The sequence below is a fragment of the Fundulus heteroclitus genome, chromosome 2 (assembly GCF_011125445.2).
Source record: "Fundulus heteroclitus isolate FHET01 chromosome 2, MU-UCD_Fhet_4.1, whole genome shotgun sequence".
NCBI classification, from domain to species: Eukaryota; Metazoa; Chordata; class Actinopteri; order Cyprinodontiformes; family Fundulidae; genus Fundulus; species Fundulus heteroclitus.
The window spans coordinates 6,280,651-6,422,898 of NC_046362.1; the positions used below are offsets into that span (position 1 = coordinate 6,280,651).

The following is a 142,248-nucleotide window of genomic DNA, read 5'->3' on the forward strand; positions in this document are numbered from 1 at the left end:
CCGCGTTGATCAGCATCCTTGGGGAGCCATAGATCCGCAGCAGGTGCTTGGTTACAACCTTTGCAAAGTGCTCAGTGTTGAGCTCTCGGATTACTTCGTAATTCTTCCGGTTACTTAACTGCGACCGCAGGTGAATGGTCAGTTCCTTTTTCAGCTGTTCAGAATGTTGCTTCAGAAACATGCATTTGGATTGACGGGGGTATTTGTGTAAAAGTCTATCGATCACGGCTGAAACGAGAGTGGGTATGTCGCTTTTGATGCACAGCGAACAACGAAGCGTGTCGGACGTCTCGGCGAGAAACCTCTTGAGGTCGGCGGGTTCGACGCAGCCGGCGCAGGTCGCGCAGCTGTACTGCTCGTCGCCCAGAGCCCCGGCTCTCCCGCTTTTACTGTTTTCCAAATCCCTCGAAGGTTTGGGCTCTATGTCTTTCCTGACCTGAATCTGTTGGGGAGCATCATCGGGCGCCGGTCGTGTGCACTTGCACTCCTCCTCCTCTTCATTGTTGTCGCTCTCCTCAAAGGGGTTCGTCGACCTGGGAGGCGAGATTCCTCGGATGTACTGAACTTCGTCGTCTTCGTCGCTTTCCCATCTCCGGGGGAGGTTGTGATCAAAACTAACGTGTTTGCACGAGCGGCATTTCCGTTTGCTGATGATGCTGTCCCCTGATGTGGGAACAGCTGTTTGCAGTTTATCTCTGCGTCTAAATGGAAAATGAAAACCTGGAGTCTTTTTGTCCTTCTTAGAGGGAGTAGGCGTTTTTGGCAACTGTGCGTCCGAAAGGTCATCTTCGCAGACAGGCGATTGTGAACATTGGCATCCTGGATTGACGATACTTGAAAGGTCTTTTTCTAATTCCTGGACTGCCGAGCGTACGTACGGGCTTTCAGGCTTGTCCGGCGAAGGTACCGTCTTCCCAAAGAATCGACCGATGAATTTATGTGCCGTGAATTTTGCGGCTGTCATCAGACCGTCTGAAGCAGTCTTTATTTTTGTCTTCTTGTCGCTGTTCATGTTTTGTTCGTCTGTTTCTGTCGTCTCGTCGCTGCCAGAGGTGGACGTGCTTCCTGTGTAAAAGTGGACTTTGTTTCTGTTATGGTACTTTAGGTGAAAGTAAATCCAGTAAGTCAGTTTTCGAGCAAACTGGCTGGTTTGGACAGAGGCTTTGAGCTTGTAAACACTCTTGTCTATCGTTTTATCAGACTCGTACGTCAGTTGAAGTTTTTCGAACAACCGGTCGAGATCCAGTTTGATGGCGTTAAAATTGATTGGACAACCCCGCAGATTCTCCACCGATAAGTCGACACGCGTCAGCCTGGCTTGATTTGACATTCTCAGCGGCGAAGGAGCAGGATCCCTCTCCAGGGAGAAGCTAGTTTCTAGGTTTTCTGCAGTTTCTGGTTCTAGTGTTGAAGTCATCTTGCTTTTTCTAAAGTTTTCTGATCACAGATCCAGCTGTTCAGCCCGAGCGTCTCAGAGAACTGAATGGAATTCTATTCTGTGAGTCATGGGATTCCATCGACTGTGACGCAATAGAGGCAAAGCGACTGTGCGTCACTTGGCATTGTGACGTCACGGTTCGCGATTCGAGAGGCTCCTGGAACGTACGGTAGACTAGAAAAAAAAAAAAAAAAAAACGATGGAAGTAGAGGCGCGTTGCAGAAACGCTCTGTCCGCACACAGTGAGCGCCTGATAAAGCGCAGACATGTGAGAGACGGCAAGGTGCGGCTGGATAGGTCCTGCTTTCTGCTGGCCAGAAAAACGCCGACGTAAAAAGACGCGTTAGAACTGACCGAAGCTGACGGCGAAACCTGCCTACAACCTCAGGCAGTGCAACGATTTTCCAGTCGAGAAACAATAAAAAAAATAAATAAATACAAAAACTGTGTATGACCGAAAATATAGATCTTCTCGAAATAAACACTTAATCATATATGTTTTTATAAACAATCCCACTCCTGTAGTTGTTTGTATATCCTTTAAACATATATATCTGTGTTTACAACATTTTTTTTATCAGGGTGCAGAAAGCAAAATAATATTTATAGCTAACATTCAATCCGATCAGTCTTGATTGTTTTAGGAAAAGGAACAGGATAAGAAGCTTATGCAATTATTTCCATAATATAATATAATATAATATAATATAATATAATATAATATAATATAATATAATATAATATAGCAAGAAAAAAATAAAATTTTTCAATTGAAGTATAACATCAATTTAGGTAAACTTGTGGAATATTGAACTGGTCAGTAGTCAAGAGGGTTTTTTTTAATCAGTGTCTGCTGCTCTGGTGTTAACTGCGGGGAGGGAGGATTATCTACAAGTAGTTTTACAGCACGGAACTTATTATTTCTACCCAGGTGATATTGCTCTGAAGTAAAGCTGCTCTAAATTGAGTACAACCCGTCTCTGGCCACTCCAGGGTTACTCGGGTTACTACAGTGAATGAAGAACAAGCATGTTTTAACCAAGATGCCCCAGTCACAGATGCACATAGAGTTTCTGTTAAGGTGAGACTTCTTGTGTGTACTGTTGGAATTAGCCTTTTCTGATTGTGTCTAAAGCTATATTAGTCTTTTACTTGTTTGTGTTTGAATTCATATTAGACATATATATTGGTTAGTCTTTGTGATAGCATTCATTTGTTTTGTTATATTTCATGGAAACTGCCTTTGTATTCAACAATGCATTCTTTTGTATTGAGACACTCTTCGTTGGGTTGAGGAGAAGAGCAGGAATGTTGAAGGTCTTCTCTCTCTCTCTGTAGGTCACTTTTCATGTATATTATCTCCTGAAAGACAATGTCCAGATGCTGGCCAGCCCACACCGTTTGGATAGAGCCAGTTAGATCTCGTTGTGTGCCTAAATCCAGCCTATTGTACTGGGCGCCACTGGCCCAAGAAGATAAAAAATATATTGTATTCTGATGACGATGCTCCTTCTATCTTCAGAGCCTGCTGTGCCACTTGATGATCAAGTAAACATACAATAAGCACTGAAAATATTTTGCACCGTTAAAAGATATACGCGTTAGAAGTATTGATTTCAACAGCTTTATGTTGTGAAAAAAATCAGATTAGAAAATATGTTACTCATCTGCGTGACTGATGTTTTGTAAGGATGTAATGTTTTTTTAGGTCTTTTTTTTTTTTTTTTTTACATTTCTTCTTTAAAAGAACTTGTTCTTCTTTCTGATGACATTGTTTTCCCCTGCACTCCAGAACCAAGCTGTTTCCTCTGAATTACCTTGAGGTGTGAGTGTGTGCGTGTATGGCTGTCCGTCCTGAGTGTCTCTGGGTTTCCCTGTGATGGACTGACAACCTGTCCAGGTTGGACCCGTCTCTGGCCCAATGACTGCCAGAGATAGGCACCAGCCCAGCAACCCCAACCCCACAAGGACAAACAAGTATAGAAAATGGACGGATGATCTTTAAAATTTTCCAAATTGAATCAGATCTAATGATCATAAATGAGTAGACTATTTACCAAAGACTTTTTTCCTGGAGTATTTTTTGGAGGACATGTTTTGACTTCTACTTGAGTAAAAATATGTCAGAATAATACTTCTGTTACTTGAGGGCAATTTTGAATACCCTATACCCACCTTTGGGGACTGATGTGCTAATTGTCTTCTATGATCTGTAGTAAAAATCAATCAATGAATGAATCATTTTTTTTCAGACAATCTAGAAATGATAGATGTAATGCATAAAAACGTGTAAATAACGATAGATAGATAGATAGATAGATAGATAGATAGATAGATAGATAGATAGATAGATAGATAGATAGATAGATAGATAGATAGATAGATAGATAGATAGATAGATAGATAGATAGATAGATAGATAGATAGATAGATAGTATTTTTATTTTGTCTGAAAAGGGGTTTGAAGAACCTTCTCCTACTTATAGTCTTTAACACCAACAATCTTCCTGATTTCTACTTTACTTATGAGTCCATACGACACAAAGTCCATTAAATAAGCAAATAAATCAATATACTGTACATATAAACATACATATACACATTCATATGTGCCTACACACGTCTACAGACACTTATCACCTACAGTATTAAAGAGAAAAAGAAAACAACCAAACGTATAGAATTTGCATTTTCTACCGGTTTTGCCTGCTAATGTGCATTTAGTCAAATGAATTGTCCACAACAAATGAATTAATTTATTTTTGATAAAATTAACAACAGAGCTGATTGTTGTGTTGCGCTCAGGATATAGCTAGACATAAATTGCAAATTGGAATAAGTAAAACTCTTTAACAGTTAAAAAAAAAATTAGCCAAACAGTTCGACAAACAACATGTAAACGAGCAATTGTACCTCTCATTAATTTATACTTTTTAAACCGAGTAATAATAATGACAATATACATATGTATATATTCATATTTTTGTGTGGAATGTAGATAGATAGATAGATAGATAGATAGATAGATAGATAGATAGATAGATAGATAGATAGATAGATAGATAGATAGATAGATAGATAGATAGATAGATAGACAGATAAATTTTGTTTGTATATCTGTATATCTGGAGCGTGTAATGCAAATAATTTCCCTGTGGGATTATTTTAAGCATTTCTTATTCTGAAGATCTTTTTTTTAATATATTGTTCTTACTGCCCTCTGTTGACAGCTGCCTTAACCTCAGGTCGCAGCTTCATTCTGGCTTGGCCTGACAGGCAAACTGACCGTCTTAAATGGGACGGAGCTTTTTTCCTGCTGAGAGATCAATGCAGCAATTTCAAAGCTTTGGGTCTCCTGGTACTTAATCCTCAAATCAGCGAGAGATCCAAGACCCAGAGAGTCGTTACCTCAGTCTGCCTACGTTAAGAAGTCCTCCATCGCTGACTGTAACAGTCTTTATTTCCCCGTTCGTTTTTCAGTGCCGTCTCAGGGATAACCACATAAAAAAAAAATGCTACAAAATAAATATAAAGTTCGGAAAAGAGAAAAGAGAAAGTTTAAACACCAAAACTCAATAACTTACAATTAGAAATAGTTTTTATTACACCGTTTACCTTTTTACAAATGTATACACGAATGAAAAAAAAAAATCACAAGAGTTAATCAGAACAGTGTCAATGGAGGAATACAGTAGAAATGTTCAGCATTTATAAGTCTACTGCTTGTAGTGGACGTTGGCTAAATGGCCCCAGATTAAACAGCACTCGGATGAAGATAGAATATTCAAGAAGTTGTTGGCTTCCATTTATGTTTCTGCTTTGTTAACACAAATAATAATAATAATAAAAAAAAACTAACAAGTTATGAAGCTGGTGTTAAAAGGTACAAAATGTCTCTTTTTCGTGTTAAAATGGTCCCCAACAGCCCATGTATTGGACAGACTTAGTTTCTAAAACAGCGCATTGTTTAAATACAAGCGGAGAACTGGGACAAAGAAGAATAACCTGATATAAAAGGTAGCTCACACCAATTTTCCCTCATTTTCCTAAAAATACAGACTTCATATCAGAGCCAATATGAGAGGCATCCGACGTTTTAAAGAAATGCGACTCCTCTGTCTTTGAAAGGCTGCTTCTTGAATTCTTCATTTGGGTTTCTGGATTAGAGGATTAAGAAAACCAGCATCCTCATTTAAATTAGCTGCACCTCATAAATCAACAAATCCGACGATAATACGATGAAAGTAATGTTGAAGCAAAAGATCTTTACGGACAGCTCATAACACTGCAGGAAGCAGACAGGTAGACTAACTAGCTCGCTGTTCCTTTCTCCTACATGATCTTAAAGCAACAGCAGCATCACTGGTGGCGGCAGCACAACTACGCACTGAAATGTTCCGAAAAGTCCAACCGTTTGACTACAATGTTCAGTGGGAAAAAATGTTCGGAAATAATTGTTTTTTAAAAAAAAAATCAAAGGGTGCATAAAACATTAGGCACCATCTGCATGCCAACTGGTTGTTCAGGAGTGATGCGGGACAAAATGAGAAGGTTTCTATCCTACCATAACAGACATACACAGGTGAGGTTATCTAGAACCCCTCTTTTACACCCCGGTTCAGCAATAAACACCCAACCACGAATCCCCAATTATTGATCATTTTGTCCCGTCACGTCACACAAGGCGATCCTCCAAGATCACAGGGCTGGGATTACATAATGAAAGAGATTTATAATTTATATTTACCGTTTTTACCTGTGGGGAATTTTTCCAGGGCTGACCCTAATGTTGCTGGGATATTCGTGCACCCTGTCCAAAACAAATCAGTGATTTACATGCAAGGTGCTGAACAGGGGCGGTTCTAGACAGGGGCCAACAGGGGCCCATGCTCCTGTAGAAATGGTCCTGGCCCCTGTTATGGCCCCTGTACTAAAGACATAACATTAAATACACTTCTCATAATTATTTGCAATGGCAAAGAAACCATAACTGATTGGTTACTTTGACCAATTTTATTTTTTACCTATACAGTTTTACTCTTAGAAGGATTTAAAAATTAAGATGTTTCACGTTTAGCTTTAGCCGTATTGAGCTGGGGGCAAGTTTTCATCTGCTAGATCAGGGGTCCGAAACCTGCAGTTCCAAAACCACAAGTGGCTAACTTAATATTATTACACAGTTAAATATTGCCATTTTATTGTTTCATTTTTTTGTTCTGTGCCCCTGTGAAAAAACACTGGCCCCACCTTGGCCCCCCTGGTAAATTTGGTCTAGAACCGCCACTGGTGCTGAACACCTTCCTCAGCATATTACTATGTTCATCTTCTTTGACAATCGGGTTTCTCGGATCAGACAGGCCCGGCGGATGACACAATATCTCCACTTTGTGCTGCTGCTGCTGTGTCTTTGCTTTCTCCTAAGTCCCACCACCTTACAGTTCATAGTGGTTCCGCGGTTATTAACCCGCCCAGGTGGATCAAACGGGTAATATTCATGGACCACCTTCAACCCACCAATTCCGCGTCACAATCTTTCATTTGATCGCTTGAGGCTTGATAAACGTCCAGATTGTTGAACAAAAGGATGATTTTAAGTGGGCTTAAGATTGTGAGACTGGCATAAAAAAAAGAAACGTGTGGCACTACCTTCCAAAATCCATTAAAACGTTGTTGAACTGCATCATGTTCTGGCATCTTTGGAAATTTCTAATAAAAATTGGTGGGTCTCTACTAGAAACCTGAACAGGTGTCCTCGTTTGGCTTTTCATCAAGAAAATGAAAGAAAATTTGATTCTGCCTAAATACACTGGTTAAATGAACTCTAATTAAAGGTTGGGTGTTGTCATTGCTGGATTGTGCAACTCCATCTGAACCGGAAGTGCCGAGAAAACCCACCCGTAGAAGCTAAAATGACCGGATAAACAAAAGGCATAACATGTCTACTTGCTTTATTGATACCGATGCATTAGTGTGCTGGGTGAATAAAAAAAGCCCGACCTCTGCTTATGGGAACAAACGTTGGAAATCATTAGAAAAACTTGATTGGGTTTTAGGCCGATTCAGTTTGTTGACCGTGTGCCGCATACACCTGTGTTTGTGGAGGCATCTCAGATCGATGGATAACCCCTAACACCTACTACTGCAGCACCACAGCTGTCTTGTATTTACATCCTACAGTTAGAGCCTGGGACGGTCTGCTAAACACGGCTACAAACAAATTACGCTGAAACAAAGCTGCTCCCGCGGCACTCTTTTCCCGCCGGGGGCCCGATTTTACCGGATTCAAGCTGAACTTGGCACGTGACGTGAGATTATAGCTCTGGTCTTTTAGTGTTGTACAGTAAGAGCGGCATACGGCGGCTTATTCTATCGCTACCTCGCAGACAACACTAAAGATTCAATGGATGGAACCAACTGTATCGATTAATTAATGCCCTAATGATATCAAAATACCGCCGTCCTCTAATAAACCAGGTATTTATATCACGTTGGAAAATCCAGTCCCCAGGGTTGGGGTTTTTTGTCCAGTCACCTCCTGCATGTTTTACTGAGCACAACACTTCTTATTTAGACTTAGTGACGTGTCTGAGACCGAAGCCCGGCGGCAGCTTCACTGAGCCTGCGCAGCTTGGTTCTTCATCTCCTGCCACTGCTTCTCCCGCAGACTGAGCTCCGCCTCAGAGAAAGCTGCCGGACCCCAGTTGGTGATCTTCTGCGGCGCCTTGGAACCTGCGGATGACAAGTAAAACGTCACTCGCCATCGCACGAGTACTTAACGTGACATATTCTAAGCGATCGAACACAGCGGAATCTTTAAAAACAGGCCGATCTCAACCCAACTCGAATGTCCTGGAGAACGGTCTCCATCTTATGGTCCTGGTTTTGCTTTGCCAGTAGGCTCCATCGTGTCACTGCTACATGCATGCTGCCTGTCCTGTGTGTGAGGGGTGGCAGCAGGGGGGCGAGTCACGCAAGAACCACCACTGCCACAACCAGACGCCAACAAGGACGGAGGTAGAGGTTCTCACTTCCTGAGCATTTTTGCGTAGACGAGCTTCGCTGTGCAGAAACCTCTGTACGTCTGCAGTTTCTGTGACCTTTTTAGGCAAGGCACAAAGCAAGTGGCTGGGGCGAACGTCTTCTAATCGGCCCCCTAAAGATGTGATAAAGTGCAGCCAGCACTCCTAAAGGCAGTGATGAGAGGAGCGCCTGGTGCTGCGGAAACACGCGGCTGTTGTGTCGGGTGGTGTAGCAGGTGTGGCTGGCATGATAGAGAAGATAAGAGAGGCAGAAAAACTTCACAGAAACTGCGTTCCATGCAACCAATTATTTAATATGGCTTCATCATTGTTCTCTAGTGCAACTCATTTAGCAGTGGTATCTCATGGGAATAATGTCTCTGTGATCCCCACTGAGTGTTTAGCATGATTTAGGGATGAATTTGATCAAATAATTAATTATGGATAAAGAATTAAAGATCCAGATTGCCTGTTTGAGCAAACAAAACTGTTTATTAGGGGTTCTGCTATATTTCATTTATTCTTTTTAAATAATTTTAATTTCAGAAATGTTAATCAAGCTAAAGAGAATTGTGGTAAAAATCCCTGTTTTGATTTTGTGTGGTCCGTTGGATTATCTTTCCTGATTTTACATAATACAGATTCACTAGTTGCTGCCAGAGTGGAGTGGGGACCACACTGTGGGGGAGATGGGTTTGAACTTTACAATATTTTTCATTTTAAACTTTGCATAAAATAAAAAAACATTACTGACATCATTTGTTCGGATAACTGCAAGAAGAACAAAATCAGCATGAATTAAAAATAATAGTTTGGGCAGTTTACATTGCCAGTGAGATCCTACTCTAATTAGGATTTTTTATTTATAATATTTGTATTAATTTACTAGCAACCGTGATAGCAGAGGATGCAGATCTCTGTCAGCGTAAAAGTGTTGGAACCCAGCCTGTCCCAGTGGGTCCTCTCCAAAAGGAGGCGCTATACAAATGTATTCATACCCATGGAACTGTTTCACATTTTGTCACTTTACAAAAACAAATATCAGTGCATTTTATTGGGACTTTATTTGACTGAAAGAGAGGAAGTGGTGACTAGTTGTGAAGAGGAACGAAAAAGAATCATGTTTTTCTCTGTTTTTTTACAAGTATAGCTCTGGGTTTCAGCAGATTACGGAAATATAATCAGCATTACAGACATAGCTTTAAAAACTGCGACGATATATTCCTCTTTGTCATCGCAGTAAGGTGCTTTGGGATCTTTCAGTTTTGTTTGGTAGTCAAGAAAAAACGGAATTTACCCATAATGCACCATGCAACCCAAAATCTGCAACTCGCTTACTTTGCATTGGTATTCAGCCCTTTTACTATGATATCCCTAAATATAAACAAATTCAACCAATTTATATCAGAAGTCACCTAATCGGTAAATAAAGTGCACGTGTGAGCAATTTCCTCTCGATACAAATGAAGGCGTCTTAAATATCATGTCATATAATTAAAATAGCTGCGAGCAAATGGCATCAGGAAGACAGAAGAACAAACTGGGCATAACGTTGTGGAGAAGTTAAACGCAGGGTTGGGCTCTAAAACAATAACTCAAGCTGTGCAAAGGTCAGTCTTGTGAAGAACAAGGCTGTCCATGGAAACCCAGAAGGAAAGCATTCAGTCAGGGAGTCAGCTGATTGGTCACACAGAATCCCAACAAAGGTTTGTGGTTGTAACTGTGTGCGGGTATGAGAGTGGGAACAGATTTGCAACGGACAGCGCCGCATGCTGTCTCCACCTGAGGAGAAACGTCGGCAAACATCAGGCCTACCTGGTTGGATGAGCCGCAGCATCCCTTCCTGTTCAGCCACTTTGTGCTTCCATGTCCTGGTGTTGTTGGCTGCATCTTCCAGCTTCTTCATCACCGTCTGAGTCAGGCACAGCAAGTTGAAGCAACGTTAGAAACCTGCACAGCTATTATTTGGCTTTGTTAACAACAGTTAGCGGCAATAACAACTCTTTTGATAAGGTCCACGATAATGATTAGGATGAAACTTAAACGGAACAGGATTTAGAAGCAGCGTCAAGCGCCCGGTCGTGACCAAAGCTCCTGATCATTTCTCCGCACACCGCGTTTTCCGGGTGGCTCTCGCCGCTCACTGACCTGGTACTGCTCCAGCGCTCCCTGCCTCTCTTGCTCCAGCTCCTCCAGCTGTTGCATGGCAGCCTTCAGGGCGTTCTCCTTGGCCAGACGCTCCTTCTCCAGCTCCTGTTTCTCCGCCTCGGTCTGAGAGATGGCCCGCTGCTGATGCAGGTGGATCTGCTCCAGCTCCGCTCTCTTCTCCGCCTCCTCTTCAAGCAGCCTGCGCCACACACAGACGCGCAACGCAATAAAAACTCTGACACAGACACACTGGACTGCACCCCTGCTCTAGAGTGGTTAGCGGGGAAGAAAAGCACATGTTACGGAATAATTGTTTCTAACAAAATCACAGGTGGAGCGTTAGGTAACCCTCTGGCCAATACTGCCTTAGGACAAGCGGACAGCATTCAGTCTTCCTCTCTGATCCCATCACTGAATGATATTTTAGCCAATCAGTAGTACAGACGCCACCCACCCTGAGGCCCAGTGAACATACAGCAAACATCTTGTTGCTAGGAGCAGTCTGCACTATTCAGACAAACCAAGGTATTGTTATTTCTGAACAATCTATTTTAATTTTATCGTTTGGAAATATCCACAGTTCCAGATTTTTTTTTTTACATATATTTGTATGATATGTATATAAATCAGACTTTACAAACAGTTTGTCAGTACTTGAGCAGTCTTTTCACCAGATAATCACTCTTATTTGACAAACTGCCAACTACTTTTTACTTCTGGTGTGTCACTCTTTGGTTTGAGGACAATTTTTGACTGCTCTAACGAGCTCTGACCACAAGAGGCCGCTCTTTGGAGATGTTTGGGGTTATTTTTTTATTATTTTTTTTGGACATCTCTCACCATTCTGCTCCGTGTGTGTAAATGTGGGTTCTGGTCCAGCTTAATGACCTGTAGCTAGAAGAAATGGGCCTCTGTGTCCCGTTACATTCACACCCCAATGAAATAGGCAGTCGTGCATTGTTAATTATTTCAAGAACATCTTCAGTTGGGTTAATTTAAAAGGTACTTTGGAGGAATAATAACTGCGCCACCAGGGAGTTAATCAAAAACAAATATTTCTTTAGCAGGGCTGCAGGTAAACATGTTCACGTCTGCAGGGAGCGTTCACATCTGGCGCTAGTGCGGGACAGAGGAGGATAATAGTTATAAATCACTCCACTCATGTATATATTTCCATGTAGCAATAAGGTACATAATGCTTGTAATGCGCTGGTGGAGAAACAAACATTGCCTCTGTGTGATAATGTCAGCGGCTCACTAAGGTTGAATATGTCCGGGCGTCAGCAGGTGGCGCTGCTGTGCCTTCTATGTTTCCGGCCTTGCCGTCAAGGTTCACAGAAGTGGCTTTAGATTCTGCTCACCTTATCAGCACCGTTCTGGTGCTTCTCAAGTCGTTTTCAACGGGAAGTTACAAAAAAACCAATTCCTGTGACGAACCTCGATACGATCACGTTTGATTCTGTCTGCTTCGAAGCAAAAGCTCCGCGCTTCGGCCTAACGCACAAACGAAGCAATCGAGGTCAGCTAGACTCCGGTGAGGCTCCATATCAGTGCAAACATTCTCATATTTATCCGTCGTCATTAATGTTCTCTACTACCCTAAGTGAACAGAGATAACTCAGCGTAGCTCCCACAGAATAAGGACTGTCACACTTCCTTGTAGCAGCAAACTCGCACTCAGCCCCCACCAATAAATCCTGCCTTTTACTGCTTGACCTGAGATTTGGCTGAGATAAAGCGCCGGCGCTGGTAGACTGGCTCATATGAATGGGGAAAAAAGAATCAATTCGGCAGCAACTAAGGGACAGATTGTTGTTTATCAGACAGTGATTTAAGAGGACATATAATGACACGCTCTTTGCTGTTTGGCCGACTGTGAGGTGGAAAGCTAATGTCAGCAAAGAGGAAGGAAGGACAAGAGAGGAAATGCGGCGGGCCTGTGGCAAAAAGAATAAATGACTTGGTGAGACTCCCACGAGAAAAAAAAAAGAGAAGCAGACTGAGTTCAGGAGATTTTCTGGACGTAAACCGATGCTAGACTAGTAATTCAGCTGCCAGAAGTGTTGGGAAATGGAAGCGTGCCTTTATTCTGCCTGTGAGGACGTTTCCTGTCTATAGTATCATATCTGTCCTCTGACTTTTGGACTGACCGTGCCTGCAGCTTACGAACAGTTTCCTCATCCTGTCTGGCACGCCTTTCCTCCTCCAGAGCCTCCTCCAGCTTATGGTACATGTCCTCCAGCTCCTGGACCCTCTGCAGGTACTGCTCCAGCTCACAGGACTTCTGGGCCACCTGCTCCTCCATCTCCTGTCGTACCTGTCAGACACAAGAAACAAAGAAATAAAAACCCTGTTTGAAAGCATCTCTGTGGAAGTGGTTCCCGTCCTGTAATGGTTTGACTTCTTTTTGAGAAGGTATATTTTTTTCCCTAACCTTCCCTGTTATGAGTGGTGAATAATTTATCTGTATCCGCAGCCGTAAACCAACGTTTTACCAAGATTTCAAAACAAGGATAAAAAGATTACAGAGGTGACATTTAAAACATGGCATCAGTCTGTATTTTATCACCTTAACTCTAAAATATTCCTTTTCTAAATCCCTCATGTTACATGATAGAGTTTCCTTTCACTTAACTTACCATTAATATCCCAGAATACAGCTTTATATGAGCAGCCGGCGTCTGTCTCTCTCCATCTTTCTCTTATTTACCCATCTTTCTGTTTCTTTTTACGTTTCATTCTCCATCATGGTTATGTCTAAAGATACATGCCTCTACATTTCTACTTCTTGATTTAACGAAAATCTCTTTAAATCTAGATCTGCCAGAGTTTAGAATAATTCTGAGTGCCACTTTATCCAGTGTTTACTTTATTTGGGATCTGGTTCATATGATCCATTCATGGGGTTTATCCAGAAACAAAAGCTAAACAAAAGTTTTCCCAAGAGGAAGGCAGCCATTTGTTTTCGGTGATGGACTCAGAAAGGTGTACTTTTGTTTCCAGAAGACAGACCTTTGGAGATGTGTGACAATCAGAGGCAAATAGTATTTTTGTAGGATGTCTGGAAACAACAGAGCCGTTCGTACCTCGTGAAATCAACACGTTGTTGTAGAACACCACAGCAGAAAAGGACACATTTGTCCCGTTGTATCCCTTGTGCACTCCCGACGCAAGGGATACAAATTCTGTCGGGTATAACTACTTAATAATCTGAGCATTTATTGCTCGCCGTATGTTGCCCCATCAGAAAAGACTCCCTGCGGCCAGTAGAAACTCAGCACTGTTAAAAAAATCGGGGGCCAGAGCGTGTAAAAATGTGCAGCGACTCTGTGCTCTGGCTCTGCTGGAGGGAGGGTGTGTTTACCTGCGTGCAAAGAGCGAACGTGCGTGACTCTGACACGGAGAGCAGAGACGATGCGGAGACAGAAAAAGCTCAAGATGTGATCTGCCACCATTTAGAAAGGCTACTGACTTTAATAAAATGAACTGATAACACATACAGACATTTAATACTTTACTACATGCAGTGATGAAGGGGCGCTCCACCCCTCTGGATTATACTAGGGGAAACACTGAATCCTATTTGTTGGATGCAACAGAAACACAGGCTGAAGGACGTATCGCTAAGAAAAGGAAGAGAACGGAACGTGAACACTGTCTTGTTAGAGACAGCTTGGTGGGCTGTTTGAGCAGAAAAACCCAGATATTGATCTTTGTAGAAAGCCAACCATGGAACCCACAGAGTGCACTCTGCTTTTCGTGTTGGTTTCAGAGGAAGTGACGCGCCAGATGAGACATTTCATGATTGTAACGATCACCAAACGGGTATTTAGGAGATCAGACCATGTTTCCATCTACCATCAGACTCCACACCCACTCTATCTCAATGAGAAACAATGCTAAGCCAGATAAACCTTTAATCTAAGGCCCTTATGTCTGATCATTTTTTTAACCTGGCACACTGCAGTCCATGAAAATATCGGGGAGCTCAAGAGAAAGTTGAATAGAAGTTTGCCTTGCCCTGCAGCTGCTCTGGTGCCACGCTTTACTGGAAAGCAGACGTACCATTTTTTCTCTCTCCAGCTCAACCCTGTAGCGGTCCTGGAGTTCAGTGTGGGTCAGGAGGCGTTTTTTCTCTTCCTCTGCCGCCTTAGCCGCCGCTTCCTCCAGAGCCTGACCAGAAATAAAACAAACATGAAACCGGGGACAAGAGCTAAAAAAAAAAAAAAAAAAAAAAAAAAAACACAGAGTATATTTGCTGTTTAAACAGGACTTAATAAAGACACAGGAAGCTAGAAATGTAAAACATAACATTAGATTAAAACATTTAGGTGAACATCTCGTCTCTAAATTACCTGTGAAACTATCCTATGCATATTTGTGGGACCAGATGAAGTATTATATTAGTATGAAGATGACTTGTCTATATCATTCAACATGGAAAGCTATTACTATAGTGTTCATGCGCAAGCCGGAGGAAAAACGTCACATTTTTTTCCCCAATTCCATGGGGATTTTATGTAAATAAGATTCACCAAGCAGTGCGTCATTGTGAAGTGAGAGGAAACTAAAAACCCTTAAAAAAATCTAAAATTGTGGCTCGCATTTGTGTCCATCTTCTCTTTACCTTTAATTGCGTTTCTGGTGTGTTCAGGGTAATGAACACAGTTTTCCAGCGCTCACAGCATCTTGTGTCTAGGTCTAATGTCTAAAAGTTTAGTTTTGGTCTCATCGGACCACAGCACCTTCTTCCACGTTTCTGCTGTTACCCCTACATGGTCAGTGGGAAACTACAAGGAAGACTTCTTATGGTTTTTCTTTCAGCAATACCTTTTTTTCTCTTAACCTGAGCTGCGCAGGGGTTTTAGAGCGGGAACGTCACGCCGGCGTGAACTGCGCCCACAGCCACGGCGCAGCGAGAGACGGATTCTGGAGCTGGCGTGTGTCTGTTTGTGTCAGCCTGTGTGCTCCTTGTGCATTCATGCAGCCAGGTGAGACGGAGTTCTACACCTCAACGCCAGCCTGCTGTGCGTTCTCATACAGTCGTCCCACACAAAGGCCGGACTGTCCTCTTGTGTCCGTAAGATGACTGTAATGTGAAGTATTTCCGTCTGCCTGTGCGACCCACTGTTTGTCACCGTGATGCTGCTGCCTGCAGAATGCCCTCTAGTGTGCTGAGCTAACAAGCAAAGTCACAGAGGTCTAAGAAAGTTCTTCTGAGGTGCATCCCAGGTTATTTCCATGTATTTATAAAAAAAAAACAAATGTTGAAACTTTTTAGAGTTTTTAAGCCCACCAACATTTTAAGCCAAACGAGACCGTTGCGATTGATATTGTGATGACGGTTGCTATTTGGTATATTTATTTGCAGCAGTAAGTCGTTTCATTGTGTTTTTTTGTGCGGCTCTCCTATTCTCCGTCACTGCCATCCAGTCCAATCAAGGTCTGAACTTTGGAGACCTTGATCTTTTTCCTTGTTCAGCCCTTCTGTTGTAGATGTGCTAATAGGTTCGCCATCGCTGTCCCGATAATTGATCCAGTTTGAGTCAAGCTCCAGCTCTCAAACGGATGGTTTCACGTTTGAGTGCAGACTACTTTGTTACACAGAGGAGTTTATGATCGACCACGAGGTGCCCAGTTTCTGTGGCGGCAAAACAAGCCCAAATCATCACTGAACCATGCCCCCTTCACCATGCCTGACAATTGCTGTAAAGTATTTGTGCTAATATGTCTGGTTTTCACCCAACATGCGGCTGTGTGTTATGGTAACTTCCTGGTTAACCTATAGTATACCCTTAAATGGTTTCCACTTGTGGCCTCGTTTTACACGAACGGGCTTTGAAAGGCTTGGAAATAACCCTAAGGTCCTTTCCAGATTAACGGCTGGCAAGATTTGCTTCTTCTATGCGAGTGTCGTTCTTCCTTGACATTATGTTAGCACAAACTTGTTAGCTTCGGACCATGAGGGTGCCGAGAATTCTTTTATAGAGGGCTCACTTGCTGATAGTCACTTAAATCAACTGCATTTAATTAGCAACATGTGGCTGCTAATTTCCAAGCTGGATCCATCCTGGATTATCCATGTTGGTTTTATGTTTAATGAAGAATGACACTGTGGAGTTGGACATCATTTTTTTTTTCATTTCAAACTGAAGATGTACTTTATCTGTTTACCATTGTTGTCCTGTCTGCATTGCATCAACATTTAGCATACATTCTTAAAAGTGAAACATAAAACACCTGCGTTCAAATCCAACAGATCAAATCAGGTCTACATGCACAGTAGCTTATGTCTTTTAGAACAACTAAAGTAAGAGGAACAAAACATTGACATCTTTTGCCATGTGATCATTTTCAATTAGACTGGCTCTGAAATTGGTGCCTGTACAAGTGGGGGTGATTGGGCTGCCTATAGAAGTATTCAGAGGAAACCTTGGTGCTCATCATTTGCAAGGTAAAAACAAATTAAATAACTTTACTGTAGGGATACCAAGTGGAAGGGCTTTGGAGACTGATCTTGCGTCATCGGACACTACCCATGGGGTATAGAAGAAAGTTTTCAGAATAAGAACCTTCGGCTACCTGGGCTTTGCTTCAATTACCACAGTTGGATTTTGTGGCGACACCAAGCCCAGTTAACCGTGTTCCAGTTTGAAGTCCAAGCAGTATCTGATCATCCATATGCTCAGTGAATCGGCCAACCACTATTACCAATAAAAGCTAATAACATTGTATTTCTCTTCCATTTGGCATTTTAATACCAATCGCCACAGCAACACATTTAGTTGAGGAGGTCGTATGGTATTGTTAGCGTGAAAAAATTATTCCGGTACAAATTATCAAAAGTGCAGATAAACTGTCCACCCCCTTTTTTTTTTTACATTAGCTAGTGCTCTTTTATAGGCAAGGCAGCCATGTTGGATTTTGAGCTTGATGGTGATGAGTAAAAATGTCCTCTTCCAACAATCCCAAGGTGCGATAAGTTATTAGATCCCAACTGATAAGACATAAATATACCAATCTATTCAACCAAATGTGAAGTTTTTTACTGACGTGAACAATCTGGATTAAATTCCTGCGGTACGACCGTCATAAAATGTGTCAGGGTGGTGGTACTTGGGAAAACGCAGGTTCTACTCAATTGTCGAACGAATGACATCACCTTAATTGTTTTTTGTAAAGCTGACATTTCCTGTTCACCCCCCCCCTTTCTCTGACAGCAACATATAGGAAGAATGAGTCAACAACAGGTTTTGAAGCATTCCAGTCACCGCTGAGTGTTACTGCAGCCCGTCAGCGGCATCCACGGACAAGACGGTGACTCAGGTTTGAAACGGCAACAAAAAAAAGAAACATCTATAGAGGCTGATGTGACCTTAACAGCAACTACTCCCCCATGACTGATAAGGCTGATCTTTTGTTTCTATTCATGAGCAGCTGACCTAGTTTGATTGGGCGAAACAACAGCGAGTGTGTGTGTCTGAAACCAGCAGTGCATAACAAAGTAGCAAGCAATAAAGATAAGAGAGCCCTACAGATAAGCTGGTCCTTTTAGGCTGTGATTTAACTTGTGAGGAATGCTGCTCAATCAGTTTTGTGACTTCTTTAGCCTACAGCAGGTGAAGCGGTGTAGCTGGGACCCGAGTGTGTGGGAAACCAAGTTGTTATCGGAGGTCAGACGAACCCTGAAGCAGCGAGGAATTCAAAAACAAGAATTGTCAGCATCTTTCAACCATTCGTTTACAACTCCTCCGATGGCAGAACACAGCTTGGTAACGGAGAAAGTCAGGAGGGAAACTCCCACGTTGGTTAAGGTTTCAACCAGCGCAGCATCTGATCAGATGGAATCAGTCATTCAGTAGGTTTGCATATCGTTGTTTTGGTGTTTGCTGATCTAAGCAGAGCATGATGCTGACAGGACTGGCTCCATGCTTCATTTCACACAATCAAAAACTGCTTTCACAAAATCACCGCCTACCATGGACTGACTGGGCTTCCACCGCCATGATTCGTGGTTGTACTCTCATGTGGAAGGGACAAGAGTCAAAGTGAACAAAGAGCTGCTTGGGGACTAAGCTGACTGAAATCTGTTACATTTAGTGCAGCTACTATGCAGCAGTATCTTTCTACTGACCGTCTAGTACAAGGTCTACTAGCCTGGCCAGCCAGACTGACTTAAGCCGTTTATACGCCACCGTACCAGTGTGGTAAGGAGCTGCTAGAGCCCGATTTCAAAGGGGGGGCTAACAGGGTCGGGGTCAACAGGTTAGAACCAATCGGATAACTATGGATGTGACGCAGGCACAAGCACCAGGCGACGAAAATCTCTGTATTTATCTTGGCTGTTATGGTAGCAGAAAAGCGCTGCTGCATTATGGGTAATTCTACCGCTGAGAGTGACGCATCGTAAAGACCCGCCTCCCGCGCTGTGATTGGTCCGGTCTGTTTTGGGCCAGAGGGAATGGAGCATTACCAGACTGACTTACGCTGCGTGTAATTCAGTCTGGCTGCCCAGGCGACAGAGTTACTATCTGTTGTAGCATTACGCTAAACATTTGTTAGTACTATTTGCTGTGACACTGCAATAACAAAACATTACTAGCTTCAGCTGCCATGCCCTGTGCAGTAACAGTCGTGAAAAATCTGGACTTCTGAAATCTGATTCCGTTTCTCCTCTTTCTGGGTCAAAGTCCTTTGAAGTGCTTTGTAAAAATATTTTTAATATTAACAGGCTAACGGGTCAAACAGGTTGGAAACCTTTACTACTGGTAGCACTACATTCCTTAAAACTAGCAAGCGCTGCTTGCAAGGCCGCATATAGGGGTGGACACCAGGGGTCTCATTTATAACGCCAGTGTACACACACAATGGGGCCTGAAACGTGCATACGCCACATTCCATGCAAAAGTTGGGATCTATTTAAAAAAAAACTTGAGGGAGAACGTGCGGTCCTCATTGCAACTCTGACCCAGGCGTACGCTCATTTTGGAGACGGAAGAAAGATGAGACTGTATCGCTTATATCGAAAACGGTCTATGCGGCGTTAGAATTATACTTTTATGTTTTGCAGTAGGTTATTTTCCAGCTGTTTCTCATATTTATCTACAGCCGTTTGCTAAAACAAATATGCCTTTGAGACATTTGGGAGAAAGCTTTGATTCATGGATGCCTTTTTATAATTACTTTATGAAAGGAAAAACATAGAGATAAATATTGTATATCAGCATTGAGCCTAAAAATATTGAGTTATTATTTTTGGTCCATATCAGGCAGCCCTCATTCAAACCAGCCAGTCTGTATGGAAATACAAAAATGCCACAAATCATTTAATTAAAAAGTCCTAAAAATGTATATTCATACATTGTTATCTTAAATTATTAAAATATATTAATTTGCTGCAAACATAATAAATGCACTTGCTCACTCCACTTACAGATCAAAACACCCAGCAGTCCTATGACGACTGTAGAAAAGGTGATTGGCCGGCAGCTGACTTGCTGTGCAGGTAAACCAATCAGATGTGAGGGTTCTTATGTTGTTACAAACAGCAGCTCTTTAAATTATTTCATGATGTAAGTTAGCAGAGGAAGCAATATTTAGGAATTATGCTCCCTGTGCACCACTCAGTGCTGGCAACCCACTGCTCCCTAAAGGAGGGGCTAAACACTGAGACAAATTTTCCCCCTGTGGGACTATAAAGAGACATATTGAGTCATTTATCTTTGTTTATTAAAATGAGTGATAAATTTAGACTATTACAATATATTGAAGAATATTTAATGATTTATTTATCCTACATACCCAATTTTATTCAAATGATCACATATAACAATGTGTTTAATCACTTTGTGTCATTGCTGACTTTCTATGGCAGGAACATTATCTAGGACCAGTTCTAAAGAGGAAACTTATGGAGCAGATGGGAGGGAGAAGTAGGGAAGAGACAAAAGAAGAAAGGAGTTAAAATCTAGTGGCAATCAGTTCCTAAAATTGTAAATGTTAGTTTTCTACAGAATGCTGTGTGTTTGGCCCCATCTAGGATTATCAGTCCCAGGCCAAGGCCAGGCTGCCAGCTGGTCTGGCTACTTTATACCGACTTTATCACAAAATATGCCTTTTTCATCATCCTGACAACACTGCAGAGAAAACATGGAAAACAGCTGAACACGGGACAGATCAACACAGAAAGCGTCGCTCAGACAGGGAAACGACTGTTTAACATTACTGTATAACAACGGGCCTAGAGCTGCTTGTTGAATGTGTACACTTTAACTTCACTTCCTCTTTGTATTATTTATGTGGCCTTTATTCCTCTTACTCTTTTTTGCTTGATCATAAACCACATTCATGCAGTCGTTCTCACGAAGATATTAAACATTGTCCCAATGAGCACAGACCCTGACTTCCTCATTTATCCAAGTACAGTATATTCATCTAGCTGTTCTGTCAGTTCTGGGTACCTTTGGTATTATATGTTTGTGGTATCCTTAAGATGCTGTGCTTGCATGTTTCCTTTTTTTCCCTCCCATTTCATTTATTGCAATGTGCCCTTCAACTCCAACACAGTTCCAGAGATAACGACCCAGATGTCCGCTGACTGGACGGAGGGAATGCCTCATCCTTACCTTCCTCATGTTCTCCAGCTCATGCTGTTTGGCCTCGTTTGCTGTCTGCAGCTCCCTCATCCTCAGCTCCAGCTCCTCCTGCTCGGCCTGCTGCTTGAGCCGCAGATCTCGCCGCTTCTGTCGGGCTTCGCAGTGCGGCGCGGGCCGGCCCTGGCGCAGCAGGTTCACGCACGTCTGAATAGCTGAGAAGAACCAAAGGCACAAAAATCCGGTTTGGTGCCATGGGACCTCTGACCGTTTTAATTTAACAAAACGTGCGAAGTTACAGTTTACAGTGTCTAGCAGAAGCACTCTTGAACTTTTTCACACGTTTTTTTTTTTTACAAAATATCGCAAACTTATCACATAAGCCTTAGACTTCACTGTACTTTATGTGTCAGAAAACTAACACTGCACATCTCCCTGCATACAAAATCCTCACAGTGTTGGCAGCATCATGCAACGGATAGGCTTTTCTTCAGCAGAAAAAGGGAAGCTGCTCAGAGGTGTGCAAAGATGGATGGACAGAAATCCTGGAAAAAAACAGTTAAAGGCTGCACAAGACTTTAGAAGAGGCAGAAGAACACTTAGCAACAAGAACTACAGTGGGATAGTTTAGATGGTGCCACTTTAAAATAAGGTTTGCCTTATAGATGGCTAATAAACACTTTATAGATAATTAAAATATCTATAAACACTTTACAACTCATTCATAAGTGTTTATTATGTATCAATGGTGAGCAAGTGACAAACTGACCAGTTTCTTTCCAAATAGTGACCCTAATGAGGTCAACTATGCATTTCCTCTAGGGTTGCTCATGTTAAACACTTTAGAAGTTATGACTTTGTACGCATAAACCAGTCGGTTTTGTCTCTTGCTCACCCCTAATTAATGCATATTAAACACTAATGAATGAGTTACAAAGTGTTTACGGCTTAATTAATAACATATCTATAAACTATTCATTAGCCATCTATAAGGGGAGCCTTATTGTAAAGTGGTGCCGTTTAGATCAAAGTGTATTCCCGTAAAAATGGCCTAGTCAAAGTCCAGACCTAAACTGAATAGACAATCAGTGGTAACAGTTAAAAACTCGTGTTGAAAGACGATCTCCATTCAATTCTTCTGACCTTGAGGGATTTCACAAAGAGTACAAGGTTGGCAGAGACTTAACCCATAAGACACAGGGCGGCTGAATTAATATAAACGTTAAAAAAATCATTAGCAGTTTATTTACACTTTACAATTATGTGCTACTTTGTGCCCTGCATGTGTAATCCAATAAGGTTTGCATGAGCTGGACTTGCATTCCGCTACAGGAGAAACATGCAGAGGGAACACATTTTTTTTTACAACTCACCCTGGATCCACTCCTGCTTCTTCTTCTTGTCTGAGGCACTGATTTCAAAGCTTTTTTGAGACGACTTGATGAGGAAGAGGCACTTCTTTCCCTCTTTGTCTTGTAAAGACTGCAGTGGAAAGCAACAAACAAACGGTTCACCTGCTGATGACTTACATCCGTGCAGAAATATAACGGGTTAAATCGTGTAAAACCAGAATGTGAAAAAAGAAAACCTAACTTTATAATTGAATAAATCTTTAGGACCACTATATCAGTAAAATACCTACGCCTGATGTAGAAGGAAGCAGAACGAGCCAATTAAATTTTGAAAGTTTCTGTGGCATGATCTGTTTTAGATACTGTATTTCTGTGTTGTGGCTTGTTGATGTGAGTTCGTAGCACAAGGATAGTTTAAAAAAAAAAAAAACAGCAGTAAAAATGGGGGATACATGCCTCCACAGTGCAGCTTCCATCCAACGGGATGTCTCCTTTCTTCTCTGCGAGGTCCTCACCAACATAATATGAAATAAAGCCAGGCTTCAGCACGAACCAGCGCTCTGTCCAGTTCTTCCTCTTGTGACCTTTCTTCATCATATACCCCTACAAAAAGAAAAGAAAACCAAGAGAATACTCAGATGTTTTGGCCTTTTTTAGTGGTGGATGAAATAGAAAGTAAGAAGAAGAAAAAAAATGCTGATGCTGAAAAAAGTTCCATGCTTCTTATTTCATTTTAGTTTGTAACTAGATGTGTTGGACACATCAATATTTGATATACTATCACAAAGTTCACAAAACTACTGTAAAACTTGATATTTAGATTTACTCAGGTGCTGTGTATGATGAATGCTCCTTTGGGACTCGTTTTCAACTAACTCCAAAATGATTAGAAAACAGTTTTACTGTGAAAACGCTGTGAGGTGATCACAATGTCAGGGGACATTATTTAGTATAAGTAAGTTTCATTATTTAGTATAAGTTATGATTTAGTATAAGTTAGTTTAATTATTTAGTATTTAGTATAAGTTTAATTATTTATACCCCTGGCAGAGTTGCTTTAAAGGTAATGTTTACATCTATAAGTGGTCCAGCTTGAGTCCTGACTGGAATCAGATGGAGAATCTTCAGAGGTCCATAAAGATTACAAGGAAGTTTTCCAACTTTAAAAACTCAGAGCTCATCTCTAGAGATAAATTGTCAAAATGACAGAGGAAAATGCAAAATGCTGGTTAGCAATTATTAGAAGGCCTTGACTCCTGGAATGTCAATAGATATTTTTTTTATTGATAATCAAGACATGATTAAAAAAATTTCCAAGATGTCCTTATTTTAATTAAAATGTAAATGAAAACAAATAACTTGTTTATTTCACAAGAGACATGCTGTTTTATTATCCTTTGGAGACTTGTCTGTCGTCTTCTCTATTACAAACAACTTTCTTGGTTGAATGAAAATAATTATTCATCTGAATATGCAGGGGTATGAATAATTAGGAATAATTAGGCTTAACTGTGTGTAATTTATAAAGTGAAGCTGGTGTTATATAGACTGATCAGTTATCTGTTTATTGTATTTTTTTTTTTTAAATCATGACTAGATCATTCCTTTGGCAGCAATCAAAATAGACAAGTTAGTTTCCCTCATGTCAAATCCTAATAATGATTTCTAATCAACCAGACAGTAAAAAAAAAAGTGCAAAGGGCTTGAGTGTTGCCCACCTGTTTCAGCACATCCAGGATGAGCTCCTGGTAGACCTCGTTGATGCCCATGGACAGCGTCTGCTGGTCCATGCCCTTACTGAAGTGACCTGAACCCACCAGGGTGATGAGCTCCCAAACATTCAGGCACTGCTGCTTTGAGTTCAGCTGCAACTTCAAGTCCTCGAAACGTTCCTCCACCCAGCTTCCTCCCATCGCCTCCGTCCACTTACGCAAGAAGTACTCTATCTGTGAAAGAGCACAAATACGGGATATGGTAAAGCCCCCCAAAAACACAAGCCTTAGGCTTTAAGCTGCAAATAAGAAAGCACAAAAGGTGTTAAATTTCCCATCAGGACCTACGGCATCTTTAGGAGGACAGCTCCTCCCAATTTTTGGGTTTCTTTTACCCGAAAGAGAAGTTCAATTAAATTTTTCTTTTCAATTTTATTTATACAGTGCCAGTTCATAACAGGTCAACTACAAAAGTCAAATTCAATTAAATCATACACATTGGTAAAAACATTTCCTTTCTAAGGAAGCTCAGCAGATTGCGTCAAGTCTTGACAAGCAGCATTCACTACTGAAGGAGCGTAGAGCCGCATTGGAGAGTCATCAAATAATGCAAATTTGAGAACAGTAGAACTCAGTAGAGTGAGAAAAATATAGGCCCTGGTGTCCTTCAGTAGCCTAAGCCTATAGCAGCATAACCTATAGAGATAACTCAGGGTAACATGAGCCTCTCTAACTATAAGCTTTGTCAAAAAGGAAAGTTTTAAGATTAGTCTTAAAAGTAGACGGGGTGTCTGCTTCACAGACCAAAACTGGGAGTTGGTTCCACAGGAGAGGAGCCTGATAGCTAAAGGATCTGCCTCCCATTCTACTTTTAGAGACTCTAGGAACCAGCAGCAGACCTGCAGTCTGAGAGCGAAGTGCTCTGTTAGGAACATACGGGGTAATCAGAGCTCTGATATATGATGGAGCTTTGATTATGAAGGGCTTTATACGTTAGAAGAAGAATTTTAAATTCTATTCTTGATTTAACAGGAAGCCAATGAAGGGAAGCTAAAATTGGAGACATATGATCCCTCTTGTTGATTTTCATCAGAACTCTTGCTGCAGCATTTTGGATCAGCTGAAGACTTTGAACTGCATTTTGTGGACTTCCTGATAGTAAAGAATTACAATAGTCCAGCCTTGAAGTAACAAATGCATGGACTAGTTTTTCATTGTCACCCCTGGACAGAATATTTCTAATTTTGGCGATATTCCTGAGGTGAAAAAAGGAAACTCTGGAAACCTGTTTAACATGGGATTTAATTGACATGTCCTGGTAAAAAATAACACCAAGATTTTTTTAGGCCAATGTAATGCTATCCATCTTAAGTGATTGATTAAGAAGTTTATTTTTGAGGACTCTGGTTCAAACTTCTGTCTTGTTAGAATTTAAATGCATGAAATTTAAAGTCATCCAGCTTTTGATGTCACCAAGACATGACTGCAGTCGAAGTAATTGATTGGATTCATCAGGATTTATGGATAAATATAGCTGAGTATCATCAGCATAACAGTGGAAATTAATCCCATGCTGTCTGATAATTTTGCCAATCGGAAGCATATATATAGTAAAGAGAATTATCATTAACATGAACAAACTGGAATATGTCAGACAAATAAAATTTAAACCAGCCTAATACTTTCCCCTTAATCCCTACAGTATGCTCAAGTCTTTGTAGGAGAATATTGTGATCAACTGTGTCAAATGCAGCACTGAGATCTAACAGGACAAGTACAGACACAAGTCCATTATCTGAGGCCATGAGAATATCATTGGTGACCTTCACCAGAGCTGTTTCAGTGCTATGATGAGCTCTGAAGCCTGACTGAAACTCCTCAAATAGGTCATTACTTTGTAAGTGTTCACATAGTTGATTGGCAACTACTTTGCCAAGAATTTTAGATAGGAAAAGATTAGATATAGGTCTGTAATTGATTAACTCATCTAGATCAAGAGAAGATTTCTTAATTAAAGGTTTAATAAGAGTTAGTCTACATTAGCTGACTGCAGTGTTTAAATTGAAATTCCTCCAACAAAATAAATTTTCCTGTGAGTAAGCTCCAATGTTTGTTACACTCAACAGTAAATCTTCCACCATTTGTAGAAGAACAGGAAGCTGGAAACTTCCTTTTCTGCTCTTGAGCAACTGATGTTTGTAGCAGGCCAACTGGTGAAACAACTTAGTCTGCTAGCGTAAAATCCCGCTTTGTTTGCATAATTGCAAGAGGGTTGAAACAAACAAAAGCTTACTTCAATCAAAAAGAACTGAAGGGAGAAGTGAACCAGTTAATTTTTACTCGCTTCAAATGGTGCACACCAGCGACTTCCCCACAGTTCAGCCAGAAATCTGTCACTTTGCTAAAAGTGCTTCTCTGGTGTGAACATTGGTCAAAAACTTCCATACACTCATCATCAGCTCATATTCACTTGGGGTTTTCATCTTTTATTTTTAACGGTTTTCCAGGGTGGAATAAATATATAAGTTATTTTTTCCCCCAAAAAAAAACAAGAAGTGGGTGATTGGGTTTCTGTCCCTTACTACGAATAAAAATACTGTCTAATCCGTTGGGTATTTCACATTTTAAATCCTGGGTGGGAGGAAGAGAATGATCTTCACATTTCTATTCAATTTGTTGACATCTAAGTGATCAAATATATAAAGATCATGGATAGAGTAAACCTTCAAATGAAGAAAAGTTGGATCTTGTGTGCCAACCTCTTCCAATACTTTTAAACAAAATTACATTTTTGGGGGTTTTGTTGTTTTGTTAATAGATAGTAACAAGGAACCTAATGACTGACTTATTTTTATAGAAATCAGAAAGCTGGAAGTAAAAGTAACCCACAGACAGCAAAGAGATGCACATATTTTGTACATTATGGTAGCTCTAAGCAATAGGAAGGAGGTGGGGGGTCCTTTGAAATTTGACGCAGCAAATAAAAGTAATATAGATATAAAGGATTTACTGATTCCAGGCTATAATGGGTAAAAAATGTGAAATACTGCCACTGACAGCTAGCTAACTGCTTTTATTGATTCAACAAAAGTGAAACAAGAAGTTCAAACTAAGTTGAACCAAACCATAGAAAACCTCTTTACCAGAGTGGAAAATATAACATCATCCTTGGATTCATCTTTTATCTTGTTATCAGTATTAACATTTCAGTTACTAATACTGTATGCATTAAATAGTATCTGTGTTTTAATTTACAATAAAACGGTCTTTGTTTAATTAGTTTATATAAACATTACATATTATACATATTGTTCCAAAAGATAAAGGCATTGATTAATCTGTTCTTTGCATTTGTGATCAATTGCTACGGTTCATTTCTTTTTATTACTGCACCTTTAAACAACACAGAAATGTCGTAGAGACGAATGAGGCTCACTTTGGAACTTACCGTGTAGATATGCTATATCTTCTCAGTTTATTGCGCAAAATCATTTTCTGTCAGCAGAGAATTGGACTGGCTGCAGGAATTAAAAGTAATGCGGTGATCTAAGCTCCCTTTTAATGTTTTTAGTTACTTCAGAAATAAACTCTTTGATTTTCACCGAACCAAGCATCATTACTTTAACATCTTGATGCTAATCCAGCTAGAATCCAAAGAGGGTTCCTATTGTTTTCTATCATTGCCAGAGTTTTTAGGTCTGCCTGTATATCAGGTGAAAGTCCCTCTACTCTGGTCCTCAGAGGACCCTGCTGATGCTTGTTAGAGTAAAACCTCCACCTCCTGTCTTCCTGGGTGAATATAAGAATCGAGAGTTTTAAATTGTCATTGTGTAACCACAATGACATTTTTTAAACTATTTTATAAGTGATTAGCCATAACTTACTATCAGCCATTACATAAAAGCATGAAGTAATTTAAAAAGATGATTGAATGCAATTATTGTGTGCTGTTTAGTGGTAAATGCACTCCCTAATGCAACATGTGTACTGAAATAGTCTGTTTGATAATGAGCAAGTTTTATTTTTAGAGCATAACTTGAGCTTGTAGCTGTAGACAACTGTAGGCTCTGACAGTACTATTGCTAAAAACATTGATAATTTTATATATATATATATATATATATATATATATATATATATATATATATATATATATATATATATATATATATATATATATATATATATATATATATATGTCGTCACTTTTGCTTTCCAAAGAAATACCAAAAGTATTGTGCAAAAATGTTAAGGCCAAAGTTTCATAATCCGTCCACACTGGAACAAGAAGTGTTTATATAATTTGTCAATAGCACGTTCATGCCCAGAACAAATGCATGTCAATTTCTAACAGGAACTATGCTTCAGCTACCGTGTCCAGAAATAAATCCAGTTTAAAAAGAGGTGTCAAACTTATTCACGTTTATTACTCAGGTAGAAGTATAAATACTAGCGTTTAAAATACTTCTTAACTTTTTACACAAGTAAAAGTATAAAAGAACCGGTTACAAAACTACTAAGTACAAAAGTAAAAACAATAAAAAAAAAAAAAAAAAAAAAAAAAAAAAGCTGGACTGGACAACTAAATGTGTGTATTCAGGGCAGGTTTTGTAACAATTACCCTCATATGGTTGTGTGTATACAGTAGACAGAGTTGTCCAAATGAAGATTTAATCCAAGTGATTAAAAAAAGAAAAATAACTAATAATCCTGATTGATCAATTCCTGATATGTTCTTTCTCCAGTTCGTTAGCTAATGGCAACAGTGTCAAATATAACTTTTCATCCAAATATCTTGGAAAAATTTTTCAATATACAACCGGAGATGTACAAGAGTCCGCTCTTCTTGTCTTCCAACCTCCTCCCTACCTCTTGGTTGGCATATTTTGCTCACTCCCTGCTACAGATATCTTTATGCTAAGCTACAAAGGGCCGGTTCTAGGCACACAGATATGAGGGAGCAGGCAGAGCAATCGAATGATGCTCCAGCATTTTATGTAGTTTGTGATTTGTGTTTACTTCATGTAAATAGAGTAAGCGGTGTCCGACATCCGAAAGATGGATTGCACTTTAGTCTACCCCAATACCTGCCTAGCTTGGGGGTCCCATCTGAAGCCAACATTCCAGCTGGTAAAAATATCCATCTAAGTTTTAAAAACCAGCTGCATAACATATCTTGTAACTAATGTAACCCTAATAACTAACTATAACCTCAGAAAAATAAAAGATAATACAAATGATCATAAAAAAACGACCCAAAAAAACTCTTATGATGCTGTACTTTTGTATTTTGTTATCTCGCAACATTAATCCCTACTACAAAACGGTGATCGGGGGCAAACAGATCATTCTTTAGAGAAGGAGCGGAGAAGGCACAGAGATGACAAAGCTGCTTTTTTTGATTGAGGGGGAATGACTTTGTTTGGGGGGGGGGGGGGGGCAATAACCCCTCTCACCCCGGCGTAGAACCGGCCCTGTTCTTCTACGCTTTCTTCTTCTACTCAAGTTTTTTTGGAGTGGTTGGCAAACGACTTGGTTCAGTACCACATCCAACCACGAGCAAAATTTGTCTGGATAGTTTTTTTGTTTTGTTTTTTGATATAAAAATAAGGCGAAATAAAATAGAAGTAACAAGGTTGTTTTTAAAATGTAAAGAATAGGAAGTACAGATAATTGTATGAAAATGTAAAGGGTAGAAGTAAAAAAGTCGGCTAAAAATAATAAGACCAGTAAAGTAAGGTAGCAAAGTATCTGCACTGTGTTACTTGACACCTCTGAGCTTCAAATACCAAATAAATGCCTACTTATAGAGATTATCTCATCCGATAACTGTAGAAGTAAACAGTAATAGTCGGCCAGCATGAAACGATGATGCTGGAATATCTCAAATTATCCGCCTTTAAACTCAGTTTAAGGTCGGAGGTATAACTAAAAGACAGACAAAACTTCATCAACAACTGGTGGGAGGGGGGCGGTTGTTGTGGCTGAGCGACATGCACCTCCAGAGCTGAGCAATGATAACCATCAACAACTGAAAACTGACACGTAATGCTCCACAGGCGCTGTTTCACCCATGGTTTTCGCACGCATTCGCTCCACCATATGATGAACCGGTAAAATAGGAGCTGTATATTAAGCGAGAATCTGAATACTGTGTAATGCATGTGCCTCTCTTTATTCTGCTACCCCCCATAACGTCTAATCCGACCAAACCAACTCGATAAACAGAGTCCACCTGTCAACGTCCTATAGATACCAAGGGGCGGTTTTATTTTAGAGTACTAGTTCTTTTCAGAGTAGTCAGTTTCTTCTTTTTCTATCATGAATAATAACAGTGATAAAATATGTTGTGGTTAAAATAAGCCCCCCCCCCCTCACTTTCCTTCACTGCCGGGGCCGCTGCTGTGATGTAACCTCACCTCCTCAGTGACGATGCTCAGCGGGTATCTGTCCTCAGACAGGAAGTTGAATATGCACCATATCTTAAAGGCGTCGTCGCCGGAGATGAAGAGCTGTTTTTGATCCAGGTTCTTCCTGGAGCACAACGTCCAGCACATTTTATTGAACTCCTGGCGGTCAAAGTTATCCTTGGCCTGTTGCAGAGGGGGGAAGAAAAAGACAGCAGCGCCTGTGAGTTACGTGTCTGACAACAAGGAAGAACTTTTTGTTTTTTTTCCCCCACCAACAAAAACAGTTGATTGGAGGAAGGACAAAGGTAAAACAACCTGAGCTGGGCAAGATTTCCCCTACTGACATAAGCACATTCAGAACCTTGAACCTCACCTTTCCTTTTTTTCCTCTTTTTTTATTTATTTACAACCAACACACTGCAATGCATTTTATTTGGATCTAATGCAATAGGCCAGAAAAAAGTACTGCATAACCTTAGAATGCACTGAACGTGGTACATGGCTTTTATTCTTATCATTTTAACAAATAAAAGTCTGAAAAGTGTGAATTGCATTCCCATCCTGTCACATCCTGTCCTGTGGGTCATTTAATCATAGCATAACTTCAGCTTAGACCTCAGACGTTTATAAGGCAACTTTAAACATAAAAGAGTCAAAAGTGTGGCATGCACTCGTATTTCTTCCTCTTTACTCTGCCACCCCTACACAAAACCAGAGCAGTTAATTGCCTTGAGAAAAGTTACCTCAGCAATAAATACAGTCCATCTGTGGGATTCAATCTCCGTATAAATAAAACTGTTCCATGAAGTCATCAGAGGTAAGTTGGAGAACATTAGTAAACATGAAGATCGGGTCAGAGATAAAGTTGTGGAGATGTTTAAACTAGAATTTGGTTATATAACGATATCCCAAGTTTCAAAACATTTAATGGAGCTCTGTTCAACTCATTCATTTATAACGGGCAGAGTATGTCCCAACTGCATACCTACCGAGACATTAAAAAATAAATATGTATAAACGGTGGAAGGACAGCATTAATCAGAGAAGAAGCCAGGAGGCCTGTGTTACCAGTGGAGGAGCTGCAGAGATCCACAGCTCAGGTGGGAGAGACTGTCAAATGGACAACTCTAAGCTATTAGTCTATGGGTTCAAATTCCAGTCATATATTATGTGCTTGTAAATCAGAATGTGCCGTTGTAAATGAGTGTTTACACACTGTAAACCAAAATGCTTGAGAATTTTATCTTTGTGTTTCCATAGATAAGGATTCATGTGTTTACAAAAAGTGTAACATTCTGCTATGAGTTTCGACTTACAGTATTTTTTCGGACTATAAGGCACACTTAAAATCCTTAAATTGTCTCAAACATTGATGGTGCTCGTTATAATCCAGTGTGCACCTTATATATGATTAATGTTGTGCTTATTGACCGATTTTATGTGGTACAGTATGCTAAAAAATCTGTTAAAATGTGCAAGCTTGACTTTGGTTAGTAACGAAGCCGCTCCAGTCAATGGATGTTTGGAGCATTACGGTACGCTGTGTCACGGTACACTGAGCTGCCCACAAGACTGCCTGACTGTAATGTCGAAACTAGAAGTGCATTCATGTGAAGGTCCCCACGTCCTCGGGTCTACTTCACTCCACGGAGGTCCGCGCATGCTTGAGGTCTAATCAAGGCGGACTCTGTGCATTCAGGTATGTGCAGAGCCTAAATTTCTATGACCTCGTACACGGTGTAACACTTAAAACATCTAGGAGGCGAGAGGTATTTACATCCAACTGTTTTATATGTGACACCAAGCTTGATACACTGAGGGGCAGTCACAAGGAATTGTAATAAACCTAGTAAGGTAATCCAATATAAAAGTTACGCTTATTTTGGCCTTATGTTAGAAACATATGTCCTCTCAACAGGGACGGATAGAAAGCTGTGTACGTGAAGGGGCGGAGTGATAGTACACAGTTGGTAAGAATTTTTAGTGCACCTTATAATCCGGTGCACCTTATGATCAGAAAAATATGGCACTAGTATGAATCTTGACCAGAATTTTCTCCTTCTCAGCTGATTGGTCAATGCCATGTCACTCAAAGATTTAAGAATCCAATTAGAAAACACATGGATTTGGCTGTCGCCGCTGCACAAAACTGAGCTCCAAGTCCTGGAAGAGTGGTGCGTGTTAAAGATGGAGTGACGGCGATCTGGTTTCAAGACTGGATTATCAACAAATATTTATTTGAAAAATGGTTTTGCTTTTGTTTAATTATCTCTTAGGAGTTGTTGGGGGAAAGCCTTTTTTATTCAAAACAGGTTGCTAGTTTCATCGGGTACAAGCCTGTTATTCAATATTTTGCTCAGCTGAACTTTGAATGGTACAATAAAAATTAAGATTGATTGCCTCTGTGATTAATTGTGGGAAAACAAGCATGGAGACTGACGCAGAAATATTAGCAAGGTGTAAACACACAGGAATGCTGAATGGTTTGATTATAGGAGATGCGGTAAGTGTTTAAGCTTGGGAAGATCTGTGACAAGAATCAGAAATGAGTATTTTCTTAAGACAGTTTTTGTTTTTACATTCCAGAGTGAAGTGGGTAGAACGCTCTTGAAAAGGTATTGAATTGGTGCTGCAGAGGGAAATGTTTTCTTAGAGCCGGTGAAAAGTAACGTCTCCATGGAGACTGTTGGCAAGGCTGACTGGGCAGTCTTGTGGGACAGAAGCACAACTTATCCTGCAGGCTTCCTGTCTGCTAAATAAGTCCTGGCTAAAACTCTACTAACCATCCTGAACCTGAGTTGAAACTTCTAGCCAAACTGCTGCTCTGAAACTGCTGCAAAATAGAGATTTAAGCAGCAGGAGGTGTACAGTATAGCATGCCTCAGGTTATCTAATCTCAGTAGACAGTATCAGAGTTTATTTATCTAACCCAAATAACTATAAAAAAAAAAAACTTTCCAGGTAAGCTAGGCGTGTGGCACTAACATGAGAAAGTCTTTAAAGAGCGCTCTCCTGCAAAAACACTCATTGTAAAAAGAAAGTAACGCTCCCTTTCCCCAGTTTTTATTTACCTAATTGTTTAAATTTAACCTGAAGAGTACAACACACCATCCCATGACACCATCATTATCGATTAATTATAAATGAAGCCAAAACTGCAAGGTGGCAGAGCTGTTGGCGCCGTTGCTTCACTTCAAGAAGGTCCAGGGATTTCCTCCCAAAGCCGTACGTCTCTCCTTGCCCAATTCTATCTATTCAAAGCCAACTACACACCGGTTCTAGAAGCAGCTTTTGTAGGAATAGCTGGAAGTAGCTATTTTCAGCCCTTTTTTTTTTCCTACGCTTGTCCTGTCACAGGATTTCCAGTATACCATATAGAGAAGCTAGTTGCCTACATATTACCAGGGCAGGTTTACGCTTTAAAAAAAAAAAAGATATCTCAAAATGGTATCCTAATTGTGTGACTGACTATATTCAATCAAGATTTCAGCATCACATAAGGCAGAAAACACCAGATGGCTGCAGCAATCCCAGGTAGAGACACAAAGGGCATCACCCCAGGACAGCCACATCCACCCCCGCCACAGAGCTCGGTTGTCAGTTCATGTGTTTCCAACAACATTTTTTAATGCACATTTTGAAGTATCGCATTAGACAAGGTTGATGCAAATGGCAAAATTGAAAATATCTCTTTCAATTTTGCAAAAAAAAAAACAAGTTATTGCGCTCGTTTGAGGTGATTTTGGGATTTAGTGAAAAAGACAATGCGCAAAACGGGAGATGGAAACACATTTGCTGAATAAGTTCTGACATAAACATTTACCTCAAATGACCGATCAACTCTTCCCACCATCGGCATCCTCCCGGATATTCCCATACCGCATTTCTTTCTTTGTCTCCGGACTGCATGTAACATCGCCAATACTAGCTAAAACATGAATAATTTGCATTTCCCTTTTTGCGACGTTTTAAACCTTCACTCAAAATTCGTATGACAATTGGATGGAAACGTGGCTAGTGAAGCGCAGGGACAGCACCCCCCATACCAAGAAGGCAGCGGTTGAGACGGAGGGTACCAACAGGAAATATCACAACGTATCTATTTTGCTTTTTTGCAGTTTTCTAATGACCACACCCATAAAGCAGCTGGCTAAAAACATCTGCCAGCTTTCCTAACACATAAGCACTTTATATAGAACAAACCAACGAAGCACCATGGACAAGGCTGCTGCTGAGTTTAACTGGTTTCAGAGGATGGAGTCTGAAGGGAAGGAAGATGGGAGCATGTACTTAGTGATGCAAAACAAGGAAGAGGAGCAGGTAGAAGAGATCCAAGCACATCACATCTAATATAATCAAGCATGGAGTCATCAAAGCTCCCTGTCACTGAATCTTTAGCCAAACATTTGGTACAATTAAAGAAACGTTACAGACAGCTGCAGACTGTAAGACAGAGTGTGGAATACCTGTATATCATGTATCTTTCACTTCATGCTACATAGCCCCCCCCTCATAGGTGATGCCTGGGAAACTATTCCCTCCTACAGTCACTGAAAGTCCACTTGATATTAAACTTGCATTTATTTCTGTCGTTAGAATAAAATATATTCCTGAGGGCTGTTTCACAAAAGCAGAATTTAGAAATCCAGGGTAAGAGATAAAGCTTGACCAGCGTGATCAGTGCATCCCGGTTTTATCCTTTTGACAGAGGCCAATCCAGGCTCAGGATGTCTGACTCTGTCAAGCCAGGTTTAAGTAATTCAGGTAAATGCCAGCCCACGTTTTTTTTTTTTCAGGAGACCATGAGGTTGATCACAGATTCAATGATGCTACAATGGATAAGCTGCGTGCATCATAAGTTTAAATCAAAGGAGCGACATCTTTTGATGAAGACTTATAAGGAGTTGAAGCGAGACCAAATCCAGGATATCTGGAAAATCCTGGCTTAATCTGCTATCTTGGTTTTGTAACAAACAGTCCTCAGTTTTCTTTAACTAACATTTCTGACTTCCTTGTTCTGACCCAAGTATATAACTATGAATAAATACTTTCAGCAGTCTTGGTTTTGTGTCGTGCTTGATTAATTTATTTTTGTATAAATCACAGCAATCTTACATAAAGTCAAATGTCCAACTCTGTCTCAGGTTATGCACATTAGTTCCTGAGCTGCTGAAAGAAAAGTGTTCAGAACAATCATGGATAACTTTTCTAACAAATAAATAAAAAGAAAACAATAAAAATAATTTTTTTGTGCTTGATTTGTGAAGAAACTAGCATGTTCTGCTAATTGGGAGTGTGGTTGTGCTCACTGTGTGAAGTGTTTTGAAACCAAAGCTTTGAAAGCAATCTTAGAAACCTGTAAAGGAGCTTGTCCTTTTGCACAGTGGCTGTTAAATTATATTAAGTATATGCATCATTTAGGATATGTTAGTTTTCTCATTGGGTGTGCCTGTGACGACTGCACAACAAATCAGGAGCAAGTTGACCAAAAGCCATGGATATGTCTTCAAAAGAAGGTCATTACACTTTTTTCCTGCTTGGTTCATTTCATTCTAAAAACTCTCAAATATCCTTGAATGATTGCCACATTCAGTTTTTGTGCTCAAGTAACAGCTGCACTGAAGTAGAGAGGACTGCTCAGGATCTGATGCAACTGGCCGATGTGCTAATTTAGGGTAAACGTCTGTGTGGAAACCTGTGCTGGATGTTAAAATGACACTCCACCCAGAAATCCACCACGAACCTAACCCCAGAAAGCTTGACTAGGAAGCATTCCAAATGTGTTCACTATTAAATCATAGATCTATGGTATATTTGCATTTCTAAAAGCTGAAGACAGCCATGGCAGAGATGATTTAACCAACACTTGTCTTTTCTTCGTACAACGCTTTGGTCAGCGTGGTCTCACGTGTTACATGCAGCGTGTCAGGCAGATAAATGAACATGTTTCAACACCCTCCAGCAGACATTCCCCAAACCACACCTAAAACAATGTGTTATCTTGTCACTGGACGTATGGTAATTTTCCGAGGCAATGCAAAAAAAAAAACAAAAAAAAAAAAAACAGTGTTTCATGTCAACACGTGACGTAACCACATGAATTTAATGGGATCCTTAAGCCGTGCACTAAGACATGGAAACATTTGTGTGGTGTCAGCTTTCCAGACAAACAGCTAACCGAGCCTGAGGCAAACTGTGACCTGTCATTCTTGCATAATGAAGCTGTGCATCATCATTTCACGTTTCCCTTTTGAGTTAACGTCGCCATTAACTCCATGAATCGCAAGGTCTACTCTAGGCCCTGAGGAAGCTTCATCACAGGTGCCATCTGCCTCAGTGGGGTCAGCATACAGACATTAAACTGATATCCATCTTCCCTGAGAAACTGCTTAGGATTTCCCCTTTACATTGGTGCCCTTTAAGGTAAATTCCTCTGACAAAGGAACAATACAGGAGGGACCTGAGGCTTCTGAGTGGAGGTTTTTAAGGCCAAAACAACAGCTATACCAGAAACCCCTAAAGGAGAATTTGCGGCCAATACTTTGTGGTCTTAAGCCAAGCTCGCATCAGGACAATGATCCAGAGCACGCCAGCAAGGCCACAAAGCCCAACATTAAAGATTGCAAGAATGATCAACTTAGTTTTTGCTTTCTTTAGGAGTATTAAACAACCAAAAAAATATTTTTTACTGGGCTCTGTAAATTCAGACATGTCCTATGCTGATGGGACTGTCATTTTTAATGTGAAGCACATTAGAAGCTACGGTTCTCCCTTCGAATCTGAGACAGCTGACATGACGTTCAACATGGCTGGTTTTTCGTAGAGCTACAAAGCTCTTGCAAAGTCACTTCTAAATCCTCCAGCTATCTTTCAATGCTCTAAACGATAGATTTAGGAGTGGAGGGAGTAAAGAAAAATGACTAGTGCTGAGAAAAAGACACTTTCCGTAGTAAACATTGTGTCATATTTCAGAAATAATCCATCTAGGTACCAGACTACCTGACAGTAAACACTACTGTAGAGTCCTTTAAATGTGTGCAGGGGACGGCGCTGATCTTCAGGTGGAAGAGTGTCTGTATCGTCCATGTGGGCTGGACTGAATCAGCAGAGCGCGGTTGCAGCAAGACCGACGAGGAGGTACCTGACGTTGTGAAAGAGGAATGTGTTACAAAGAGCGAGTCTTCGTAAACCATCTGTGTGTTGTTGCGTGTCCTGTTTGTCTCTCTCCTCCTGGCTCACTGTCAGATCGTTACCGGTGTAACCAAGCTGACGGCAAGTCAATTAAACCTTCAGCCCGCCATCAAATAATAAGCCCTGGGAGAAGACGCGGTAACAGAAGTGATAGGAGAGCAGGAACCGCCCAGGATGGCTTTGTCCATCAACACGTCCTGTATCAGACTGGGAGGTAACACGAATGGAAATACCACCGCTTAACTTTAGAGTGAGAAGATGACGTCAGTGGCCCCGTACTAAACGCAGCATTTCCAGTGACATTACTATTTCAGTTGCTGGGGAAGATTCTCAGTCATCCAGGTCCTGATCAAACCAAAAAAAGGTTAAAAACAAACAAACAAATAACTGGACTTCTATTCTGAAGCTGAAGACGTTTCACTTCCCAGTGTGGACTTCCCAGCTCTATAGACCTGCCGGCGAGGCCTCATCAGAGCTCAGATCTGCATCCAGATTAACCCGGAACTGATCGCCCCGCACAATGGAGTCATTAGACTCATCGTTTGCCTGGCTCCCAGGAGAAATGTTGTGATCACATGGATGTGATCACAACATTTCTACATGACATGTGGCAAACCTGTCCTGTTGTCACTTGGTTTTAACGACTGTCCTGACTGCCACTACTTGGTACCGGCCAGATTTATGGAACGCATGGCAGCCGCCACGCCCACATGTTCTCCCACCTGAGCTGTGGTTCTCTGTGGCTCCCCCAGTGTTATCATGTGCCTATTCGCTGCTACTCTGCATAATGATCCGTGTTTCTTTTCCTCATCCTATTATTGATTCTTGTTTTTTAGTGTGCTGTAACTACGTTTTGCTTTAGGGTTAAAAGGCAAAGGTGTGACGTCCTGCCGAGTGGTCACTCCAGTCCAAAAACGTGTATATGTCTCTCTCTCTCTCTCCTTTATTCTGCGACATGTGACTAAGGATGATGCACTTCTCCCATCTTCCTCTTTTCTTGCATCCATCAAAGCACACATGGATGCAGTTTCTCCGGCCGTCAGTTCTAGACAAATGTTACACACTTTTTGTTCTCTTGCTTTGGAAAATCTGGTTCAAACGTAGGCCCATTCAATACAATTTCCTTATACGACTAGGTGGAGTTTCCTCAGCAGTTGAATGCTTTGACAGCCACCCCCCACCCCCACCCCTTCCACTCTGTCCACAGGCTGTGTGGACAAATACATGCAATGTTGCATGTCAGGAAGGAGAGGAGGATTTTTTTTTTTTTTTAACTCTAACGTGTTGTCATATCACTTCTAACACTAAAGTCAGGCCGGATTTGGTGATAACGCTCTTTAACCTGGTAAATAATCCAACACATCCAGAGTCCAGTGTTGCTTGAATATGCGAGTACAGTTCTTGGGGAAGTTTATTTGTGCTGAAGGACGCTAAAGAGCGTTTCCTTTTGCTCTGAATGTTACGCTGGGGTTACCCTCCCACAACGAGCCCACAGACTTAATGCGCATTTGGTCAGAGAGCAATAACGGAAACCCAACTAAATATCCATTTCAACTAAGTGACTTTCTCACAGACTTCACACAATAAACTGTTTCAGATTTAGAAGCTGAAAAACGAGTTGGACGACTTGTTTTTTGATCACCTGATACTAAAAGGAACAAGGAATTAATGAAAGAAAAAGAATTCCCGAAGTTACTGACAGTGTGTAGTTAGTTGGCATCAATGCCAGACCTGATAGTAACCCAAATGATTTAAAGAGACCAGAGGAAACTGCCAAAGTACAATAAATGTTATCCCTACGGCAACAGCAAATATATCAGTTAGTCGGATTATCGATTAAACACAAGGTCCTGCTAAAGCACTCATATAGATTGAGCTTTTACGATATATACCAACAATGGCCAGAGCCACAATGCAGGGGTTTAATATTTGTGGCAATTCAGGTTTGATACGTGGCGAAGAAAAACAGAGAAAGACTCGCAGCTTAAATCGGCAGCACAAGTGCCAACTCAGGAGGGTTGACTACAAATGTAAGCGACACTTTATAGATTTTTATTAGTTAAAAGAAAATGAAAAACATGTCTAATTTTCCATTTACCTCAATTGTGCTTCCTGTCAAGCACGGGGTGACCAGAGTGTTGCAGCTTTTGTTTTTATTTTTATTTTTAAAGTGCGAATCATGTACAGTAAAGGCGTAAGGATTTATCTTAATGTTCACATTTCTATTTCTATTTAGAAAGCGAGAAATGAAGTTCTGGTTTTTGCTGACCTGAAACTGACTAGACTACAAATGGCATTTTCTTACCATAACTGATGAAATGCTACATACATACAAAATAAAAACCCTCCACTCCATCCTTTAAAAAAATTAAAGGCTTCAAAACAGTTAAATTTTTCATCATACCGTTCCAACGGCTTACAGCCATTTTGATGAAAAGTCAGAAATTTGGAGGATTGGCGAGAGTTTTCTCCAGCTGTATGGAGCGAAGCGCGGCACAGCTCTGCCATTTATTGCTGTAAACTGCCTGTCAGCAGCTGAAGGCTACTTCACTTCCCTTGTTTTAGAAAAAGAAAACAAATTCGTTTTTATGGGTATGTGCGTGATCATAAAGAACATGGCCAATGGTGGAGATTAAAGGAGTCCCACCTATCCCCTTTATTAAGGTAGCACAGTTTAAAAAGAAACATGGGCAAGCTATGAGGAGAGTGTTCACTAAACAGCCAACCGCAATCAGGCTGCCGGAGCGGATAGCCTGACTATTTAACCAACACCGGCTTGTCATACTTGTGCTACTCTAAAACAGCTGAATGGGAAAAGAGTTTCATATTATGTGCGACAACTATATTTACTCAAAAACTAATACTTCAGTTACAGACTTCCGCATCCTAGGTGCGCAAAGGAGCGTTATAGCAGATCCTTCCTCCCAGCAGCTGTTAGACCTTATATCCATCGCTGCTCGCAACAAAACTCAATGAGGTGTTTACATCCCTGCTGTTATTAGCACCTTTTATTTCCATTCTTGCAACTATATAGCTATATAAGTTCAGTCCATTTACCATTTACTCTGTATGTTTTGTTTTTTTTTTGCAAAAATAAATACACATACACATTTAGTAATTTTTTTTACTACCTACTCAGTCTTTGTGTTAACACTGTGAGATTGTGGTATTTTTATTAAAGGTAAACAGTGAGCATCTCAAATTGGCCTATGGTTAGTGAGATCAGAATTAAGCACATGGTTAGCTTACATATTATGACAAATGCACTTCAGTCAAACTTAGGTTTTCAGCAGGATTAGCAATAAAACCTGAGATCACATGTTTTTTGGTGGGTTTTTTGTTAATAAGTTGAGATTTAAGTATTGGGAAAAGTCAAAGAGAAAATGATCTCCCTGGCATAATAGAGATATTACTAATACAATACACAGCCTAATGCACAGTGTAAAATGAGCTACAGTCACAGAAATGTACGCTGACTGGATGATGACAGCCCAGCCCAAACTGCCTTAGCGATCAGAAATGTATGCTGTGTTTGGTTTGTCTCTTCTGGGCTACTGTAGTAGCATGTTTGGTTAACATACAACCCTCAGAAGATGTTTTTCTTTTATTTAGTTTAGCACATTTCTACATTATAATAAGAGCTGGTTCCGCAGCAGCTCCCATTTACAGTAACCCCTTGGTATGACATCACAGAACAGAAAGAAAAGGCTTTTTCAGAACACTCAGCTGAATGGATACCAAAGGCCTTTTCATGTTGAGACTGCGTGATGACGCCATCGTACAGGGGGCGGGCGGATTAATGAGGAAGGTCAGTGTTTAGCTGTCAGGACAACGAGCAACAGACACACACACGGATGACACCATCACAGCTAGCAGCTCATTCAACGTATATAGCTCGCTAACCGAGAAACACTTTCACACTTCCAAAAGTAAAAGCCAACCCGTTTCATGCTCTAGTGTCATCTAAACACAGAACACCGAAAATAAATAAATAAACGACGGTAGGTTGATACCAAAAAGGTATGAAAAAGGATCATGTTTGAAACAGCATCAGTGGGAATTTCCCCTAAACCGCTGCAGGCTGTGGCAGTTTTACATTAAGAGAGAACGTCACGTAACAATGTTCCAAGTTCCTGGTATTTACACATTTAAAACTAGACTGTGTAAAACGAACAATTTCATTTGATTTAAAACAGAAAAGCAACCAGTGTTCCCACTGATCCTGGCTTTATCTTTACCTATCTTAGTATTACAGTAACTTTCCCCATACACATTTATTATCATTGGCTTTATTATGTGAATCTGATTCATAGACTTAAATCAAACGCCTGTTAAATGAAGCAACTCATTTATAGTGACTACAGTTTTTGCTGTGGCTGACCGCAGCACTACTCCAAGTTCCATAAAGCTGGAGAAAACTCTAAATTACGCCGGCTCTTCCCCTGGCAGAACACAAAAATATAAGCAATTCTGAAACTGTAACTGTGTCTAAAAGGCAACAAGTGATTGACTGATGCTTTCAGTTTAAAATACTGATAAATTAAAGATAGAAAAAAATACACACGCTGAAAATCCATCAAGCAAAGACATATAGGACATGCCCTCAGGCCCAAAGAGTCACAACAATCAGGCTGTTGTGGCTTTCTTAGTAGAGCTAAGAATGTTATATTTATATTGAGTTGTATTCAACAACCTACTGCCCCAGTTTATGTGCTGCTATCAATTCATCGGTTCTGCTCTTCTCACAGGGCAACATTTTCTTCACGTGCAGCTAAAAAGTTACAGAACAGACTGCTATCTCAAAGTCAATCTTTTTTTTTTCTTCCTTTTTTAACGGCGTTCCTCCAAAACAATGGTCTAACAGTGCGAACATTTGGATTATACATACAACATAAAGCTTAATAACCTGAACAACACTTCCACTTGCAGGGCTTTAAGTGGGACGTTTCAGGCTAGTGGTGACCATGCGTGCTGCATGCTGTGTGCTGACTCACCTTATCCAGGATGAACTTGTTGAGGTACGGCATGTAGCCCTGATTGGACACCGGACCCTCGTCATCGTCCTTAAAGTGCTCTTCCAGTGCCACCGGGTCATGTGGGATGCCTAACACTGTGCATAGGTTATGGGAAAGCACCTGAAAGCAGAGCAAACGCGCCCATGTCAAGCGGGTGATAACATATACTTTGCACAGATAATCAACAAAACCTTATTTCAGTTATATTTTTTTACTGTAACAATGCTTCAATGCAATAGATCTTACTTCTTTGGACATTGTGTTTGTTTCCCCTCAAATGGCACCACATTTGTTGGGAAAATCCACATTTGGTTTGAGTGGCAAACTAGAGTATGTCGGTTGCTCCATTAAAACAAGAAACTTTGCAAATACTGTCTACCCGCGCAAAACATATCTCTGTTATTGACTGTTGTTTGCTGTTGTTTATTGGATGGGATGATTGAGGCTTGAATAAACGGGTTCTTCCAAATGTGACAACTATAACAGAGGGTTGTGTTGGAGAACCTGGCAACCATTCCTCTGCTGCTCACCAGCTTGGTCACAGCGATGGCATGTTGGCGGATGAGTTACAAACCCTAAGATTGAAGATGTTGAAGTGCTAAAACTAACCGAAAGAATTATTTTGTGACTTTTTTTTTTACCTGCTGTACAAAATCTGATAAAATTTGACAAATTAGTCAGATTTTCTGTAGGAAAGGGATGTTTAAATCATTGTAGATCCAGACGTTTAAAACAGTTTTGGTCAATTGCCTTTTTAAAAGATCGTCAGCCTGTCTGCAAATTATTTTTGCCTTCATTGAAAAAAAAACAACCTACTGATTTATTTTTGGTCTAGCAATATAAGAACGGGATCTGGATCAGTATTCATTTGAAAACGCTTCCTGTGTTTAGCTGGTTTAAATAAATGAATAAGCAGAGTTTAACGCACAAAAGTCTGATTTGAATGAAAACTGTTTGATAGATGCTGTTCTATTTACGATGAAATTACAGAGAATTGAATAAGTATGCTTATTAAAAGATGAATGCTTTGTATTTTACCTAACATTTCCAATTATAAGATTTTAACTTGTCTGTAATAATTTTGCTCCAAAAACAAAAATAAAAAGGTCAGCCACTTATGCTGATGCACCACATCTTTCTTGGAATGAAGTTCTCAAAAAAAAAACTTTCCCATTGTGAAAAAGTTCAACATTTTGGTCACTCATTTCAGAAAACGAAATTTATCTATTATACAGATTCATTACGCATCAGGTGAAATATTTCAATCCTTTATTTCTTGTAACTTGTGGTTTATAGACAACCAAAGCCCAAAAATGTATCGGAAAATTAGAATATTTCATAAGATCAATAAAAATGGGTGATTTTTTAAGGATGTTCATTTCCGTGTTCTGTGCTCCTTTTGCACGACTTCCTGCATTAATGGCATGGACGTTGTTGTGTGGTTCTGCTGAGGTGTTCAGAACGGTTGCTTTGATAGCAGCCTTCAGGTCATCTGCCTTGTTGGCTCTGGTGTCTCTCATCTTCCTCTTGACACTCCGTAGATTCTCTGTGGGGTTCAGGTCAGGCCAGTGTGCCGGCCAATCAAACACGGTACCACCAGGGTCACTGAAGCAGCTTCTGGTACCTTTCTGGGCTGGCACCAAGTAAAATGAGAAAATATAATCAGCATCTCTGTAAAGTTGGTCAACAGAAGGGAGCATGAAGTGCTCTAAAGGTTCCTGGCAGATGTCTCCAATGGCTGTAAATTTCAGAGCAACCCCAGTAGAAGAAACGGCACCATAAGCCACCGTTGACTGTGGAAACTTCACACTGGACTTCAAGAACATGGATTCTTTGCATCTTCCGTCTTCCTCCAGACGCTGGGACCTTGATTTCAAAATGAAACACTAACTTTAGTTTCATTTGAAAAAAAATTACTTTGGACCATTGAGGACCATTGAGCAACAGTCCAGTTCTTTTTCTCCTTAGCCCGGGTGAGAAGCTTCTGATCTCGTCTCTGGTTCAGGGTAGGATCCATCTGGGTGTAGGCTCTCTTGAGGTACTCTCTCCAGCCTCAGTCAACTCCACAAATTCTTCTCGCTGGACAATGCTTGACCTTGGTTTAGATTTTCTTTTTGCTTGACGATCCTCTGAAAGCCGCGGTCTTCCCCATGATTGTCCGTCAGCCTACTGAGCAGAAGTTATTCCGAGGTGGTTCGTGGAGTCCACAATCGACAGATACCCGGTCGACGGATTTTTTCACCCGAGCCGTTTTCCATTTTCACTTGATGGACAGAACAGTTCACCACTAGATTTCCCCACCCAGCACTGCAGGAAATGTCTCCAGGACTTCCTCCCTAATGTGTGCCTGGTGTTCCCTGGTCTGCGCGATGCCTTTTGTTCACCAATGTTCTCTAACAAAACTCTGCACAGAACAGCCGGCTTTCTGCTGATGTTAATCACATTTGGACTCTCTAAAAACTAGTTGTGCCGGAGTTTTTTTTTTTGTTGTTTTTTTTTTTTTGCTTTTTCTTAATTAGCAAAACAACACCATTTATATAAAAAGGAAAGCCATGAATTCTTTGCCGTCTTCTTTACAATTATTCACGGCTTTGTGTGTATTTGACCTGAATCTGTGGCTAATGTCACGTACTTCTGCGTCATACGGGAGACGTTTTATTTATTCCAAGTTACTTTTTGGTGATGGCATGTGACTGTGTTCAAAAAGTGAAAGAGCAAGTTGCTCTAGCAAAACCATGGTCTACAGACTTTTCAGAAATGCAATCAGCTGCAGTTCCTGTGGTGCAGATTAGAGCCCAGGTGGCTCTGGGGAGACTTTAACCAAGACAATGCTATGCAAAAGGATTTATACCTTACCCCATTAGTATCAGCATTAATGTATTTAGTGGAGTTTTTTTTTTTTGTGACAGACCAACATAATGCAGCGTACTACCGTAAAGCAGAAGTTAAAGACACATGGCTTTCAAATAAAAGTCTGAAAAGTGTGTGGTTTGCATTTCTATCTACTCCCCCCCCCTCCTCCCCCCTGGGAAATTACTCTTCAATGCAGTTACAGCTCCAACTGTTCTGGAGTCTGTCTAGAAATCATTGCCTGTTATTTACAAAATCCAGCAACGATTAGATGAGAAGCATCTATGAACCACAACATTCAAGTCTTGCAACAAACTCTCAGTTACATTTAGGTCTGGGCTTTGACTAGACCATTCTTGCATTCTTACTTTAAGAGCCTTTTGTGAGGACAGCTAGAATGATCCAATCAACCCTGAACAAGTAGAGGGAGAGGGGGAGGGGGGGGGCATCTCCACACCATGATGCTTAGTGTGTTCAAGGTGAAAACAACTGACATGTATGTAACTATGTTCAGCTTCGGTCTGGTGTGACCAGAGCGCCTTCTGCCACATGTTTGCTGTGGCACACTGGACTTTGTGATTAAAACTCAGGGGCTGCACCAGTAGGCCATAAAATGGGTCATGTGACCTAAATGTGGACATCAGTGTAGTGAAACTGAGATGCGGTGTAACCAATTTAACCCCATTAAAAGGCAGCTCTACATATTTCACAACACAAGAACCTAGTCCATCATGGCCGTGCACTTTTTTTTCCCTCTTTCTTCAGAATCCCAGCCAGCTGAACTCACAGTTGACCTTTTACTTTTTCTGAACAATGCCGGCCAGGCTCTCAGCTGCTCTATCAGTTTGTGGCTCTGCGTAAGAATTAGTAGCAGAAAATCTTTTTTAAGACTCTTGGTTGCGCTTAATTGAGCTGGGACTCTTCAACAGGTAGTGAATGTGCAGCGAAAGATATGCACTATCGCGTTTAAACGCTTTGTTTTACGTTTTGATTAGTGATGGGTGTTTTTTTTTTCTTTTCCCCCACGGAAACACGTTTAAATCGCTAGTTGGATTTCTGCCCATTACCAGGTGCGCCTCCGCCGCTGCCGCGGTCCAACAGAGGCGCCCTGTGTTCTCAGAGGAGGAAGAGACGCGATCGGTGGAAATGCAGACAACTTCAGTCAGCTAAGAAATACAAAAGAAAATACAAAAAACATAAAATAAAGTGAAGCGGCTCAACTTGAGAAACTTACTTTCAGTTGAGATTTGGAGACTTTGCCGCTTTTGTCCACATCCAGAGCAGTGAATGCGTGCCAGATAGACTTTAAAAGCTCGTCCCGCAGCGTCATGGTTCCGAAAGTTTACTGGTCTTATTGATATTATTATTATTGTTCTTATTGCGTCTTATTCCTGCCCTCTCTCCGTCAGCGACTCCCCGCCTGCCTGCTGCTGTCTGTGTGCGCTGTCTCCTCTGGACACAGAGGGGGAAGGATCACATGACGCTCCGTGTCTGGCATGATGATGATGATGATGGTGACGATGATGATGATGGTGATGGTGCAGCGGAGCGCAGAGCTGCAGCACCGCTCAGCGAGAGAGGGCCACACACGTCAGCTGGTGAAAGTGGTGGTGGGCTGTCACTGCAGGGTGGAGGGGGAGCTTCAGCAGGACATGGTCCAAAGGATGGATGCAAGCTTTTTATTTGATTCTTCTATTAGTTCTCAAGAAAACCCCATGTGGCTGTGCACGGAACGCGCTCCCAGTGGTACAGCAACACTCCAAACACCTAATTACAAAAGTACCTCTGTGTGGGTTTAAAAAAAAAAAAAATCGATTGTAAAAAAAACAAAACATTGCCATTAATAAAAGTTATTGTAAAGTAATAAAAGTTTGAGGGAAAAATAGAGAGAACATTAAAAACAAACAACAGCCCACACAGGGATATATATATATATATATATATATATATATATATATATATATATATATATATATATATATATATATATATATATGTGTATATATATATATAATATACATAATAATATATATAATATATATATATATATATATATATATTAGGGCTGGGCAAGTTAACGCATTAATTTCGCGTTAATTCATTAGACTATTAATGCCGATATTTATTTTATCGCGCATTAACGCATGTTGCTCACATGCTTTCAGTCAGTGTCAGTCAGCGCGTGCTGACTGACACTGACTGACACTGACTTATTATTATTATTATTTAATTGTAATAATAAAATAAAAACCACAAAACCCAAAAGGTAAACAGTTTCATGATACATCAAGCTTAGGGACTGGCTAATATACAGCAGGTCAAAAAAGGCCATATTTTGGCTGCAGTGCTTGCTGTTCTCTTATGAAGAAAAGATCAACTAGTGCACTAAATTCAATAGATGGGTTGAAAATATCCAGTAAAAAATAAGTGCTACAAATGTTACAACACTTTTGTTCATATGGCAGAAGAACATTAAAATAAAAGTGCTCTTTACACTACTTTTTAATTCATTCTTGGAGTTTGCGCATACAATGCAATTAATCATGATTAATCGGGCAAATTATGCGATTAATCGCGATTAAAAATTTTAATCGTTGCCCAGCCCTAATATATATATATATATATATATATATATATATATATATATATATATATATACACAAATATAGCAAACAGATTATGTCAAATCTAGACCTGATCTTGTATTTAGAGACAAAACAAAATTTAACCTTGAGCTGACAGCTCACTCTTTAATATCTGAACTGCTGTCAACTCGAGGTTAAATTTTTTTTGTCTCTAAATACAAGATCAGGTCTAGATTTGACATAATCTGGGCAAAGATTGCCATCATAAATAGATTTCGTCCACTTTGTGATCAACAAAAGCTGTCATCCATTCCATTTCATTAATGTCAAATGTTGTCAGAGTTTGTCCTCTGATGACCGGTTTGTGGTAAGATTCTTTTTGCTTGTAACTAGTCATTAGATTTCATTTCTCATTTCAAGAGTCATTTCTTTTGGAAAGATCTTACTTTTAATACATACTCTTAATTTCTAAAGGGATTGCGCTTAAAGATGTCATGTCAAGCAGTGTTTACTTCTTTCCGGTCATCTTGAATAGCAGGGTATTCCCAAAGCATAATGATTGGCATTCTGATTAGCAGAGGAGGCTTTCCACCATAATTATATTTCTGAGCTTGTGTAACAATGTATTTTATTAAGTTTCTCCCCCCAAAGTTTGGTCATTTTAATGATTTACAGCATGTCCTTTGTTATCTCCTTATCACTGACCAGTCCTCCTCACTAATGACTATGCCACCATTTTTCCCTCATTTGTATTTTAATATGAAGGGTTGAATGTTTTTTAAGACTGAACAGGGAAACATTTGGAAGTGAAACTAATCATCAGTGTTGGAAAAAGTCAAACTTCCAGGCTGGGAGTAGCTAAGGCTTTTTAACTGTTCAAGCCAAGCCTCAAAGCAAGAATATTAGCAGCTAACGCTAGCTAAATTAAAAAAAGTGGCATAGGAAGAGAAGAAAAATGCAGGCTATTAAAGCTACAGTCGGTGACAATGTTCAGAAACACTTTTTGTTATACCGGGTAAAATGGTCCTTCTCTCCTGAGGTGGTCAATTATGTATTCAGAAAAGGGAGGTTAAAAAATTGGATCCCTGTGGGACCTGCAGGCAAAACTCTGACCAATCCTGTCGTTTGGACCGAATGGCAGGGATTGGTCAAAGCTTTGTTCCTGCTCTCAGCCCCTCTGTCCCTCAAGTTGGGGGGTATTACCTTTTCTAGTGGTTGTCCCACTTGCCACCCATTCTGATGGGATCATTTAACACCAGTGTGCGTGCACATTCCATGTTAGTTTCCACTTGCTGGCTGCGCATGCACACTTCTAGTGTTTATCCGGTTAGCTTGGGTGTTAGCCGTTCATTGTAGCTCCGCTGCTCTCACCGTATACTTTGAACATGTCTGAGAGTCACAAGAAGCAAACCGCGTTCACATTTAAGGGAACACTGCAAAAAGTGAACTAAAACTAAGTAAAATTTTCTTGAAATGACTTTATTTGTCCTTGAGTAAATAAGATTATCTGTCAATGAAATTAGATTTTCACTTAAAACAGGAACAACTCATCTCCATTTTCTTATTTCAACTGCAGTATATCTAATTATCTTATTTTAGGGGTAAAAATTACTTATTCCAGATAATCTCATTTACCTGTTGAAATCCAGGACAAATACGCTCATTTCAAGAAAATTGTCCATATTTTTTAGTTCTGTTTGTGGTGAATAGGAAGGCCTCAGTAGAAAGAAATAAGACCAGAGTGGATTTGGGAGATTTTTTTTCACATGATCCCCCTGAAGAGCGGAAGAGCAGGTAAGAGCAACTTGCTCATGCGCAGTTATTCAAAGAGGGACTTGGGGAAACTTCCAGAAAAGTTGCAGACTCTACCTTTAATTCATTTTCACAAAAGACTGGTCTAGAATTAGCCTGAATTTAAACCAAAAAACTTTAAATGGTTCTTAAAATACCGTTTTATCGTTTCTAAAGTTGCTATCTTAAATAAAATAAAAAGGCTTAGGTTAGCGCATATGCTAACATGCCATCCCTCATCATGGTGTCTTTTTGAGTTCTGTTGCCTTGCTGCCACTATGAATAAAAAAGGAAATGCTATGTTTGGATATGTTGTGCAAACAAAACAGTTTATGCTTTTTCATAATGCAGAAAAATACTTAAAATAGTTTTTAAAAAAAACACAGCTTCGACCAAAAAGACACCCCAACTATTCATTTATGCCTGCCTGTGCACAGTAGCTTAGCTACATAAGGCACAATAATTTATTTCTAAATTTATAATTACAATTGTAGAACTCTTATAGGACTATAATAAACTCCTTATCCACGGGTTAATGTATTTACTGTGTTCATTTCTGGTCATTTTGAGGACCATTGCTTACTGAAAAAAAAAAATCATCTTGCAGTAAATCAGAATATCACATAAGACCTACTAAAAAGAGATTTTGAACACAGAAAACTTGGCCTAGTGACGCATTTGCCGTTGTACTGTAAAATAAATGCAATGAATATTTGGTCAGGGCTTGTGCTTGAATTACTGCATCGTGCAGTTTCCAGAGGTTTTATGGGGTTCAGCTCATGGCGGTTTGCTGGCCAAACAAGCGCAGTGACACCAGGGTCTTTAGCGCAGGTTTTGGTACTATCCAGCTGTGTGGAAAGTAGGGCGGGGCGATAAATCGATTTAAGCGATTAATTCGAGTATACATTTTTTTAAGAGTAAATTTTTGGAAAATCGGGATTTTATTTTTCCAAATTAATCATTGGGCTTCCGTGAAGAGATCAGCACGCAATGCTGAATATATGTTTAGGAAAATGTATTGTCAAAATAGTGTAAAAGGAAACCTTTTTTTTTTTTTTACCATAATGCGAGGCACTTTAATTTACTCATTTACTTATTTTTTTTAACTTAGTTTGAAGTTACACAAGTGATGTGAAGCCTGCTCTTAAAAGTAAGTTTTTAAATTAATTTCTTTCATTTTCTTTTTATGAATAGAAAAGGAGGAAAAAAGAAATCGATTAATCGGATACAGTGTCACTGGTTCATTTTATACCTTTCTACTTGTGCTTCTTTTTCAAATTTTCTTATATTAAGACTTTACTGTTTATTGAATTTCGACTGAGTTGTTTGGGAGCCCGAGTGATATGAAATTTAAATTCTGAGTATGTCTAAGTGTTCATTACAGAATTGACAATAAAGGTGATGTTGACTTTTTTTTGGTTGTATGTAATATCTTAATTTTAATATAACAATAACAATTTTGACAAACATATGTAGCCTAGGGTGCCGTCAGGGTTGACCTTGTTGCAGTATATACAAAAATTCCATCTGTGATGGAAAACTAAAGCATCAAACTGAACTCAACTGTCCCTGTGTTGAAATGTCATGCGCTCAGGATGCTTTTCTTCATCACAGACAAGGAAGTTGGGGTATATGGAGGGATTTGGAGAACATGCAACTCCATGATGGATTTGAACCCGGAGGCTTCTTTCTGCAAGGCAACATTGCAACACCTGGGCCCCCGTGTAGCCTTGCTTTTATACGGCAATAAGGTGATATCCTTTTTTTTTTTTTTTTTTTTTTTTGGATCTAAAATGATTTACTGATAAAATTTCTACAAGTCAGTTTATTTTGTTCAATTCATTAAAATATTCTATGTTTAGTTCATTATTTAGTACGTACAAAAAAATCAATTAGATTTTTTTTATTATTTTTTTATTTCTATATTTTCAATCACATTTATGGCCCACTGGTCATAAAATCCTATAGAAAATCCAACAGTGCTTTAGTTTACTGAATTTACAGATGTTCACTATCCAATCAGACTGAGCTTTAAGTATTTTGCCAAGAACAATCCAAAATTCCTGGATAAATGTGCAAACATACAGCGGAAGGATATCCCAAGATACTTGTTCCTGAACAGTTCAGCTCATATTCATTCATACCTCTGGCAGATTTAGGTTTCAGATTATTTTAATTGGACTAAAACGTTTTCTTTGTGATAAGAACTCTGAATCTACAGAGTTGCTAAGGGGAGTTCCTCAGGGCCCTCTGCTGGGACCTACATTGTTTTTACTATATATTCTTCCTTTAGGCCAGGTTGATAATGTGTAGCCCTCTCCGTTCTGCACATTATCAACCTTGGTCTGCTCACATCAAATCCATTTGGGGAAAGGAGGGAGATTCAGCGGAACTTTCCAAACTTAACTACCAAAGGTTGGTTTTAGCCAATCACCGTATCAATTGAAAATGTAAGCAGCATGCATCATGAGATACAAGGTAAGCTAGTCAAACCACTTCTTGCAGTTCTTCTTACAAAGAAATTGTGGATTCTGACAAAACATGTGATAGCATGTTTGTGTTGGATCGGCAGCTTTTGCTTTCAACACAGCTGAATGTCCCACCTTAAACCATAATACCGCAATGTGATTGGACCAAACCGTTTTTTGATTGGGCCCAAAATATTGTGATTCCCGTCAAAAATACCACGAGAATTCAACTTACAGGAAAGGTAAAGCTAATTTAGCAGTTTGGTTATATTTTCGCAGATGATATTCAGCTTTACTGCTTATTTAAGCCTCCATAGAGTCACAAACCATCTTCATTGATTAGCAGGCCTTATGCTGAGGTTGAATACCAAGAGCTTAAAACAAAAACGATTGCACCAGACATTGCCATTTGAGAATCATCTTAAATTTAGACCAATCAGATCCAAGATTGTTTACCCTTTTATATCTATAAGGGCTGGGCAATCGTAATGGTCTACAGGTACATCCCAAATAATTCGTAGAAGTGCAATACTTTTTGCCTGGGATCCCAGATAGTAAAACTCATTATATAGACTCCTTAATGATATATTCCAAGGCTGTTTCTTGTAATTTTGGTAATTATGATATGATAACTCACCCTAATGAGCCGTTCAACTAGAAACACCTACAAAGGTTTCCATGTCAAAATTGACAACCTTTATATGAAAAAACAATGTTATGGAAATTCTTTGTAACAAGACTTTGTCTTGAGGTTATTTTTTTATTTATTACCATTAAAAGGAGAAATGATGTCTTAAAGGCAAAATGTAATCACCAATGAAACAAAAAAGTGATGTGAGAGTTTATTATGGAACATATTTACATGTTAACACAAAAAAAAGCTTTCTGTGTAAGGGGTTACAAGAACATGAAGATGAGAAAAGGCTTTTAACAGCTTTGTGAAGCGGATGGCAGAACAGGAGAACAGATTGGCAACCAAAGAACAGGACAATGATTGTTCTAATGCTACAGGAGGGGCTGGCGTCAAAGACCAACAGCGAAACTAAATCAAAGAGCGGATCCGTCCAAACCTCACAATTAACGAGCCAGATCACTGGTTTCAGTAATTCAAAACAGATGAAATTAAGTCCTCGGATCACATGATACAAAAAGCATCCAAACACTAAACCAATGAGTGTTATTAAATGGTGGAAATGGACTCCTTCCACTTCAAAATAAAGAGTCAACAATGGTCCAAACTTTGAGCAAAGCCCCGTTATACATACAAAACATCAATAGCAGCAAGATACTTTTTCCTTAAAATGCTGTGGTAGGTAGAAGCACTACATGTTGGCTCCAAAGTGCTCCTTCACAAACAGACATCGTCAGTTGTCAGACCATCAGGTACCCAGCATCAGGCTTGTGACAGGCAGTAAGGTGCGCACGGCTAAGGCAAGTACATTCACTCTGAGGAGAGCTTCGCTGCAGCTCCCATCTGCGGCCAACGGGCAGTGGCTTTGTCCGGGGAAGTGCAACGGCCATCCAGGAGAGAGCTTGATGTCTTTGCAAACTTAAGGAATGACTGAGTGTGAAAGGTAAAGCAAGTACCTTTAAGGAAAGAAGTTTGTTTTTTTTCCCCCAGAAGGGAAAGGCCCAACAGAAACAGGGCTGAACTATACAAAAGCTTATCCAGAGTACTTCCAGTTCAGTGTAGTAGGTCTACAGCTTGGGCAGAAGTTCCCAACATAACGGACCTGGTTCTTCTCCAAAAAGGAAAAACAAGACCAGTTCGCCTCAACAGGCCGACTTTAAAAGGTCCATGAGCCTTCGTGTTTGAGTTCCTGTAGAAGTAAAGTCTCAGTAGATCGTAAGGCTGACCGACCGATTCATCTTCTTTCCAATGAGCCTCGAAGGTCTGGGGTTAGACTGGAGCGTGGAGCGCGTCAGGATCCGGTCAGTCGACAAAACCTTCTCCTCAGCTGCCGCTCTGGCTTGCTGCGCTTTCTTCAGTTCTCTGGAAAACAAAACGCAGGAGAGGATTAGAAGTTTGAACTCAAAGCATAGACAAACTTCTAAATAGTCCAAGCTGTGAAAACTAAACGAGGATTGGAAAAAATGGCCCATTCCCCAAAACGTTAACGCCACAAACCCGCAAAGATGTGCAGGCCCAGAGTTGCTTCGGGCCAATCAAAAGTCACCAGTGAAGCTGGCGCCCAGCTGTGACTTCAACAAGCCTCTCTGCTCAGAGAAATTATTTCATCTGATAACGTCCGCTTGTCATAACTTTCTGACTTTATAATACAAGAATGCCATAGAGCAGTGGCCCAGAGTCTGCACGCTGCATATTTGTGGCCCCCAAGCAGAGATGTTTCTCTACTGAGGCATACTTCCTGTTTCAGCATCACCAGGAAGACCACCTTGGTGAACATCAAATTCAAGGACCTTTCAAGGACTTTCCAGGACCAATTTCCTCAAATTCAAGGACCACACGTGGCGGCATTTACCTACTGTGACCACTGAATAGGTTATCATATTTTAATACAATGCAAATTCAATAAAAGACTAAACGGCATAGAAGTTGTTGGGTCAGAAACAATGCAAGAAAGTAGACTTAATTTATAGCCTACATTGATATTGATCATATTCATAGCCTACATTTATATCCACAGTACATGGCTATGCCATACTACATTACATATAACATGTACATTAGCCTACCGTTTCATGGAATTTTATGGAAAAAAGTGCAGCATTGAGAATTATATCAATTTGTTTTACTTACTTTCATCTTTGATTAAGCTAGTTTTTGACTTCTGTTTAAAGTGCCACGGTTGCCAGAAAGCTGCTCAGAGATATATTTAAATCATTCTCAGGCTTTTGTTACCTTTGTTAAAGACAATTTCAGTGCATTTAAGGACTTTCAAGGACAAGGTGTTTTTTTTTTGGCTGTTTTCAAGAATTTTCAAGGGCCTTGAATTTATTTTTTCAGATTCACAAACTTTCAAGGATTTCAAGGACCCGTGGGAACCCTGTCTATGTAACAGAGCATCTCCATGCCAACAACGCACCGACAGCCATCCATTCTCCGCATACGTAGACAGCGAAGAGCAACAACTCAAAGGCAAATGCACTGAACCATTTGAATCAACTCTCCTCCAACCAAAAAAAAAAAAGACCGCTCTGCTTGGTTTACCAGCAGACCAGCTTTTCCATTCAAACAGCCGATGAAAAGATCATAGGAATTCAGATGTACAGTTAAGAACAAAAATAAATACATTAAAGGCGGCATGGATAACCATTGTGGAAATGGGATCATGGTAAGAACGTGAAATCCTCTTTTTTTTTTTTTTTTGCTCATTTTCACACAGTAAGAATCTCCAAACAGGCCGGGTCCTCTTTGTTGGAATTAGGGCTGGGTAGAGTTAAGAACCTCACAATTTGATTCAATCGATTCTTTGGGTCACAATCCGATCCAATATAGATTTAAATGTTTTTATTATTTTGTGAGAAGTAGAAGTACACCATTTTTGAGTAAACTCAGCAGCCATGCGCTGAGCAGTGCCTGACTGGAGCAGAGGAGGTGGAGGAGTTTGAGGCACTACATAGAGAGCTCGTTACGCGACTACAGAGCAGAGGGTGACGGCCTCCACAGGCTGAACCACCGGGGAGGTCCCTGGTGGTCCCGTATGCCAGACAGCTACTGTTTAACACTGCAGTGAAGCCATTTGTGTTGTACAACCATCTCCCATACAACACAAATACCTCCAAACTGTGACTCTTTAACCCAGTGGCCAGGGGAAATAATCAATTCAGAGCCTCAACATTGAATTGAGGGTAAAAATGTATTGCAGTGTGTTGATTCAATATGTTTACCCACTCCAAACTGAAATGTTTTTTTTCTTCTGTACTTACTTCTGAAGCAGAGCATTCTTGAATTTCTCCGCGTTGAGCTCGACTCGGAGCTGGTCGGCACTCATCCTAGCGGCTGTCAGAAGCACCGGGTGTTTTATGAGGTCAGAGGCTGACGGTCGCCGGGTCGAGTCAGGGTGGATCATCAGCTGAAATGAAATGAAAAACAATAACACAATCAGAAAAAGAGACATACTCAAACTACAGCCAATTAATAACAGCAACATTAACTGTTTAGTGAATACAAATATTTAAAACAGTGATGCACCAAGAAAATCCAGCAGTTTCTCTGCTAATGTTCTTAACATTAAACATGGTTAACATTTAGAGGAGTCATAAAATTAAGATTTTATTAGTATCGTACTAAAAAGGAGGGTAAACAGGAATGCAAATCACATTTGGGATTCTTATTTTTCACTAATGTGGAAAGGCGTGCGTCTTTATTCAGGGTTTATAAAGGAAATACAAAGTTGAATTTAATACCGCTACAGTATTGCCAAAGGGAAGCGTTGGATTCACAGCACTGACCCATCAATGATGGACCATCTCTCACCCACGACTAAACTTTATCCCACTTGGTCTAGACAAAGTCACAGTCACACCCAAGACTTCACACACATCAGTCCTCTGGGAATGAGTCAGGAATATTTAGAACATGGCTAATACTCAAACTAAACAATCAGCAGGAAAAACGCAACTAGCATCACCCTGCAATGCAGATAACAGACAGCAGTGAGAACATGCTCCAAAATGAAAAATCTGTTGCAACTTTAGCAAAAGTGGAAAAAGTTTTATCTGTACAAGTTCAGCATTTATGAGCTGGAACCATTTAATATTATTGTCAGATTGAGAGAGAGAGAGAGAGAGAGAGGTCGTGCTGTGGGGAGTAAGATGGTAGAGGAAAGGAGAGAGAAAATATGGACAGGAGAGCATTTCTTAGTCTCATCCGTCAAAAAGGCAACACGATTAAAGTCTCGCTCCGTTACTGATCTGTGGTCCGAGCTCAATGACAACCTCTACTTCCTGTTTATGACAGCATAACATCAACATATGACGACATAAAGCTTTGCGTCGCCTGGTTAGTTTGCTACAAACTAGTAGATGGAAACACGTCTGATCTGCATTTTGTTTTTTGCAACATTTTAAGAGTTTACTGAAAGACACGCAGGAGGGTTTCCCCCTAGGAATTTTGTCTTGTGGAGGGGCAAAGGTTTTCCTTCCACTTAACTTTCCATTACTATCTCAGAATCCAGCTTTACATGAGCAGCTAACTTCTGTCTCTTTCCATCTTCCCCTCATTTATCCATCTTTCTTCTTATGCTTCTGTCTCTATCATGTTTCTTTATACAGGGTTATATTATGGAGGCCTCTCTTCTTTCCTACTTCTTTAGCGAATGAAAATCTCTTTAAATCTAGATCTGCCAGAGTTCAGGATAATTTTGAGTGTAACTTTATCAGTGTTTATTTTATTATATTTGAGATCTGTTTCTGATCCACTCATGTGGGCTAAAAAGTAAAGAATAAAGCAGCCATCTGTTTTCACACTCAGGAAGGTGGATTTTTGTTTCCAGCAGACAGGCAGGCACATCTGGTGATGTGCGAGAATCAGAGCAAACTGTATTTGTATCTCCGCGGCTTGTAGGCGCTTAGGACTCCCGACATTGTGGGCGGTTTTAGTGCTGCCATTGTCAGAAATTGGCTGGATTTAAATAACACAGATATGTTTGTCAAAGCAGCAGCTCTGCTCGCTCTCTTCTGGTGGGAGTGTGCGTTCAGACAGAAATAGTCTAGAACACCATCTGGTGCTACTACCAGGTCAGGTTCGCTTTGTTACCTTTTACTGGCCTTAATTTGAGCTCATTTGATTTACTACCGCGTGGAAACCCTGTTATTACTGTACAAGTCCCGATCATTGGTTGAAAAAAAGAAATACAATAAACTTCCCAATCAGTGAACGCACAAACAAATACAGGTTAAATCTGTTTAGAAACATGTCTGATTTGGAAATGTGTGCAACATATTGAAAATTTCTGAATTTTGTTAACAAAAGACATTTTCTAGGAAATACAAATGGAGACAGGCACCTGTAATTCTAATGTAATAGGCTAAATAATGTTTCACTTTAAAGTTTGTAATCATCTCATCTTTAATTTAAAAACAATAAAAAAATAAGTGTTTAAAATGTCCTCTCATATTGTAGTTCTTTAAGAAAAATCAGAGCTGGCTTAAATACACCATTGGCTGGTCAGAGCTTTAAAACTTCTGACTGGTGCATCTGTATTTAAAAAAAAAAACAACTGTGGTGAAAGAACAAAGCATGCTTACACGACTTAAAAATGAGCCTAAGGATGTGGAAGAGTACAAACAATTAGAAAAGAATGATTTTGTTAGTTACCTTAAGCAAACCGAGGAACTCTACAGAAAGCACTTGTGGGATTGTGGGTAACTTCCCCCGCCTGATATCATGCCACTTTTCCCCGTTGGTGGGTAAAGGTTCGGCCCCCGAGGCGCTGACCAACGTCAGAGCCAGAGCAAAGATGTCTGCCTTTGTTAAGTTTCTGTAGTCCTGAGGAGACGAGCAGAACAGTATAAAGACCTTGTCTAAAGGACCAGCTGTAATCTAGTGTTTTAAAGACAGAAGGAATACCTCTTGGAGAACTTCATTGGCCAGATATCTGCTGTCCCCCTCCTCCACTTGTGGATTGTTTACTCGGGTCACGTGACCAAGATCACCTGAAAGATCCAGACACATGGGACTTTGAATTAAACAGAATATTACAAAGCGTATATAATCGACTGAGGCACACGTTCAGGAGAGGTCTGCTTACCGATTTTGTAAACAACACTGGTCGTTACTCCGTCGTCCTCATCAGAATCATCACAGCTCGCTACAGATTTGCGCGAAATGAAGATGTTGCCTAGAACCAAGACGGAGAATCATCAGTCGTGTGCCATGAGGTGACATAGGGTAGGGGTGGACATTCATTGCATCATGTTTCCTTATCGTAATAAATTGTCATGAAAAGAATGAAACTTTTGTCAAAACGATGAATTAGGATCAATGATGTTTGAAAACTTTAAAAACTGGCTGAACTGTTACATTTTTTACTATTTTCACCACAGTTTGTTCCATTCAAGCATTTGATACATTTCAAAATATGATTAAATAGTTACTTTGTGCCGTTTATTGATTACAAAAAATTGTTAGTGGGCTATGATTGCTCTGCCATCAGTCATACAGTTACCTAACGACTGCAAAGTAGAAATTGTTTATCATCAATTTTATTGCCATCACAGTTGTACCACAAAATACTGTGATAAAATGTTAATATATGGTATAGGATGCAGTAAATTCTTAAAACACATATATCCATGAATAAATGTCAGCCAATCGTGGCCTTATCTTCAGCGGATATGTCCGGGCAATAAGTCTGAGGCGGACTCACTGGGCTTAATGTCCATGTGCACCAGAGACATGGAGTGGATGTACTTGAGTCCTCGGGAGACCTGCAGCAGCAGATCTTTCAGCTCCAGCTCAGACAGGTAGCTGAACCGCCTGTAGTTTTCACCGATGATGTCGGACAGCGTGCCGCCGTTGCAGTACTCGTTCTGGATGAGCATGTGGTCGTCCTCGGCCCAGGCCGAGTAGTACCGCACCACATGAGGATGTTGGCCCAGCACGGCGTGGGCGTACACCTCCCGCAGAGCATTTTGTCTGTGAGGGGAAGAAAAGCACATCATTTATGTCAATGGTGGAAACCAACTATACAAAGTGATCGCTAGATTATAGAGGGCACTGAACCCCTTAAAATTATGTTAAACTTACTCATCCACGGATCCTGCCAGGGGTTTCTTTGACCTCTTAATAGCGTAGATGCAGCCATCGAGCCGTTTAACGCACTTGAAAACAGCGCCGAACTCCCCAGAGCCGATTTTCTCCAGCTCGAGAAACTCAGAGGCGTAGCGGGACATCATATTGCTCTCCTTAATGGTGATCCTCTGAAGAGAAAAAGCTCAGTTTAAACCTCCACCTCTCAAGTAGGATAGACTACACCTTCCAGAACATAAAAATCTATTCAGCGCCACAGAAAAGCACACGCCGTCCCAGCAAACAGTTTCAGGTCATTTGCATATGAACTGGCACAAAGTTGTGTTGCTCGCCTGAAGCCAATTTGTGCTGACAATAAATGCTACTGTGCCAAACAAACATTAAGTGCTGCACAGCTCGTCACTTAGTCAGGGCTCTTACACAACATGTATGTTAAAATCCCACGTTTCCCAGCATTGCTATACGTTTACAGCAAATCTGAAAACACAACTAATTAAGGGGGTTCTGAACGGATTCAAGGAAGAAAGAAGGAAAATAAGGAGGGTTGGCCAGAAAAGTTGAAGGTAGAAGTAAAGAAGATGGAGGGCAAAGAGAAGGAAGGAATCAAGGACAGGTAGGTGGAGGGAGAAAAAATGAATGGACAGATTCATGGACACAGCTTTTTGTGTGTGTGTGAGTGGTGGGGGGGTGTCTGGAAATATAAATTGTAGCATTTAGGTCCGGACAACATTTCAATCAAATTCAATACTTCTACAGACTGCACAAGAACATTACTCTTATAAAATGTGGTGTAATCAAAGCTTTTAATAGTGCAATATATTTAAAAAAAAATCACTTTATCCTGCACTTTTAACCTTTCCCCCTGGTTCAGATTAAAGAGAAAAAAAGGAGAAAATATGACAAAGTATTCCAATGAAGATGAGAAATGCCCACCTTAGATGGTGGGAGAATCTCCTCCTCTCCTTCACCGTCACTGGCCTCCATGTCTTCTCCACAGGAGCTGAAACCAAAAAAAAAGTGTGGTCAGCATTCTGCACAGCAGGGGGCAGCAGTGAGAGAGCCAGGCGACAACATGGAGCTCAGCAGCAGCAGCAGCCACGAGGTCCATGTTATCAGACAACTCCCCCTCCTCCCAATCAGCAGCTTTAACATAACCGGTTTAAAGGAGGATTCAGGCTGCATTTCAGAACAACAGGTGAAGCCACTCCAGCCAGTTCCCCTTGGTTCAACCATAGGCTGGTGGTGTTTACATTAAAATGACAGCCAAGTGAATGAATAAAACGTTTATTGAACCTCCCATGCGCAGAAAACAACGCATCCTAACAACAGACCCCGACTTTTCCGTAAGAAACAACGGTGCCACCCACTCGTTCCAGTGCGCTCGCTTCCTGTTGTTCCTCTGCTGGGTGGCGGACTGGATCAGGAGGGAGTCCGGGGTGAAGGGGTTGATGTTGACCAGGGGGGCCTGCGGTCTCCTGCAGCTGCCCGTGAACGACTTTCGCGGAGACTCCACGTTCTTGAAGAGAGCGACTCTCCTGCTGGAAGATCCGGGGGCGCAGGCCCTGGCTCTGGACAGCAAACTCTGCAAAATAAATCAATAAATTATAAAAAAATAAATGAATGAAACACAAATACTGCAACCTGCATGCAGCACAAACGATCGACTCGGTCCACATTTCTGGGAAAAAAAAAAACTCAAAATGTTTAATCTATATATTGTGTGCTCTCTTCTGCACCGATACAAACATGTCTGGACATAAAACCTTATGCGTCCAATCATCGCGTTAGCTGGATTACGTAATACCACAAACGGCGCTGGTCGATACTAAATGGGTCACTGGGTTATTAACAGATGACCAGATATTTAAATCACGGCTGGAGGCTGTGAAAACAAATAAAAAAAAAAAAGGTTTAACCAACTGGAGACACGATCGCCAGCCCACGGGGATCGTCGGGGCAGCATAGTGGAGAAACTCAGAAATTAGCTGCGGACAACCACAGCGCAGTTTTCTATAAATATCGGCCGGTTCTGACCTTCGGTGTGTGCGGCGTGTCAAAGAGCCGGAGCTTCCTGAAGGTTTTATGCGGCGGGGTGTCCGGGCAGTCCGGGATCGGGGAGCTGGAGCCCTCGCCGTCGTCCTGAACGTAGCTCCGCTCCGGCGAGCCTCCGTACAGCCGAGACGCCTTCTTCGGCGACGGCGAGCAGTGGGCGAAAATCACGCTGCTGGGCGACTGCGTCGACGGGGAGCCGAAGCTCTCCTCGCCCCACAGCTCCACCTCGTCGTCTCCGCCGGAGTGGTTGAGGGGGCTGCTGCCGCCCTCCCGCAGCTCGCCCGCCGACTCCCGGCGCACGGGCGTCGGGGAGTCCAGCTCGGTGAAGCCGGACTCTCCCCCGGTGCTGTTGCAGACGTCCTCGATGGAGTCGTCTTCTCCGTCGCTGGACGTGAACTGTAGCTTCTGGCGAATCGGTCGGGATTTGGGCGACGGCGTTCCGTGTCGATGGCGGCTGTAGCTCGACATCTTGAGGATTTAAACCCCGGCTTCGTCGAAGGGGGGAGGATGAGGGGGGGAAAAAACACGCGGTCGGTGCGCCCACCGCAGCGGTACCCTCCTAAAGACGACTTAACTAGAATTACTTTTTAATTTTTTTAAGCCCACAAAACTACGTTTAACAGTCCAAGTTTACAAAAACACCTTACTTTTAAAGTCCAACACGCCAGTAAAGCCCGTGAAACGGCCTGGTATTCGCCTGCAACGAATGCAGTAGCCAACGTCCTACGCAGTAATAAACAAAAGCATAAAAACGGTGGAAAAAAGGAAAATAAATAATCCGTCACTCTCTTCCCGACGGCTGGCCCACGCAGGAACACGTTTCTCCGCAGAAGAACCTTAGTAATGTTTACAAAAGTTTGAAGGAGTCGAAAACTGGGTTCTTCCCATCAAGCGCGTGGCAAAGAACTTCCCGCGACCGTTGATCACGTGTCACCCCGTAGCCAATCGGCGCTCGACGCCGAATTTTGAAAGATGGGCGTTTCGGCGTAGTTTCGGGAGGGGTTACGTCGTCCGCTGCGTTGAAGTAATGTGGCGCGAATGCGTGCCTGTAGACAGGAGTCATGAGTCACGATGCGTCCACATCAACTACAACTACAAAAAAAATATATGTAAACAAATAAAGAGTAAATTAAATTTTGGTAGGTATAAATGTGTTAGTTTCTTCATATTGTGTTTCTCAACATTGCTAGTCTTAAACATTTTTAACATAAACTTTGAAAAGCTCAATATTGTACGTAATGAATGAATAAATGAGCGGTTTGTAGGAACGCCTTAGAAACCTTGGTAAGGGGTAAGACAAGGACCTCTTTATGCTCTTGGACTGGTACGTAAAACCCAAAAGCTAACAGCAACTGAGATTTTTTCAAGGCTCTCTTAATATGGTGAAATTTGAAACTTGGTTCAGAATAAGTTTTCTTCTCTTATCTTTATTTAAAAAAAAATCCATTGAATTCATTTGATCATAGGTTTAAAGTACCCCTCAAATCACATGTTTGACCAAAATGTGATTCTGATGCCATTTTTAAAGGCAGACATTTAAATAGGCATTGAAAACATATTAAATACATATCGCAAAATCATGTGACCTTGTCTTTTTGTCCTCCTAAATTGTGACACCAACATATACATTGCCACTACTGGCTGGTCGCAGCATTAGTTCTAATACAGTTTCATAACGGCAACAACCTTCCATTTATATAATGCGTACGATTTAAATTCGGTTGAAACAGATGGCAGGAAGCGTGCAGGAATGAGCACTTTTTTTTCCTGTGTAAGAAAAACACTGCCCCTCCCCTACCTGTTGCTGGTCATCAGAGTTTGGTTATGTGTTCAACTGCTAAAGCTGCAGGTTATCATGGAGTGGAAACTGAAGCTTCAGCTTCCTAACACACCAATTAAGATAAACTTGTTTCAAAACAAGCAGTCTGCAGGTTGAGAGCCCCACTAATTAACATATTTAGTCTATTTAGCTTGTTTTACCAGCAGAACGGCAAAAATGTGTATTACCTGTGCGATAAATGCTTGAAAATCACTAAGCACAGCAGGTGTTTCTCCTAGTTTTGTGCTTGATTTTATTCATTAAAAAACGAAAATAACTAACGTTTATAGATTATGATCCATGTTGTATTTTTAGCAGCAGCGGAATATTTTTGTTTTCGAATAAAATAGAACATGTTACACATTTTTGTTCCTAATCCGTTGTGCAATAGTGATGCCATGAAATGGGGATATTCTCCCTCAAAGTAAACAGTGATGATGTCATCCTGCCTCATGCTTAAAGGTAAAGTGAGTCAACGCCTTGTAAGGCGTACTACTTTGAGCTGGAGCATGCCACCAGGGTGGAGAGGATTGCGGCGGAAAATTTACAAACTGAATCGTTGGGTTGTGTCGCAAGCACCTCACCCATAGTCTCTTACCAGACGTTGAGTGTTGTGGAACCACCTATTTACATTTGTTGCAGCATTTGTCTTTGTGTCAGTTGTTATCTATTGTCTGCTTAGTAATTTTTTATATTCATTCAATCTTCTACTTCTCAACGACAGGCAACTTTTGCACTTTGTTACGGAACGTCTAAATGTCTTTAACACAGCAGTGACTGCAAAGGCAAGAGTATAAGAACAGGTTGTCAACACAATCTTTTATTTAATTTTTTTTAGAAATAGCATTTTCTGTACACTGCACTGTGCATTAAGCAACATTAGAAAGCATCAATACTCTCTTTAATCTTTTCATAACATAGCGTCAGTTATCAAAATCCTATTTACACATAAAAGCCAAGTTCGGTTGTGAAAACCAAACTGGGGAAGACAGGATTTATATATATATATATATATATATATATATATATATATATATATATATATATATATATATATATATATATATATATATGCAATGGTCTTGGATCTTCATTCCTTGTCCTTTCAGAGTCGTCAATCAGTCATCCAGGCCTGGTGTCTCTCCTTGCTGTATTCTTGAGGCTATTCTGATGGCTTCTTCCAGCGAAGGTTGATCACTAAGCTGAAGATGACAACAAGAATAAATAGTATTACAAACATTTACTCACACTATCATTAAAAACTGTCCACCCCTCCCCCCCACCAACTCAATTCACTTACTCAGCCATCCTTTAAAAAAAAAGGAACCTAAGCTCCAACAGTGAGTGATGACGTCACATGCAGCACCGTCACATGATGAAATGAACAACTACTTCTTTAATTAGCGTACCACAAAGGGCAGGAGGTGTTCATTAAAGACAAAGGCTTTCAAGTAAAAAAGGTCACCAGACCTGTCTGCTTTGATCTTATCAAGCTTCCCCAATGACCTTTAGACCTGAAGTGTTATGTTAGTTGATTCTGATAAAGCAGATTTGGTATTGAACAACCTTGTTTAATGCAGCGTATTGTGCAAAGAAAACCTGTGAATAATCTACACAAAGTGGAAAACCTGTGACCATGGCCGGAAAAGGGAAAATTCCACTTAATGAGCTCCGATTTTATTTAAAAAAATAATAATAATTACAACTGTAAATCGGTGCAATATAGCCAGAGAAGCTTCATAGTCATCGGGGATTTGAATTACATATTTCAAAAAACATTAGAGATGTTAACTTTTTATGACTTTGATTAAAAAAAAAATGAATCCATCCACAGGAGGGCAGCAGTGAGGTCGTACCTCCTGCCTCATTCCCTAAAGGAAACTTTTAACAAGTGAAGCAAATAGTTCAGTGGGGTGGAACCTGGAAAAAAAGGATTGAGATGTGAGACTAATACAAGAACTGTCAGTGCTGACTGAAACCACAACCAGAATGTGGGTCTTTTTTAATACATGGGCTTGCCGGTCTCCTGACCCGGGGCTACAAGTCACAAAAGGCAAACTAAGATGTAAAAGAAATAATGGAACCAATGGAGGAATTCTAAATAATTCCTGATTTGACCTCGTTTAAACTGTGTGTGCATGCTTGCGGGTGCCTCCAGACGTGTCACTTTGTTTTACTGACTGGCATCATAGAGCCTCTCCAACCTCTGCAACCTGTTTAAAGTGCAACTCACCCCAAAATCAATGGTTTCTGCAGATAAACTGTATAATCTGGGGGTGCTACTTCAAAGGGACAATAAGTAATAATGACACCTAGTGGTTAAATCAGAACAACACATACACGATGCCTTTCACGGACACCTGCCATTTAATCAACCGTCCGTTTTTGCACTAAATATAATGTATTCTGTTCTGTTTCTGATCTGCTTCTCTTACTGGCTGCCATGTTTCCAGGCTGCTGCTCTTTTGCCAAAATAAAATACCAAATGCTGCGCTCTGTTTTGCGGACCCTGGGAACTCTCATGATTGGCTCAGGAACCAGGAAGTAAACACGGGCTACACTCAGAACCAAAGTAGTTCTGGACCGTAACCTCTAGGTTTGAAAGGAGAAAAACTTGACTAAAACATTGTTGATGGAGAGAACTGATCGTTTATGTTACTTCCATTCCAGGTGACAAATGAGAATGATTCAGGTTGATTTTACAGTAAATGTTATACATATTGTTCCTTTAATGTTACTGTGCTTTTTTAAATTAATATTTTCATGTGAACTTGTTTAGTTCTGCATTATTTGTCTTAAGATAGCCTTAGTGGGCGGTAGTGTTCATGACCCATGTATGGAGGCCTTAGTCCTAGACGCGGCTGACCCGGCTTCGGTTCCGGCCTGTGGTCCTTTCTTGCATGTCTTCCTCCCTCTCTCAAATCCCTTTTCCTGTCAGCCTGCTTTGTAAAAATAATTAGCCACTAGTGCTACAAAAAACAAAAACAAAAAGTCTTAGTGCTGCCCTCTTGGGGTTGAACGGTGGCTATTGCAGTTGAAATTTTCCTTTTGGTTCAGACGGTACATGCTTTCATCATCAAAGCCCCGCAATGCGCTATAAAAGCATCTCAGGAGTTGGAATCGTGAGCGTTGATCAATAGTGTTTAGCGTTACCGTTTTGAACGTTAGCCCGTGTTAGCGCTAACGCTGTTAGCATCTCTTTACCACTCAGAATCTGCAGCCATAGTGTCCTCCACAGCAGCCAGCGGCTCGAACTGAGAGCGCTCAGCCTCTGGTGACGAAGGTTGATGGTGAAAAATCCTCCACCTCAGAAGACCGATCAGACCACCAGATGTTGCCCTGGTCACTTCAACTTGTCACCTTCCCTCATCCTAACCACAGGCTCCCCGCTTAACCCCCGCCACACTTAGCCGTGTCTCTTGGAGCCGCTCACTTTGGTGGCATTTTAAAAAAACTTGTCTGAGGCGAAGTTATGCCTTTACATCGAGTGAGTTCCACTTTAAATCTGACTTTCAAGGAAGTCACGAAGGCTGCTGCACTCTTAGTACTCAGACCTCTTTCCCCCGGCCATTCAACATCGACGCTTTGTTACAATTATCACTTATGTGCTAAAATGCTTCCTTGACCTTGTCACAATGACACAGAATGTCCCCAAATCAGTTTCAGCCTCGCTATATACAGAAAGAAAAATGCTATCAATATTTTCACCGGCATGAGAGAGGTTCAGGTGGAGGGATTTTCTGCACGAGGACCAGCACAACACTTCAAATTTTATCCAGTGCAGTCATCTCAACAATCATTTTCACAGAGCGCTGTGAGGAGCAGGAGACTTTACAGGTGCAGTCAGAAAGTATCATGCACACAACATCTGAACTCTTCCGTCTTCCTTGGTCACTGTGAGCCACTGAGGGAACGCAGAGGCTCTGAAAGCTGAAGTCATGCAGCAGCTGTTGTAAAATTATGTTTTAAACCCTAAGTTTGCAAAGCAAAATGAGCAGTTACATAAGCGGGTGTTAAGAGAAACTGTGTTCTTCAACCAAGAAAATCTTCACTGCAAAAAGGGAACTAAAAATAAGTAAAACTTTCTTGAAATGAGTGTATTTGTCCTTGATTTGAGCAGGTAAATAAGATTTTCTGCCAATGGAATGAGTATTTTGACCCCTAAAATATGATAATTAGATAAACTGCACTTGAAATAAGATGACGGAGATGAATTGTTCCTATTTTAAGTGAAAAAATCTTATTCCATTGGCAGATCATCTTATTTATCTGCTCAAATCAAGGACAAATACATTCACTTCAAGAAAAATTGTACTTATTTTTTGTTCAGCTTTTTTCCGTGTGTTACTTATTTGTGGAGGAAACATTGTTTGCTTAAATATAATGAGAACAAACAAAAACAAGTGGGTTTTAGCACTTTTTTGAACAATTTAAATGTCCAAATATACTTCCGTTGTGTATCCATCTATCGATCAGTTGATAAAAAGCTGTTTGGGTTTTTTTGGAATGCGGTTCTTGCATAAACCAGCTAAACAAAAATGCTATCACACGATGTACCGATCTGCCAAATACACTGACCGAGTCAGCACATTTCTGACAAAACAAACATAAACAAAGATTGTTTCTGGAAAACAAAGAGTATTATTAGCCAATCACATCAAACCATTGCTAACCTAACCGCCCCTTCAGAGACCTCTACTAAACACAGTATACTACGGGAAAGATGTCCTCTTTAAGCAGCTACTACTCACAGTTCTAACTGTGTGTATATGAGCTGAGTCAGTCAACCTCAGTTGATGGTCTTTAAATATGAGAACTACTATTTACTCAGTGCCATCACCTTATTACATTTTGCTTCACTAGGAAATGTTTCTAATGACTGCACACTAAGACGTAGCAATCAGAATTATAGTAGAATATGAGAAATATTTACATTTATTTGTTTTTCCTGTCATTCACAAATGAACGAGCTGTAACTGTATGTAATTATTTCACATTCTGTACACGACTGGTTAAGAGTTGACAAAAGTCACAGTGCCTTTTCATTTTGGAATGTAAAGTAATAAACTGATCTGATCTTTTTACACCCGGGCTCCGTTAAAAAAGCCGTGCTGTGTACCCGTGTGAGCTGAGCCAACGCCTGCAGTAATCCTGAAGCGTGTACTGCAAAGTGTGGAGCAGGAGTAGCTCTCGAAAAGGCTCAGACATGGCGTGAAGCAAGTAGTTATTTGGCTTAGTGTCCAGTGAGTCATCTCCAGGGGTGTTTGTTTACTAACCTGCACAGCAATGTGAGTGCCGTTGGGGGTGGCCAGTAATGTGACAGGATGAATGTCGTCTTGCTCTTGGCCGTAGCTTGCTTCCTCGACCGTGTGGAATGACGCCATGTCGGGCGTCATGATGGCCACCTGAGGGCGACAGAAATGAGCCGGTGTCCTGAAACGTTTTTCTGTGTAACCCTGGAGTGTGACAGCCCTGCTTTGAAAGGGAAGCCAGCCCCCCGTACCCGGCACTACTTTGTGTCGCTCGCTCACCTGCTCATCCGACCCGTCCGCTGCCACCATGGTGACCGAGTGGGGACCTTGGGCTGCTAGTTCGTGGGCCGGGATGGTTATGGTTGTGCCTTCCTGTGTTACCATGGTGATGGTGCCACCCATAGCTCGCAGGTCTGCTTCTGAGATGCTGACCTTATATGATGCAAGACACTTTCAGAATTGTTGAAATCCATTCATTTAAGTAAATTCAGAACAGATGTCCTGGCATATGTCTATACAAAGAGATTAGTAGCATGCTTTTATGTTGAAATGTTCTGAAAACTTTAGTTTTGACAGCGCTAAGGAAACCAGATGTTTTTGGAAGGTATTTAATATCAAAATTGAAACACATTTTAGTTGACTTTCATTAATCGTATCTTTGTAACAAGTGTTAAAAAGGCAGCTGGCTCTAGTAGTAATTTCTCTTTAAAGTGATATTTTTAACAAGCAAAACAGTACTGTATCATAGTATTACTAGGTGAAAACAGCGTAACAAACCAGAGCGATAAAGTCGTGGTTCACTATCCATTTGCAATAAGCTCAGCTCATTTAAACAGCAATAATACAAAACAGAGGTTATCTAAGACCAATAAACAGAAACCAGAGGCGGGTAAAGCTCAAATCCTCTTATACAGAGAACTCATCAGACTCCAGTTCAATACTCGTTCAAACCTGAAACGTACCTGTTGGGTTCCATCTTCGTGGGTCACCAGGGCTACTTGCTGCTGGCCGGAGATGTCCGAGGACTCCACAGGAACCGGTTCTGAGCCAGAGTCCTCCGCATCAACCACGGTTGGAGTGTAGTTCACATTCGGATCGTCGATGGCATCTGAAACATTATTTGAATTCCGTCAGCTGCGGGTTCTTTTCGGCCGTCGCCCGGAGCCGCGTCTCCAGAACTGAGGCGGACCTGCTGGCGGCTCGAAGAAGGCCTCCTGCTCCTCTTCGATGGGCTCCGTGTCGTTGTGCGCCGTGCGCTTGTGCATGGCCAGCGTGGAGATCTGCTTGTAGGTTTTGCCACAGTGGTTGCAGTTGTAGGGCTTGCAGGGCGTGTGGACGACGTGGTGTTTATAAAGGCTGGAGTACTCCGTGAAGCGCTTCTCGCACCCAGGCACCGTGCACACGTAGGGCTTCTCCCCTGGAGAACAAGAGGGACAGTCATACAAGCGTCTCTGCTGAGTGTAAAGCAGTGACAAACACCATTTAAGAATTGAAATGTGCAGCTGAAGCGTAGACCTCGGTGGTCTCTAAACTGGCCGGACGTTTGTCGTCTACACAAGGGCTCACCTGTGTGAATCCTCATATGGTTCTTGTAATTGGTGGCACTGGCGAATGAGCGTCCACAGCTGGGCTCGGAGCAGTAGTACGGCCGCTCTCCTGTGTGGGTTCGGATGTGAACTTTGCGGATGTTGGACGTGGTGAAGGACCGGCCGCAGCCTTCCACGGGGCACTTAAAAGGCTTTTCTCCTAAAAGTGACGGACAAAGAAACAAATCCTAAGTTATTACATGTTATAGCTCCTTACTATGAAAAGGCTCCACAAGCAGAAAGAATGACGCCTCAGAGAAAGCCAAGTCTGAAACTCTTGATTAGTAGAAACGTTTCTGACTGTTGAAAACTTTGAATTCAAATTTAAACAGCTGGAGGCCGGCATCAGGTTGATAGTAAAAGCACTTTGTGTGCTGTGGAACATTAAAACAACCCCTCATATTGTCCACCCAATCGTTGCCAGTCTTGTTATTTAAAAAAAGCCGTTGTATATAACGAGGCGCTGTGGGTTTAGGCTAAAATGTGATCGTTCGATCACACACTCCTCAGAAAGGAGTCTTTGTACATAACTGAAGTCTTGAGGCAACGCATCAGCAGCTTATTTAATTCACTCCTGGAGAGGTACTGAGCAAATCGGTGGGGACACAAATTGGATGATTTTGAACTGGATTGAACTCGAGTGCTGACCTGACAGCCAGAAATATATTTTTTTAAATCAGATTTTTCCCCTGACCAGCGAACCCACCATACCTGAACGTCATTAACGCTTTGACAACACTCTTGGGTGTAGATACTATTACTGAGCAAAGATGATCCTTTCGCCCCATGATCTACATGCGTTCTTTACACCAGTAGATTATCTGTAAGATCCTGACAAAGACTGGAGGGTTGAGACTGAGCCTCCACTTTGAACTTCAGGGACAATACTAGATTGCAGAACGAGGGTGATGCAGCTGCACACAGAACATCGTATCAGCCTCCTTTATCCCTCTGATCTGTGAAATTAGCCCAATTTGATGCAGAAAAGAGATTCGGCCATTTTTATAGGATGCTGGGTGACGGTGTAATGAACTCATCCACTTGGAGCTTCAGCATCCTTGAGCTTGGACTAAAAAATTGTTCACAGAACTAAAAATACCAGGAGCACGTGACATTGTTCAGCATTTCCACAGCAAATGTTCAAAAAAATGAAAAATATGACCCAAAAAGAACATAAAGATATCTAAGCTGCTCCTGGAGAGACAAGATTCAACCTTTTTGCACTCCTAGAGACTCCAAGTACACAGGAAAACATATTTAACGACATGTCCCCATTAAAAGCTAAAATTTTAAATATGAATTATACTTTTTGTATTTTTATATTTGTAGTAAAGTAGTCGTTGACATTTAATATAGTTATTAGCAGGTCATTGCAGGAAGGCTAGTAAGAAACACTTTGAATGTTATACATGATATTTCTTAAAGGAGAAATCAGAATCAACATAATTTGGTTTTGGCAGGTTTCAAACCCCAGAGATTAAAAATCCGACAGATTCTGATGCATCTGGTGCATTTCTACTGGCTCCCTCTGCCAAACACAATAAGCCCATTTACGCACCTTTTAAATTTAAAGTTTCTAACCGTGTACCTGTATGAGTCCTGGTGTGCTTCTGAAGGTCCCCGGAGGTTTTAAAAGACTTGCAGCAGTTGATCTCCAGACATCTGTATGGCTTTTCCCCTGTGTGCGTCCGCGAGTGACTCTTCAGTCCATAACCTTTCATTACCAAAAACATTTGATAGTCAGGGAGGCGGGTTTTTTTTTTTACTTCTTCTCGGTGGAAGCTTCTTGTGTTGCAATAGCTGGAGAAAACTCCACTACATTCATTCACCAACGTCCCCACTATCTTCCAAAAGAAGACATTTCTTAAATAGATATTAAGTTTTTTTTTTTATGAGCACAACTGGTCATCTCAGATACATAAACAAAACAACAACCCTCTTATCCCACACCTGCGTGACTGGACAGCAGTTTGAGAAAAATGCGATCAGCTACCTGTTGCGAACTTCTTTCCGCAGCCCTGGTAATCGCAGACATACGGTTTGTCGCCGGTGTGCGAGCGCTCGTGTACCTGCCGGATGTGAAGACAAAAAACGCATAAGCAGCATGGCTGGCGGAGGGAAGCGGCTTCCCACAACACGCTGCATAACATCTTGTGAGAATAACACAGTTGATCGGCAGCAAGCAACGAGCAGCGGGAGCCACGATAAGTGGACGCACAGGGCAGCAGGAGAGAAAAGCGAACCTTGAGGTGGTGGGCGGTGGTGTAGAGCTTTCCACAGCCTTCATAGTCACACCGAAAAGACTTTTCTCCCACGTGTGCCATTCTTAGCGGCCTGTCGTCTTGACCCTGCAGCACAATCTGAAGGCAAACGCCACAAATCAGACCGAATAGCTAATTTTAACTAGGGCTGGGCAATAAATCGATTTAATCGATTAATTTGAATTTACAATTCTTTAAGATTTCATTTTTGGAAAATCTGGATTTTATTTTGCCAATACACTCATTGGGTTTCCATGAAGAGAACAGCATGTGATGCTGAATATATGTTTAGGCAAATGTATTGTCAAAATATTGTTAAGTAGAAACTTTTTTTTACCATAATACGAGGTACTTCATTTACTTATTTACTTTTTTTTTTTAACTTAGTTTGAAGTTCACAAGTGCAGTGAAGCCTGTTCTTAGCTCAATGTGTAATACCACTAGCAGCAAATGTTTTGTTATATTTTCATTGTTTATAATGGCACGGCTGCCATCTTGTTTTACAAGCATGTTTCACAGCTTGTTTTTAGTTGCACTTTAATGTGCAACTAAAAACAAGCATTTCGTCACTGCCTGACGAAATGCTTGACATAAAAAGCAAGGTTTTAAAATAATTTCTTTAATTTCTTTTTATGAAACAAAAAGGAGGGGGAAAAAATCGATTAATTGGATTTGGTATGATAAAATCGGAGATATTTTTTAATCCATATCGCCCAGCCCTAATTTTAACCAAGAGGCGGATAGAAGAAGACAAAGACATGCTACCCTCATGTGGACGCCGTTGTCTGCTTCCACTCTGCCATAAGACCCCAGGGGGTTTTCAATGTTCTCTACCTGCGGAGGGAAAAAAATCAACATTCCTTTTACCCGATTAACACACGTCAGGCATTTCTGTGCACAAAGAGATCAGCGTGTTACGTGAGTATTAAAGCCACACGGTGACATGTAACAGAACAGCCGTGTCAGGCTGACTGCAGCCAGAGCAGTAAAGCGAGACCGTCAGTCACCTTGGTGCTATACTGTTCAAGCACACTGATGGTCTCTGGGTCGATGGCTGTGGCCTCAGTCTGGAGGTCTGCGATGGTGCCGTCGGCCTGGATGGCCAGGATGGTGTTGGGCTGAGGCATGTGCACCGTGTGATGGATGTAGGCGGTGCTTCCGTCCTCAAGCTGGACCTCCTGCAGGCCGCTCTGGTCATACGTTGCTGCACAGAGACAAGAGGGAGGGGGAAGCAGGCTTATACTCTAGGGCTGCAGAATATATTGTGAATCGGTTTGGGGTACAACAATTGTTGGCTAATATATTCCAAGTCTTATGGGTTTGTATTTTGTACGCTACGCCCCTAGGTTCCAAGAAGTCGACTGCTATTGTTCTACCTTTCCAGGCTACTACAGAGGTAGTGTTTACCTTTGGGTGTGTGAATGAAGGCGGTCGTTCCATCTTCCAACTGAACAGCCTGCCCGTCTTCAAGCTGTAAACTGTCTCCTCCTACGAAGACATTTAGACAAGGCTCACTTCCACCTCAGTCACAGACTCCATTGTAGCACAGAAGACACTACCACACATCCACTCAAAGGAGCAATAGGCAATAATTCATTGTTTCTGATAGAAATAACTATAAGCAGTTTTGTGAAGTACTAAAGGTATTTTTAGATGGTATGACGTCACACATCATGTCTCTGTGGTGTTCTCCAGTCTCCTGTTTACAAAGCAGGGCCGGCTGTACGTCCACGTGAACAGCTGCCACTCAGGGCTTAGCCCCTTTCTGCCCATTAAACGCCGCGTTAAAATGATCAGGACCCGTTATTACCACAAAACAACAATGGCCTTTGACAAAGAAGTTGTCAGATAAGGAAAGAGACAAAACACAGAGTAGTTTTATGCAGCCGACGGGCTGGGAGCTGCCCACCGTGATCCTCGCGTACATTCAGGGGATCATTTTTGGGCAAAAGCATGTAAAATCAAAACGGATAACTAGTGTTGCTTAGATTTTGGAGGTAGAGAGAGGCGTGGCTTGTCACGCATCTTGTTTTTGGTCTACAGACAGTGCTCAACAGCGCACCTCGTTGAAATTTTGCTCATTGCTCCTTTAACACAAAACAACAGCATCACAGTACTCTGGGCCACCTATCCAGTTCCCAGTTCATATCATTACAATGTAGTCATTCTCTTACTACTGAGAAACTGCAGGGTTTATATTATACCTGCTTTAGGCATGGACACATGCTGAACATAGGCAGCTGAGCCATCCTCCAGCTGGATCACCTGACCGTCCATGATCTGGCCATCGGAGAAGGAAGCTTTGGAGTCATGTTGGATATACGCAGTGGAACCATCTGCAAGGGTGACGGCCTGCAGGCTCACTGTGTCCATGTTCTCCATCTGATCCCCATCTGCAAGGTTAGGAGACAAAGACAAGAGGTATAAGGGCGATGTTTCGGCAAAATCAGAAAATCTAAAAGTAAGTATGAATGTTTAAGCTGTAAAACATGAGCATCTGAAGTCGATGCCAGTCCTTATAGCCTCTGCAAATGCCATGTATTTTTCCTGTTATTACAGCATTTAGTTAATTATACCAGCATCAACCTATAACCACGGCCAGTGAAGCGTGGGAACTCACCTGCTACGGTCACGGCCTCCGTCAGACACAGCGTAACTGGCTGCCCATCTGCATCGTGAAACTCTGACATTCCCTGGGAGTCCCGGTTTATCTGGGCCAAGAGCATGCTTTAGCTGCTGGGATGAAGAACGGAGCAGGTTAGACCCCACTGCTGCAGCTGCTCACACACAATCTGACCAAACTATGAATCTTTAAAACCTCTGATCGTCCCACATAGGCAATATTTGCAGCTTGAAATGTTAGAAATAAGAGCATTCGGGGTGGTTTATACTCCTGCATTGCGGTGCTCATGAGTAAACATGTAGCCTGGAACCAAATCAGACATTTTTATCTGCTACAAACTATAGAAAACAAAAGAACCTAAACTGAAATTATATATTTACTGTCTAACTGTGGGGGGCTGCACAGTGGAGCAGTGGGTAGCGCTGTGGCCATGCAGCAAGAAGGTCCTGGGTTCAAGTCCTGTAGCTGCTCTCTATAACTGGGTCTTTCTGCATGGAGTTTGCATGTTCTCCCTGTGCATGCATTGGTTCTCTCCGGGTACTCCGGCTTCCTCCCACAGTCCCAAAACATGACTGTTAGGTTAATTGGCCTCTCTAAAATGGATGGATGGATGTCTAATTGTGGCAGGGCAGTCATGTGTCAATAAAAAACACAATTTTGTTTTCAGTATATTAGCAAACTACAAGTTTAAACAAACAAGCATTAAAGGATCTCAGGTAATTCTGCAGTGAATTAATAATCAAAAACTTGATTTCACAGCCTGCTGCTTGTTGATCGGTCTTGTAGCTTCTGTAAAAATTACCATTCTGTATTTACTGCCATAAAAAAGTACCACACTGTTTGCTTTTTCTTTTCTTTTCTTTTTAGGCCCATAGGGTTCATTTTAGTCTCCCCTGACCAGATCACCTTATTTGATAGATCTTCTCTACGTTGTATGTAGGATAATGCAGATGGAACTTCTGATGGCTTCAAAAAAAAAAGATATAAAACCAACTAATGCTTTTAAATAAATCAATAAAATTGATAAATGCCGTTTTTTGTGTGAAATAATGTGATCAAATACCCACAACAGAATAGGATAAGATGTACTTTATTCATCCCAAAATGGTAAAAAAAAATGTTTAAATATATTTTTTCAGTTTGAAAACTTAGTTTACAATAGTACATATTTGTTAAATATTAGTGGTTGTTTCTTTTCAAAAGATCATGAAACATTTATGGCTCTAAACAAGCTGGAATTAGGGTAAAATATGTCTCTGTGGATCTTCAAAGGTTAAAGATCCCTGGTTTAGGGGCACAGCCACATCGTAATGAGGTTGCTGTTGTGTCTTATTGCTCACCGAGACTTGCTAGGAGATATTGTTTTACAACCTAACCCTGCTTTCCAAAGCTCCATCCTTTACCTGTCCGATGGGTTCATGATGCATAATTCTAACATCTAAGACCTTCAGTGAAAAGCTGTATTTATGAGTGGATCAACGTACAGAAGGTTGGAAACTAATACACCTCACCTTTTAAGATCTTTATTTGTAAGGGGGGGGGGGGGGGATCTGTAATTATGGTTCATTTTGCTATTTTGTGCAGGAGTATTACACATAACACCGAAGTTTTGGGGCTGTGTGTCTAAATGTGAAAGAGTTCAAGGAGTAGGAGTATGTTTCCAAGGCATGGAGTCATACAGGTTCATATTTGTTATTTACATATATAAATATCTGCCTGCTGGTTCAGCGAATATGTCATTTATATGTAAATAATTAACACCCAGCTGTCCGCAAATCCCACTTTGCAGTGCTGAACTTTTACCAGCCCTCATTAAACGCAAATGCTCTGTAACCATGCTTCTCATTTCCTTTTAATGGCGTTTAAACGACGCTTGGCATCACAAAACCAGAATGTAAACAGCCGCTGTTTGTGGCCCTCATCTGTGTTATATGTGCTCTGGGATACCGATCCTTTTTGCTGCAGTGCGGGGATGGTCCTGATAAACTAAACGGGGTTAAACGTAGCTGCAAAAAAAAACAAAAACCGAATCAGGGACGAGCTTCATCCATAATCAGCCACACGGTCGCTTCTGTTGTTTTTGGCGCTAGTTTATTTAGAGCACTCTCAGCTGGCTAGCTACAGCTATGACTTGCATCTCTTCCCCTTTCTTAATCACATGGAACAACAACAAAAAAAAAACACGTAAAAAATGAGTCTACTTCAAGACATGTTGATCAAGCTCCAGAGAGGCAGCCCATGCTAAATAGTCGAGTCCTTCGCTGCTGCTGCACTCGCAGGAGCGATTTGTCAAACGGGGTAAGCTAACTAGCTAGCCGCGGAGCTAACGTCGCAGCTAAGTACGCCAAGCGCTGCTGTCACGACTTGTTTAGGCGGCTGTTAGCGAATGTTTCCCGGAGGCTGCGCTCGACAGGGTCGCTTTTGTTATTCCCAAAGGCTCCGGGGCGTCTAAACAGACGCCGTGTGACAGAGACGAGCTAGCTCTCCCCGACCAGCTTCCAGGCAAGTTTGACTAACTAGCAACGGAGAAGGGAACAAGAGCAAGGAATCCATAAGCTAATTAATGATATAAGGGTTTCCCCCCGCGCTACGGGTCTATGCCATTTTTTTTTTTTTTTTTAGTTTCAAAGCATTTTTCCCCTTCATCTCCAGTCGAATCCCTTCCCGCAACCCGTCACTTCCACTAGCAACAGAGATGGCTGTGGGAATAATGCACACTGGGTAAAAACCAATTTATACACTAACCTCCGAAAATTTCCAACAATTCCTCCTGTTCGACCACCATGCAACAGTGCAGGAAACGACCAGCGGCGTTCACCAACCAGGAACATGTATGACACCGCAACCTTCCCGTCGATAGCCCCGCCTTGCTCTTCTACCGCGAGACACGATTGGTCGTTCGTTTTGTGAAGTGAGCTCCTATTGGTCCGACAAGGTGTCGCTTAGCCTCGAGGGAGTAGCTATTCAGCCTCCCGGGCCCCTGGCGGACGCCATTCCGCGCCGGTTTTCGTATTGTCTCGGGTTTTCCAGGGCAACTGCGCTTCGTCATCGCGGGAAATAAACATTTAAGCTTTCGCAAAAGACCACGGATCACCGACTCCGTGGACCCATTGCCACGGTGCGCCACAGGCTACGGCGAAAGTGCTTCTTTTGCAGCATAGCCGTGGATGTGTTGCGCAGGTTTACCGGCGTCCATGTTGAAAACAAGGTCGTGTGGGAAAAAAAACAGAGGGGGAATATGGGCAATGCAGTGAAAAGAGGCTCAGTGGAATAACATGTCCCCGGCGTTGACATGGCTGTACACAAAGCGGAACTGTGTGACAAACGATACATGACTTTTAACATTAATAGGCCTTAAACATCGAGACACGAGGAAGTGTAAGATAATCTCATCGTATCCTGGGTTTATATACGACATATAAATGTTCATAAACAGTAATAGCAAAATGTTCATAAATATTATAGCACCACTAAATTGTTGTGGCGTTCCAAATGAGACCATGATAAATTATTTCTGATTTATTTTTACACCCTTGTTGTGAGATTCTCTGTGTGCAATTCATCAGAAAAACTAACAAAAATGTTCAGTGAAGCGAGACAACCTAAAAAGGGTGCAGTAACCAAGTTGTGTGCCCCTGGTTGGTTGAAGCAGCGTTTAATTTATTTTCAGCATTCAGTGTTATTGGCTGTACGCCTAACAATAAATTATTCAACTTGAACTTTAGGCCAGAAAAATTAACATTACCTCCTCAGTTGATAGACGCATCCAGATTTGTGGTACCTTTTAAATTTATTCATGTTTAATTCTCCATTTGGGATGAAATATGTGTTTAGCTTTTCTCCAGACTTATGAATTGTTTCAATTTCCTGTCAGTTTTTATTCAAAATCTCCAGGTGTCTACTAGAATAGTAGACAGGTGGGGGTTAACAAAACAATCATTTCATTAGAGGAAATTCCAAGTTTTGAAATGGCCCGGCCATAGTCCAGACATACATCTGATGAAGCATCCGTGGAGTAACCTAAAGAGGAACGTCGATTAAAAGTATTCCGACAAATTTAGGAGAGCCGTTGCAAGTTGGAGTGGGCAGATATTTCCATGTTAAGATGTGGTTAGAAAATGGATGGATGGATATATTTAATACCATAGTCTCCTGTTTTATGTCAGGAGACTATGGTATTACATTTGTTACATGTGGAAATAATAAAGATTTGTCATAATGAAGTGAGACTTCAATTTCAAATGAGAAGGAAAATATTTTCTACAGATATTCGACAATACACAGCACCTTGCTGAAAAATAGTATCTTTACCTATTCTTTTACATTCCAACTTGTAACCTTTGTGTTTTTATATCTTATTTTAAAGTTAAATGAAAAAAGTATTTATATAAAAACGTTTTTTTTTTGTTTTGTTTTTTAGAAACTTAGCATGTGCATGTATCCACCGCCTTTGCTATGAGGTTCCTAAAAAGTTCTGGAGCATACAGTCACCTTTAAAAGTCACATCACTGGTGACATGAAGTCCACATGTGTGCAGTCTAATTGTCACATGATATGTCAGTATAACAAGTCAGGGACAAAGGTGTTATGAAGTATAAGTCAGGGTTGGGTTATAAAAAATATCCAAATCTTTAACGTTCCCTCTGAGCACCATCAAATCCATCACCTTTCAATAGAACGCACATGGCACCACAGCAGACCTGGCAACACCCACCAGAACTCAGAGACCAGGCCAGGAGGGCAATAATCAGACAGGAAGCTCAGAGACCAAAGGTGACTCTGGAGGAGCTGCAGAGCTCCACAGCAGAGACTGGAGGATCTGTCCACAGGTCCACAATGAGCCCCACACTCCATAGAGCTGGACTTTATGGAGGAGGGGCCAGAAAAATGTCATTACTTAGAAGGTATGTTTTGAGCTTGCCAGAAGGCACGTAGGCGACTGTGTTCTGGTCAGATGAGACAAAAAAAATTACTTTTCCATCACCCAGGAAAATGCTATGTCTGATGCAATCCCAAGAACACCATCAGCATGGTGGTGGCAGCATTATGCTGTGGGGATTTTTTCAGCAGCAGGGACTGGAAAACTGATCTGAGTCGAGGGAAAGGTGGATGGTGCTAAATGCAGGAACAATTCTGCCTGTGATATAAGACTGATCCAGAGAGACTGATCCTGAGTCAGCTGCAATTGTTGCAAAAGGTGGCTCTTCAACGTACTGACTATAGGGGGTGAACAGTATGGATGCTGGAATTGTTAGTTTTTCAACCTCTTTGTAGTTTGCTTCACAATAAAAAATACATTTGCACTCCCAAACAATCAAGAAAAAAATTTTTTGGAGGTGGGGGTATGTTCTCATAACCTTCTCATAACCTTCAGGTAGAGCATAAATTATCACAGAAAATTATTCAGTATTGTACACAGTCCAGTCTGATGTGGGAAGGTTTATTTTGAAGGCTCAGAGCAGAAATCAAATCTCCCCCTCACCTCCCTGCCTCTGCTGCTGTGGCGATGGAGAGTCCCCCCCCCTCCTCCTCTACGACGCGTAATGCCTCGGGGTTTCCTTGTCTCGGCTGCAGGCGGGGAGGAGAACGGGAGGAAGAGCTGACGCGCACCAACACAGCGGCGTGTTCCCTCACGCCCGGCCACCATCATGTTTACGGGGATGCGGGCGGAAAACCGGAGCAGCTCGGAGGCTCTGGATGCCGCGGCACTGAGGCAGCAGAGGAGGCTGAAACAAGCTATCCAGTTCCTACACAGAGACTCTGCTGATCTGCTGCCTTTGGATGGACTGAAGAAACTGGGGACATCCAAGCAGGGAGTGAGCCTCCTTTCAAAGGCCTTGAGTTATATGGAGCACTGTACACTGCAATATTCATCTCACCTAACTGAGTGGCTCATCTTTTATTCCCTTGGGGTGTTATGTAATCCGGAGTAGAATAGCCTATATATGGCGTAGATCATTGTTATCTTAAAGGATGTACATTATTTTACTCAACATGCTAAAAAGTCTTAACAGAACTGTAAGCTGAAGTGTTCGGGTTGACTTGAATGAGATCTCTGTTTGTCTTCTCTTGCTCCTGTGGTGTGCTGTCTTTGTCTCTGCTGCAGCAGCCACACACTATTCTCCAGAAGAGGCTGCTGGAGGCCAAGCTGTCCCAGGGCAGGATTGACACACATAGGGGAACCCCGAGTAGAGGAGTCCAGCGGAGCTGTCGGCGGCTTTCAAACGAGGATGAGAAGGAAGGGGGCGACGACATCATTTGCGTGGCCTGTAAAGTGGGTGGAATCTGAACTATATCTGTAAAGAATTCAAAGTATTCACTTTGCCGTAGCCTTTTTTTCCACATTTGGTCACATTACAACCGCAAACCTCAGAGGACTTTATTGATGATTGTAAACATACATGTAAAGCGTTTGATTAATGGCTTGATGTCCATGTTGAAAAGTAAGGTTCATACATGCTTCCATCCGATAAAAGTCCCACTCAGTTGGCTGAATGCAAACGCTCCAAGCGCTTTTCAGAAATTTAGTTGCAGAACAATCTGGAAACCACACTTGAACCAGCAGCCCAGGTTGATCTGGGAAGTAAGAAGGTTCTGGGTTTGAATTACAGCTGGAGGTCTTTCTGCATAGAGTTTGCATGTTTTTCTCGTGCATGGTACTCTCTAGGCACTCCAGCTTCCTGCCACAATTACAAAAACAAGACCACTAGGTAAACGGATGACTTTAAGATCCTAAATGTGTGCCTGCATGGGTGTTTAACGTGTCTTTGTGGTCTTTGTGTTGCCCTGTGATTGACTACAAAAGCACCAGACACCTGCCATGGTTTGAGGTCATCTTCGAAGCCGCTTTCAAAATCATCAAAGGTGCACAGGTGGTAAAATGCAAAGATGAACAGGAGTCTGGGGTCGTATGGGGAAGTTCTGTGTATGGGTTCAGTAGAGTGTGGAAAAACCTTTTTTCCTTCAGGTGTGGTTCATAGTTTTGGTTTGACCGACTCTGTTCATTGTGGTCCTTAATATAAATGGCGTCGCTTTTCAGTTTTTCTAGACTTCCTCTGAGAAAACCTTCTCATGTTTCCTCACCCCTCAGCCAATCACTGAAAATAAGTGTGTTCACTCCAAACTTCTCTCAAGTCAGGTCGGTTTGACTCTGGTCTTCAGCAGAGCCAGAGGAATCCAGGTTGGCTCTGGAAACAAAAAAAAAAAAAACAGCTCCTGAAACACTTGAAAGTGAGCCGAGCGGTGCGCGTCCAATTAGAGCCAGTGGAACTGCGCCTTAGGTGCATCTGCAGAGGTATTTTACCACCTAGGCTGTGCATCCACGTGGATCCAGCGTTTTGAGAGACCATAAACGATTATTCTTGAAATTGGGTCGCTGAATGGAGAAATTTCAAAGCGCCGGCTTTGTGTTTCCGTGTGTACATGTGAGCCGCCTCTTTTCTGAAACTGTGACGTCGTATCTTTGCCTCTCTCCATAAGCCGCAAGCTCCTCACTCTCACAAATTACTACAAACACGGCGCCGTATGAAGTTGCGTTTATGCTAAGGCTAACATTAGCTTTGCTACGGCTGTTAGTAGCGTTGTTGACTGTTCCTTTCTAACAAACCCGCTCTACATACCGTGTCCCCTGCCAACCTACCTAAAGATCACGTTCAACGTGTGTAAACGTTTGGGTCTGATCCCCGCCATGTTGCTGTGTTAACTTCCCGAGTTTTATGGGGTTTTTAAGACGCCCATAAAATGGCTATACCCCCCTTACAAGCCTAGCATTGTTGATGATTATAGATTCATATTTTGTGGTATGTGCTTTCATGCCTGCTCGTTGTGTTCTCATGTCTATCAAACTGGCTCTGGATCTGCGCCACATTTTGGTAGGAAAAAAAGCATTTCCATGGACCTGTGGCTTCTTTATCATGCAGTTTGACTAGATTACCAACTGTGCGTTTATTCGGGCCGCTGGCCAGGCTCTAGCTACAAGCCACTGGGCAGAGTGAACAAAATGGACCCCTTTATTATACTTACCCACTTCACCTTAACTTGATTTCAGTCAAAAAACAAAGAAGGCAGAAAAAATGGTTATTTGCGTGCAGGTAGGGATGGACCTGCAGTCCAAGGCTGTCAGCCTGCCTTGTTCATTATTTGAACCGGGCTGCAATAAAAGGGCACAGCTCATTTCAGAGCAGCTGCGGAGCTATGAGCGGAGCCTGGTGCATCTGTGCGCACGGGAAGAGGTGGCATGACTCAGGCTGAAGTTATTAGTACGACCTGAATGCTGATGGGCTCATTGTAAGTTATGCCTAATCACTTTTAAAAATGATTAGAAATGTCATTATGGCTACAAAATGACAATAAAAGCTCTTGATTCCCGTATTCACTCAGCAAGAAATGAGGTGGAGGTTTTACTCTAGTATATCCCAGTTGTTTTTATGGTTGGAATATGACAAAACATGGAAATGTTCCAGGGGAGTGAACCCTGTTTCTTCCGCTTCTTGTCCTTGTCGCAGTGTTTCGGCCAGGAAGTTACGCTGCTGATTGACACGGGCTGCAGGATGAACCTGATATCTTCGCTGACCGTGGACAGATTAGGGTGAGTGGAACTCCTGCACTCGTCGTCATCTAGAAACAACTGGATTCACTCGTCTCCGTTTTCTTTCCCTTTAAGACTGAAAGTGCTGGTGGAGGAGAACAAAACGGACCCGGTGGGGTTTCCGTTTCAGCGGAAACTTTGCATCGATGGATACATCAGGGAACTCAGCTTGACCGTCGGAGGACTCCGAATAATGTCTTCATTCTTTATAGTGGGTGAGGAAAAGAATGATGATGAGAAAAGTGACAAAACCCTATAATCTTATGATACCTTGTCGGGAATTCACTGTCAACTTATATCAATTTCCAGAAAGCACCAAACCACTCATGTCTCTGGGCAGCAAGACTTTAAACTCACTCAAGGTGAGTTACTACCACTTGCACTTGATACTCCTCCTGTTCTCAGGAGCAGTTACGTGTGACTTACCTGTACAATGCCCTTTGAATTTTTTGGCCTTTGTACATATATTTCCCATAATGATGTCGGACTAGGGATGAAGATGGCCGTGGAGGAAAATGGAATAGCCCTGTGAAGAACCATGTCTGTGTTAATATAGTCTGGTGTGTTGGATCATTATTCTGCTGAAACCTGAATCTTACTCTCACTTGATTAAAGGACACAGCTCCAGCTAGTGCCGTTGTAGAGTTGAGCAACCCCCACATATTTAGATTTGTGATTGTAGAACAGAAAAGGCTTTTTCATGTGGTGACTCCCCAAACAGCCAACTGATACTCTCTCAGTGTTGTTATAGTGACTGGGTGATTTCAGCATAGCATTCTTGTTGGAGATTTTTAACCTCCCTTACTATCCTGCTCTCTGTGCGTAGTAGCAAGTCAGATATCAGCACTCATACGGCAAATAGTTTTTTTTTTACATTTTAATTGTTGCTCTGACTTTAGTCTTTGGCAGGTTTAGACAAAGAGCTATTTTTCTGGCCTTGCCCTGACTTATGAATGGTAGGTTCTCGTGTACTTGCCATCTTAAAGACTAGATAACAAGAATCAGGCCTCTGTGTCAACAGGTCATATTTACCCCAGAGAAACAATAAATCATGGATCCCTTATAAAAAAGTTGCTAAACACTTTGAATAATTAAAAAAAAAAAATCATGTGCTGGTCACAAAAATACTTAATGTTTTGTAAAAAGAACACACAAAAAAACAACAACCAAAAAACCTGTACATACTGCTCCTGTTGTTACCTTTGTCCCCTGAAAATGTATTTTTTTGTTGTAGATTGTAGATTATGTTCTGCTTGGGAGCCAAAGTCAGATTCCTTGTTTCTACCCTCAAACATTGATAACGTATGATCTGTTAGGTGGGCCAGACATTAAATATATCTCTGAATGTGACAATTGTTTCACCCCTGATGAAAATATGTACTTTAATAGAAATTAGGAATTTTCCCAAATTTTACAAGATGGGATTATATGGCTGCAATAAAAAAATATATATTATTTTTTTCAGCAACGTGGAGCGGGCTGTAAATACATGCAACAGAAACTTTAAGCTGGTCAATGAATGAATGGCCAGAAAGCTTTGTTATGACATATTTTGTTATGTGTGCTGTCTGTTGCAGTGTGTAATTGACACAGATAAGCAGATATTGGTGTTTGGGACAACCACAAGGGAGCAGGTTGACTTTGTTAAAATGCCACAAAATGAAAGGTAGGCCTGTCATTTTTATGTCTTTATAGTTTTTGCCAGGACTGCGTGACTGCATTACAGACTTCAAACTTAATCGGTTCATTTTTGGACTCATTGTGAATAGCTGGATGAATGCTGTACGTTCCAAAGTCTCTAAAGCACAATGTAACTAGTTGTGGGATATGATCATATTGTGTTGCACCGCAGTGGAATGTATTTCAAGATGTTAACAATAAGATGATGCATTTGATAAAGAGTTTTCATCAAAAGTCAGATGATAACATGCATTAGCTTTAATCTGTTTTTACTTACAGTATGATAAAGAAACAATAATCAAGAAAAAGAAACCATGTTTGCCTCGTATCTAGCTAACAACATCTTCTGTCCTTGTCCTTTTCTTCCAGCGACCTGGATTACTGACCTTCCTGGCTCAACACACACACACACACACACACACACACACACACACACACACACACACACACACACACACACACACACACACACACACACACACACACACACACATTGGGAGTTAAGCTTTAAGGAAGTGAGCATTCTGTCATTGAAAGGGAACTTTTTTGGAGTTTTTCCTGAGAAGAACACTAAATTGTAAAACAGGTCTGCTAACTCTAACCAAAAAGGTCCCAGGAAAATAGAAGTCAGTGTGGGAAAGTGGTCGATTTCTCACCAGCCTTTACCTCAAAATCCAATATGGCCGACTTGCATAAAGAACTTGACAGCTGAAATAACAAACAGTTGTTGTTTTTGTTTTACTATTGTTAATTTGTACAAATAAAGGCTATAAAAGCTCATTTAAAGCTTCAGTAGGGAGTTCTGAGAAAACTGTGGACTTAGCCAGAAGATTTGAACAAGCACGCCTTACAGGTCCCTCCCCCTTGCTCTCTGCTGCCTTACAGCCCTCCCTCCACAGCTCCTCCCCCACAGCGGAGCGTACCTTAGGGCTCCATGTCTATCCTCATTTTATTTCAGGCTCAGTCTAATTCTTTCTTTTTAGCTTGCTTCTCCTTTTTGCCTGTCTTTGTTGTCTGAGCAGGTGCCACTCGATAAATTGGCAGTTCTCCTGTAAAGCAGGTTGTTTCTCTGCCAAATTTCTGCACCGCTGCAGCCCACTGGTAATCTCAAGCATAAACAATGGTACGCACCATGTGGGGAAGGGGGTGTGAGTACATGAGCATGATAGACATTGCTAAGGATTCATATCAGACATTCCTTCTGGCCCTGATTGGTTGTTTCTGTCTGGGAGCGGTGCATTGACAATGGGACCCCTGGGAGGGAGGAGCCAGAAGAACTGGACTTTTTTCACAGATTATCTCTCTCCTACTTTACTGTCACGACATAGAAACAGTTTTAACAAATATGTACAAAATGAATTTTTACAAAAACTACCCACTGCAGCTTTGAAGCATGTAAGGAGGGTCCCATGTCGCTGTGTTTTAGAGTAGATATATCATTGACCTAAATAGTGACAGTAGACCTGCTAGTATAACAGAACCTTTAAAAAAGGGTAACTACAGTGTTTGAAAGTAGAAAGTGCAGGGGAAATAATTTATTAGCTATTACTGCTAGTAGCGGTTAGCTACCCTGGTCACTAGACATACCAATTAGCAAAATCCCATCGGTTTTCAGAGTCTGAACTAGAATACGGTCTTGTTTCATTGAATCATTATATCCCCAAATCAAAGTTTGGACTTTAAACTTTGATTTGGTAATACAGAACTTGATTACTTGTTAGCTGTCAAAGTATACACTTTATCTACTCTTTTATCTACTTCGACAACTCAGTGCCATAGTGTGCTCACTCACTTCTTTGCTTGGTTATTAGTTGTGAAGAAGAGACACGCAACCTCATAGAAACACTACTTTTTAGACATTAAGGACTTCTTATGTAGCCCCGGCTCTCTGGCAAGCCTGATGTGTATCTTATACAAGTCGTCAACTATGTTCTGTGCAGGTAGATAACAGAAGCTGTAGTGACGTTTTTGTAATTCTTATGCAAATGTATTTTTTTTTTTATATTAATGGCCAAAACCAGTATTCTACAGCCATTGTGGATTACTTGTGTTGAGTATAGATTAGGTGGACAACTGTGGCCAAAAACATTGTGACTGACACAAATGCTGTTTTTCACAAAGTCTGCTGTGTCAGTGTAGCTAGGTTTGGATTGGCTTTCTATTTAAAACATTTTATGAGTTTCTCTTATTGAGAAAACAAAGGGATTCTGTAAAGCACCAACACTAAAGACATTGGCCTGTTTCCCAGACTTTTTATCAACATTCTGATCATTGTTCAGCACCAAATTACACTGCAGAGTAAAGTTGCCCTTCCAGGCTGTTTATTCATGTCTGTTGTGAGAAAAATTGTGAGTTAATTCACTTCTTTGGACAAAAGGCATCCCCACATATGAACAGCCTCAGTACACTTTACTTTTGTTATAACAGATGACCCATGGTAGCGCTCACTTTTTTTCCTCCAGATTTTATGCATAACAGAAAAACAGTAACTGCTTCCTACTGCCATGTGCCAGCCGTGTAGAGCTCTGCACGGGTGGTAACCCGATCCCTTAGCTGAGTCCTTGATGGCCATGATCCGTCGCGGGACTCTATGAGCCCTGAAGCAATCTAACCTGGTCAGCCTGATTGATAATGAGAAGCACTCTAGTTCTGCACATTATCAATCTGGGACTGCTCCCACTGAACCAGTTTGGGGAAAGGAGCAGAACTCTCCAAGCTTATTGGGGAAGCAACATCTAGTGCCCGCCTACAACAGGTTGGTTTTAGACAATCACGGAATAAAATCAAAACATAAGCAGCAGGCATTATGAGAAGCCACGAGAAGGTAAGCTAGTCAAGGCAAGTTTGCTGTTCTTCTTTCAAAAAACAAATCATGGATCCTGACAAAACAGACGTGATAGCAGCAGCTATGCATGCGTCCTCCTGCCCTTCCATGTTTATGATGGCCGGCTGTGGACTCAGCAGCTCTTGCCTTCGTCGTACTGGTATGTCCCGCCTTAAATCACAACAGTGCAACGTGATCGGCCAGAACCGTTTTTGGTTCGGACACAAACGGTTGAAGCCGGAGCGGTACGAGATGGATTCTCATGTTTGTGAACGCACGAATACCGCGAGAATTCATCTTGCAGGGAAGGTTAGAAGCAACCTTCACAGCAACTTAATCTCTCTCTCCTTGGTTCTGATGTTTTGATGATTTTATTTATTTAGATGCCATCTTACAGGAGTCAATATCCTTGCTTGTGAAACTATTTTTATGCAAAGCGTGCTGAAAGCATGTTTACCTGCAAATAGCCACATAGGAAGAAGGATTTCAACCACTACTTCTTTTCAAAGCAACTTCTGCTCGTCTGTTGAAGTCAGACAGAGTGCTGTCAGATGGCCTCTCCCCAGCTTCCCCTGAGCTACCAGGAGATCTTTGAGAAGATGCTTGGAGGTTAATTCATGGTCGGGCTTAAACACGGCGAAAAAGAGTTTTTGTGATCAAGACAGTTTTTATTCACTTTCATAGCCTACTAATTTATTGCATCTCAGCTCATCACTCTTCGTTTCAACAAAGAATCAATGCAAAACAGCTACTTTATAAAAACAGGCAGAGACGTTTGTGGGGACAGTAAAGATTTCTGTCAGTCTGAAAAGCTTATGGCCACAAATGTGAATCTTCTATATTTTATGATGTTCGAAAATATTAAATATTGTGTCTTTTTTAGTCTAATTTGTATTTGTATTGTATTCAATGCCTAGGAATCTGTACAACAGAGTAGTAACACTTCAGATAAGTTGTATCATATGGCTGAACCAAAGTACAGGTATCAAATAAAAAAATATATTTCCTATGTCTTTTTATTGAATCATTTCTTTTAAAAATGCACTCATACAGTCATTTATTTTTAAAGAGTATGCATTTTGATGAGGCTCTTGTCAGATTTAAAGTACCTTTTGAAAATAACTTTTAATCAAGTATTGAACATTTCTGCATTAAAATAGTCTGTTTATTGGTCTGACATGACATTTTTAATGTTAAAAGTTTGAAATTGATTAACTGTGAGCAGAAAATCCATCGTGACATAAATTTTGAAAACATCAGCGGATGTGTGATCAATCTACGTATCACACTTAGTTATGTGAGTTACCGCTGAGAGCATTAGAGTAGTACTAAAACATTACAACGGTGCAAAAGTAGCTTTAAGCGTGTGATGTACCCGCATGGTCTACTCCATTGCTTGCTGGATTGGTTACCATGGTGACTGTAACATGGCAGCATAGTTTGGTAACACGCCCCCTGTAGTCTCCAAACTTTGGAGTCATTCTTCATGCAGGCCAATGTAACGGCAGCATGACTGCTTATGTCAGCTATTCTTGTTTTTAGCAACTGCAGTTTTAGTTTTTTTTGTTTTGTTTCGTTCCCAATTTCCATTGTTTAATTTCAGCTTGACAGACTGGGATGGACAAAATGAAGTCAGAGGCCGATCTGGTCCAGGTGCTTACTGGCAGTCCGGGATGCAACATCGCGTATGTTCTGGACGTCTCAGAGAGGACGAGAGCTGTTCTGGGATCAGTGAAGCGCCTGCTGATCCAGACTCTGCTGGCTAAAGCTTCTCTTGGAGACGCTCTGTTTAACATCATTACGTTCTCGGAAACGGTGAGGAGAAATCCAGAGAAAACAGGCATGGCGGTTAGGAAATAATAAGATTACAAGTTCTGCTGTTCTGAGTGGATACATTTGTACGACAGTGCAGTTCGGTTCTAGTCTGGTTACATATACACATATTGGGCTCAGATGGCATAATTATTTAGCTATTTTAATGATGTCTTTAAACTGTTCCTTTGATAAGGTAATAAGAAATAATTGGTCCAAATAAATTTAAATGACTAAAAGGCGAATTGGTTGTGCAATGCTGCTCCGGCAGTCTTGCTGCTGGTGGTTGATGCAGGCCCTGGACTGCCAGGGGGGCTGGGTCCTGAGCTTGGTCTGCAGGGGCGAGATGGTAGCGGGGGCGAATCTGGGTGTGGGCTCTTATCGCATACAGAAAAGTTTCCAATGGTTCAAGATCATAAAAAGTCAATCATGCGACTAGGATTCGGTCTTGAGATATACTTTTTGTAGAGCAGAACCTGGCCTGGCACATGTGGCCAACCAGCTTCTCTATTTGGTATGCCTGAAATGTCGCGACAGAACATGAGAAAAACAAAAAGAAATTGGCACGCAGGTGAAACTTTGACATAATTAAGCGGACGTTCCAAAAGGATAACCAACCCAAGCGACATCAGCAGTGGTGGGAGAATGTATAACAAAGCTAGCATTAAGCTTCTGGAGTTTAACTCTAACTGACCCAGAATATGAAAAGTGTAGTCTGAAATAAAAGGTTGTGTGCCTTCTTATGCAGTATATGTCAATATTTGGTATAAACTGGTTTTGACGCTGTGTATATGACCTGTAACCTGTGCGGATTAAGCGGGTGTACTCGCACAAAGTGAAAACCTTTGCTTTTGTGTGTCGGATTACCACCCAGTGTAAATTTACAGGCTCCTCTGCCTTCTGTCTTTTTAGCTCTGATTTATGACTTCATGTCTGTGGTTCAACCGGGTAGAGTAGTTGTCTTGCACTCGGAAGGTTGTGGGTTCAGTTCTAGCTTCCCCCTGTTGCACATTGATGTGCCCCTGGGCAAGGCACTCAACCCCAAATGGCCTACCAATCTGTGTATTGGTAAATGTGTGCATGTTCATGAGTATGCTTTGGTAGTGTGGCTATAGACCAGAGTGGTGAGTGTGACTGGAAAAGGCGATTTATAAGTGCAGTCCATTTTAACAGGAAAGATTAGGCTTCTATGAGCTGGATAATCCAGTAAGGCTAAAAATGCAGAACTAATACATTTAATCTTCCTAATAGATCATATTTCCCAGGCCTTTTCTGCTCACACGCACTTTGAACCTCTTTTGAACCTTTCCCAGGTGCACTGCTGGTCCCAGGCCATGCTTCCCTGTCTTCCTACCACCGTTTTCACAGCTCTTCCCTGGCTTAACTCCATCGGCTGCGGCCCTGGCAGGAACGCCCTCGCTGCCCTGAGAGCGGCCCTGTCCGACCCGGCGTGCCACGCCGTTCAGCTGCTCTGCACCGAGCTGCCCGAGCAGCAGGGGCTCCTGCTCAGATCCCTGCCAGCGCTGGCAGCCTGCAGGCCTGTCAATGTTTGCTACCTGCTGCTGGGCTCCAGCAGTCCGCCGGAGAGGTCCACCAGAGACCACCTGCTGTGTCTGAGCCAGGCCACAAGAGGGAGCTGCTACTTGGTCGTGTTTGATCTGCACGGTCGGTTGGAGAAGGTGGGAACTTTTTTTTTTTCCAGTGCAAAACACACAAATGGCTGTTCTGGAAATCATTTGAAGCAAGCCAAGCTGTTTGTTGTGTTACAGCTAAGGCCTTGATCTAGTTTTACACCCGAATGCACCACTTATTCCCCATAATGATGTCACCACACTGTGAGCGTCTCTGTCTGCTTGTGTGGGGCTTGGTAGGTGATTCCTCTTCATTTTGAAAGCCAGCCATCAGTTCCATCCCAAGCCAAGCGTTGCTCCCATTGTACCTCTGCCATTAAAACCCAGCCAGCTTCACCAGCGTCCTCCAGGTTGGTTCGCACCGGTGACAGTTTTAAGAAAATGCATGTATAAAACGCCTCATCTGCTTTTTTCACTTTGTTGCAGGTGCAGCCTGGGCGGCTCCTGTGTGCTGCGTAGTCCAGCTGCGGCCCGGTGGGAGTACTTCCCAGGATGCAGGGTCCTGGCCAGGGGAGGGGCGGATGGCCTTTACTACCCAAGCACTGTTATCCAGCAAGCACAGGTGGAATCATGCTAGTATTTGAATAAAAATACAAAACGTTGTTGTGCCTGAGCAAATCTCAGTTATGGTGGTCATGGAAACAGCAAACATGCTTAAATCGGAGGCAACTGGACTTTCGCTCAGTTCTTATTCAGCGACCACTGTGTCTTCATACCTCAACACATAGTTATGCATAATGGGGACGTGGGTCAACACTTTCTGGCACATAGCAATCTGCATGGTGCCTTCCTACATGCTGTAGAAGAACCCCTCAATGCAATTACAGATGCAAGTGTTTTGGTTATGTGCATCAGCTTTACACATGCAAAGGCAGAAATGTTGTCCGTTCTTCTTTGCAACATGCATAGCTCAAGAGCATCTACTGAGAGCATCGGTTTTGTCTTGCAAGTCTTGCAGATCCTGAGATGCGCTTGGGGCTGGATTTTGACAGGTGCCTTCCAACACATTAATGTGTTTTCATCTAAACTTTTCCATTGTAGCTCTGATTGTTTTTTTCAGGGCTGATCTCCTGCAGGGAAATGGACCTCAGTCACTGTCTCAAGTCAAAGTTTTCTTTCAGGATCCCCTTGTATATACCGCAACCCACCTTCCCATCAGCTCTGAACAGCTGCTGTAAGGTCTACCTGTAGCAGGATGCTGCGCCATCCATGTTAGACATTTTCTGTCTGCAGGAAACTTGTTTAGGAGTCACTTTTCAGATTTTTTTTTATTGCGCATCCATTCCATTTTACTTCATAATTATACTTTGTGTGGGTCTATCGCCTAAAATCCTAACCAATATGCTGAAGCTTGTAGTGAGATAAACTCTGATATCTAGCCAAGCAATATAAAAAGTTGCTGGTCCATTTAAGAAATTGAAGAGTAAGTTATTTGCAAAAAAGTGGCAACATAATAGAATTTGCCTAATTCAAACTTAATGGAGAACTCTTTAATCCACCAGGTCTGACGTTTTGATTGACATTTTCCTCCCAAACATCCAAACACAGGGCAGCAGAGGACTTTGGGTGGTTGAGTTTGACCATCCAGGGAGGGCTAGTTTGGGGAATTTCTCCTCCCTGCGTCAGCTTGTTTGCTCACTGGATCTGGTGGTCGACGGCAGAGCTCATAACCACCGTCTGGTGCCTGGCGATTTTGTCCTGTCGCCATGGGAATCAGATCTGGTGAGATACGGTCCGGGTCGAGTGGCGGCAGTCGCACCTCACAGAGGTAGGTCTGGCACTTTAAAACAGTCTCGTCTTAAACCATGTTTGATTATCGGAGGTTTGACAAAAAAATTGGTCAGGAGCCAAACATTAATAACTGGGAAGTGGAAATGTGCTTCAGCAGAAAGCAGCTTGCATTACATTTGTATGATGTCAGAAAGCATTGTGTTTTATTTCTTCTTCCTGCAGCTGGTGTCGCGGCCAGCCTCCAGGTGCTGATGTGGAACAGCTGCGTGTCTCTGGTTCCCCACGGCCTGGTTTTGCCCATCTCACTGTACCGCTATTTCAGACTTGTGAAGCAGCTCCAGGTTCCAGCCCCGTGGTGCAGCTGGGTCGCCACCGAATCTCCATGCACTCTCCAGAGATCTCTCCCAGACTGCTGCCAGCCAACACATGACCCTCACTGCTGTTCGGTTACCACCCGGCCGGCCTGCGTAGGTCCACCCAGCTGCGGCTCCAGCCTCGGAGAACCGTGCCATTTCAGCAGCAACAGACAGGCAGACTTCAGAGAGGAACTCGTCAGGAATGGAGACTCTGAGGCACCATCCCCACCTCCATCATCTCCAACTACAGACGAGATGAACGCTCCCAATCCTCCTGAAGTAAAGCTGAGGAGCCAACGACAGCGTCCCCCATGGAGGTACTGGAGGAGAACTGGACCAGAACCGCAGCACAAACAGCCAGGTCGGAAACAAACGGTCTGAGCCGCTACATTCTGGACCTACAAGCGAAAGCTGCTTCATCTGTGCTAGCTCTTTGATCATAGCCACGCACCAAGACGAGAAATGAATCAAGCTACAAATGAAATGTTGTGTTTTTATTCTCAGGAAGTGAAACGCTCAGGAGGATGTCACAACGCTCCAGGCTCCCTGTCCCACAGATCAGTGGCTCACCAGACCACAGCCCCCTGTTTCATTCCCTTCCTGAGGCTAAAGCCAGAACGATGAACATCAGAGAGGTTTTTGGAATGGCCGGCTTTAAACCTCGACCACCGGCTCAACGACAGTCTTTCTCTGCCAGGCCAGCAAAGCCTCTCTTATCCCTACATAGTAGGCAGTCCATGCTTAATGGCTCCTCTGGTACAAAAGTGTAAAGAGACAAGATTCAGAGCTTCTTTATTGTCACCGCGTGTTACCGTGGTGAAACTTGCTTTTTGGACACTCCGGCTAAGAGTACACATAACAGAGTTTTTTTTCCCCTTCACATTGTAGCGTGCAAAAGATAAAAAAGATAAGATCAAAAGTTTGTATTAGAGTCCGAGGGCTTTGATATCAGTCCCTTGGCTAGTGTTATGAGCCATGTTACGTGGATTGGTTGTCCTTTACGAGTCACAGATAGCAAATAATGAGGTAATAAGGTGCTTCTTCTGCAAAGATTTGAGGCTTATTTTAAAGAAATGTGCATTTAGATATTCCTGAGAGAAGAGTGTGCTAAATGAGCAGCGTTAATAAAGTGATTTTAACATATGATGGACTATAACATGTTTGACATTTAGTAGTAACATATGGTTATAACATATGGTTATAACATATGAGGACATTGATGGACAAACTCTGAGCAGGGGTCTGTCGCCCTCTGCTGAGGAACTGCGGCAAAACCAGTGGATGATTTTAACATGTAGGCTGAATGTAGGACCACAGTCTCCCATCAGGTGGCGATTTCCCTCACAGCTCTTGGGAAGAAGCTGTGTCTAAGCTTATTTGTTTTGGCTTTGAGGCTTCTGAAGCGTTTACCTGATGGGAGAGGGGCAAACAGCGCATTGCCTGGGTGGGTGGGATCAGTGACGATGCGTCTGGCCTTTCTTTGGACTTGGACTTAGATTCTGCAGACGGCATCCCACAATCCCCTGCCCTTTTTCTCACCACCTGTGCTAAGTCCTTCCTTTCCTGGACTGTGCAGCCCCCATACCACACAGTTATGCTGAGACATAAAACACTCTCTATGGTAGCTCTGTAGAAGTTCTTTAGCAGTTTAGTAGGAAGTCCAGACCTTTTCAGTTTCCTAAAGAAGAGGAGCTGGGGCCTGTCGGTGAGGAAGTCACTGATCCAGGAGCAGAGAGGTGTGGGTAATCCAAGGTTGTGGAGGTTTAGAGCTAGCATGTCTGGTAGCACGGTGTTGAATGCTGAGCTGAAGTCCATGAAGAGCATCCTAACATAGTTGTTGGAATGCTGCAGATGAGTCAGAGCTGAGTCCAGTGCTAATGAGACAGCGTCCTCTGTGGAGTAATTCCAGAGGACAAACAAGTCTATGTGTTAAACAGTTTGACCGGTACTTAATGCAGTGGTGGGATTCCTGAAGGTTTCTTATCAAATAAAGAAATAAGTAGGATTATATAAACTCTAAAATAAATAATAAAATTAGATTATCTCACTGCTGCATCTCTCTTCCCTTCCATGTGGAGGCAAACCCCTTTTAAACATATTACTGACACCTAAAGGACGCGTCTGATCCATTGTTACGTAGCCGAAAATTCAAGACCTCTGTGATTTGGAAATTGTGTGTGTTTTTTTTTAAAATTACGATTATACTGCAAATGCGATTAATTGTCAACCCATTTAAATCAGTGAATAAAAGAAAAAAACAGCTTCTCACTCTATCTTAATAGCTATTTGGGAGTCATGCTAGCAAAAAACCTTCTCTGTCCCAACATCACAAACGTGAACATGTGCTTTGTTAAAACCAACGGGGACCTTTAAGTGGAACTGTGTACTTTGGTAACCTGACTGTCGCCACATGGATGTAGTTCTGCTGAGCTCCACACACTTTAAGGCTTCATCACATCTGTCACTAAATGTGGAATGAACTGCGTGTTATCTTGGCGAAACACACAGAAAATAGTGAAAAAATATATACTTTATTGTAAAATGCAGTTGCAGCATCGCTGGTTATAAAAGTCCTAAATAATTACATGATTTGGGGTAAAATGTCGATATCCAAATAACAGGCTCATGATATCAAATGTCCAATATTCTGGCTTTTCCATAAGAAAAAAAAATAGATCATTTTGAAAGCCAAGCTGTAAGCAGCCTTTTAGAGCAGACGTCTGTGTAAAAGTAAAAAGGCAGGAAGCACACACGCAGCCTCAGCATTGGTCAGCTGTGTTATTGAAGTTTAGGGAGGGCAGGTTGGGTCAGCTGTGATGTCAGAGGTTAAAGGTGAGCTGGACGCTCTCTCCGGGCTCAACGCTGACCAGCTGAGTCTGTCGCTGCGCATCGGGCGAAGCTGGCAGTGATGGCGTACGTTCCAGGTGACACCTCGATGTAAAAATCTTCCCCTGATGCCGAGACAGGGCCCTTGGAAAAGGGATGCAGAAGAGTTTTAGGGTAACGAAACAAATGGACTTAGAGTTCTATCAGCGGATACTTTATCCCAGGCCTGGATCTGTGGCCGTAGCACTCCTGTAACACAGTTTTAAGCCATTTATCACAGTGACAAATCCAACATGACTTCAAGCTTACTTGCTTTTCTAGTTGATTTAAGAGAATCACTGTGTTTTAATTAAGACCGTTATGTCTTACGTGTTTTCTTCCATATGTTGCACGCCTAGCTCCTGGCCGTGTGTGGAACCTGGACATGTGGGTCTTCTCTCCCTCACTGGGCTCAGTGCAGCAGCCAGACTCGTAAAACCTCTGCATTAAAAACAAAGAAAGACAACCTCGTTTTTGTGTGTCCAGCTGAAGTCCCATCTCGCAAAGGAAGTTCAGTTGATGTTAGCTGGATTTTATGTGACGGACCAACACCATACAGTGCATATTCGTGACGTGGAAAGACGAAAGGTGGTTTTGAAATTTGTTTGCGGACAAAAAAAAAAAAAATCTCAAAAAGTGTAAACCTTACCATTGTAGCTCTGGTTGTGGGTTTAGTGTCGTGCTGCTTGATTATAAACCTCTGTCCCAGGTTCATTTATTTTCCAGCGTGAAAGCTTTAATTTTTCGCCATGATTCAATGGTCTACCAATCGACTTTAACCAGGTAACCACGTAGAAGAGTCCCCACAGCATGATGCTGCCAACAACATTTTTCACGTTCAATCCTGATTTTTTTTTTCTTTTTTTGCAGCTATCGGATTTAAGGAGGCTGAATGTAGATGCACACCACACTTTTAATTCGTAAAACATTTTGGGAAACCAGTCACAATTATGCGCCGCACAATGTGAAGCATTGGAATAAAAAAGCGATACTTTTGAAAGGCGTTGTAAGCACCAAAGCGTAAGCGCTCTTCCCTTACCTTGCAGTGATAGCTGGTCTGTGTCATGAACTCTGCAATTGTTGCAAAGGCATCATGAAGCTCATGGGTTGTCTGAGGGAGCGATATAAAATAAAAGCTCGTCTAAGGAAAATACGATCTGATGTGGTGTACAGTGGATGGACAGAACAGAAACAAACTGATTTTTTTTTTTTAAGTGGGATCTTGATAAGAATGTGTTTGCACCTTGGCAGCAACACGAGCATCTTCTGTGGGGGTCTGAGATGTACTGGTGCGTGTCCAGTCTACACTGCGCCTGGAGGCCCGCTCCAGCACCTCCAAGCCCAGCCTGCCTGAGCGCTGCAGGGAGGAATCCAGCCAGGCTTGACTTGCCATGAACAGTTGATTGTTACCTAAAACACCACAGAGATCACAGAGGGTAGGTATCAGGGACCTGTAGGGTCATCTTCATGACACACATCTACCAGATCACATGTTTATTTTTTACTTTTATGGTCACTTTGTTCAAAATAGCAAACAGGCTTAAGTTGGAGGCAACGGGATTGCCAGTCTGACAACGTTTCGACACCTATCCAGGAGTCTTTGTCAGTTCTGGTGGCTCGCACTTGAGCAACCTGCAGTTGGTGCGCTGCGGTTTTTGAGGACATGGAGGCCCATCCTCAGAGGTGCAGATTTTGGACAGGGAGAACAGATGGTTTGAAAGAAGCCATCTTGGTCAAAAGAGAAAAGCCATCACTAAACAGAGGGGGAGGATTGACGTGTCCTTAAAAACAGCAGCATTCCAACTGCAGGTTGCTGAAGTGCGATCCACCAGAACTGACAAAGACTCCTGGATAAGTTTGAAACGTTTTCAGTAAGATCTGAACGAAAGTCCGGCCTCCGATTTAAGCCTGTTTGCTGTTACGATGACCCAGATAACTGAGAATTAGCATTTGGCTCAATATGATCACCGAAGATGTTTGATGATCAACTCTAGCCATGGGTCGGCCACACAAACCAGCTTCCATGCTTTCTAAATGCTCTTGAAACCCTACAGTGGCCTTCTTTGGAGCGGCCTTACAGAATATAATTAAACACCTTTGAATGAAATATTTGAAAAACACATGGAAATAATAAAAGGGAAAACAACGTCACACACCCCCACCCCGAAAGAAAACTTAACAAAAGTGACAACAAGTGTCTTCATATGACGTCAGAGGTATGTACTCAAAGTTAAACTAATAAAACGAGTAACGAGAGCACAGTGAATGAGCTGCAGGTTTTTAAAGGACAAGCCACAGACCTAAAGCAGGCTTAAGTTAATTTAAACTGTCGACTAGCAGCTTTAAGGCAGCTCGCTCATTCCGGTTCAGGGTCCATGCCTACAACAACCAGCCTCCAAGCCGTTCACCTGCACGCGCGGCGGTTTCCCACCGTGTCGTCATGACAACTTTCCTGTCAGCGCGTCACTAATCTTCAGCAGAGAGATTTAAAGAGCTCACGGCCGGCCAGGAAGCACGGCCGGTTCAGCACACTGACCCTCAGAGGGAGCCGAGGCTCGTCGGCGCTACTTACATTTTCCTTAGCTGTCACTTCAGCGCTGTCTTTCTTTTCAAATGAGTTGACAGGAAATGCTGCTGGTTAAACCCCGCCCCTTTCAGGAAGCACACACATGTGGCGTCAGCGCGCCGCCCAGGTCGCAATAATCATGGAAATGTTTTTGAACCCTTAAAGCTAAGGCTCATAAAACAAAGCCTAGTTCCGCCCATTAGGCCGTGTTCACATTTGAACACGTCGTCCTGTATTAGAGCATCTTTGTTATAGAAGTCAACTCATCGTGCTTGTTTCATCCAATTTGCAGCACAGACCTGAAGTCCAAGTATCTTGATGCAGAAAGCTCACTGGCTGTTCCAGCTCTTGCCCGACAGCTGAGTGTGACTGTCGCAGCGAACTGGATTCAACGTAATCGTATCGTGTAGAAGTTTCAGTACAAATATTCAAAGGGCCGTGAGTTTTGAGCAACTTTTAATATTAATTCTAGTTTTAAAATGTATATAATTCTAGGAAACAGATTTAGTTCAATCCGTTTTTTAAAAGGGGATTTATGGTATCAAAACTACCCCCAGGTATAACCAAACATTTCACAGGACAGTCAGCTTTTAAGTTTGTCCCACAGAGGATTTAACAATCACCTCAGAGAAGAAGGAAACTTATAGCAAAGGTTGTTTTGTAGCTCAAGTTCATGCTAGACCTTAATATTTTTTAAGAAACAGAAATCAGACAACAGGTTCCATTTACACATTTTATTTCTCCAAAAACAAGCAGAAAGGAACATTATGCCATCAGCACACAGGCTCCTCCCACTTCCTTGATCTTCTCCTCGGCCTGCCGGCTGAAGAACTTGGCCTTGACGATTACAGGCTGCTTGGGCAGCTTGCCTTTGCCCAGAACTTTGTAATAACCCTGCAAGAGAGAAAACAGTGACAATTTGTTGTTTGTGAACGCTGTACAAAACAAGGCTAACGCATCAAACATTTAATAACTATCAAAGGATCAATCAGAAATGAATAGAAACAAGAAAACTGTAGTTGGGGAATCTCCATCTGTCTCATATGGCTTGACAGACAGTCTTCAGTGTACACACAGGAGGACATTTAAAACAATACTGTCCAAATAATATAGTCAATACCTTTATTAAGTTTAAATTTAACAATGACTATATGCATAGATATCACTTGCCTAAGTAACCACTTTCATGGTTTAATTACACCTTTATAAGTAAAATCTTTTAAAGGACGGCAGATTTAAAGAAGCTTAAAAACTCCAACAAGTTTATTGAAGAAATCTTTACAAGGGCCAAATGATTTTTGGAAAATGTGCAATTTTATGGCATTACTGTTGAAAACTAGGGTGACTATTGGCTAGCCTTAACCAGCATTTCCCACACTTCTCAATCCTGATGTCCGCACAGCTCTCTACGAGCTTTAGCATCACGGTCACTAACATCTGTCTCAGAAGATGGAGAAGACGGCATCGAGGATGAGGGATTCATTCTAACTGGCCAAACATTACTGGCACACAGAGTCTTGAAGACATTACTAGACATGTTTGAACCTGCCAAATGTATCCTAGCAGCAAATTATGACAGTGATGACTATTTCACTATACTGAACAGCTATAATACAAGTTATTTCAGTCAAACATGCAACTCAAAGTTTCTAATTATTTCATCTCCCCTTGGATTTTTTATTAAGTACATATACACAGAAATATACAATTTCATCGTAGCACAAGCTAAAGACCAAACTAACAAACTACGTGGAGACAGTAGTCCACGCCTCAGAGACATGGCTAGATTACTGCAACGTGCTTCATGTTGGCAGCAGTGGGTCTTCCATCACGTCTGCTGATGGTGCCAAACTCTGCAGCACGTCTTTTAACTAGCACACAGGTCTGAGCACAGTTCACCGGCTTTGAGTTGACTTCACCGGCTGCCCGTCCATTCTAGGATCCATTGGAAAAGGACTGATCTGTTTAAGTCTTTAAATGGCCTGTATTCTCTCTACATCGCTAAGCTACAGCACTATGCACCACCTCAGTGAGGAAGCAGGTCTTCTCTGTAGCTGCACAGGAGGCAGGCGTCCTCCCTGGCCATTTTAAATCTCTTCATAACATCCTTTCTCTCTGGCTTTTATTGTGTCATCCAGTGCTGGTTTTATATTTTATGTGCATGTGTTTTCTTATTATCAGCTGCAATGGTATGAAAACACTTTGGCCTCAGTGTTTGTTCTGATGGATGTTGGATAATTTTTTTTGCCAGCCCAGAAAAATCACTATTTGAAATTGCTGCAACACTAAGTTTAAACCAGATGCATGATATTTTGTCATTAGAAGGTTGAATGAAGCAAAATGTGTCTCAACACAAACTGCTCTCGTCTACAGAGAGCTGCAGTTCCAAGTACCACTAGCAACTCGACCCAAAAACACATCTGGAAACTGTTTTATAATAGTTTAATTTAGCATCCTAAAATTGTCTCAAACATTGATGGTGCTCCTTATAATCAGGTGAGCCTTACATATGATTATCGTTGTGCTTACTGGCCGATTTTATGTGGTACAATGCGCTCATAAATCTGTTAAAGTGTGTAAGTATGACTTTGGTTAGCAACAAAGCCGCTCCACTCAATGGATGTTTGGAGCATTACGGTACGCTGAGCTGTCTACAAGACTGCCTGACTGTAATGTCGAAACTAGAAGTGCATTCATGTAAGGCAGCCCTCACCCAGAGTACGCGCTAGCTACAATAAACCTAGTAAGTTAATTCAATATAACATCAAAGTTTATTTCGGCTTCATGTTAGAAACGGGGCAGTATAGTCCAACTACTCTGTCCTCCTGATGGAGACGGATAGCTCTCTCTCTCTCTCTCTCTCTCTCTCTCAGGTAGTATGCGTGTATGCGGAGGGGCAGAGTGATATTACACACTTGAAGAATATTTAATGTGCCTTATAATCCGGTGCACTCTATGGTCCAAAAGTACGGTAACCTCCTGAGATTAATCGAAACATTCTACTTATCGGCCATTTATCCATTGTAAGCTGTGCTCAGAAACACTGACAGAACAATCCCAATCAGCACGGTAAGATGAAGTACTAAGTCACCCTTATGTGGCAAATGCTATTTATCTTTAACCCAAATAAATTCCCCAAAGACCCCCTTTTTCTTTACAAGACCACACGCTCAGCCACTTCTGGGATGAATGAAAACAAAATACGCCCATGGCTCAAATAATATAAAGATCTAACTAAGTGATGCAAAACTTACAGCGCGCACGGCATCGATGACGGGCGCGGGGCCTTCGGGCTTCTTGGCGTAGTTGAGCCTGGTCTGCTCGCTCACCAGCGTCCACAGCTTGTCCAGGTTGATGGTGGGGCAGTAGGACGTGTTCCTTTTCAGGTGGTAATGTCTCATGCCCACCTTTCCAAAGTAGCCCGGGTGGCTGAGGAAAACAGACACAGATTGGACAAGATTCAGACCCGGGTCAGCACACAGCGGCTTCTGTGGGGTCTAGAGCAGGAGTGTCACACTCCAGTCCTGCATCAAACGGCCCAATCAGCTCCTCGGTATGCACTTAAATTCTCTGGGGTCCTGCTATCGAGCTGATTATTTGGACCAGGGCGACACAAAAGTTTCAAAACGGATAAAAATGCCAGTCAATGGTTAAGAGGGTGCTTTACTTACTATTTGTCGAAGTTGATTCTGTGGTGATGCATACCACCAGCATTACCACGACCTCCTGGATGCTTTCTGTGCTTCCCTGCAGAGAGGAACAAGCTGCCGTTAAGGAGAGCTCGGCCCGATCCCGATCTCTAGACCCTTCCCCCCCCCCCCCCCCCCCCCCCCCCCCGCAGCCCCGGTGGATGCTCACCAACGCGACCGTGTCCGTGGCTCACATGTCCTCGGAGCTTCCTGGTCTTGGACTTCTTGGTAGGCTGTCATGAAAAGGTGGATCATGGTTAAAATTACCATCAGATCGCTCTCAGCAAACACCACAGCCTAACTACGAGGCGAACTAGACAAGTTCCTTCAGATGAGAGCCGATCTGAACAGTCTCGATGCATTTCCGCGACTCGTTTAACAAAATAAAATACAGTTCAACTCCTGAACTCAACAGTGTACACACGTATCTGCATGCTGGCTACTATCTAGGAAGCTAACAGCCCACTAGCCGGTGGCTAATTTCTGCTAGTACAAAACCCACGGCTAAAACTGTCCCACGGCATCCAGATTAAGGTTCGATATGTGACTGTCTGTGCTGTCAGAGCGGGTTTAATGTTAGCTGTCGCAGAAAAGGTTGCTAAACGAGTGTTGAGGCCCAGCGAAACCGGGCTAGCACACTGTAAACCGCTCGTAAATCTAAATATTTCCAATAAACTGTGGAAATAACATCCACTGAAGGGAAATAGTAGACAAAGGTTTAGCGGGAGGATGTAAGTTTGGCCTATTTCGAAAGAAGAAACGAGGATGGGAACAGATTTAACGACATTTCTGTTCACAGGGAATACATGGTAGCACCTACCATCTTGGAGGTTAGTTGAAAGAGGAACGGGATTTGGAAATCACGCGGTCTTGTGCGAGACTTGGCTTCTGACAAAGCAGGGGCTCGACAGCCACAGCGACGCCTAACGTTTCACAGCGGAACCTTTTCACAAACGACTGCATGAGGGGCAAAACGTCACGAGATGTTTCAGAAAAAAAGGGCGCTAGTGGAAAGCCGGTAACATGAAAGAACAAATCCCAACTTTGTGCTTTCATGTTACTGTACTGCTTATTTTGGTTACTGGAAAATCATATTACAAAATGAAGAAATTCAGACAAATAAAATATTTGATCTCCCACTTTCGGATTAAAGCTAATGAAGAAAACTTATTTAAAATAAATTGGGAGCTTTTAAAATTTGATACAAGGAAAATATTGAAGCTGAAGGAAAGCTGAAGAGGCTAATATCTTAGAGCATATCTGTATTATTTACAGAAAAAAACCAGAAACTTTATTAGAAGAAGAAAAAACTGAGTTAGCAAGACTCCAAGTTCAATTAGATGATCTATATCGTCAAAAAGCGAAGGGAGCTTTTGTTTGATTGAGATCCAAATGACTAGAAGAAGGAAAACAACATTCTCACTATTTATTTTATCTAGAAAAAACATCACTCTTCCACTAACTCTATTAAAAAATGAAATATAAACGGGTTATCACTCGAGACCATACAGAAATAGCTAATTTCTGTTCAAACTTTAATAAACAACTTTGCAGATCAAACTACTCTCAGGCCTGGGCAGACTCCTTCCTGATTTCACCACACTGATTCCCAAACCTAACAAAGATTAGCTTGCATCTAGATAACTGCTGCCCAATCTGCTTGCCTAATAATGGTTATAAGGTATTTGCTTTAGTTATAGCAAAAAGACTCAAGTTGGTCCTAAACTGCATGGTAGATGAAACACAGTCAGGTTTTATAGCCAAAAGACGACCAACATTATAAGACTAGTGCTAAATATTTTATATTACTCTGAATTAGAGATAATGGAATCATGTTATTTTAAGACCTTTATAAAGCTTTTGACAGTGTTCATATAAACCTTGTATAAAGGCGGTAATAGCTCAGTAAAATTAAATGGTGGAACTTGCCCTAGATTTGCTTTGTCAAGATGTATAAGACCAACCTGACTCTTGTCAGGTTAGTATTAGACGGGGTTCCCTTTTGGCTCCCTACCTCTTTCTACTGGTTGCTGAACTCTTGGCAAATCATATTAAATCCTGTGAAATTCAAGGTATCTCTCTGCTGGGCAATAATCTTATCATTGCTCAACTGGCTGATGATACCACTCTTTTTTTGAAGAATGAAAACCAAATCTCTACTGCTGTGAAGTCAGTAAAAGAGTTCTCTAGAGCAGGGGTTCTCAAACCTTTCAGCCTGAGACCCCCAAATTACCAGTGCCAGAGGCTTTGAACCCATTTTGGCGAGTGGGATATTTGATTTATTTTATTTGTGTGGAAATTATGAGAATGACATTGTTACAAGAATAGTCATATTTTTGTAAGAACTTTTACAAGAAAGTGCAGCCTTCCCCCTGCATTAAAATGAGAAATGTGGAGCATCTTTTGAAACCCCTGCTCTACAGCTTCTGGCTTATGTCTAAATACTAACAAGTGTGATCTTATGGCTATTAAGGAATGCTCTAATAATTCTACTTATAATATACAGGTAAAAAATGAAGGAGATAATTACCAAGGATCAACAAAGACCTTCCTTAAATCTGGATCCTGACATCCTTAAAACTTAACGCAGACTGAACCAGTGGCTTCTGGTTCAGTCACCAAGGTTATTTACTTTATTACCAGAGGCTAATTTAATGCCATCCAGAATAAGTGATTGATTAAGAAATTGATTTTTTCAGGACTCTGGTCCAAAGATTACAACTGTCTTGTCAGAAGTTAAAAGCAGAGAATGTAAGCCCACGGCCCATGCGTGCTAGGCTGACCTGTACGCTGTTCGTCCATCAAGACATGCCAGTAGTTTAAGTAATTGACTGGATTTGTCATGATTTATGGATACATATTGCTGGGTGTCATCAGCGTAACAGTGGAAGTTAATCCCATGCTGTCTTTGGAACTTTGGAATTGTCTTTGTCTTTGGATTTGGAAGCACGCATATAGTAAAGACAATTGACCCAAGGACTGAACCCTGTGGTACTCCACCAGTGACCCTAGATTTTTAAGAAGATTTATTACATATGAGGACTTTCTGTCTGAATTTCATCTTTCAGTTACCCCTCGGGATCATGCAAATTTTTTTCAGGTCCATATAATCAAGTATTTGTATGCTGCTTCAGACACGTCCCAAACCAAACCATCAACAGCTGCAGGCAAAATATGTTTTCTCAACAATTGAAAAAAAATAACAACAAATCAATCAGAGCCTTATTTCAAAAAGATATTGTAACGGTGTCTTATGCTGTTTCATACGGTTCAAAGAATACATCGACTAAAGGAGGCCTGGCTCCTCCCTAATCGATATTTAATAAGTTACAACGTTAAAGAAATGTCATTTAAGCTAGTTCATAATATTTACCCTGCTAATTTATTAAAATGGTAAATGGCCTGTGCTTGCAGGTTCAGGGGACCCCAAAGTGCTTTACACTACATTCAGCCATTCACGCCCACATTCACACACTGGCAGTTATGGCATTTACTGTAGGTACAGTTGACCTCTCTAGCTCCTGCGCCACTGTCGCCCCACAAATGTTTATCCAGAAACGCTTTAAAAGGAATATTGATACTAACTGAAGCTTTTGTTGCAATCGCCCTGTAAGATCAGTCCATCTGTTTTTACATCGCCCCTTTGTCCAATCTTTTTAGCATTAGATTTGTTACTTGACCACAACACAAACTGCTGAAAGTTTTCTTTTATTCTGGAAGGATATACTGTTTGGTTTTATGGAAAGCTGCAAAGATCGACAAAAGAAGCCGGATAAGATCTAGATAATTTATCTGATTATAATGATGGCAAAGTTCTATATACACAATACTCAGTTCCATTGAGTAGCTATTCATCTGCTGTTTTCTCTCTCTTGTTCTATTAAATCAGCATTTGACCTATTTCCCCCCATGGTTGTGCACACTTCAACATCATAATATGTTCCAAAGGTAAAATAAAAGGACTGGCTCATATTTATTTGTGGTGAGGAACGCGAGGAATCCCCTGGATCGTCTGCGCACACCTTGGTTGTAAACGGTGGTTTTCTGCATGAACTAATCAGCTTGATGTGATAGCGCCTCAGTAGTAGCAGCCCCACACAGACAGAGTTAGAGCTGATTTACATAGAGAAAGGTCTGTTATTCAAAGTTTGTGTTAACTTTACAGAGTGTAACTTCTCATTGGTCAGCATAACGCAGGGGGGAGAGGGGCTTGTCCTCCGCAAATCGTTTTCGGCCTCAGACTGCCACATCAGCTGCCGCTGCCCTCATCATAGGAGGCATTCAGCATCATCAGAGCGGTAAGAAGAGGTCTTTAAAATGACTCAGATTCTGGATTTTAGTTTGAAGGTACAATCGTGTCCTCCTGATTTTCTTGCATTCTGCACCAACTTGTTGGAACTAACATTTTATGTAGTTATATAACTGTAGTTTAATAGAAGGAGATACTTAATTAGCATAAAATAGGATGAATGGACTATTTTATGGATGGAGCAATTCATTGCAACGTTAAAAAAAGAAATAAGGACCGCTAAATGTGAGGCGTCAGCGCATATCTGAGAGGCTTTAAAGTAAAACTAGATGGACAGACATGGTTCAGCGTATCTTCAAAACAGATGGCACATCATTCCTGGGCGAGAGTAACTGCTAAGTACGATGAAATGGGAAGGAACATTTTGATTCATGAGAACTTTTATGTCTAATTACGTGAGGATAATGTTTCATTTCAATCTCACAGGTTTGATTGAATGATGCATGAGGATCATTTATAGAAAAAAAAGCCTTCCAGGCCAGCTTTCTCCTGATGCTCATTGGCCACTCTTCAGTATTCCTCTGTCAGAAATCCTGTGAGGGCTACCTGGCTGTGACTGGTTGTTAGTCAAATAATGTGTTTCCTCTTCTGGATTATAGCTCCAATAGAGCTCACTGGAGCATTCAAAAGTTTAGAAATACAGCTCTAACCGCTGTCCTTTGTATGTTTTTTTAAAGGTCCTTCTGTGTTTACAAATCAGTTCGGACTGAGCAGTACTTTTCTAAGCAGAATGTTTTTAAAGGCCGTTAGTATTCAATCAGCTGATACTGATCCACGAAATTCCAGCTGGTTTCACTGCAGTTTTTCTGTCCACTTCAGCTGTATCATCTGAATTTCTCTAAATTCAAAATTGATATAGTAAAACGTTTCCCTTGAAAAAAAAATCAAAGCTTCTGAAAGATGCTGGAGGCAAACACGCACCTGTTGTGACTGTTGCTGAACAGGGCTGAAATCTCAGGAGGCTGAGGCTGATTTAGCCTTTCCACCAATCAGATCGCTCATGTCCCCCCCCCTGATACTGGACACATGGAACAGTTCCATTCCTCTCCTCTCCAGCTCACATTCACTCGTAGACGGGTTCTACTGGATATCTGAAGCTGACATCTTGGGTTTGGACTTATTTTTATTTTTTTGTTCACACTCAGGTGAAGTTTGATTTGATCTATTTGACCAAATTTGATCTATTTCGTTCTGGATGAGTAGACTGCGTAATTAGCTACTTCATAATACGGCACCTTTTGTGGTAATGTCTTTAGCTTGAGTATTTTCTGTGCAAAGCTTTAGGGGAAACCCTCTGAAACGTTAACGGGACTGACTTTCCTGCTGTGTTTTCTGTAGTTTTCTGTTGATCCTGATTTTGCCCTGTGCGCCGTCAAACACCGAGCTCACCGAGGATTTCAAACCTGCGGTTGCTGCCGTGCTTCCTCTCCTGTTTGTTCAACCCCAAGAGGCTCTGGACTCCTGGCGATGGCAGGCCTCACAAAGAGACACCATGGCAACTTTCCCCAGAGGACAGCAGCCTCGTTGCCACTGGGAGATGGATGCAGAGCGCGCCTGGCGCAGGAGGCCCTGACACCAGAGACGGGTCCATATCTGGTAACAGCAGCGGAGGAGTCAGCCACGGCGGTGAAAAATGTAACACTAACGTACACTGACTGAGTGCAAAGGTTTTCGGTGATCAGAGACAGCTAGTCAGTGCCAGATGAGTTAGTCACGCGAAAAGAAAAAGGTGATAACATGTTAACCCAAAGCATATGTTTTTTTTTTCTTTTAAACAGCTCAACATTTCAGGATTGTGCCGCTTGGAAAAGGAGGAAAACTGGTCCAGGAGAGAAAGAATCAGAGCAGCTTCTTCTGGGAAACTGCAAACTCAGGCTGACAAAACTGTCCAAGCTTTACTGAAGAGAATAAGGTAAGGAGCCCCGGGTGCTCTCATAATAAGGACATTCAAAGGAAACCGTTTGAGTTTTAAAAAACATAAGCGCCTATCACTGTGCTCAGATGAGGAGCAAAACATCTCCGTATGTTTCACAATGCAGCTCGTTGGATTTTAATGTGACAGTCCAGCACAACGCAGTGCATCATAGTGAACTGGAACAAACTGTTTGCAAATAAGTGTTTGATCTTTTTTCACCTAGAAACTGAATTTATTTGCACCTTCTTCTTGGCAAAACAGCGTATGGTCAGGCAGACTGAATGGAGAGCATCTGTAAACATCAATTTCCAAGGCTTAGGTCTGAACTTTGACTTGGCTGTTCTAAAAACATGTATATGCTCTGATCTAAACTAACTCACTGCAGCTCCAGCTTTCTGTTGGGGGTTGATGTGCTGCTGCAAAGCTAACCTCCGCCCCGGCCTCAAGTCACTAGCAGCCTCTGACAGGCTGTTTTCAAGTGTTATTTCCTATTTTTCTGAGTTCAGCTCTCAATGAACTAACTTTTCCGTTCCTGCTGAAGTAAAACTTCTCCACAGCATTTTGCAGCCACATAAATGTTCTACCACAGGAGTTGTGGGGCTTTGCATGTCCTCCAGAGTTACCATGGGCCTCTTGGCTGTTTCCTCTGCCCAATGTTCTGCTTGTCCAGTCTTTCACTTTAGATGGACCACCAAGCGTTGTTAGGCTGCGGCAGTTAGGCCATGCTCTTTTTGCATGATAGATCGATCTGTCTGATATGTTACTTTGTGTTTTTGATGCTGTTTTTATTTAGCTAATTTCCTCCAACGAGACTGGGTGACGCCTAAAGGCAAGCGGGTGCTGTGGATTTTATGTAGGGGCAATAGACTCAAGAAGAATGAATACAAATCCGCGGCCCTTGAAAAACATTCTCCTTCCACTTCCCAATTGTGCTCTACTACGTGCGAGTCTATTGCATGAAGTCCAAAGAAATGGCATCAAAATTTGTGGTTTTACCATAACAAAATTAAGAGTTATGAACGTTTTATTAAACAGCTGGTGGAAAAAAACCCCAGCTAAAACATTGCTGAAAAATGTGGGCACCCCACTCTGCACACATCCACTCTCTCCCAATGAAACATAACCCTGACAGGCTTTTGAGGCGAGCCATGGCCGAACAGCGTACAGGTCAGCCTAGCACGCATGGGCCGTGGGCTTACAGGCACTGCTACATACTGGATGCACGCGTCACTGTTGGAGTTTGCACGCTGGATGCAACATCAGATAATCTGAGGGCTAGACAGTGCGGGGGAGCGCCAAGCTGCACCACATGAAGATAGACAGCAGGTGGCAGAGAACTTGTGCGGTCAACACTCTTATTTTCCTTAAGCAGCAGTTTGTGATTAAGCTGTGAAAATATCCACTTGTGTGAAAAGCTGCTGTAATAAAACACAACCGGCTCATGCGTTTGGTTTTAAATGTATTAACTGTCGACATTCTTTGCCAGAATTGACTCTTTTTGTTCTGTTTCTAGAAGTCTTCAAATTCTAGATCCTTTACTTTTTTCCCGTATGTCACATTTTTCTATTATTTATGCTGTATTGCTGATCTTGGGTGGCCTAATTACTTTGTTACTGATCAGCAAAGGCTTTGGCATGCCCAGTATGAGTCTCTAAAAATAACTTTAGACTTTTTTTTATTTGCTGAGCTGATAGAAAGATTCATGCAACCTTGGATTATCCTTCCAGGATTCACCCAGAGGCCCAGAGGATTCTGGGTAAGTCGCCCATTGCTGTTGTGAGCCTGGAGCGCCTGAACTTCCAGTCTGTTTCATCATCATCTCTGCAGCCTGTGGTGTCTCTGGTCCGACTACCTTGCCAAACAGAGGCTGTTTCTCCCAGCATTCGTCTGCAGGTACACCAGCCCAGACTTTTTATAGCTGAAGATACGTGTGAGTCGAAGTGCATTATTCTGTTTACCTGCTGTGTCCTATCATCTGCTGGCAGAATGCGTTCAATACAAGCCAGGAGGACATTTTGGAAGCTGAGGAAGGATCAGCCCATTCTGGAGCAGCAGAGTCAGCCGATGAGCTGACGAGTCCAGCAGAAACCAACTACTGGACTGAACCCTACTGTCCCGAAAGTTCCCCATACGGAGAACCAGAGCAAGACTCAGGCTTTGACTGTGAATCCAACTCAGATCAGCCATACATCCTTCTGGATTCTGGATCTGAGGATGAGAAAAGCGATTCAGAAACCTTTTACCTGGATCCGGACGCACAGCAGGCCGTGGTGATCAAACTGGACCCGGAAGCCGAGGCGAATCAGGAGCTGTGGCTGGAGCTGGAGGATGACCCCGAGGGTAAATGTGAAGCCGATGTTTTTGAAATGGAGCAGAGCGAAGGCCAAAGCCCGGCTCTCTGCTGTTCGGCACAACAGGAGATTGAATCTGGAGCAGGAACTGAACAGATGGAGAGTGAAGATTTTTGTGCTGTTTGCATGAATGGAGGAGATCTGCTCTGCTGTGACCGCTGCCCAAAGGTCTACCATCTGGCCTGCCATATACCTTCTCTCAATGGCTTCCCAATGTAAGTATCGTCTGAACACACCTTGAACTTCAGTCAGCTGTAACAACCGTCAGGACATGATCACAAGATGTTGTCAGGTTGTTCTCAGGGCTTTTTAGTGTGGGATCATATGCCCTGTTTAAAACTGTAGTGTTTTCAGCAAGAACCTAATTGGGCACCAGTTTAACCAGTCAGACAGTTCCATCCCCATGTATGCTGATTGGTCAGTTTATGTACATGTGAATGAGTGATTGGTTTATTTGAATGCATTGTACTTCTTATTTATTGACACCTGATGTGGTGATTTGTGATTACCCTGAAGAAGGCCACAAGCCGAAACACATTGGTCCGTCAGTAAAGTCTGCTCCTGAACCTTCAAGCGTTGCTGAAGTTTTCACTGACCAGTTCATTTATAACCTGACTCATGCCAGACGTATGTTGCTCCGTCTCTAGGCGGAGCGACATGCGTCTGGCTTGAGTCAGGTTAGTTCATTTATGCTCTTCACGCACCTGGAAAGTTGAGGAAGTTGTGCCAGAAACATTTGGATCTAGGTCAGGGCTTTTTACCCAGAGATGTTCGATGTACAGTGCCTTGCAAAAGTAAGAAAACAAAATAATAATAATAAAAAACAGCATACTAAACTGCTCCAGCTCCTTCATTTTGGATGGGATCTTCAATTCAAGCCACAGATTCTCAATTGGATTTATGTCTGGACTTTGACCAGGCCATTCCAAAACATTTGAACATTTCCCCTTAAAGCGCTCGAGTGTTACTTTAGCAGCATGCTTCAGGTCATCGTACTGCTGGAAGGTGAATCATCCCATCCTAGTCTGAGATCACAGGCAGATTGAAAGGTTCTGCTCAAGAACATCCCTGTATTTAGCACCATTCATATTTCCCTCCACCTGGACTGGTTTCCCAGTCCTTGCTGCTGAAAAAACAACAACTCCACAGCATGATGCTGCCAGCACCATGAGTTATGGGATGGGTTTGCGCCAGACATAGGGTTGTCCTTGGTGGCTGAACAGTTACCAGATCAGACCAGAACACCTTCTTCCATAAATTTAGGGAGTTGCCCACATGCCTTTTGTCAAACTCAGTACGTGCGATGGCTTCTTCTTCTTAACACCAAGTAATGACTTTTTTCTAGCCCATCTTCTCAGGCTTATTGTGTTTCCTGTGGACAGATGCTCCAGTCTCAGCTGTGGAGCTCTGCAGCTCCTTCAGGGTTACCTTTGGTCGAAGGTAAAAAGCCAAGAGGTCTGCAGGTGTCCTTCACACCAGGCCTGGTTTAGATGTTCTCTGCAGGTTCTCGGAGAGATCTTCTGAAACAACACCATTATACATAGTAGAGTGTGAGAGTTCATGCACAAAACGTCCAATTGTCTAATTGTTGTGACATGAGGGTAGCAGTGCACTGAGAGCTTGGAGGAGGCTGGTAGCAGCAGCAGCTTTTCAGTGAGGTGTGGCCCCAGGGCCACCTTCATGGTTCCATAATCAGAGCATTTGAAGGTTTATTGTGCATACCTGTTCTCATTCCATGGTTACAATCTAGTCATACCTAATCTGACGGGGAGCTCTTTGATTGGCGAAATTGATTATACTGTAGCTACACAGTATACGGCGGCCAGCCACTGCTCTGGCTGCAGCTAAAAGGATTTCTGTACCAAGCCACATTTAACGGTTTTGGCCATTTTAATGCCATTTTAACATGGCGTGAAGGAGAGGACAGTACACATAAATCTCTGAATCCTAAACCTGAACAAAACAGTTTGGAGTAACTTGAACTAACGTGTAATTTTCATTTTATTTTTCCATGTCTGGGTTTGAAATCAGCAGAGGTGACTGGGTGTGCACGCTGTGTAGAACTGACAAGGACCCTGTGGAGAACACGCAGTCCTGTGAGGGAGTCCGAGTGCCTTACACTCTCTCCGACCAGGACCAGAGGGTGAGTTTAATCAGTCATCTGATTTCGCCACGCAGGTTAAAAGACTGCTGGAATTTAAGGAGAAGTGTAATCAGGCACGGTGACCTCAAATCTGCAGATCCTAGTTGCTCACAATGTCCCCCCTACTGTTTGTGTTTGTTCTTGCAGAGGTGTGAGAAGCTGTCTCTTCTGCTGCACTGTCACCCACTCAGCGTTCCGTTCCACGAACCTGTCAGTCCACTGGTCAGTTTCCCACAACTTTATAACTTTAAAAAACCCCCTCAGCAAGAATGTAACACGCTAAAACTGCACAGGATAAGTGTGACTGCGTACAACAGTAAAATGTGTGATATGTATGCAAAAGTGAAGAATTTGAAACTCTGCAGGGCATTGACAGGACAATGTAACGACAGCACAGTCATGGTCAAACACCACATAACAGAATCCCCACTGATCATATTTGTTAAATAAAACTAAGCCAAAACGAGAGGAATGTGTGAAACCCAAAAGCTACGCCTTACTCTCTACACCCCTCATGCAGCCACGGACTGAACAACTATTGTTTGAGAGGGTTGCTGGGAAAACAGTCTCTTCTTTCTAAAGAACGTATGGCAACAAAACTGAGGTCTGCAAAGGGTTCATCCCAATGAACCACAAGACTTCTGGAAGACTGTCCTTTGGGCAAATGAGACCAAAGTAGAGATGTTTGACCATCACAGTCGGCGTCACGCTTGGACATAACCAAATACATCACATTAAACCATCATACCAACTGTCAAGCGTGGTGGTCGGAGCTGATGATTTGGCCCTTGTTTTGAAGCTGCAGGACCTGCACTCCTTGAATTCATTGAGCCGCCCACAAATTAAAGTATTTTACAGTCAGATGTGGGGCCATCTATCCAACAGCTGAGTCCTGGCCAAAATGGGTTCATGCAATAGGAAAACTGGAGCGTGAGAGAGGTGTTGAAGAAACACATATCGGCAAATCTCAAGGATTTGAATCCACGCTGAAAAAAAATGCTGAGCTAAAAAGTCCTCCTCAATAACGGGCTCACTGCCAAGGGTGGCGTGTCATGGGGGTGGATGGGTGCAGGCATGGGCACTTAATAAAAAGGAATCAGTTAATTGGGCCCATTTAGTTATCTATTGCTTATTTGGATGTCCTCCAGTCAATGGGAGGTACCTGAACACTGAGTTCACTGCTAATGACGACCCTTTTTGGTAATTGGTAATTTGGACAAATTACGTAATTCTGGTTACAGATTCTTTAAAACCCATTTTGTGATTTGTAAAGTGTGGCAATGAGAGTGATGGTGGTTCAAAAGGAGGGCCCATTTACTCATGAAACCGCTCTGTTTCTAAAGGTGCTTCTAAAAGCTACTTTACTGTTAGCTGTATGCAAAGTGTAGTTTCTTTTAAGCATGGCTGTATTTGTTTAAACCCTTTTTAAATGTTCAACTCCAACTTCCCGAAGGCCCGAAACTACTATCAGATCATCAAGAGGCCAATTGATCTGTCCGTCATCCGAAGGAAGCTGGACAAATGCAACACACTCCATTACTTCACTGCCGAGCAGTTTGTTGATGACATCTTGCTGATGTTCAAGAACTGCGCCACTTTCAATTACGTAAGTCTGTAGTTGTAGCTTTCGAGTAGGGGAGGGGGTTCCAGGTTCAGCTACCAGGCGGGTCAGTTTTTCATCGCTGTGAAGTCGATTTGTCCAATTTAAGATCATTTAGAGCAGCAGTGAAAGGAGATTGTGAAAGTCAATCTCCAGGTTCTAACTGTTCCCTCTGTTTGTCCTGGGTAGCCAGATTCGGAGGTGGCCCAGGCCGGCCGAACCCTGGAGGAGTTTTTCCTGAGCAAACTGAAGGAGATCTTCCCAGAGCGGACTTTCCCGTCCGCCAGCCAGGACAGGATGGACAAAGCTCGCAACCGGTGGCTCAGCAGGAAGAGCAGACATGTCTTCAGTGGAAGAAAATTTTACCTATAAACTACATGTCTTCTGTTTTTATTTAGTCTTCTGATGTAAATCAGCAAACTTGTGCGGGTGTTTTTGCGATTTAGGGTTGCTGGGGAATAAAAACACAACTACAGACGGCAGAATATTCACAGAGACCCATATGGTTGGTCTGAAATGACAGATTGGTCTGTTGTTATTTTAATAAAAAATGTACCTAAGTGTCTTTTCTGCTTAACAGGAAGGTCGGTCTATGTTAGAAATACACTATATTTTTCTACTTTGGGAGAGACATCTGTCCTTAGGGCTTTTCAACAAGTTATTTTTTTTTAAACAAACTGTTTGTTTTTTGATGAGGGGGTGCACTTCTCTGTCATCATTCCTCACATTTCCCATCATCAGGAGAGGGACCTGTAAGACAGACACTTGTACTTGGTGTATACAGATCCCTGTCAGTGGTAATAAATGTTATTAGTGAATATACCTTGTATCAAATTAGCTTTGGTTTCCTGCTTTCTGCCATCATTTTTTTTTCCGTTTTTTATTTTAAAGATTGACCAGCTTGTCATTTTAAGGCTTTAATGATTCTATTTATTGATCTAAAATGGGACAGTGTAGCATTAATGAACTAGTAAATGTGCTGGATTTAACCATGGTGTAATGAATTGTATAAGGAGAACCCAAATGTTAGCCGGACACAGAGCTGTAGCTTGAAAAAGGGGTTTATTAACAAAAAGGTCCAGGGGACAAAAGAACTGGCTTCAGGCAACGAAACAAGGCAAACTCCAAAAGCAGACGAGCCGAAAGGTAAACGGGCAAACGGACAGGCAGGCTAAACAAAAACAGACAAGGGAGAAGTACTCTTACCGGGGAACTTGGACATGGGGATAACACGAGACGTCCTGACAACAAACCGAAAACTAAAGCGGGCTTAAATAGATGAACGGAACAGAAGAGCAGGGCGGGACTAATTAACCAAAACAGGTGGAAATAATAAACGGAGCACACAGACTAATAAACCTAAGGTAAAAAGCAAGACAAAGACTGAACAAACACTAGCTGAAATAAAGACTAAAACCGGCTAAGGATAAATCCCATACAAAACAAGAAAGCGGAAATAAAACCTAAGACAGAAAAGTGGCTAAACTGAAAGAAAATAACCTGAACCACAACAGAACGTTACACATGGGCCAGATTTCCTTCTGCAAACCCAGGCATGTTGATGGAACATTGTGAAGGTGGGACTATTACATTGAGATGAAACATAAAAAAAACTAAAACAGGTTCAGATCAATAACACCAGACTCAGTCAAACAACCCAACAAGACAACAACACACAGCTAAACAAAGGATCTAATAAATACAAAGGGGTTAAAAGTGTTCACAGATTTGGTGTTGTGTTAGATAAGGTTTAATCTATTTGTGGATGACCAAGTGGTAAGAGTCTCTAAAAGTAGAATGGGAGGCAGATCCTTTAGCTATCAGGCTCCTCTCCTGTGGAACCAACTCCCAGTTTTGGTCCGTGAGGCAGACACCCCGTCTACTTTTAAGACTAATCTTAAAACTTTCCTTTTTAACAAAGCTTACAGTTAGAGTGGCTCATGTTACCCTGACCTACCTCTATAGTTATGCTGCTATAGGCCTAGGCTGCTGGAGGACTTTAGGATCTATTTTTCTCACTCTACTGAGTTCTACTGTTCTTTAATTTGATTGTTTATTTTCCCTTTCTCTTTCTTCTCTTCATAGTAGGTACACCTGGTCCGGCGTTCTATTAGCTGTGACATCATTCAGGGAAGACAGATCACCCGCTATTACCATCTAATATAGAACAGATTACTAGATCAATGTGTGCTTCTGTGCTTTTTCAGTCTCTGCTCTGTCTTCTCTAACGCCCAGTCGGTTGAGGCAGATGACTGTTATACTGAGCCTGCTTTCTTGAAAATGTTTTTTCATGTCTAAAAAGAAAAAGAAATTGCTGCGTTACGTACATCGATGTGAACACGGACATTTTGTGCTGGAATCTGGTAAATCATTAATATAAAGTGTGAACAGGACCGGCCCGAGAATGAGCCTTGTGGGACACCAATGAGGAAACTCAGCATGTCACGTTCTGTTTGTTAAATATGATTCCATCCAAGGAACTGCTTTTTCAGAATAATTATACTGTGTCAAATTAGATAAGTGAACACGATAAGAGATTGGATTGAATGCTTTATTTAAATCTAAAAAGACAGCCCTGACACAACCAGCCTCACTGAGCAGAGCTTGAACTTTTTCAATAAAGGCACAGTTTGCTGCCTGAGTGGAACGGCGAGGATGAAAACCAAATTGTAAAGAGTGCAAGAAAGTATTGCTGTCATTTAAATAATAAAGAAAAGCGTAACTCATTTGTCTGCCCACTTAAATATCTTTGGAAACACACTACAAAATAAGCTTTATTGGTTTTTTCACCCGATTTGAAAACCAGTCTTTGCCACTTTCCAAAGAGGAATCAACTCCTTGAACCCTTAATTGAGGGGTTGAACAAACTAGGATATCTTTTTTTACTATTTCAAGAACTTAGTATCTAGACTACATCTTTAGTTTTCAAGCTTTTCAATAACATGTTACAACTTCACCTTCACTTATTTCCTCGGGTTTAAAGCTAGACTGGGGTCAAAAGGTCAAGCAAAAGCATCAGATGGAGCAAAACATTGAGTGATCCCATAGAGAGAGCCAAAAAAAAAAAAAACTATACGTAAACTCAACTCACACATTGTTGGATTTTAACCAAACATTATTTGAGTTATTATAAATGATCATGTCTCTGTTTTCCAAGTAGGTAATTTCATTTCCATTCTATTTCTATATCTATAAAGAATCAAGCTTTAGACTTTCTTGTGGTACATGTTACTTTGTTTCTCATACTGTAGAAGTGAACCTCTGTCAGCTTGAACTGAGACCAGATTTTAGCCACCGTTTTAGAGATGATTCTCTGAACAATAGATTGCTTCCTGCCATTACTCCATGAAGGCCAGACTGGTGGAATCCACAGCTAAAAGTTCTCATACAGACAGATTCTCCCACCTGAGCGCTGCCGCTCCTCCTAAGTTGAACTCGAACCCCCCTCAGCTGCTTCTTTTATCAATGCTCCGTATGCAGACGTTAAATGTCTTCTGCAGACAAACATATCCATAGAGATTTTTATTTGCAAGAACGTTGAAAACTGTTTGTCATTTTTCTTACGTTTGGCAATTATGCACTATGTTGTGATGGTTTATGTAAAATCCTCCAAAAACGCATTGATGTTTGGGATTGAAAAGTAAAAAAGTGAATAATAAAAAAAAAAAAAAACAGCTCTTTGGACTACATTCGTGCTGCGTAATCATCCGCCCCATATAATAGCTTGTCTTTCCCTCCTGCAGTTCTCGGTCTGCTCTGGGCGCCTTGCTTCCATTAGCGGCTGATTGCAGCTTTCAGATTCACGGATCCAAATCACATTTGAAAGTGCTTTATTTCAGGACGTTTTCTTCCACAAAGATGCTGCTCGGTGAAAATCATCAGACACAAAGAGCAAATTTTTTTAAAAAAAGCATCTTTGGCTAATGTATGCCATTTCATGCATACAAAGGGTACTTTTACTCTCTGCTTTCAAAAGGCTTTTCCATACTGCAATGCGATCAGAGCTGCAGCATCAGTACCTGGGACTCTATGAATGCTATAAAAGACTTAAATAAGAAAAGAAAAATCCATTGCAAGCACTAATGAAATCCCCTCTGCCCCCTCTCCCAGTAAACATTGTGTGTCTGAATGAAGTGTAAGTCTAGCAGGCTTCTGAAGGCCAGCACTCCTGTGGTTAATGTTCAGATGAAGTGGCGGAAACTGACCATGAGATGTTATTAGGGGCAGGTTTTAATGCTTTAACCCTCTTTATTCAGTCCATTAAACCTTGGTCACATGGCGGCCTTCCTTGTTCCTCTGTGGCTACAGTTCCCTTCTTCCCCCTAGCAGCGTTGTATTGTGCAGATGTCTCATTTAAGGACATCAAAGCGCGCTGCCTTTGCTCTGTCGGTTTGAATCACCAATGCACAAAATTAGGAGGGAAAATAGTCCGACATTTCTCCAGCTGCAGAGGAGAGTGCCTCCTCTGATAAGAACTTCTTTAGTTGTTTATACATATATATATATATATTTTGAAATAATCCCCAGCATCCATTAGCTATGATTAAGCCTGAAGATTACTCTTGATTCATCTAACAGATGCATCGTTTCAGAACACTATGAGAGCTGTAGCCCTGCCTAAACCACATGATTTGTTGCAGTTCTTTGTGGGAATTGAAGACATTTAGACTCATTTCCTCCCCTCTTGTCCTGATGAGATATTGCATTAAAAACACTTGACAAACCGAGCCTTGGACAGTTTGGCAGTGTAAAGCAGAGCTGATGGTTTATTGGACAAAAAAGACAAAGGCAGCTAGTTAGACGAGCAAGGAAGCCGCTCCTCAGCTTTAATACCTGATATTGTCTTGATGTTTCTGAAGCTATTTTTCTAAACATGATGTTGCTTAACCTTTTTTTTTTTTATCTTTAGATGCTTTAAGTGTTAAGGGTTAGTTTAGCTGGTTGTATGGAATAGTTAAAGGGGTAGTTCAAAATTTTTTGAAAGTTCTGTTAAAAGGTAATAAGCAGTTATTATCTGGCCCGCAGTAGTTGACTATCCTGGCGTCTTTATTTAGTAAAAATCCAGATTATTAATTCCAGGAAGTGGAAGCTAACAGCTAATCCAAGACCAAAGCAGATTTCTACCATCTTTAATGGACTAAAAGCTGGAAAACTTCTTAGCAATTCATGAGAACGATATTTTATGAACGTTTAAGGTTTTATCACAGTTGCATTGGCCAATTATACAGAAACCAAAGACTAGTTTAATCAGAGTTACTGCCTGACTGGAAACACTTTAAGGCCCTGTGCAAACGACAACCTTTTTTCACCCTGATTGAAACAGGTCAGTTTTGTTGCATTTCTATTGATCCTTAACACCACAACGTTGCGCTTTTTCTCTGACAGTGGCACGTTTTGAAAACAGGCTCTAGAGTGGAGAGATTAAAAAACTTTTTCATTTTTTTTAGTGCTAACAACACAAACTACCGATCAGTAGAATAGCAGAGTACCAACATGTGGAGGAAATCATAACTACAAAATGTAAGACAGGGATGTGAGGTTTTTAGACACAGTATCTGGTGTTAGAAGAATCTCACTGTTGTTTTCCAGTTTATTAAATGTACTTAAGATGAGCAGTATATTTTAAATGTGGCATTGAAATTGGGGAAGGAGGGTTTATTACCCCTCCTCTTACTGCACTGATTTTAGTATTTAGCCAAAACAGTGGTACTGAACCTTTTTGGGCCAGTGCCCTCCCACCCATTATCCAGGTCCTCTACCAACCCCCATCAAATAAGACGTTGTCATGACTTTGGTGTTTGTTGATGGACCAAACTGCAGAACAGAGCTTGGAAGCGAAACGATAAGGTGAGGAGTGGTTTGTTTTAAATAGGAGGAGAAAACATAGATAGAGTGCAGGCAAAGACCAGGACCATGAACACAACAAGGAGCTGACCAGAACAGGGGTGGCTTCATGGAAGGTCCGACGAGGAGGAAGAGGAGCCAGTGGTTTAAACACGGAGGGAAGACGCAGAGCAGAAAGCAGGAGAGCGAGTGGAAGCAGTTAGGGAGACCACAGGTGATTAGCTGAAAAAGAGAGAGTGCAATGAAATATTAGCGACAAGGAGGAACCACAGGACCTAACCAGAATACAAAAACGACAAGAAATAAACAGACTAAAAATAAACTGACTACTAACTGAACTGATGACAGGCAGGAAAACAAAGATCTGGCAAAAAACTTGAATAAAGTAGCTCTATCCGAAACGTACAGGATACCAACCAATGACTGGAAACATGAAGGAAATGACAGAAACTGCAGACTAATAAAGAATACTAACGTGGTGAAAAACACTAATAAGATCCATCTTATTCCGCTTATCCGGGGTCAGGTTGCGGTATTGGCACCCTTAGTAGGCTGGCCCAGACTTCTCTCTCCCCAGCCACTTGGGCCAGCTCCTCCAGTGGAACCCCCCAGGCCTGGAAACGCCTGGGGGACATAGGGTATGTCCCAATTCAGGGGCTGCATCCTTCGTGGACCGCGGAAAAGAGAATAACAATATACAATATCTCATAGAGGAAGAAGGAATAGTGCAACATAGGAGAAAACAAAAGAGAAACAGACACATCTTGCAAACCTGAAGTTCACTTTATCAAAACATGGTCAGCTGACAGGAGAGAAGAGCTGAGCGGATGCTTCCTGTCTATTGACTGGGAGATATTCTATCAGGATGCAGACATCAACGCTGCTACTGAATCAGTTACAAGTTACATTTCCTTCTGTGTTGATTCAATCATCCCAAAGAAAAGCATTAAGAAATACACAAATAATAAAGCTTACTTCACACGGGAAGTAAGGAATGTATCAAGAGTCAGGGCTGCACAGAGATCTCAACCAACAGATGAGAACGGCAGCACAAGGAGCGCGTAGAACTGAACCTTTCCAGGTGCAACACTAAGAGACTAAGGGATTCCATCCGCAGTATGACTAACATGGACTCTGCTTTGTAAATAACTGTAGGCCTACACGTTTTTTTATTTTCCCCTTTACATATTCATTATGGCCCACAATATTTTATTTAAGATGTCGCTTTATCATCATTTGTTATATTCTAATTCACTAATCAGCCAAATGTTTAACTTTGTTGAAATATACACCTGAACAAAATACATTGATGACAAATACCATTTGTGTGATTTTGCAAAACATTTTCCAACTTAAAGTGTAACTTAACTTTCCGCCCCCAGACAAATTTGAAACATTCCATCAAAGTGGCGGGGTTACGTAGGAACGGGAGGGGAGGGGTTGTGTTTGGAATGGGGTGGGGGGGGTGATTTGCCATATTGAATCATGGAGAGTGAGCAGAGATATGCTGGTAGAAAAATAAATTGACCGGTAAAATTAGTTCAAGGAGATAGCATTTTATTAAAATGGTTTTAGTTTTCTTCCAGACATAGACAACTATTTTGATATATTTAATTAGTAATTCTTTCTAAAAGCCCAACAAATGTTGTGAAAAGCTTCCCAAATGCTTACAACCTGCCCATAAGCTATTTTTGTTCCAGCTCAATGTGTTCAAAAGAAGCCTAATTGGATGAAAACCTGCCCAGTTTGGCAAAACTGACTATACTATTGCTTTTTGTTTGTTGGTTTTTTAATATTTTGGGATTTTATTGAGAATTTCATTCTCAGCGTTGTAGGAATAGTCACAGAGCCACCTTTCAGCCTGACGCATATAAAATGTTTTTTGAAAAAGTGTGCCCCCCTGAAAAAATGGAATGTGTCAGTGTTACAGACAGCAGTAGATGAGGAATGGAGTGTGCCAGCCCCCCCAGTTCTCATTGTAGAAGCAGACAAAAGGAGTATGTGATAGGGCCCGGCTTGGATAATCACAGGATCTGCTGTCCGTCCATTCAACCATGAGTCTTTTTACATTTTCAACATGTTTATGTACATTTTCAGGAATGTGTGGCTAAACTGGAGCCAGTATTTTGGGCGGCAGACTTGAAGGGACTTGGGCCTGACGACTGTAACAACTTTAATCTCCAAAGTCACTCTGACTGACACTAACATCAGAATGATCGATAGCTGCAATCTAAAAGCCGCTGTTGGCGTTTCTTTCTAACAAAATGAAGACCACATTTCCATCAACTCGACTCCGCACACAATCGGTGTTTTTGTTTCGTGTTTATCTTTGGAGAAAACGATGAATTGGCCCTCATTATGTTTATTTCAATGCAGACGCTCTTTATCCCTTTATCTGTTGCAGCTGGAATTTCAGAGAATCTTTAAAGGTGGAACAAGCGAAATGGCATTAGTTTAGACAGACAAAAATAAAAATAGTTTTGTGAAGAACTAAAGGTATGTTTTTAGATGGACTATGGTATGAGGTCGCACAGCATCTCTCTATGTTGTTCTCCAGTCTAGTTTTCAGAGCCGGGCCGACTCTGCATGTGTGTGAAAAGCTGCCACTCAGGGATTAGCCCCTCCCTGCCCACAAAATGCCACCACCAGAGCAGTGTTGGGTTGGTAGAGTGCACGCCCAGAGGATAAAAACAATCTTTTGCTGGTGTCTATCTCCAGCTGTCAATGGGCGAGAGGCGGGGTACACCCTGGAAAGGTCGCCAGTCTATCACAGAGCAACACAGAGACAAACAAGACAAACAACCATTCACACCTAAGGAGAATTTAGAAAGGCCAATTAACCTAACAGCACTTTTATACAGAAAGCTGTATTTTTCAGTGATGTCATCAAAACGTTGGTGGTTTGTATCTGTAATACTTTATCAGATTGTTTTGATTTTCTTTTTATAGTTCTCTTTGCAGGTACAGAAGCAGACTTATCTTCACTTTAAAGCAGCAATATCTCTACCATTACTGTCTCATGACAACTGCTGGAGCTGTGGAATCTCCCTATTCCCTCAGCGCTGTCTCACAGGCAGCTGCCGCGTGAGGTTTTGTGAAAAGGCAAGTTACTGCACTGCTAATGACAATAGGGACACTATTGTGATTAGAGCAACATTTTGTTTACTTTAACTTATTTTAAGGTTTGCACTTCAAGCCCAATAGGAAAATTAATTTTTGATAAATTTAAGTTTATTTGAATGATTTCCTTGTTGTTTCTAGTTTATTTAAGAAAAAAATCGATTAACATCGTAAATTGAATGTATTGTGAAAAAATCTGAAATCAATGGAAATATTACGTCTGGTGTGTGTGTGTTGTCCTTTCACATTCTGAGCCAATGTGTCTCTTCATTCATGACTGGGAACAAGTTACAACAAATAAAGGTTTAATCAAAAAGGCCAAGATATTGACGATATGAAAAAAATGGACAATAAAAGAGATGAATATCTCTTGAAAATGCATGAATGCCAATAACATTTGTTTATAGCAATAAGCAAGAATGACGTACATTTATAACTCAAATTATTAATAGTTTATAAATAATGATAGTGTGGAAGCTAAGGGCCCCATCCTGTGTTTCTTATTCGGTACCCATTTGATCAAGGCTGGCTCTGGTAAAGGTTTGCCAAGGGACTAAATCCTGTGTGAAAGAATATCAAACTGATTTCTACTGTGTAGCATAATGCCGTTTAGAATAATGCATGTGTGTTTCAGTGGCCTCCACTTTTAAATACGCTTTGTAAAAGCAGTCTCTTTTATACAGGGTTCCTGTTGAACAGCTTTTATGAGAAGCAAAACTACAATTAAGATGGACAACAAATGCCTGATAAGCCGTTTGAAACCAAAACTACACAAAACAGTCAGATTTGCAATAAAGGTTACAGCTGATGCATTTGCTTGATCAGGCCGGCAGTGACAGGCAGAGAATGTTTAGCTTTTACATGCCAGGGCATAATTTAAATCCAACACAGCCTTTCCCATGTCCTACATGCCGGATAATCTGACTTCACAGAATAAATAGAAGCCTTCCAAAAAAATGTCCCTGCACACGCGCACAGTTTGCACTGAGAAACGCTGATGTTCCACGGCAGCCTTTTGATGTGGACATGCTGACGTTGTGTGTGTCTGCGGCCCAGTGTGTGGCTTTGTGAGCACATGATGGCGTCCCATGTGAAAGCGCCTCCGCGGCCACGTGTTGATCAGCTCAGGACAAACTGGCTTCTACATCTACTTCCAGGACCCACCGGCTTCCAAGTAAGGGAAGGAAATATGATTTTAAAGCAATCCCAGCAGGAATGTCATCAAACAACGTGAAGCAGTCATGAAAGGGATTTTTTTCCCCCATTTTTCCCCAGTATATGCATTCTATCACCGATCCAACGTACCTGCAACTGATTTATCAGGCTTACCGTGCTTTGAAAAAGAATTAGGCTCCTCACAGATTCCTTCTGTTTTTTTTTGTTTCTTTTTACATTTAAATTTTGAAGACCTTTAAACGCATTTCAACATCACACAAACTTAATGTGATAAATTACAAAGCGCATTTTTCAAATAATGGTTTTGTGGATTCAGAATAGAGACGTCCATTGTTCTGCAGTGGGGAAATTCATTTATACCAGAAGGAAAGTGAAATGCAAATGAAAGCATGTAGATACACACAAAGGTCAAATAATATACATTCAAAAAAGTGAACCAGGGTAGTTGTCCACCTTATGTTAACATTGAATTCCCAGTTAAGACATAAAAAGCGGTTTGCTGGGTGAAAATAACCATTTAATGTTTTAAAGAACAAAAATCAATTTAACTCACTTTTCACTTTTTTGAGTGCAAACTGAAAAAGAAATAAGAACATGAGACTGTATATCACAGACAGATTTACAGCATGAGAAAAATAATACTGTGCAATTATTACAAATAGCATACTCAGATACAAAAAAAAAAGTGCCACTGTATAGGGTGATTTAAAAAATGTACAAATATGCATATCTGTGAATAAAAGCAGGCTATTTACAAGACTGAAAAAAAATGGGCAAAAACAGATTGGATATAAACTTATTGATTTGTTTAAAGTTGGGACGGTTCTAAAATCTAACCTCTGCTGGAAGGAAGGGTTTGCAGTAACGTTCCTCAGTGCACCTAGGATGCAGCAGCCTGTCACTCAAGGACAGCGGTGGTGGGAAGGGGGTGCATGGAGGGGTTTTAAGACCCCCCTGAAAACAGCAGCTGCGTAACTACACGCTGTTAGGGATGCACCGGCAATCCAAGGCTGTCAGCCTGCCTCGTTCATTACTTGAACCGGGCTGCAATAAAAGGGCACGGCTCATTTCAGAGCAGCAGCAGAGCTGTGAGCGGAGCCTGGTGCGTCTGTGATTACGGGAAGAGGTGGCATAACTCAGGCTGTTATTAGTACGACCTGAAGGCTGACCCAAAATGGACTGATTGTAAGTTATGGCTAATCACTTATAAAAATAATATTTAAAATTTCATTATGGTTACAAAATAACGCTAAAAACTCTTGATTCTTATTTTCCGAGTCTGAACTCGGAGGTGGAGGTTTTACTCTAACAAGCATCAGCAGGGTCCTCTGAGGACCAGAGTAGAGGGACCTTCACCTGATATACAGGTAGACCTACAAGGTACGCAATGATAGAAAACAATTGGAACCCTCTCTGGGAGCTTCAAGCCAGATTTACCCCAAAAAACTACACAGAAGATAGCTGCTGCCACCACAGAGTCAAAAAAGACTTACAGGAGTGCCCCCCCCCGCTCCTCAGGAGATCTCAGCCTCCTGAGCAGATAACATCTACGCTTACACTTCCTGTAAAGACAAGGGAGAACGGAGAACATTGTGACTTCAGTCCGGTTCATTGTTCAGGTGAACACCCAGGTACTTAGAAGACTTCCCTGTCTTAATGACATCTCCCTGGATGTTTACCGGTGTCAGTGTGGTCGGTCTGCACCAGAAGAAATCTCCACCATTTCCTTTGGTTTTCTCCACTCTGCAATTTAGTCTTCTCTCATCCTTATTGTTGAATCATGAACACAGACATTACCTCAGGGAGCTGATGTCTGAAGGTTTTAGATGTTGTTCTGCGGAGTCATTCTGGTGGGCCATCCTCTCCTTGGAAGGTTTTATGTTTGCTCCATATTTGGACACTGGTTTTCTAAAACCCAAAGCCTCAGAAGGATTGGCGACTCTTTCCAAACTGATAGATGTCAACCACTTTATTTATGCCTTTGTTTCTGATCTAATTTCTTTGGATTGGGGCGTTCGTTGTTGCTTCATGGAATCTATAAGCCTATTTCATGTTGCCAGGCAGGTTATATTTAAGTGATTCTATGGGTCTGGCAGTAATCAGGCTTGGTCAGTGAAATAGATTCTCAGCTTTCCAGAATATAGGGTAATGACAATTAATTCACCATTTAACAAGGGTGCAACTACTTTTTCAAATGTACCAGCTGGGTATGGATAGGTTTATCCTTTAATATTTCATTTGAAAAATGCGTCTTTTATTTGCTGAGGTTATCTGACTGACATTAAAGTTTGATTATTTGACATATAGTATGACAAAAAAAGAGCAAAAACAGCCAAATCTGTACGAAGACAAATACTTTATCACATGGACAAGTTTTATTTTGAGCTATTCTGAGGTTGAGAACAATTGAGTCTAACACGTTTTTACGATTTCAAATATTAATCTCTTTTGTTCCCCTTTGTTCTGATGAGTGGCTCGGAGAACCTGAAGCGATGTGTTTGTGAGTTCTGTCCACATCTGAATACACACAACCTAAATTTCTCTGGAACCAATTATTTTTTCCTCGCTCAAATGGATTTTTCGGGGTATATGATATGTAAACATCCCAGAATGGATAGAAGATGGTTTGGTAAACATTTCAAAGGCTGATCCAATCTGCATGCCATGTTATATAAATGCATTTGGACTCACACAATGTGGTCAGGTTGCTTTCCATTTTCTTTCTGCTGTGGCTCATGTGCTAACAATTTTAAAGGTTCAGATTCTTGATCCTTGAGTCAAAAACAGCACAGGGCTATGTTCGTGGCTAGAGCAGAATTAGGAAGAAAACGTTCCTTCAAAACGGACAAAAGTACGTAAATACTGTATAACCCATCCAGAGCTGAAAACAGTGCTGTTGTTTAGACTAAGGAATATTTGTTTTACAGCTGACAAAGCCGAGAGGGATTTATAGGCTTTAAGTGCCTCGTTGCTTTATCAAAGAGACAGATTGCTGGTCTTAACTGATTCCATTTGACGCCAAGAGTGTGATTGATGCTTAAATCAGGGTCTTTATGGCTGATGTTCACTGGGTTTTGGACTCAAAACCTTGACTTTATTGCTTTAGTATTTATTTATCACATAGCTTTAGTTTAGGGTTAAGACTGACTATGACATTTAGAAGAAGAAATGTTTGTTGTTGCAATTGTACATTCTAACAGAATTTGTTTTCTGCATGTAGGGATCAAACTGGACTTGCAGCCTTCTCACAGTGCCAGGGTGCTGCTCTGACCACTAGGCCACTGATTCCACATTTTGTGTCATTAAAGCCGCAAACATCAATTTTACGTACAGTCCAACACAAAGTAAGGATTTATTATGTTGTGTAAGTGAAAGGAAAATGATACAGTAGTTAGGATGTGGTAGACTGCATTTTTTCAAAGTTAGAATCTAAAAAAGATAAAAAGTTCATTGTGACTTTTATTGTTTGTTGTTTTATCTTCATTGTTAATATGATGCTTGTTCCTGGGTGTTCTGAAAGGTGCCTTTAAATTAAATGTATTATGATTATAAATATTTGTATATATATATTTATCTACATACTTTATTTATACATACTCAGATACCACATGATCAAATCCAGCAGAACAAACTGCAGTCAGAAAGTACTTAGCTAATAAACAGAACAGCAGTACGACCACAACTGTTCTGTTCTAGAGTTTGTTGAAGAACGTTACTGATTAACTGCATCACCGGGACTAAGGAACACGACAGGAAAAACATGGGGGAGTTTAAACCAGCATTGGCTTCCATCACATATCAATATCCCCAGCTATGACCTTTTCCAGGAGCACCATTCCACCTATCATCTGTCATGTACTGAACTGGAGACGGACACAAATCAAGACATCAGCAGGTGTCCTGAGGTCAGAGGATTACAACATTAAGAGGTGGAGGAAAGCAATGAAGGAATCAAGCTGTGAACACAGAAACTAAGAAGGTGTGTTTAGAGGCATGGTGAAACAAGGTGAGTACAACCAAGAATATGGGTGGCAGCTGAGTGGAGCAGGACACTATACACAGAACCTATGGAGCTCCCTCTCCAAGTCTATGAAGCTATTAATAAAAACTATTTTATGGGAGCATGTCATTTGAGAAAATATCGCTGATACTATTTTCCTCATGGTTACTAAGAAGACGTGGCACTTCTCCGTCGTCAGCGCCTGATGACATCACCATAGGGTGATTGCTTAAAGATCCAAGAGCCGAGTCAGTACCAGGAAAGACTGAGAAGGAATCATGGCCTAACTATGATTGAAGTCCCATTTGCAGTTTAGTACAAACTATGTGGGGGACACAGCAAACACGTGCTCAGGTCGAGTGAGACCAGAATCAAACTTTTTGACCTCCAGAGAAAATGCTGTTTGGTGAAAAAACTAACACTACACATCGCTCTGAAAACACCATCCCCATGATGAAAGATGGTGGTGGTGGCATCATGCTGAGAAGATGCTTCAGCAGAGACTGGGAGGTTGGCCAGAGATGCTGGGAAAATGGAAATACAAGGTAATCTTTTTTTTTTTTTTATCTTGCAAGCAACTGTTCTAGGTCAACCACGTTGAGAGGAGCCAGTTGAAGTGGCTCGGGCATCTGTTCAGGATGCCTAATGGACAGGCTGTATTAAGACAATGTGGTGCACTGGGCACTATACCTCAAAGCCCCCCCCCCTTACCCGTGCTGTCCTCCGGTCAAAAACATCCAACATAATCAAGGGGACTTCTGTAATGTAATTTACTATTTACTAACTTACACAACTACATGTAGGCATATGAGCAGTGAGCAATATTCAAATATCTCATTTAAAAACGTTGAAATCAAAAAAATCTTGATTTATTTATCATTTATTATTATTGTGACATCAGTGTTCACAAAATGAATAATGCATGGTCTTTCAACAATTTCAAGTAAATAATATAACAATTTATGACGTCCGGGCCTCTCTACTGAAGCTGCTATCCCTGTGACCCGACCCCGGATAAGCGGAAGACGATGGATGGATGGATGGATGGATTAAAGTCAAGACCTCCTATTGGATGCAGGGGAAAAGTGATTTGACGAAGCCGGGAATGTAATCACGTGCCATGTGGGGGGCCCAACGTGAGGCACAGCTGAAGATCTTCTCAACAAGGCAAACTGCCAGAAAAGAAGAACAATATGGGTCGTCTTCGCCTTTTATTGTCGGTCTCCATGGTGACCAGATCAGGTTTATATCTGGGCGGCCGTATCAACTGTGTTGCATGCTGGGAGTTGCAGTTTGTCACATCATAATAGCATAACAGGCTGAAAGGCTACTCTGACCGGAAGAAGCCATTACTCCAAAAGAAATACATAAAAGCCAAATTACAGTTTGAAAACGCACACAGGGACAGGGAAATAAATTTCTGGAGACATGGTATGATGTAACTAAAATTGAACATTAAACATAAAATTTTAACTTTAAGACCATTGTCTGACCATTGTCAGGGACTGGTGCACTTAAATACCCTGATTTCCAGGCAGACAAAATAGCCTCCAATGGACTCTTCCATTAACACGTATCCCTAAAACAGTTTCTGCTTGAACTCACTATTGTTTCTTTCAATGCACTTTAATTTTACATTGTTATAGCCATACTCTTTATGAGTATGGCTATAACAATGTAAAATTAAACCCACACAGAATGATTTTACCCAATGCCTACATTTGACTGCATCAAATTTAAAAAGGTGTTTTTCCCCCCTCGTCATCTGGTCCCTTCCTGTGATAGATGTTGGATAGATTTTTCTAACTGACCTTTTTGGTGATTCCAAGTCAAATTAATTTGAACAGCATTAACTAGCAACATTGGGCCACGATCAAAAGACAAAGACATTGGAATATGACATTCATCTTTGTTTGTTTGAGTTTGAGTTTATTTTTTCAGTCACAAAATACATATTTCCATAACAGATACACAAAAGCAATAAAAAAGTGAACTAAAAAAGTTCAGAAGCAAAAGCTTATATGCCCAATTCTACAATTTGCAGTACTTTGCTAGATGCATTTAATATTAAAGAAAAGAAAATACTGAGAGAAAAATAAAATGATAATGATGCCTCATAACCTCTTGCTGACGAGGTTGCAATATTCTCTAATCAGTATGGTTCTTAATATGGAAAATAGGGTTCAGGAGATTAAGACTCAGCTTAACTTTCCTTAGTTGAAATGTTAATACTGTGAAAATGCCATTATGGTGAGAATGAACAAAATCGCAAGAGAAGAGTTTTCCCCAAGGGAAAAAAAAAAAAAATCAAAATTTAGATGAAATAAGATAGAAGCTCTTACTGGTCAAATGAAAAAAAAATTCATTGTATTTCCATGTCTTTGGCTTGTTATTGGATGAGAATTGTCTATAAAGCCACAATATGGGAAAAACATGGTAAGGAAAACGTTAAAAAAAAAATCAATTAAAAGCTACACTGTTGTTCATGAAAAAAATTGCCTTGATCTCACTAAATACTCAGTAAGACTTTGGTTGTCTGAGATGAACAAAACAATTAGGAGCTGATGAGCCACAGCTGTAGCACCTGCAGAGAGCTCTATGTAAGCCTCAGGTGCCGGTTGACCATTCAGTTGTGGCAGGAACTATGGGAGGAATTTGGCTTCTGGGTTTTTGTGCAGTCGCATTGTGGCTTAAAGGTTTGTGTAGTTTCTTTGTTTTTATTTCTTTTTTGTGTATATTCAAAAAGTATGGGTGATTCAGTTGTCAAGTTGTGATCCCAGAAGGTTGCCGTTGTAGTTGTGAAAAGATGCTATGAGAAACAAATATGCTATTCAATTCACAGGGTCTTGTTTACCGATTGATCATAATGGAGGAATACATTATGAACCAAAAGGGACTGGAAACTGTAAGTTAAAAGTTTGGCTATGCAAACTGTTAAACAAGCTTACTTCTGGCTAAACTGATCTTTGTTTGTTTCAGCATTGTCCCAAAACAAGATTCCTCTAGAGAAAACAGTTGCTTTACTCCAGTCAATGGATTCCAGGTTGCTGGGAACTTCAAAAGAAGGTAATTATTTGTTAAATTCTGTCAAGCTTTTTATTACATGGACATTTATTATAATTAAGACTAAAAGGTAGGTGAATATCTAACTGACTTGCTCCTTAAGTGCAACTGGAAACCAACGAAGTGGAATTGGACAACGTGTCAAGCGACGCCTCCCACAACGTGTCAAGCGACGCCTCCCACAACGTGTCAAGCGACGCCTCCCACAACGTGTCAAGCGACGCCTCCCACAACGTGTCAAGCGACGCCTCCCACAACGTGTCAAGCGACGCCTCCCACAACGTGTCAAGCGACGCCTCCCACAACGTGTCAAGCGACGCCTCCCACAACGTGTCAAGCGACGCCTCCCACAACGTGTCAAGCGACGCCTCCCACAACGTGTCAAGCGACGCCTCCCACAACGTGTCAAGCGACGCCTCCCACAACGTGTCAAGCGACGCCTCCCACAACGTGTCAAGCGACGCCTCCCACAACGTGTCAAGCGACGCCTCCCACAACGTGTCATTTCCCTGCTACTCCTGGCTTAGATTGACCACACAATTACTGGACAATCTGGTCTTAAATAGCCACACTTTGGTCAACAAGTGAAGTGGAATACCCTAGCTCTAAATGTTAGCGCATAGAATAATTGAAGAAATCTCATCCTTTTTATACTATTTCCATAAAGACTCTGTATGCAGACAGAAGCAACTTTACAGGAAGTCAGTTTATTAGACAGCCAACGGAAACTGCAAACCTGTAAAAACTCTGACCATGCCCTGCAGTTCGATCCGAATGGCAGCAAGGAACAACCTGTTCCTAGCTCCTTTCACAGGTTGAATATAAGTTACCGGAGCTAAGAAGCCTTAAGGTATCCCACAAGCTTTGGATGACATAAGTACTGTCATAGTTTTAAGGTGTCTGGCCCACATGCAGACAGTTGGAGAACAAGAGACAGTTAAAGATGTTTGAGGCTATACACGGATCTAATGCAGGCGAGGTTCAGAATGTCAGAGCAAGGAGTACTGCGGGAAGAAAGACGATAATTAAATACGAGTCGAACCAGGGAACTCTGCACAGATGCTGTTCTGCTTACCAATAGGTATGGAGACCCTATCCAGGGAGGGTGAGTGGAAGTTCTGTGACCTTATGCTTTCTGATGGAGGGAAAAAGAATAAGGTTTGATTATGCTTTCTCAAAAAAGTCTGTTGCTAATCTGTCTATACCAGATCTTAAAAGGTTCACATGGTTTTATTAACCAATTGATTTTTATATATATATATATATATATATATATATATATATATATATATATATATATATATATATATATATATATATATATATATATATATATTAATAATAATATCTGGACATGTATCTAAACACACACCTATTTATTTAGAATACTTCAATCTATATATACACATCGATCAAAAGCCAATCTATATCAATTAATCTCTCTATTCTTTTTTTTTTTTTTTTTTTTTTTTTACAAGCATATGTAAGCTCCATCTATATCTTTCTTTCTGAATACTTAAAACATATATACAGGGTTCACTACTTTCTGCCACATACAATATGGCGGTGACGTCGACGTGCAAACTTGCGCCCAATGAGGCGTCTACGTATACATGTCCGTGGTTCCAACCTTCAGTAGTACTGTTTTCCAGCTGGTAGCCAGTTCTGCAGGTTAGCCTTAGCAGACATTTATCTTACCTGTCCAGAAGGAAAGCAGCAACCTCTGCATATCTTTTGCCCTCCTTTCTTCCTTTATTCAGCACCAACTTCACCCTCATTTTGGTTCTTTTTCGGTCCGTTTGAATCTGATAAATGTAACACAGAGAAGAAGCTATTTCTCTGAACTATCACAGACAATCTCTTAATGCCTGAGCTCCCTCTCACGTGACTTCAACCTACTATTCCTATTGGACCCGTCAGAAGTGAAAAAACAATTGTTTATATATTGTATGTTTCAGTATATATATGTTTCAGTAAAATTAATTATTTTCCTCTGCACCACTCTACTCATTCTGTGGATGTATTATTTTTGAAAAATTAATCGTTTTGATGAGAAAGTTGGAGCGTTTAAATGGAAGGGGAAAGAAATTTAGTGCCAAGTAGCATTTTTACACAGTTGTGCTTACTTTAGTGCAAGGCTAAGCTACATTGGAAACCTATTTAATTACACACAAAGGGACTCTACTTAACTAACTGAAGGCAGCTTATTGCACTAGACACTATTTAGGGGTATCAGAGTAAAAATGCTGTATACTGAAGATATTCAACAACTTCAGTCATCACATTTTTTGTTTTTCTGTCAAAAGTTGAAACCTTCTGCTTAACAATCATGAACAACTTTGCGATGGTGTATCACGTCGGATCCTGATGGAGAACAGAAGTTTGTGATGAGATGTGGAATAGTTCACAACACAGATAATAAATAATGTGGGTTTGAGCAACGATTCTCTCTGAATTTCCCAGGAAGGAATGAGCTTCTTTGTAATCGGTATATGAAGAATAATATAAATGTTCATAGATGGCAGTCAGACTACAGTTACAGTGTTAAGGGGAGGATCAGCACAATAGGTTTAGTCAGTCTTGACCTTTGACTAACCTCTGTCTGTGAGGAGGCAAAGACATAAATGAGATATATAAGAAAGCAAAAAAGGAGGAAAGCAAGAAGGAAAAATGAAAACAGAGAGAAGAACAGGGAGGGAAGGGACCGAGCTGTAGAATAACAGAAAGACAGGGAGAAAAGGAGAGAGAAAGACGTACTGTAGAGCTCCTGGAGCACAGTCTGAGAGAAAAAAGGAGGGGGCACTGTTTCCCCTCTCTCTTCTCTCCCTCTGGCTTTAAAAAGTGAAACAGCTCTTTGAAAAGAAAGGGGGGAGGGGTCAATGCCTTCTGTACTTTCACCATCCTGTCTGGACTATGAGGAGTATATAATGCACGGACTCTAACTTGTAATCCAGACACAACGCGGAGCTTCAGCCCGAGAACCAGCTGAGGACCTGACAACACAAAGGGCATGAACCACGTCAAGCTGGCCCTTCTGGGAAGCCAAGGGGCTGGGAAATCAGGTGAGCCACCAAAACAAAAAAATAAATAAAAACCTTTTTATAACAGACATGTACAGGAATAAACGGGTTTAGTTGTTTTCCTTTCTGCTTTGAAGGCATACGCATGAGGAAACCTGCTTGTTTTCCTGCATCAGTGTCAAAGGCTGGGTATAGATTGTAAGCTTAGTGATTTCTGTGTTTCAAACCTAATAAACAAGATTCCTCTGTGAAATATTCCTAAAGTAGATCAACATAAAACCTTGTTTTGGTGACTAATTTTATTTATTTTTGCATTTTCATCAAACTTGTTGCAAATTTTTATTTTTGAGCTAAACTAATCTGCTCTGCCAAGCAAATGGAAATCCAACAAGAGATTTTTCAGAAACCCTATTTTTCATCCATTTATTTGGAGGAAACCAGTTGCGCCTTTTTTGGGGGGATAATTTCTTTACATCTTGTCCTCCTGCATCTGGTAGTGACCCTTGCAACAGAGTTTTATTCTTAAATACTAATATAGAAAGCGGCATTTAAATAACTGCTCAAAATTGACAAAGATGGGGAAAATATTTTTGAAGAATTGTGTTTCTGTAACATAACAGTTTTTATTAATAAACAATATGAATGAGAATAAATAAATAAAGATAAGAATAAGAGTACTAAGAAATGTCAAATTTGATTAATCTTCTAATTCTTCCTATAGTAATAATTATTATTTTTGATAATCTTTCTGTAGTTATTTGTTCATTTACAGAGAGCAGCCAGCATTACTATATTAATATGATCACAGTATGTAAAGAACCACTGTTTTTACAAGTTCCCAGAACAGTAGAACTCAAGTTTTCTGATTTTCTGCCACACCTAGAGATCTATCCGTGACTTTAAAACCCAAATACCTACAGAATTTTTGTTTTTTTGTGTACCATTACAGCCCAGCTGAGTAGTGATAACCACAGATCCATCTAAGTCAGACTGTCACTGAAGAACTGGTTAATTTAGGCGTCCAATTCAAAAAGTCAATCTCATATAGATTAATTGCAAATTGACAGATTTCAGATGTTTGTTTCTTATGGTTTGATGATTGCTAAAAAATTATTCATCCTATTATGTTTGTTAGTATAGTTAGCTACTACTTTTGTCATTATCATTATTGTTTTGTCTTTCTTTTTATTGGTCTACTTGTGTTCTTTATTAGTCTATAGAGCGTTTTCCTTTCATGTCGTCAAACCAAGTGCGGCCATTTTGGCGGCATAACAAATGTCAACAGGTTATCTGGTCTCACCAGCACTACTGATGTCACAGTTCAAAACAATCAGATGAACAACATTTTTTTTTTTTTATAAACAACAGAAAATTGTAAAAGAAAAATGGAGAAGCTAAGAGTTGTCTAAGCTACAAACTTCCAGAGGACTATTTTAAACATATGCTAGTGTCCTCCATGCCTTCTGCCTCAGGATAATACCACAGCCCAACAGTAATGCTGTTCTTTAACAATATATCTTACATTATGGGTGCACATCTTGCATGTGCTGATCCGTATTGCACTGCAGGCTGGATGCTCTGCTTGCACCGCTATCTCTACTTCAGCCCAAAGCTTTCAAACCCAAACTCTCAGTCCTATTGTCCTTCTTTATTATAAAAGGGAAGGTTCCTGCAGCAACACACATGGTTCAAATGTTTTAAATAATTTCCCCACCGCTTATTAGGGTCAGCGCACTCCTAATGTCTCGTCGAGTTTCCCCTGCAACATGTAAGAGCTGATCTTGGACTCCAAGCTCTACTCTCAGGACAAGCACAACACATCCTTTGTTTAGTTTTTGCTTTGTGTTTCTAATTTATTACAAGCTTAGATGGCATTCTTTAAAAGACTTCAGGTTCTTTGAAGTGTACTGAGATGACGTGAAGACGAAAAAAATAATTCATTAGACAGGTGAAGCTGCGAAGAAGCCCTGAGTCCACATTCCAGTTCCTTTTATCTGGAGTTTCATTGTCCATGAAATGTAGGTTTTCATACCATAGCTCCATCACCCTTTTTGGTTACATCTTGGTCACAGCATCCCAGAAAGATTTGTAAAATATTCCGAAGAATGTTAGTACAAAGCCTAAAAGGGATTTCCCGATCACTGTGTGTGCCTCTGGAATGGTCAAAACATCCAGGACTTTTGGAGCTTGATGACATCAGTGTTTGTGCAGTTGTGAAAACAGAAAAGAAATTGGACATGTTTCCTCTATGCCAGTGGTGTCAAACTCCAGTGGCCTTGAGGGCTGGTTTCCTGCAACTTTTAGACGTGTCTCTGCTTCAACACACTTCAACACACCTGAGAGAAACATGAGCTCATTATCAGAGCTCTGCAGAGCTCGACTGCATGCTGGTGAGGCATTTGATTCAGGCGTGTAGGAAATGGGACATGCCTAAAAGTTAGAGGACACCAACCCTCAAGGACTTGAGTTTTAAAGGTGCGTAGCCACGTTATTTCACTTCTTTTTTTTAAAAAAAAAATGTATACGTCAGTAGCTCACTTTGGTTGCATACAAAGTTATTATGAAAGATTATCTCCTCCTGCTGGTGGATTAGTTGTTATTTTGGTGTTTTATGCTTTGTTGTTGCTCAATTTGTTAGTAAAGCCTTTCATGTTTGTTGTTTACAATTTTAACGGAAGTATGTACCGTGCCAATGGCTGTTAGCATCTCCCAGTGAAACAATGCAAAATGGTCCAAGATCCAAAGGACAAAAGCGCAAACAAATGATTCCAAGAGGGAAAAGAATACAGTACGAATGTTGGTGTTTACTGAAGCGGACAATAAACCTGCCGAGGCTCAGATGTGACCGCAGAGCTGACTGACGAGAGTGAACGTTCTGTTATGAGGCTTTAAAAGTTGATGTAATTGATGCATTCAATTAATGACGGTTGGCCTTCGATCACGCCGAGCTGCCGCTTTACCGCGAGGCATTGCAGAGGGTCAAACTCGGTCCGGCATTATTTACAATCGATTCAGAAATTAAGCAAACCGCCATTATGATAGTTCTGTGATATTGCCAGTAGATGTCGCCATGTCTGTTCATATTTGTTAATCGCACCCGAGAGCGAATTATCTTTTGGCTCAACTAGGACTATCAAAACACTACCATGAATGGAGGCTTAGTGTATATAACCTTATGTTTTTATCACAATCAAACGGTTTTTGGTCTTTCTATAAGAATACTATGTGGCTATATACCTTTAAATAGCTGCTCGCTAACCCGAAGTGATGTCTTTCACAAACTGGAAATGCTTTCCGACTGTTGGGCCTTGGAGTGGTGATGGATCTTACTATGGTGTTCTGTAAGGGTGCAAAAATTTTATAATATTTGCCATCACAAAGTTTGTTACAGTTTCAACTGATATAATCCAACATCGTATCATAAAACTACTGCTACTACTACAACTACAACTACACCTACTACTACTACTACTACTACTACTTATAATAATGATAATAAATCACCTGTTCACTGTAGTCTCATGGCTGAATTTAACATAAAGGTGTATCTTAAAAATACAATGTGAATTGTTATTTTGCATCGATGTAATTGGATCATTAATCATTTAATCAATATATCGATGTGGATCAATGTATTGTTACACACCACTGTTCAGCATTTGCAACTATTTACTACAGGGCTTCGCACTTTTTTGACCCGATGCTAGCAAACCATGGTTTATCGTGATTGGGTGCTACTGTAGGTCTTCCTAGCACACAATCTAGGGAAAAAACAAAAAACTAATTTTTTATGTATGATATTGCTAACACTGGCATCTTTAAGTCACAGACTTGACTGGGGTTTTTTTTTTTATTGAAAAAATAAAAAAAAGGTAGAGCCGGGCGACGCTAAAGGAGGAAATACACCAGACACGTTGTTACGCGTAAGCACAGCTAATGTGCTTCCTATGCGCTTCCTGCACTAAGGTTAGCTTTCAGTTTTAATCAGTCAATAAAGGTATACTAGAAGCATGATATGCACATGCAACAAGCGTATTTACGCTACACGACGACTAAATTAGATTGAAGCTCTAATTTCAGATGTGTATACAGCCCTGTTTGGTTGGGAATAAACGGGAAAACTCCTGTGTCAAAGTTCACTTCCGAAAGTATCCCAAAAATCGTGTCTCAGTTTGGCAACAAGGTGGTAGAAGTCACCTTGTTGACGCTGCTGATTGATGGGCTGCACTCGATTTTTGCTGAGCTCTCTGCCTTTCCTCTCAACAATTTGTCAACTAGAGGAAGGAAGGTCAAGTTTGGTGCTTTTTCAATGTGCCGATAGTTCTTTTCAGAGCAGAAACACACAGCTGTGGAGCGTATTTTGCAGCGTCTGGTGTAAATTTATACTTTCAAGCCGTGCCACTTATGTTATGGTTACGTTCCAGCCCGGTGTATTTCCTCTTTAACAGTGGAGTCAACGGGGAGAGCAACTGACGTGGGAGTGGTGGCCTAGAGGTTAGAGAGTCCCCAAAGGTTGGCGGTTCGAAACTCGATCAGTCACTCTGGGTTCCTGAGCAAGACTCTTGACCACAGACTGCTCCTCGTGTGCCACTCAGTATGGCAGCACACTGCTCCCTAAGGGATGGGTTAAATACAGAGACAAGTTTCCCCTCTGTGGGAGTATAAAGGGAAATATTTATTTTTCTTTGCCATGTTCCATAATTTTGGAGGCATGGCTGAAAAGACCCAATCTTCTCTGAGCTTCAGTCTAGTTTTCGGTGGAACCAGCAGAAGCTGGTCACCTGATATAAGGCACCCAAGGTGAAACACAAGGCTGAAGCAGGTCAGATCTGTAAGGAGGAGCAAGACCATAAAGACAATTAAAAGTCAAGAAAAAGATTTTACAATCAGTTCTTTGGCGCACGGGCAGCCTGGGGAGAGAAAAAAAGAACATGTAAGATGTTTTTTCCATCACTAGCTACCTGAGAAAATGAAAATATCTTACACATTTGACTCTAAAATTAAACACATTTAAACCAAGCAAAATGAGTAATTAAAGTAATAATTCCAAACCTGAACTTCGGCTAATTAAAGGTTTATGGCAGATCCAGTTGTTCCTGCATTTTGACATCAGTTATTTGGTTTATTTGGAGTAAATACTGAGTTAATGCATGGTATAAAGGTCGTTAAACTGTACAGTTTATCACATGTGATCCATTGTCCTGATTGATGGTCTACCTCACAGCAAAATGTGGCTCAAGACAGAAATATATTAATATGTAAACAATACTTTTCCTTTCTAAAACACTAACTTTTTAGAGCAAGATTCTATTTTATATACACGTTTTTATGAGGTTTATAGTTTTATTCTGTATTTGTAATCACCTTAGACATATAATGCAAAATCCACTTTTTTAGCCCTTAAATACATTTTCTTGTGTACTTGGGGTCTCAAGGAGAGCTGAAAATTTTGAAAGTAGTCCGTCCAGGTGCTGCGTAGATATTTTGATATTTTTTGCGTGATATTTTCTTTTCAAGCCTATCAGTTTTCAGCGCTAAAACAAGGTCATGGACTTCTGGCTTTCCAATTTTGGGAATCTTTAAATTTCTCGCAGAGATTTTGTTATCCACTTATAGCTTCGGCATCCTTCAACTTGGACAAGTCAAAATGTCCCGCTGTTCATTACCCCCAGCATACTACAAAAATGGCCGAACAGGGTGGAGTGGAACGCCATGCGATCTACAGGGGGGCGGGCCTTGAAGTGTCTTCTTTAGATTTAAAGGGACCGCACCAAATCGATTTGCCCTTAGACACACCTCAGAACAGGGGAAAAAACGTTCACGGATTCTGTGAAAGCTGAAGTGGTGCTGTCTCGTTCTGATTGTGCAGGCATGCATTATCATACCAACAATAGCGAGAGCCTGCTGTAAATCTTGTGATAACATTTTATGGTTTTTGGAGACTTCTGATTGGTCTCTTCTTGTGCAGAACCTGATTTGCTAGCCATACTTGGGCACGGTAGCAGTTATGATGAAGGTCGCCCATTTGTAGATTACTTTCTGTACAGTGGAATGGCTGATTTAAAGTCTTTTAAGAGCTTCTGCT

General features: G+C 41.4%; 9 protein-coding genes and 2 long non-coding RNA genes across 15 annotated transcripts in view; 6 read left to right on the plus strand and 5 right to left on the minus strand.

The window, feature by feature from the left end:
* Positions 1-6,625: 6,625 nt before the first annotated feature.
* swap70b (switching B cell complex subunit SWAP70b) lies at positions 6,626-47,177 on the minus strand. The gene is made up of 12 exons (XM_012862493.3): positions 46,962-47,177; positions 42,857-42,997; positions 30,681-30,854; positions 24,268-24,495; positions 23,006-23,152; positions 22,571-22,679; positions 21,231-21,412; positions 14,671-14,778; positions 12,756-12,922; positions 10,606-10,804; positions 10,273-10,369; positions 6,626-8,167 (listed from the first exon to the last, which is right to left on the minus strand). The coding sequence occupies exons 1-12, from the start codon at positions 47,055-47,057 to the stop codon at positions 8,049-8,051; spliced, it is 1,767 nt and encodes a 588-aa protein (XP_012717947.2). The 5' UTR covers positions 47,058-47,177; the 3' UTR covers positions 6,626-8,048.
* On the plus strand, positions 18,091-21,293 carry LOC118565679. The gene is made up of 3 exons (XR_004932525.1): positions 18,091-18,463; positions 20,041-20,110; positions 21,172-21,293. It is a non-coding gene; the product is annotated as an uncharacterized LOC118565679 (long non-coding RNA).
* Positions 47,178-53,398: 6,221 nt separating the features above from the next.
* wee1 (WEE1 G2 checkpoint kinase) lies at positions 53,399-62,808 on the minus strand. The gene is made up of 10 exons (XM_012862515.3): positions 62,323-62,808; positions 61,656-61,870; positions 61,222-61,288; positions 60,286-60,458; positions 59,906-60,174; positions 59,288-59,377; positions 59,107-59,192; positions 58,855-59,025; positions 56,463-56,608; positions 53,399-54,564 (listed from the first exon to the last, which is right to left on the minus strand). The coding sequence occupies exons 1-10, from the start codon at positions 62,806-62,808 to the stop codon at positions 54,408-54,410; spliced, it is 1,860 nt and encodes a 619-aa protein (XP_012717969.2). The 3' UTR covers positions 53,399-54,407.
* Positions 62,809-64,963: 2,155 nt separating this feature from the next.
* znf143b (zinc finger protein 143b) lies at positions 64,964-75,991 on the minus strand. Its single transcript, XM_021316363.2, has 14 exons — positions 75,879-75,991; positions 75,463-75,651; positions 74,666-74,746; positions 74,266-74,462; positions 74,024-74,092; positions 73,241-73,357; positions 72,991-73,066; positions 72,586-72,711; positions 70,978-71,157; positions 70,601-70,828; positions 70,374-70,519; positions 69,691-69,843; positions 69,436-69,564; positions 64,964-65,361 (listed from the first exon to the last, which is right to left on the minus strand). Exons 1-14 carry the CDS (start codon positions 75,982-75,984, stop codon positions 65,278-65,280), a joined length of 1,881 nt encoding a protein of 626 aa, XP_021172038.2. The 5' UTR covers positions 75,985-75,991; the 3' UTR covers positions 64,964-65,277.
* Positions 75,992-81,395: 5,404 nt separating this feature from the next.
* On the plus strand, positions 81,396-89,985 carry LOC105926206 (nuclear receptor-interacting protein 3). Of its 2 annotated transcripts, none has more exons than XM_036146372.1 (8): positions 81,396-81,697; positions 81,991-82,155; positions 84,386-84,468; positions 84,544-84,683; positions 84,778-84,830; positions 86,046-86,134; positions 86,518-86,540; positions 86,768-89,985. In XM_036146372.1, the coding sequence occupies exons 1-7, from the start codon at positions 81,530-81,532 to the stop codon at positions 86,531-86,533; spliced, it is 714 nt and encodes a 237-aa protein (XP_036002265.1). In that variant the 5' UTR covers positions 81,396-81,529; the 3' UTR covers positions 86,534-86,540; positions 86,768-89,985. The 2 variants fall into 2 exon arrangements, with proteins under 2 accessions (XP_036002265.1, XP_036002262.1); XM_036146369.1 differs by having other exon boundaries at positions 81,398-81,697; positions 81,988-82,155.
* Positions 89,986-90,069: 84 nt separating this feature from the next.
* Positions 90,070-95,664, plus strand: c2h11orf16 (chromosome 2 C11orf16 homolog). The gene is made up of 7 exons (XM_036146377.1): positions 90,070-90,787; positions 92,098-92,463; positions 92,656-92,765; positions 92,842-92,977; positions 93,964-94,183; positions 94,369-94,863; positions 95,007-95,664. The coding sequence occupies exons 1-7, from the start codon at positions 90,590-90,592 to the stop codon at positions 95,270-95,272; spliced, it is 1,791 nt and encodes a 596-aa protein (XP_036002270.1). The 5' UTR covers positions 90,070-90,589; the 3' UTR covers positions 95,273-95,664.
* A 1,348-nt stretch (positions 95,665-97,012) lies between these two features.
* akip1 (A kinase (PRKA) interacting protein 1) lies at positions 97,013-99,933 on the minus strand. The gene is given in 6 exon segments (XM_012862499.3): positions 97,013-97,396; positions 97,398-97,472; positions 97,698-97,808; positions 98,407-98,478; positions 98,611-98,777; positions 99,776-99,933. Coding segments are annotated over 6 exon segments (534 nt in total). The 5' UTR covers positions 99,810-99,933; the 3' UTR covers positions 97,013-97,321.
* Positions 99,934-100,652: 719 nt separating this feature from the next.
* rpl27a (ribosomal protein L27a) lies at positions 100,653-104,516 on the minus strand. The gene is made up of 5 exons (XM_012862500.3): positions 104,443-104,516; positions 103,792-103,855; positions 103,605-103,680; positions 103,188-103,362; positions 100,653-100,827 (listed from the first exon to the last, which is right to left on the minus strand). The coding sequence occupies exons 1-5, from the start codon at positions 104,443-104,445 to the stop codon at positions 100,699-100,701; spliced, it is 447 nt and encodes a 148-aa protein (XP_012717954.1). The 5' UTR covers positions 104,446-104,516; the 3' UTR covers positions 100,653-100,698.
* A 4,343-nt stretch (positions 104,517-108,859) lies between these two features.
* On the plus strand, positions 108,860-116,929 carry LOC105926208 (E3 ubiquitin-protein ligase TRIM33). Of its 4 annotated transcripts, none has more exons than XM_036146406.1 (9): positions 108,860-109,076; positions 109,270-109,566; positions 109,710-109,843; positions 111,574-111,739; positions 111,832-112,412; positions 114,232-114,340; positions 114,488-114,562; positions 115,794-115,946; positions 116,134-116,295. In XM_036146406.1, exons 2-9 carry the CDS (start codon positions 109,399-109,401, stop codon positions 116,179-116,181), a joined length of 1,434 nt encoding a protein of 477 aa, XP_036002299.1. In that variant the 5' UTR covers positions 108,860-109,076; positions 109,270-109,398; the 3' UTR covers positions 116,182-116,295. The 4 variants fall into 4 exon arrangements, with proteins under 4 accessions (XP_036002299.1, XP_036002296.1, XP_036002291.1 ...); XM_036146403.1 differs by having other exon boundaries at positions 108,861-109,076; positions 109,270-109,557; positions 116,130-116,929; XM_036146398.1 differs by having other exon boundaries at positions 108,862-109,174; positions 116,130-116,929.
* Positions 116,930-132,656: 15,727 nt separating this feature from the next.
* Positions 132,657-133,380, plus strand: LOC105926222. Its single transcript, XR_004932134.1, has 4 exons — positions 132,657-132,776; positions 132,923-132,985; positions 133,060-133,146; positions 133,247-133,380. It is a non-coding gene; the product is annotated as an uncharacterized LOC105926222 (long non-coding RNA).
* A 2,509-nt stretch (positions 133,381-135,889) lies between these two features.
* Positions 135,890-142,248, plus strand: part of rerglb (RERG/RAS-like b) — a 14,288-nt gene continuing 7,929 nt past the window's right edge. Inside the window, exon 1 of the mRNA XM_036146413.1 lies at positions 135,890-136,205. Within this exon, the coding sequence (XP_036002306.1) occupies positions 136,154-136,205 (52 nt within the window). The 5' untranslated portion in view covers positions 135,890-136,153. The remainder of the gene's footprint in view (positions 136,206-142,248) is intronic.

Excerpts from the sequence above, each read along its gene's own strand:
- znf143b (XM_021316363.2), bottom strand. The coding sequence starts at position 75,984 with ATGCTCTTGGCCCAGATAAACCGGGACTCCCAGGGAATGTCAGAGTTT. Across the intron at positions 71,158-72,585 it reads GCACACCAGGACTCATACAG|GAGAAAAGCCTTTTAAGTGC; the intron begins GTACACGGTTAG and ends CGTCACTTTTAG. Across the intron at positions 69,565-69,690 it reads CGGACGGGTCGGATGAGCAG|GTGGCCATCATGACGCCCGA; the intron begins GTGAGCGAGCGA and ends TGTCGCCCTCAG.
- c2h11orf16 (XM_036146377.1), top strand. The coding sequence starts at position 90,590 with ATGGACAAAATGAAGTCAGAGGCCGATCTGGTCCAGGTGCTTACTGGC. Across the intron at positions 92,766-92,841 it reads GCTTCACCAGCGTCCTCCAG|GTGCAGCCTGGGCGGCTCCT; the intron begins GTTGGTTCGCAC and ends ACTTTGTTGCAG. Across the intron at positions 92,978-93,963 it reads CTGTTATCCAGCAAGCACAG|GGCAGCAGAGGACTTTGGGT; the intron begins GTGGAATCATGC and ends ATCCAAACACAG.
- LOC105926206 (XM_036146369.1), top strand. The coding sequence starts at position 81,530 with ATGTTTACGGGGATGCGGGCGGAAAACCGGAGCAGCTCGGAGGCTCTG. Across the intron at positions 84,469-84,543 it reads CTGACCGTGGACAGATTAGG|ACTGAAAGTGCTGGTGGAGG; the intron begins GTGAGTGGAACT and ends TTTCCCTTTAAG. Across the intron at positions 84,684-84,777 it reads GTCTTCATTCTTTATAGTGG|AAAGCACCAAACCACTCATG; the intron begins GTGAGGAAAAGA and ends ATCAATTTCCAG.
- LOC105926208 (XM_036146398.1), top strand. The coding sequence starts at position 109,399 with ATGGCAGGCCTCACAAAGAGACACCATGGCAACTTTCCCCAGAGGACA. Across the intron at positions 111,740-111,831 it reads CTCCCAGCATTCGTCTGCAG|AATGCGTTCAATACAAGCCA; the intron begins GTACACCAGCCC and ends ATCTGCTGGCAG. Across the intron at positions 114,563-115,793 it reads ACGAACCTGTCAGTCCACTG|GCCCGAAACTACTATCAGAT; the intron begins GTCAGTTTCCCA and ends AACTTCCCGAAG.
- swap70b (XM_012862493.3), bottom strand. The coding sequence starts at position 47,057 with ATGACGCTGCGGGACGAGCTTTTAAAGTCTATCTGGCACGCATTCACT. Across the intron at positions 30,855-42,856 it reads ACAAGTTCATCCTGGATAAG|GCCAAGGATAACTTTGACCG; the intron begins GTGAGTCAGCAC and ends CCTCTGCAACAG. Across the intron at positions 12,923-14,670 it reads AGCTGGAGAGAGAAAAAATG|GTACGACAGGAGATGGAGGA; the intron begins GTACGTCTGCTT and ends TGTGTCTGACAG.
- rpl27a (XM_012862500.3), bottom strand. Across the intron at positions 103,681-103,791 it reads CCACGGACACGGTCGCGTTG|GGAAGCACAGAAAGCATCCA; the intron begins GTGAGCATCCAC and ends TCCTCTCTGCAG. Across the intron at positions 100,828-103,187 it reads TCATCGATGCCGTGCGCGCT|GGTTATTACAAAGTTCTGGG; the intron begins GTAAGTTTTGCA and ends TCTCTCTTGCAG.
- wee1 (XM_012862515.3), bottom strand. The coding sequence starts at position 62,808 with ATGTCGAGCTACAGCCGCCATCGACACGGAACGCCGTCGCCCAAATCC. Across the intron at positions 61,871-62,322 it reads ACACGCCGCACACACCGAAG|AGTTTGCTGTCCAGAGCCAG; the intron begins GTCAGAACCGGC and ends TTTATTTTGCAG. Across the intron at positions 60,459-61,221 it reads AGATTCTCCCACCATCTAAG|AGGATCACCATTAAGGAGAG; the intron begins GTGGGCATTTCT and ends TTTTCTCTTCAG.